A 144,179-nucleotide genomic window follows, 5' to 3' on the forward strand; every position below is an offset into this window, starting at 1 on the left:
GATACTAAATATTAAGCAACTTTTTCTAAACGAAACTGACATTCATTTGATTGTACGTACGTACATACAGCAGTGTAAGTGTAGGTACGTTTAATTCATACAGCACGCCTTGTACATATTTCTGAGAAAACCTGAAAATGCACAATGGCTGTTCGAAATTGGCAAATAAAGGAAAACCTTATACATCTAAACCAAAAAGTGAGTAAGATAGGAGAGCTCATATGCATTAAAAGGATATGTTTAGCCGCTTCCCCGACGAAATGGTGTACAAATAATGATTTTGCTCACTCTGAAGTAATATGCGAGCATTTCTTCTACATGCATTAATGGGAGACAGAGTTAAGTAAACACCAAATAGCTTTATACGGCTTTCCAGTCTTTACTATCATCCTTAATTAGAAACGGCATACGGATAAAATGCTGGTGATGTCGCATAGGTATTATACATAAAGGTCCAACGGTAAACAGAAGGACAATTATGCTATTAGTTTTGAATAGAGGGTTATTGTGACAGTTTTATATTTGTTGTTGGTGGTGTAAGAACTAAAGAAAGGAGACTTTAGTAAAAAATATTGAGGGCGCAGAAGGGTTAATATGAAAAATGATTAGGGGTTGTGTTGTAACATTCTTGTTATTCGCACCAAAAGCAAAGAAAAGGACATAAAAGGTGACAAAAAACATCGACGGCGCAGAAGTGTTTAACTTGATGGAAAATAACTAGTGGGTTGTTGTGACATATTCATCCCCTAGCTGTTCGTTATTCAAAGTAATCCTTTAATTTCCCAGATACAGATCATAAATACTCTATTTAGTGAATGTTTGCATTCCAGGGAGAGTCGATAGCAGCGGATGTAAACAAACAAAATGCGGTATGGTAATTCGCGAGTTTGGGTAGAGACTAACTCTTATTTTAAATTATGAAACCAACCATTAGGAATCCCTATTTTAATCAACTACTGCAATAGATTCTCCTCAACATGACGTGTGGATAGTTTTGTTCTTCGTTGTTTTGTAATTCTAATTGCTATTTTCCGCACGTTTTCCTTTAAAAGATGGTGACCATTGCGGTACATATACCCTATCAATACAAGGACTAGTGGCACTAGAGCATCGTTTAAACTCCCCATCTTCGTGCATTACGTTTGGTTTCTCTATCCCTATTAAACTAGATCTAATTACAATCACTGGCATAACTAACGATCTTCTATGAAGGTACCACTCTGAGGACTATTAATTCTGTCAGCGACTGTAAATTGATGAAAAGTATTTTTACACAGCTACAACAATAAACTCCATGAAAATTACGTAATTACTCAAAAGAATTGTTTTTGTCTAAAACAACTAAGGGTTTTTTTCACTTTTCTTAATCTTACTCGACCTTAAAGGCAAATTTTAATTATTCGGTTTATAACATTTGCTCGAAAAGTTTTTAATTAAATTTTATATTGAATAATCAATGTTATCTCGTTAGAAAGGAACGCTGCAATTAGCTCTTTTTTACTCGCCTTTATCCTATTTGCATGTCGTGGAAGGAGATGCCAATTAAAATCCTTTGGTCAAAGAATCGTAGTTTGTTTTGCTTTTTTTGATGTACAGCTTCTTCGTTAATGCAATATTACTGTTACGGGTAAAAGGAAACATTTTCCAGAAAATGTACATTGTACGTACATAGCGCACGTAAGTCCATAGTTGCTGACTTTTATGTTATGACCCTGTTATTCCCTATATTTAATAATACAATCCCAGTTTGCGCCATACAAATGCAAACTTGATTGGTAACTATCAAAATCGGATTGTACCACACCTGCAGACGTAACGCAAAAATAATGAATTTGATTATTGTAATAAAACTCGTTTCAAATTAATGATTTAGTTCCCAAAACATTTTTCTAGTTCCTCTAGAGCCCAAATGCCATTATTCAAGGAAATCAGAAAATCTAGTGGAATTTTGTTACAAATAGGCCCATAATTGATAAGTTTAATTTAATGTTAGTTGTAATTGTACTTGTCTGTCTGTAATGTCTACGCGCCAAGGTGCGGGGCGATCTTGGTTCATTTGACTTGGCGTACGTAACAGTCCGTTGCGTGTAAATTTCAAATAGCTCATCATGAGTAAAGTTGATTTAGCTGTTTTGGTCACGTAAATCACATTAAGACTGTATTACAGCCCGTCAGACCGGCGCTGGTAACTTTCTCAGCCGCATATCCGCATGATGCATTCAGAAATCCGTCAAGTATAGCTCGCTAATTTTATTAAAACCCCACTTGACAAATTCGAAAAATAATCAAAATTTTGGAATAAAATCAACCCCCTTAAAAGGCTCCCGTTACATATGATAATGCAGAAATTAATTCTATTAATTATTTCAAAAAAGGCTAACGTAAATTGATCATAGACAAAATATTGACCATATTGAATCTAAATTCCACCAAGCAATATCAATATACAGGGTGGCACAACGAAAACGAAACAGATCGAATAACTCGAAAGGAAATAGTTCTTGCAAAAAACGCAAAAACAGGTCGATTTTGTTTGGAAGAGAGACATCTTTTACTTAAAAAATTTACACTCCTGGCATCAACGTCCTAAAACGGGTTGAAACTCTTTTAATAATTTTAAATAGAACGGTGGGTCGAGTGACAAATCATTGGAAAGGGCTCTATTTCCTACACGCATATGGTTTAGTTTTCAAAGTCCTTTGAAAGATACAGGGTATCAAAACAAATAATTCAAATGGATATTCAAGCTTTTACGCGAATGAGCACGTTCATAAAAAATATTAACTACACAAAACAACTTGAGGAACATAAACCATTAGAAATTAACATGACAAAACTTCCTAATAACCTCATAAAACCTGCTAGTTATCCCTATTATGAGTAACTGCTCGGTTACCTGATTGGTCCGATGCCAATGTTTTGTCTTGGTTTTTAGCTCGGTTTTTTTAGGTACTAATGATAACCCTGCTTAGTGGGCTGACGGAAAGGGTGTAAATTTCTAAATAAAAAAAAGTCATCTTACAATTATCAGTACTTCGAATTTCTCCAACCCTAAAATATGAAGATGAAGATGAAAAAGTGTGTACTGTAGTCGTAAACTGCGTCTAATAGCAAAGAATTGGTAATAGGGTGATATTCAAACAGTCTATTTAGTAATTAGTGGACCATCAAACAATAGGCAACGATTTAGTTTTAGAAAAAGTGAAAGTAAAATTCAGAAATTGAAATCTAAATTTGATTACAGGAGCCGTCTAACGTAACAATTAAAGATTAATGACAATATACAGAATTACATAGCCAATTATAAAATTACTCTGTTTGTCTAATTAGTATGATCTAGTGACACGTGCGAAACGAGTTTAACAAATCATACAAACTAAAACAACAAGTTAAAAAGTAATCGTAAACCATTTACATAAAGCGCATTTCCACTTGCATCGTGTCCCATTTGTAAGATGCAATTTCTGTTAAAATCGTAAAAATCCGGCCACAAATATGAAAGATAGCGTTGCACATGGGCAATCCATTTTTGACGTGCTACTTCAATATCAGTTTATAAGAAGAATTTCATTTCAATGCTTTTCTAAATAAGAAAGTTGGAACTGCGCATGCGTAAAACTAAATTTTGAAACTAATGTTAGATTTTCCTTTGATCCAAGCGCCTAACTATCAAATTTCACTTAAATGCTTCCATAAATAAAAAAGTTGACACTGCGCATGCGCAAAACCAAATTTTGAAATTGGCGTTAGATTTTCATTTACTCCAAGTGCCTATGTATCAAATTTCATTCAAATACTTTTATAAATAAAAAAGTTTGCAATTCGGTTTATAAATGGTCGAGATCTGAAAAGGGCACTGTGAATTTTGAATCGATTCGACTCAACTTTTGGCATTGCGTATTATATGGCTAAAGCTATGCCCATATTGAATTTCATGCAATTCAGTTAATAACTAACGGAGATGTAAAAGCGATCGGACATTTCTAAACAAAGTTATCGTTCACACGGACAGATAGAGGGACAGACAGGCACAGGAACAGACGGACAGACCAACAGACAGACGACAGACAACAATATAAAATTATAAATGATCTCTAGGATGGTTAATAAACGGCAAAAGTGTAAAATTATGGAACATGTAAAAAACGGTTTGTTGGTTTTTTTACAATAACTTTTTTAGCAAAAAACGCAGAAAAAATTCCTTCCTTGGTGCAAGCCTCGACACCATAACGAACCAAATAGCGAAAAAAGTAGAACAATAGCTCTTAAGATATAGAACTAGTAGCGTCGCAAAAGTAGCGGACGGACGGACGGACGGACAAAGTGGCCACAATAGTGCATTTTTTTTTATTTTTGTGGGAATGCGCTAAAAAGGGCACGTGTCACGTACAGAATTTTGAGCATTTAACCATTTTTCGCAACGTGTTGCAGAATACTTTCGTAGCAGTTGAGAAAAGTCGGATTCACTTAGTTTGGGAAGACGTCATCTCTCCCTTTAAATGTCGTGATTTTTTCTCCCTCGAAATTCCACTAAAACTGCTCTAGATTCATACATTTTTAGCGTGAAAGAAATTCTCGATGTGCAACACATTTTTATAGAAATCAACCAGAAAACATAAATTATATAGGTGTAGGGTTAGGAAAGTAGGTCAATATCGACCTAATGAAAAGCGACCTGATGGTATCGCATCTAGTAGACAAACTCGCTGCCAGACAGAATGACAGACGAAGTGTCCACACACGTTAAAAGCAAATGTAAATGAAACTGGACAAAAACGTTGTACCTATCTAGTACTGTTGTGTAATTGCCTCTAATTGAGTTTGACGCTAGTGCTTAGCTTTATACGTTACTACATTTATTGCTTTAGGTAAATCTCAACAGATTTATCTGGTTAAAAATTTATTTTGATGAAGAAAAAGTTGAAATGAAGGAACACGAAATATGCCCTCTACTTAAAAAAAAACATTCAGACCAAAAGTGATTTCGTTCCTAAAATTCCATTGTGGAAATGTAATTTTTTTTAAGTTTAGACGTCGTAAGTTCAGTAAAATTCATAAAAAGAACCGAACACGTTTTTAACACGTATTACAAACCGAGCGTGTACCGTATTTCATTATTTAGGACTACCCCCTATTAGAAGCTATCCTTTGGTAGACAGTTACATTGGCTTCCTGCGCGATAACCATGCAATTCAGGCTCGGCAGGAACGGTTGTGGTATTGATTACCTTGCCTTGATATTGCAAGGTATAGAAATAGAGTCTTACACTTTTTTTTTCAAGTTTGATATTATTTGTTGGTAACACGGTTTATTGCAACAAGCATGCGAATTTGTCACAATTTTTTTTGCGAGGTAAAAACTTTGACATAAATTTAATACATCATCAATTGATGATTTGTTTACCCGTTTTCAATCATTTTTTCACCGACCGGTACGTTAAATTACATTTTTCAATTATGGACAGTATCGGATTAGCGAGCTTTAAAATTAAACGACCCATTTTAAATTTTAATTAGTTACGTACTCTACACAGGTGTAATGTAACGTCATTTATTTAACCGATATTGACATAAAAACTTTGAAGGAGTAATGAAGTTTTGTGGAGTCGCGCTTGATTTGTTTATTGCATTTAGTTGTATACGCAACTCGATTCGCAATAAAGTTGTGTTTCAATGGAAGCGATATTATGTTATGTCAACAAGACTTCAGCTAAATTTCATTTACCGCAGAATATCTGTCAGATAGAGGTAGTAGAGGCAAACTGAAGGGTGTTAGGTTTCGAATAATATTTAGTTTATTTTAAGGTAGTTGTTAGTTCGTTGCTAGGCAATTTAATAAAATAGGAACTTCATTGGCATACATTATTCTCTCTATACGGTACTGCAATTTCCTCTAATGGCACCAGCTTAAGCTTTCATTATATAATCCGGGTTTACCCCGGCAATTTTTTCAAAATGAATCGATTAAGTGGAAATTTCCAGTCGGTAGGGAACAACCTAAGGATCAAAATATACAGTACTATTTATTTAGAAGTAGACATATGCATTTATGTGTATTGCTAATTTTTAATTTAAATGACAAAATCTCTACTGAAGCGCGCCTTTTTTTATGCATCCAAAATAACTTCTTAACAAATAAAGATCTGGCTGTCATATTAATTAATTTGAATATTGTGTGAACATAGTTTACAGAAAATAAATCTATTACCGGCACCGGCACCGGCGATACCCAAACTTCTTGATAAGATTGTAGCGCGCCAAATTTCTTGGTTTTCTAGAAACATTATTTCTCCCAAACAACATGGTTTTGTCTCGGGAAGATCCACAATCACCAATTTGTTTGTTTACGAGCAATTTCTGTCTAAAGTCCTGGATGAAAAGAAACAAGTAGATGTTATTTATACTGATTTTTCTAAGGCGTTTGACAAAATTAGTATCTCGATTTTAATTGACAAACTTAGAATTACAGGGATAACAGGATTATCACTAAACTGGATTTCTTCATTTCTGAGTGATAGAAGACAAGTTGTCCGAGTAGGTAACTTCCAGTCTATACAAATAACGCCTACGTCTGGAGTCCCCCAGGGTTCCCACTGTGGGCCCGTTTTATTTTTGTTATTCATCAATGATATCGTGGATGTAATCGCACATTGTGACTGTTTAATGTATGCGGATGATTTAAAAATTTTTCACTCCATACAATCTGAATTAGATTGCATTAATTTACAGTCAGATCTCAATCGTATATCTTCGTGGTGTGCAACTAATAGACTACAATTGAATGTAAAAATGTTCCAAAACCCACTCGTGGGTATTGCCGCGTAACTCAAAGTATTGAAACGACGCATCGTCACCAAAAGCACACAAAATGTCGAATCTGCATATTGAAGCACATCCACGTCCAGAGAAAGAGAGGAGTTATAAGTTATAAAGTTTCAAAGAAATATTACCATACATAAGAAAGTTGGCTATGAGCAACCTGTGCAGTCACTGCGTATGCCCACATAATTTTTACTATGTGCGAAATGTTTGCCTTTACTAGAAGCGCCTGTGGCTAAAATTTCAAAGAAGTATCTCCATAAATAAGAAAGTTAGCATTGCGCAGTCACTGCGCATGCCCACATAATTTTTACTATGTGCGAAATGTTTACCTTTACTAGAAGCGCCTGTGGTTAAAATTTCAAAGAAATATCTCCATAAATAAGAAATTTGGCATTGCGCAGTATGCCCACACATCACTGCGCATGCCCACACATTATTTTTACTATGTGCGAAATGTTTGCCTTTACTAGAAGCGTCTGTGGTTAAAATGTCAAAGCAATATCTCCATAAATAAGAAAGTTGGCATTGCGCAGTCACTGCGCATGCCCACATAATTTTTACTATGCGCGAAATGTTTATCTTTACTAGAAGCGTCTGTGGTTAAAATTTAAAAGAAATATCCCCATAAATATGAAAGTTGGCATTGCGCAGTCTGCGCAAAATATGGAGTTAAATGAAACTGATCGAATTGGGCAAATATAGACCATAACAGCTATCAATTAGCGAAAACCCGAAGTCTCTAGGTGGCTCAGGGGCCGAGATCTCGATGGAACGGACGGACGGACGGACGGACGGACGGACGGACGGACGGACGGAAACACGAGCACATAAGCTTTACCTCAACTTCGTTGTGTTACGCTAAAAAAGTGTGCGGTAATGTCGTTTTATAGAATAAAATCCCCTATTAGGTACATTTAACTATTACCTAGACAATCAATTGTTACAAAAGAAATCTGAAATTAGTGATTTAGGAGTTGTTTTCGATCGACGACTAAATTTCAATTCCCACATTGACGCTACTTACAATAAATTAATACGCAGTTGGGGTCTTGTTTGGTTTATTGCTAAAGATTTGAACGTACAATGTTTGAAACTACTTTTCTGTTCAATTGTTCTATGCCATGCCGACGGATCGGTATTGTGGTCTCCGTTCACTGACCAAAATCGTAAGAAGCTAGAAACAGTACTGAAGAAATTTCTTAGAACAATGGAATATAAGCTTGGAATTCCACATATCCAAGGAGCTTACGCATCAATTAGATCGGATTTGAGCCTACATTCTTTGGAAAACCGGAGACGCATTGCCGACCTATGTTTTTTACACAAACTTCTAAATGGTGCTATTGATTGTCCTGAAATTCTTAGTTTGGTGGATTTTTATGTTCCTAGGACTACATGCGTCACCAGAAATATACCAGGCTTCAGAATTAAACAATTTTCGGGCAATGTGTCTAGGAATAATCCTTTAACAAGAATTTTGTCCGATGCAAACTATTTTTGGAAATTGCCGTGGTTTAATCTGTTTAATTCTGATTATCAGGCTTATAAAATTAAACTCAAACGTAATATTGACTACTAAATATTTCTTGGTTTTTAATCTTTTGTGTGATTTCTAGTTTTCTATTTGTATTGTCTTTTAGCGAAGGTTTATTAGGTTGAAAATCAATTTATGTTTAATTAGCTAAGAACATGTTTTTTTTGTGGTATTTAATGTAACAGGTGAATTCCGTAAATATATTATTATTATTATACCAAAGGACAATATCAACTTTGAACTTTGAATGCATCGCACACGAACGAAAATAAAAATACGGAAGCCAAAGCAGCAATACTCAAATTAATTAATATGACAGCCAGATCTTTATTTGTTTTAAAAAGTTAATTTGGTTTCATAAAATTCGACGACCTTCAGAAGGAATACACGTAAATCCCTATGTCTACTTGTTAATAAATGGCACTGTATATCATGCCAAAGGACGCTTTCGCGCTGGAGGTGGTTGCTACCCTATTTCGGGGGGTGGAAATCTTATATTGTATTTTGACCACAGGAATCGATAGGCAAATTAATTGTAAGCTTTTCGAGATAATCGCGAGCGAATTTATCAGTTTTTCATAGAAAAGACAAATGTTTATAATTGGTTTTTCACGAAAACTAGAGAATTATGCATTTTATTAAAAAAATATTTAAATAACGGCTAAACTATGAATTTTTCAAGAAAAACTTGTAGAATCTTTTTTAAAGTGTTTAATAAAAGCTTTTTTTTTCTTTTTTTAAAAAATTTTAGCATAGAAATTTAACAAGTTATGATGAAAATTAATAATAGTCCTCCCCCTTTGCTGGTTTCCTCTAATTACGTATTCTTAATACATTCCGGAAGTGTGACTAGTTTAGAATACTTAATTTTGAAATAATTGACGCTAAAAATGAAAAGCGAATTTTTGCAATTTAAATGTTTTAATGAACTTTCTATTATAACAAAGGAGTTATGATTAAAAAACCAATCAACATTTTTTCGAAAAAAAAGTCTGGAAGCACAAATCGGAGAATATTTTCCACATTTTACAAATATATTTGAAATTATACAGGGCGCGCTTTCAAAGTAAAAATGGTACATTTTTTTAATGGAACCCCCTGTATTGGATTGCATATTTTACAATTGTTCGACTTTTATATTATATGGTTAATACCGAAAAACTAGTGTAAGATAATTCGATTTGTAAGAAAAATTTGGCATTTGCAAACGTCAGTTTATTGTCAAAATTATTACTTAAATTTTTATTTTACGCTCTATATCTTTTAGCCTGGGTAAAGTAAAAGTCAAATAAATACATCTACTATGAAACATTAAAAAAAAAGCTTACAGGGTGTTTTTTGTAGGTCCAAAGTTACAAAACGTTATATTAAAATTCTCACTTTTCTTTAATGAAACACCCTGTATATTTTTCTGTCATCTTTTAGCTCCCCTCCTTTTGATAATAATGTCCTATACCTCTCAGATAGTTTTCGATCTATAATTTGTAATTTACATAATAACGAGGTGGCCATGCAAAGAAAGTCAATTTCTATCTACCTCGTCCAAAACGAAAATCCTATCGACACCTCGTTATTAAGTAAATTATGACTTATTTAAGTTTAAAATATAAAAACTAGGAAAACCATGATATTTTGTTTATGTTTTTACTATTAAATTTATTCTCCAGTTTTTAGACTTAAATGAATTGTGAGCGCACCCTGGAGATGTGGAAAATATTCAACCATAACATAATACAAAAGCACTCTATCGAAAAATCTTATCTTCAAGGCATTAAGTTACTCCGCGCAACCGTTGACTCACCCTGTACATGTACATACTACATCAGTAAATCAGTTTCAGATCGCGATATAGGTAAAACAAAGATAGGTAATTTAAATTAAACATATGGCCTAGAAAGAAACGTGTTAACAAAGAGGAATTCAATGAAAATAACTTTACCTAAAGAGAGGATACTGCCACCACACCATTCGCGTAAGGACGCTTAGATAATTATTTAACTAATGTTAGCGTCTCATCAATGAGACTGGAATTTCCCCAATCAAATCAACCTTTTTCGCAAAGATCGACCTGTCATTTACACGACAAGAGCAAAAGTGAAATCGTATCAATGCCAATGGTACCAACTCCTCCTAACACACTAAGATCGCATTCAGTCAGTTGCACAAACCAAGAGTACATTCAACGAAACGTTACAATTTCAATGTATGTAATATAATATTGTAAACATTTTTCTGCAAAGAAAAGCTATAGCTGGGTATGCTGTCGCAATAGTTTTTAGCACTGAGACTGGGAATAAATCGTATAAGAAATGCAGTAAAGAAGCATCTCTAGACTTCTAGAAGAAGCGAATGCTTTGCTGAAATAGTAATTTTTTAATACAATAATTATCATTAGTTCACCAAGCTCAGAAGTTTTTTAGTTGGTTATCAACGCGCAATAAACCTTTGTTTCTATTGGCTATTTCTTAATGATTTTTAATAGTGAACTAATAATAATAATAATAATAATAATAATAATAATAGATTTATTCTGCAGTGTAGGTACACAATGAAATTACATATTTTACGTAAAATAAATAACAATAACAATAACACTAGCAATCAGTTGTGCAGCTAATGATAATGATTGTATAAAACCCACCATCTCGCCATTAATTCGTTAGGTTATTAATCGTGGCGTTTCTATTTTTCATGAAATTACTTTTTTTAGGTACAAAAATTATAGCAAAAAGCCATGTATTTTCAGACCTACATAAAGAAGACGCAACAGAACATGGATTTGAGTGCATCAGCGTATGTCGCCATCTAATCAATAAATGCGCATTTTTGCGGGAGTTTAAGGGTTTTAATTTAATTACAGGAATAACAAGCAAAAGCTACTTCTTCTACGAAAATCAATAGTCCTAGCTTTCTGTTTTATAGGTTGATGAGAAAACCCAATAAAATCCATGTTTGCTTTATATCGTAACGTATTGTAATGTAACTAAACCTCGTTGTGGGATTAGAGACTTATTGGCCGCATTTTAGAGTAAACTGTTGATTCGGCATATTAATAACATGCCATTGAACGTCACGGGAATAATAAGCCTACTATGATGTGAAATCAGGCATTCGTGGTGTGGCAATTAAACACTTGTGATTGGCAAGTCGAAAACTGAAGGGCACACATCGTTGCTATTTTTTTTTTGTTTTACGCATCTCGTAGAGGTCGGGTAATAGTTAATCCGACCAGGCATTCGATATGTGCACGTCAATTCTTGTGCTAGTTTGTTTTATTACCATTCGCGGAGGACAGTATGTTAAAGGCTAATTTAAGTTAGTGAGAGCACACCCTAAACTAAACAATAGTTATTTTATTACCTACAATATTACCGAAGAAGAGAAGTTCATGCTAGGTTACCATATAGAGTCAAGAGTGGCGATAGCCAACTATGTTTTTATGTTATTGTAGTTTTTTTTCACTGATTTTTGCAGATAATGTTATACATTTTTTCAATCAGAAAGGTATTACTTACAAGATTACTTTTGTTTCTATAAAAAAAATAGAAGTTGTTTTGAATGTCATTGGTGTATAAATGAAGGAGAACTTTCGTTTTCTGTTCTTACAATTTACTTAAAATCCCTCAAATCACTGTTTATTTTCAGCACCCCATATGAAGACAACCCTTTTCATTAAATCCGTTGCTATGTTGCTTCGGGAACGAATTCCAGCTTTTGTTTCCTTTTCTTTGTGTCGCCCCACTAAAGTATCACAATGATGTGCACAAGAGAAATGTAGTAAAGTGCACGAAAAGAGCGCCGATTGCTCTTTGATCGGTACTGATAGCTTTAAAAAGAAACGCGGGGATGAATCCATTTTTTTCACTAACTTTATTACCAAAAATTAATTTCATCAAAATAGAGCAACCCGAAAATCATTGACCTGGTGACCTCATACTGGAGTATCGAAATTTATATCTGCTATAAGTAGGAAAATATTACAAACAGATTTCACTTCTTTCTCAAAGTTTCAATAGGCGCATATTATTTAATACGTTAATTTGCTGACATTTTTTGAATAGTTTGATATAGAGAAATGCAACCAACCTAATTTTAAAATTACCTCTAATGAATTGTTTATTGCAAACTTTCAACCCTTAAAAAGCATTCATTGTTTAAGATCTACTATAATGTGCTTATTGTTTTGTAGTATTGAAAACTACCCTTCATTGTCAAAACGTTTAAAATATATATATATCAGATTGGAATCAAATACAAGCAAGTTCAAAGAAGGTAGTTTGATTCTCTGTAACATTATTTGCGATTTTCAGCTTTCAAAACTACCCCCCTATGACTAATGTCAAAAACTTTTTTTTTTAAAGGAATTTCTTTGAGAAATTCTGAAGATGCTCTTTTCACTATAAACTGACTTATTTTCAACTCAGCATTTCAAGTCTAAGTTATCGTACATGACTAACGATTACTTTCAAGTGATTAGGACGGGGTTGTAACCGTAGCTGTAATTTTCACTTTTTCGATTCCGTTGTGAAGTTTTTTTTTGGGATTCGAGTATTAATTAATTTAATTAATAACAGAAATTTTCTGGTTCGTCTCATATTAAAACTATTCAATCATAATGTCGTTAGACCATGTATGTTAGTGCATTTCATGATTAGTAATACTGCCGAGTCATGGCCTTTTAAGTTTTATGATAACTGCGACATTCAATTTTTAATGCACATATACTTTTTGAAAAAACGACAAACTGCGGTTACACGACTCATTTTACATATCATGTGTAATTCATAAAGTCACACTAACATTGACCAAGGAATCGAAATATGTCATAATATACAAGGAGTTCCATTTAAAATTGATATAAATCACCCTGTATAACAATTGCAATTTCCTTGAAAATATTTCTAGGTTGTATGTCCTTCAACATACTCCGACAATGTATTTTAAATATGGGCGTTAATAGACCCACAATCTTCCACCCACACACTAATGGCCCACCCTATTATTTTTTGAAAAAATCTTCGCGATCTGACTGACTAGGGTAAAACACGTGTAGTCATTGTGAGAAAAAGTCACAAAATCCGGAGTTTGTCGAAGGTTACTTACTAATTAAAGTATTAATAAACGGTTATTGTGTTTCAATTTAAACGAATAAATAAATACCTCAGTGTTTTCTTGCATTTGACAAACTGAAATCTAATGGAATTGGGCATGGTCATTCAATAAAATGACAGTAATCAGACATGACCAAGTATATCTTATAAATATTTAAACATCATTGAAGGTGGGATTTTATCTGTGATATGCGTAGGTACTCTAAAACAGTAAATATTGCACGCCACTGGATCTACATAACTTCCTTTAATGCATTGAACAGTCTCTGCGCTTATAAACGCTTCGGTCATTCAATGGGAGTATAGAGGGTGGTTCCAATGGCGCGCATGACTACCACCTTTATACGTATCCTTATTCATAGGGCAGCTTAGTGGGAAGTTACACTGTTTTCCCCCGATTCCTTTTTTAAATGTTACACTGTATAGCTTTCTAGTAAAATAAAAATTTTGAAACTTTGTAAAATTGAGTCTAATTCAGAAGAGAAAGCAGTCTTACCCAAAGTGCTTTCATTTTAAGATTAGGATTTAACTCAAAACCAAAATCCCCTAGGCGATGCAAGAAAAATGTGCACCCTGTGTGCTATCCTGCTACGCCAAAGAATCTAACGTTAATTTTTTTATGATTTTGAGCATATTTAGTAAGTACACATGCATACCTGAATAAGTTTAAAGAGTCTATCCAAAGATTATGGTTACTCTTTGGTCTATCTTAGTAATTTTACGTTAAGGATGTTATTCTAACCAAAAGTTCCAATTGTACTACACATGGTCAAAAACATGGCAATTAATTATTACCTAATTTGCAATAATAATTTATTCCGGTAACGTAATATCTTGGCGAATGTACAAGGTGTCTCAAAAAGTGGTAGTTTCAAAGTCTGTTAATATAAATTATCTGATGAGCAATCATCAGGAATTTCTACTATAAGTTTTTAATTAATACAGCATGTTGTATTTTTAAGTTATATGTAAAGCAAAATTTGAAAAAACTCCCTTAGGCTGGGTTAGGCACCATGTATAAAAAAACTACTAGGTTCAGTTCGCTTTCCAAGTCAAACCGAATCGAATTGGTTGTGTTAAGTAAATTTAATGAGAGATCAGAGGGGTACTTTTTTCGAAACTCTTTTAATGTTCCATTTGTCACAAATCACACATCTGCATTTTTAAAGATGCTAAATGTCTATATCTCCAGGGTAGGGTTTATTAGACACGCAACCCACCGTTTCTGTTTTTCCATGGTAAGTGGGTAATTGATTATTAGGTTAAATATAGCATTTACATAAACGGACAACAAATTGACAAACTTTACGCATTTAAAGGAACTGTAATTTAAACCGCGTTTACCCAATAAATTGTTTTCCTTTTCTAAATAGTCTCAAGGCATAATCGATGCTCTAACCTTACATAATCTGAAATAATCAAGTTTAAAATGATTTCTGAGCATGCAAACGTGTATTTAACATAATTGTCATCACCGATGTATCCAACGAAACGTAACCACATTACCTCCATTTGATGTTCGAAACCAGACAAATAACAGGCAAATAAATCTCTACATAAATTTAGAATTGTGGATTTCATTTGAAAAGTTTATTCCTTTGATATACTTCGGTTAGTAGTTTTCTTAAAGCGCAAAGTTTACATTCAAGTGTTTTTCTTAAATTGAACTTCCTAATGATAATATTTGCATTTGAAGGAAAAAATGAAACGTTTGCCTCGATAAACAGATGAATTTGAATGCAGGTACAAGCGGAGAATGTTCCGATGTAAGGACTAGAGTACCTACATTCTTTACATTTTTTAATTAATCGGTTTCCACCTGTAAATTTGGCGAGTAAATCGAATTTCATGAATAACACACTAACGTCTACCTTCAATACTGACAGACGTCACGGACGTAGGTACCTTATGCTTATTGAATTGACATTTTCATTGGTAATTCGAGTTATCTGTTTTTAATATTGGATATGTTAATTTAAATTTCACATTCTGACTTTACACTGATCTGTTTCGTTGAAATTTTACGCGTTGTTTCCTGTCCATCAATGAGCGCGAGTAAAACAAGTATAAATCGTGAAGTTGTGCAGATAAATCGCATTTTTTTTAAACCGAAGTAGCTTAGAAAACAGTTGGGTTATAAGGGTAGTAGCACGCTATATTTATCAATGTTTACCTTATTGGTAGATTATGGGGAGGGGTATCTCTTTACACAAATATTTAAAGGCCGCCTGGCATCTGATGCGCTTTATAATGCAAGAATAAACAAGATCTTAGAGACATTCTCTTCTCTCCTCCAACATTTTCAAGATATTCACAATTATGTTTTCGCATCGCCAGTAGGTAGATGTGTCTCGTCTAGAAGATCTTTTCAACCCTCCTCCGACATTCCGTTCTGCAAATATTTTCACTAAAAGTGTTGACATCAGCAGTAGATGTGTCTTATCCAGACGTTCTACTTGCACTTTTCCGTTACTTCCATTTCGACTTCGCCAATATATATCTGCTAAGGGCATGCGTGGGGGGGGGGGACCGTTATAGCCGTCTGGCACACTTTCAAGGTATTTCAGGGGTTTGGGACCAGTCCCCTAAAAATAGTTTAAATCCACAGAAGTGGGTCCGGACGAATAGACAGACAGACTGACGGACGGACAAAACACCAACAATAGCACATATTTTTAACTCTTAAAAATGCACTAAAACTGCTTGCTGTTTAGCGCATTTCCATAAAAATCAAAAAATGCGCTATTGTGCTCACTTTGTCCGTCCCTCTGTCCGTTCGTCTGTACGTCAGTCTGTCCGTCCGGTCACTACCACAGCTTTATCTTAAATTGTTCTACCTTTTGCGCTATTTTGTTCGTTATGATGGTGTCGAGCCTTGCACCAAGGAAGGAATTTTTTCTGCGTTTATTGCTAAAAAAGTTATAGTAAAATCTAATTTTTTCATGCACCATAATTTTACATTGTTCCTGTTTATTAACGATCCTCGAAACGAGTATTAACCTGGAGCAATGTTGCTTGGCTGTAGAAAATAAATGAATTATTTAGTACTTAAACACAAACAAAAGTAAAAAAAAAAGCGCTAGAAGTCGTTACACAATAACATGGAGTATTTAGGAAAGAACGTATCATAATAATTACCGACTATCCCCATCTAAATAGAATTATTAATTTAAGGGGTAATAGTTATTTGTACAACTAGTCAAAATGTGTTATACACGATTTTTTTTGTATAGTGATACTTAATAACACATAATTGAATAATATCATTGACATTCGCGATTTAGTGTCACTCAAAAATTGATGCTACTGAAAAAAATAATACTTTCCATACGATTTTTCGCCAAAAAACTCCGGTAATTTGATAACTATGCAAAAAACTTTGTTTTTGTGTAAGTATAATAATGGAATATATACAGGGTGCCCATTATGTACGGAATGTAGTATAGATATCGATAAATATCCACTGTATACAAAAATGTTCTATATGAAAGTTGTTTAACATTCTACATAATAAGGCAGCACTCAGTTGTTTTTATTTCAGAAAACAAATGAGTAACGAAAAACAATTGATTTTATTATAAAAGGCAGTGCACCTTCTCATTAGGCTCATTTTATAGAGATTTTTTTCTCTTTTCGATTATATAACATGTTACTACCCTTATCCAAGAACATCGTTCAAACAAATTTATTATAATTAGATCAATAACATTTACCAAACATCCTACATCAAAATAAAACAAACTAACGCCTATGTTTCTTATTAAACCTTGAAGACAAAATGAAATTAGCAGTAAAATGGGTTTAATGCCAATGAATGTTCAAAATTTTCACCAAAGCAGTGGCATAAGCTATCACAAAAAGCTTGAAATAAAATTCTTCGATACGGGTGCTAACGTGTTACGTCATTGAAGAGAGAAAAAAAATCTCTAACAATGAGCCTAATTAAAGTGTACTTTGCTATTTAAAAAAAATTCTCGTTATTCATTTGTTTTGTAAAATAAAAACAATTGATTGCTGCCTTATTATGGGAAATAAAATGTTAAACAACTTTCATATAGAAAAATTTTGTCTACAATCGATATTTACCGAGATATAAGTATACTATATTCCATACATAATGGGCACTCTGTATATATCAGTTTTACGAATGATTTATGGGGGTTTAACTGCATACACAAGACGAATTGTGGTGTAGCCGAGAGCGTATAGGGCCATTTCTTATGACCAGTTCCGGTAAAGTGAAGGGCAACTTAATTTTTTCAAATAGAAACCTTGAATATTCTCATTCTACATCGGAAAAAAAAGTATTTTATGAAGACACTCTTCTATAAACGCTATTTTTGGATTGAGCTAGGAAGCTGTTCTGTCAAGAATTTGGCACATTTTTTTGTTGTTTACTCTCAGACAAGATGTATTAATAAGCAATATTTATTGTAGAGAACTTATTATACTCGTATTTCCGGAAATCTCGTAAAACAAGCATTTTTTTTAAAGCCATGGCCAACTATAAATTCAATTTACAAAAATCAACTTCGAGTTACAGCGCAGTTACTAAAAGGACTAGAAAGAAACGACTGACGGCATAGATTTCTGCCTTAAAAAGTGCCTGAATAATGCTAAAGCAATTTTGTTCTAGCTTCATAAATAAAGGAGTTACAGCAAATGGAAGAAATCAGCCATTTTTCAGTGTTTCTCTTTAAAGCAGCTTATTTCTGGCAACGGCAACGGCATAATCAGGCAGAATCATATGAATAATTCCATTGGCTTATTCCAGGGATCGGATACCTGCGGCTCGCTAGGGACATGTGGCGCCTTTTGATACAAAAGTTGCGGCTCTCCGCATTTATCTAAAAAAAACTATAGTTCATCTTTTTCGCAATTCACCTTTTTAATTTATCTTATTTTATTACGAAATACATTTATAGAAAATACACTTAAAGCAAATAATTCATTAGTGACACTTATTTACTTTTTGGCATTCTGTTTTGCATTATCACAGCCTACTCCGGTGTATAAACTTGTACCTAATTAATGAACGGGTCAGTACTTTTGTGAAGAATATTGAATAATCTAAAAACTACGGGGTTTAAGCATAGGAAAAGAGATAAAATAGTGGTAGTTCCATTTGGAAAACAAGAGTTATGGCACTTGGAAGTTTGAAAATTTTACCATTTCCTTGTGAACACCCTGTATCACTAAATCCAACTTTCTCATTATCAAAGTGTTACCTTTTACTTGCATTAACATTATTGATCAAATGTATTTCTTAACTTCAAGAGCAAAGTGACCGCGATTCATCAAAGTGAGGCTTGCCCACGGGGAAGTATTCGGAAAATAATTAATAAGATGGCAACGTTGACAAAAAACGAAAAAGTGAATACGTTAGGTTAACAAATGACATTGAAACAAGTAAAAATATACAGGGTGTTCTATTTAAATAAATCAGTTATTTATTGACTCCGTAAAATGGGACATCCTGTACAATCAAAAATAATTTCTGTGGTGACATTTGCACAATAGTTATTATATAACAAGAGCAAATTTAGCGCATTGAGATATTTTGACCAGGCGAACCGGAGTTTCAACTCGAGTTCAAAGTTTCACATAAATTTTTTCCGAAACTACAATCAAAATTGGAAAATTACCGTATGCAATAATGAAATTTGACACATAGCAATCTAGATACGGGTCATGTGTCAATTATAATGTCATTGTTAAGGTTAACGCAGCAATTGTTTTTTACGAGGTTTTTTACTTTCCTCACTACAGAGGAAAATCACACTTTTCTTCGCCCTTTTTAGAGACGAAAGGAATTGTTTGTAAAGTAGTTTCAGAAAAGAGATTTTTTTATATTGTTTACCACGCATGAGCTAGGAAAGTCCGACGCACTGTTGCAGCCGCAGGACCCTGTATATAACCAAATATAACAATGAATCGAAAGGGAAGGGGGTGGAAATTGATCCACCAAACGACAGTAAGATTTCGTATTTGAGTTGATTCGTGGTTTTCAATCTTCTATTTCAGAATTTTTTGGCGTGCGATGAATTTATTTAAAAATTACATCTTACGCCATTATGCTAACTACAAATCCCTTCACTTTTGTTATAAAGTAAAACAGAATAAAGACATGACAATCAAGCATATGAATGCCGCACTGGCGTATACGAAATGACGTTACAAGTAAAAGAATTCTGATGTTAACAAATGATACTTCTCAATCATAAATATTGTCACTGCCATTAATTATTTCTTGCCATCGTATGTGGCTCGATACACATTTTATTCGATTGCAGAGGTATAATTTATATAAACAATAGGTCTCGGTGTATAATTTATGTTGGACAATGTCAGTAGATATTGGAACGTGCCCGGCGAAGTAACTGGCGTTGACAACTAAGGACTATTAGCAAAGTTCCAGAACAATTTCGTTTTCTTACATTATAAGCAGTTTGGCACATGGGACATTATAATAAAGTAGGTACGTCTAGAATGGTTCACGCAGACGTATGTTAGAAAAGGGTTGGTCTGGTGGGAATTTCGCTATAAATGGAGGTCTATTTATCTTTCTTTCAAAGTTTTCTGTCACGTTTTAACATAAACGCATTGTATTTTAATAAAAACGCGGCCCTTGGTGCGCTTTATACGAAAAGATGTCTAGTTCTATTTTATATTATCTTATATAGCTCCATCATTCTACCATATCTTTAACCTACTGCTATATGTTCGTCGGTAAATATACAAATATAGTCAACTTAAGTTAATTGTAAAAATGAATCCAAAAATTTGAATGAAAATCACCATTAATATAACATAGCAGTGCTATCGTCGCATGTGTAAACAAGAAATGAAAAATTCGAGAGTTTTCCGCATGAATCACACCGTCATTTAAAACACCGTAACATAATATTTTAAGTCTGCAAACGACATTTTTAGAAGAATCCGAATACAATGCAAATTGATTCGTGTTCAGCGGAAAGAAGCATTTAATAACGGAATTACGATGCAATGTACATAAATAAATTACGTTATGGAATTACATACCTAATGATAAAATGGGACAGGCTAGAACAATCGGCGTTTCACTTCTTTGCTCTATAATGATGAACTATAAAAGTAAGCGGGCACAATTCGAACAATGCAACCTAAGAAGTCTATAAATAGCCAAGTCTGAACGTAGTGTCATTTATTTATATCGCTCCAGAGTAATCGCAGTGCGGTCGATAGACAGGATCTTGTCGGCTAGTAAGTAAAGTTTTTGTAATTGTTGACTCCTCTTTATTGTTGCATGTTGTAGCCAAACTGAATAATATGTTTAACGTTGTCTCTGTCCGATCCTTATATTCAAGAATGACATCTGCAATATAAAACCAACGACGATTGGCTGCTACCTCGAAAATAGGTGCGGGTCATAATAATACATTAGGCTAACCTTAGATGTTCTCCATTACTACTACTATAATATTTATTTTATTGCATTCCCGTCATCAAAGTTCTATCAGGGCCCATTTTTTCTATTAAGTTTATGTGTTCATAAAAAATTCAGGATAGTTTCAATTAACTTGATTGTAATGCTTAGATTAAAATACACTTGTTTAACGAAACAAACGATAAAACCATGTTGCATTTAAATAGTTAACAAACATATAAATATAGGTACAAGGATTGGATCCGATCGCCACATACATCAGCCGTATACATAACTCTCCGACTCAGTTTGCACTTTAATAACGAATTAACAATACAATTAACGTGGCAACTTATAACCGAAAAATAAAAAATAAGTGAGATTAAAAAGGAAACAAGAGAAATTAACATCCGTTTTTAATCCGCATTTAATGAATAACAGATTAGAATTGCCCTTTATACGAGAAATGAAAAGTTTTAATTACTTATTCTGACAAGAGCTCTGTTTGCTTCTATTCAATTTTATATATTTATTTCTTTTCTTTGTATTCAATGAATATTATAGCTTAAATTTTTCAAACTTGTGTCTAATAGGTGTGATTAGTTGTAAGTAGGCAACTAGTAATATGGAGAGAAACTGTATTTTTCCAGCAAAGAACTTTTCATTTTTCTCCGAGCAGTACAGAAACATTACACAGAGAGTCAAATGAATAAATAATAAAGCCATTACGTAAATTGATCGAGGTGCAGTTTATAATACCCTCGAATGAAATTGTAAGGTGAATTTTCACAACGGATATAATATGTGGCATTTCTTCTGGGATTTTAACACTATCTTTGTTATTTTTAAGATTATTAACGTCATGTTTATTGCATCTGATCTCAAAATTTAAAGACAAATTGGGTTTTTACTTTTCATTTTGTTCATGTGTTTCAGAAATTTTAAATAGTTATTTACGTAAAAGTCAAGAAAATGGCGAGGAAATATTAAAGTACGTTTAGGGAGTTCTGGACGAAATGAGAGGATGTTACGTGTGAAGAAGAAATTCTTTCTATGACGAAATAAAGTGAAACTTTGAGGAAACAGAAAATAAAAAGCAAGTTTTAATAAACTACTTACCTCGCCTAGAAATCGATAAATGTCAATGCAAGAAATTGGAGAATTAAAGCAGATTCTAGGGAATATATACACTGAGTCCAAGATAAAGATGTCTATAATAGGAATCTCGGAAACCATAGAAGATACGAAGATACCTACTCAAATTAGGCAGAAGTTTCACAATTAAAGAGTAATTATTGTGTTATAAAGAAAACCAGAAGATATGGCAGAAAAAGCAAAATTTGTCGATTATGTTTCTATTTTTTACGAATACAACGATGTACAACATACACAAAAACCAAACCCGCGCACAACGCCCTAATTGTGCGAGAATACCTATCAGACAAATGTCCTGCAAACTGGAAAATTTGTTCGGTATTTGCGTTGTGCGCGGGTGCACCATGCTGCTGTAACCAACAGTTTCCAACTTTTTTTGTGCGACATAAGGCATACATCCTTGTAGATGTAAAAAAAATGCTACTCAATACAATATATATATACTTTTAAAAACAATTAAAGTTGATTTCCCCGAAATGAAACGTTGTGCTTCCTGTAAAGCTCAAATAATGGCAATGAGAAAGTTTTTTTTTTATTTTTTGTCTGTTTGAATAACATCAGAAAAAAAACCAAAATCGGAGAATTACGGTTTTTCTGGCATATTTTCGGAAGTAATGGGAATTTTCTGGTTTTGTTTGTAGCATGATAATAACTGTTTCATTGTGCAACTTTTCCCTAATTTGATGGTTTCCGAGATCCTTTAACAGGCCGTCGCTTTAGGTTTAGAAAGTTTTGATTTTGATTTTACAAAGTTGCCGGTATAAGAAGTTTAATATGTGTACCACTTCATAATGAAAGAGAACAGAACTAATACGAGAGAAAGTAAAGTGCATTAAGATAAACAACGAGTGTGCAACAGATAAAAGTCTAAACGCCCATTCTAAAAACCGTCATAACCGAGCATGAGGGACGGATTTCTGATATACCTTCACATGTTTAAAAACATAGCTGAAGTCGGTTACGTTTAGGGTGTAAGATTCAGCAAGTGCCAGTAAAGTACAAGTAAAAATCGAGTACCACTGTTATATCGGATAACAAAGATTCTCACGAAAGCGTTGTGGACGTTGTGGTCCAAGGTACAGAACGTCCATTGTGTCTATATTGGAGAGGTTAGGTACTAATGCGGCCTGTGTGGCGCAGTTGAGTTGAAGCTCGGCTGCCGTACTAAGGGTTCCTGGTTCGAGCCTGGATATTTGTAAACGTATAGTAGACTAGGTTGGTAGAGCAGCCTTGACTGAAACCTCGCCCACTCAAAAATAATCTCAAAAATAAATAATAAATAATTAAATACGAAACAAGTATGTTAATCAAAACTTTACACCTCTCTTGTGCATACTGGGTGTTAATAGATTTTATATTAAACAGCAATCGGTAAAAAAAGTTTCGGATTCAAATTGCCATACATCTTTCGAGAATTACGCTCAACGAGCAGTCACGTTTACCAGGCGATTCAAAAGGTCCCATAGTATTGCCTAAGACGTTCCACCATCCAATTTTCGGAATTTCATCTACCTTTCAAAAGAAGAAAAACATTTGTCAGTGGGAGAAAACTTTGACATTTTTGTACTGCGCAGAAATAGGAAGGAGGAGGAGGAATCGTTTTGAGGATTTTGTATAAGAGATTTATGCTGGAAGTCAGTTTAGAATTCCTGAAAAGGTCCACCCACAGCAGTTTATTCTGTGACCAAATTTCTAAGGTTTTTTTGAACGATAAACAAAGCCAAACCAAAGATCTTGGTGATTATTTTTCTCGTTAATTGTGGAGTTGTATTTTAAGTTCATTGGTACCATTCTTTTGTATGAGTTAAAATTTTGTGTTGCTTCCAGAGGCATGTAAATTTGTGTTTTACTTAGGAAAATGTAACGAGTGTTGGAGTGATTATCATTATAATAAAAGAAATCTAGATAATTAATTAGATGTGGACGTGATCACGAGATAGACTTGAAATTTTAATTTATATTCGTTGAATCAATTATATTAATATTTCAAATTACAGAAACTGTAAAGAAAAGTGGACCAAGATATGCAAACAAGTCAATTTACATGAGCATTTATTTGAGAGTGATTAAACCAGGCTTTAATTTTCCGATTAAAGGTGAAGAGAAAGAACCAACCTTCCGCAAGGTAAGAATCAATGAAAATTTCTTTATTACTGAGCTAGCCGTGGTAGATATTAATTAATTCATTACAATAAATTAATTGTTACAGTAAAAATTTTACCAGTGCCGACACCGTAGACGTAGAGAATAAAACTCATTTTGCTCGAGTTGCATTTCCAGCCCCTGCAAATGTAACTAAGCCGTTACAATCCCCATGATAGACATCCTTATCTTGGACACAGTAGTGTATATGGACATTATAAAGATGAATTTGTGGGAAATGGTTAGGGAGTAAGAGCAGATTCTGAATAACTCCAAGGAAATTCTGGGGAAGATTTGGGAACCGCCCAATCTAATCACTTCAAAATGTAATTTGTTGTTAACTGAATCCTAAATAGAGTTAGAAAATGTAGGTACTTCCAACATTTAACTATTGTAAACACTTTTCGCTGTAAAATTCAATAAAAGTAACTTAAAGCTATTTGTTTTTCTCTTCTTTAATGTGTGATATACCATCACAATTACAAAAAATTACAGCTTTCCGAAAATGAACTTTCCAAATATATGTCAGTTTCCATATATTATTTTATGTAAGTTTAGAGGTCGTGAACATAGCGCGAAGAGAAAGATGTATCATCTATCGTAAAAAAGGGACCCTCTCCAATCTAAAATTGATGCGTTCCAGCGTTATTTTCCAATAACTGCACTGCATTTTCATTGTGCCACCCTGTACCAAATGTAAGCAAATAAACCGTTTACCACATCTATCGTGTTTTATCTTTATGAATCCAAAAGACAAAGCAAATACCTTCTAATCGTATGAAAATAAGCATCAGTTATTATTATAGAGGTTATGATAGTTGACAAAAAGCCATTATACGATTTTTTTGGCATATTTTTGGGAAAGAAAGTTACATGTGTTAATGAAATGGGGCTTCAAATACGTTTTAGTGCAAATAGTAAGTGAACATAAGATTCATGGGTGTATTACTAAGAAAAAATGCAGTAACCATAAATTTTAGGCTACTGTTTTAGTTTTTTATATGATGTTAGAAATATACATTACCTGCCAATTTGCTATGAGATGTTTTATTTTTTGCTTTTCTGTTTGGGGTTCATTTCCCCACCTAGTGGTGATTATACACTCAAGACAATTTCCAGTATATCGGGCGATCAAAAATGAGTGACTGTCGAGTCGCCTTTGGAAGTTCGAGTGAAGTACGATTTCCCATGTAAAAAAAAATTTCAAAGATAACTCGATGGTCACTCATTTTTTATCGCTGGTTGTTCTGATATTCCTACTTCGACCCCCATTCCAACGGCCACTCGATAATTCAAGATTTTTACTAACAATTTAAGCTTCATTTTATGGTTTTCTAATTTCGTTTTAATAATAGTTTACTGACTAGCAAAAATTGCATAGTCGAAGTTATGAAGTTTTTAAATTATTTTCACGAATAAGAACGCTTCGCCTAGAGGTGCAACGCAATCGACGGACGGTTATGAATTAATATTTAAAGTTCGTAAATAATGCAAGGCTTCTTTTATTTTCGTTCCGTTTCCATTTATAAAATAAATTTTCACGACACAAAAAGGTTCGCACATTCATAGCAACTAAATTGATATCTCTTATGTTAATCCTTTATTCAGGAGACATTTTGAAGTAAGCTTTTGCCCAGATTTTACCGCCTTGAACTTCAGGGGTAGTGAAGCGCAATGGCATTCTCAAAGGGTTCGATACGTAGCTTTATGTTCACATGATTTGAGATTCTAATGGTGAACATCCGTATTCTCAGTAGAATTTGTTACTTAATACATACCAATTTATTAATTTATATGTCATTTCCACTGTAGTATATGTAGGTATTGTACTGATCACTTGAATACGGTGACATTACGTTCATATATTTATTTTACTGTGAGATATTCTAGTTAGGTGAAAGGAAATTACAAAACATACAAAGCCTGAAGCTATGCATTCTAAACACGCATGGTTTATTTTTCTATCGGACTACCATTCAAAGGACTATTCTGCTTTTTTCTGTGTGTTTATGTATAAAAAGAATGCTATTTAGTAAACTGCTTTTATTAAAATGTAACTTAGCTCTTGAAATTTTAAGGGTTTTGCACACAATCCTGTAGACTCAGTAATTGAGCTTAAAAGTAGTTCATATCTGAAACTAACTAACAATGTGACTACTCATATAGCATTTTTTTTAGAAATGAAACTCCTTAATTATCGATATTACCGGCCACTTGATATCTAACTTACGAAATTAAGTCCATAGATTTTTCGTTATATATAAATTATCATTAATATTAATAAATTTGATTTTGGGATTGGTAGATAAATATAATTTTCAAAGTTATCAGAATCTTTATTAATTGCGACGAGACCAGGCGAGTGCCGAGGTACTTTGAGAGAGTTTGTCTAAAATTATTGAATAAATGTTTTCCATTTGGCGCTTATTAAGTGTATCCATGGCAATTTAATTTCACAATAACGCATTTTGATATTACATCAGCAACGTACCAATTTTTCTAATTCACCTACTACAGATCTCCTTAGTCACTTTGAACTATCAAATATGTAACCGTTCTATTGTCTATTACTGTTCCTTCCGCCAGTAGTCTTTCAGGAAACTCGCTATTTGTCTAAGGTAAACTATTTACAAGTTATTCATGTTGAATAGTAAATTCTTGTCCCCGAAACCCGGATAAAACGCCACAATCCTAACACAATTGCTCAATTGACATGTGTGTATGCAAAGAAGCCACCTGATCTACGTTATCTAGTAGATGAACATAAAAACTGTCAACTAAAAAGTGTTATATCCATCTGCCTGTACGCAATTTAATCCAATAAAGTGTTTAGAGCGAAGTGGTTTACAGGGGGTATAAAATTTATTTTTATGACCGCATATCCACATACCTATTTAATTTGTTTCACAGTTTCAGCTATTACGACATGGTTGAATATTGAGATGAGTGCGTTTAAAAATTTCTCGACTGCTACTTAGAAACGGTTTCTTATTCAGTTAGTTAGTTTCGATAATGAAATGAAATCGAAACAAACGTAACGCGAGTGCACAATGAGGAATGAAAGAGATCCTAAAAGATTCAGTACTCCCATTCATGATTTATATTAATCAACGGGACTATACGCTTTTGCCTTGTATGAAATCCGACTGTGTTATAAAAAAGTTTGCAACTGGGATTTTCATTTATGCATATAAATTGAATAATTTCCACACTGGGCGTAATTCGCCCGTCCGTCTGTGTAGAGGGAGGATAGTCTTACTATTGCAAAATCGCGAAAAGCTCTTTAGTATCGGTTCTGTTACTAAAAAAGATGTGGCGCATTTTCTTAATCCACAGATCTAACTTTTCCATATTATTTTCTAAAAAAACGCCTACGAAATGACCGTGTTTAATTTATTTGCTTCTGTTTCTATACGTCGCATTGAAGAAAGTCCAAACCATATCATCTATTCGGTTTTTCTATTAACCAATTATGTATGGAGAGATAGATATGCGCTTAAGCCTCATTTGCATTTGACAAGTTTACTGGCGGACAGTACTTTCTGCCAGTAAACTTGCCAAGTGTAATTGAACCCTTATCAGTCACTTGCTACTTAGCGCGCAAGCGACTAGTCAAGTTGAGGACCTGGCTAGTTTATTGACCGATTTTCATATCTAGACTTGCAAATTTCTTGGTTTCTGTGTGGTTGCTGCGTATAAAGAATATGGGAGAGTTATTTTAAAACATTTTTTTGGAATAATGAAGCGGAACAGTGACCAAATAATAAAGTTTATGTTATATAGCAAAGGATTAATTGACATTTTCATTTCAGTTTGAGCCAAGGTTTGAGCGTTGAGTGACTGACTTCGTTATTCAATGGTTTGAGTGAGTCTGAGTGAGGGTAGATAAAGTGATCACTTTAACCGCAAGAGTAGATAAAGTGAAACAGATGACAGTGCATTCTAATGACATCTGTCATTCTTTTTTCAAATGGGACGCGAAGCACGATATAAAATGACGTTCAGAACATATGACAATGCTGTTTCTATGGAAACGACTGCGACTGCAGAACCTACGTTTGCTATTTTTGACGTCTAAATTAAATTAGAATTGTCAGAAGCTTTACAATGCTTACGTTCACCAGACCAAGCACTTCATGCTACCTAAAGGTACGCCGTCAATAGTAACTTTTATACACGACTTAAAGTGTGTTGTTTAATTTTTCGTGCCTAATGTTGTTGATTCTATTACCACGGTTACTATACTACCCAAGCCAATCTTGGGAATCATTTTTCTCTCATGATAAAATATTTATAAAAGACGAATTCGGATAAAATATGCTTCAGTGTTATAAAAAATCTTGAAGATAACACGGTGTTTCATACTCCCTTCGGGCGCTCGGATTTAAATGGGCATCGTCCTTTAAAGTACCTATAAATAACCTAGTTATCTTAATACCTATAACGCGTTTTTTAGCATTCGTTTGATAAACGTGTATAGCACCACTTTAATATATGCATTAAATCGTATATCAATGAAAAATAATAAACGCATAATATTCCTCCAAGAATATAGTTATATCTGTCGGACATTTATGCGTATTATAAAACATAAAACAATAAACACTTTTTACACGGAACCGTGTTGCTAGAGTTAGATTTTTAACCACGAAAGAATTTTCTGTCAATGGCGCAGAAAACAGGTATTTATCTGTCACTCTTAAAACCGGAGGACCGACCTGTGGTACATTACCAAGGCAAAATTTATAGAAGATTCACATTAAATTGAAGTACTTTTTTGTAAAAATGTGATATGACAATTAGATGATCTCACCAATTTGAAAATACTTACAAGGAAAGAACGAAAGAAAACACTAAACAGAACCCCCTTGAGTAATTTTAATATCCTTAACACCCTCCGCATTAATCTTAAAAATTTACAATATAGAAATCTAATCTGCCATAAATCATTCAATTTACTCCTTACCCCTGGAAATCAGTCTCTAAAGAGAACCTACCATCAAGGACCATGTTGTCCCCTTCGATTTCTGCAATTCCGTAACGTACAAGCTACAAGGAATCCTCCTACAGATTATTTTTCCACAGACTTTTAAATCTCCCCCGTAACTAAACGCAAACTATTAAGGTGGATTAAGTTAGCACCCTTAAATCGGCACCCCAATTTGTTACCTCGCCAAAATATTATACTCATCTTGTGCTAAAAGGTGCACCAATCAACTTAACATTCTCGTATATCCACATGACACTAATGCCATAATTTTGTGCTCGTTCTGTGCCGATTCGTGCACCAATACTCAAGATTTGTGCGCCTTTCCTTTCGGAGTAATTCAACATTTCTAAAGGGGTAGGCCCGTAGCTAGCAGGGGGGACTGAGTCCCACCTAGAACGTGGCCCCCACTGGAAGTTACGGTTGAAGGTTGCTTTACAAATATTACAAGGGAAGTTTTTATCTAAAACTTCTTAAGCCCCCCCTAGAAAAATACCGCCTATCCCTCCTACTTCATTCTGGCTACGGGCCTGTAAAGGGGGTGCCAACTTAACGTAGCTCCCTTTACAATCGGATCGACTTGAAGCTTATGTCCATAGTTTTGTGTCATGAAATCGACTACTAACTATAAAGTTTTGTATATTTGTATAGTTTACCCGATTGTATCCAGTTGCATTATCTTTCTTCTTATTTATCCAATGGCAAATTACGATTTTTGTGCTTACAATAATGTGTGAAGTTTTGAATCTCAAACTGTAAAGGTCTATCATTGTTTTCGCTTTGTTCAAAGTTTTAAGTATAGTCCAGAACAAATAGCAGAAAGACCTATAAAATGACCCCAACGTCCCAAATCAAAAAAACAAAATTTTTTTAAGCTGAGGATAGGCCCACAAATCAGCACAAAAGTATGGCAGGTTTCAAGTCGATCGGATTGTAAGAAATTTGAAGTACTCCGAAAGGAAATTCGTACAAAGCCTGGGTATTGGCGCCCAAATCGGCACAAAACAAACACAAAACTATGGCATTAGTGTCATATAGAAAATTTCAAATTTGGGGATTTGCGCACAAATTAGTACAAAAGGGCGCAATATATTGGCGATCTAACAAATTAGGGTGTCGATTTAGAAGTGGTAACTTAACCCAGCCAAGTTATTATCGATCCTCGAGAACGTTCATAATTTTGTATTGCTGCCTTTGTTTAGAAACGTCCGATCGCTTTGAAAATTGGTACACTTAGGGATATATGAAAGGTCGCTATTGTTTTTAGCTACAAGACTATCGGCCCAAAAGTTATCGTCCAAAAACTGCCCAAACCTCCAAAAAAAGGGTTTCTTTATAATTCTTGTTACAAAGAACATATAAACGTCCAGCTTTGTGTAAATAAATATTCTTTGAACCTCGAGCAACTATGCAGCACGCTAAAGAAAACTGCGCATGCGCAACCCAACTTATATTTGCACAATCCAATTTTTTTATGTAGACACCTCGAGTAAATGTCAAATTAATGCCGGACCCAACAATTTGTTTTACAAGCTATGCTGATGTGGTGGGACAAGAATCAAAATCATAAAAATGATTGATGCATGAAGATTTTGAGGATATTTCGGTATTCAGTTGTGTATGATTTTGTATGTACGAGTATGTAGCAAACAAGTTGTAAATCAGCATATGCATGATTAAAGCGCATTTTTGGTAATGCAGGTCAGTATTTTATTAGCGAAGTTTAAAATTATCGATCTCACGAGTAATTTTGGCTGCGTTAAATAATTAATTTTATTTAATTTCAATTGACGGTACGTCTTCATTTTGTAAAACAAATCACAAAGTAAATAATAAGTTTTTATACTGGTAGCGCTATCTAACGGTAAAATTATAGCACCTTCGAAACCCATATCGAAATTATTTTCTTCAATGATCGATCTCACAAGTAATCTAACTCAAAATAGACTAATGCCTGCACATCTGCACTATAGCAGAAAGCTTTTAGTGAAAATTTGAAGTCTCTAGCTATTGTAGTTGTGGAGATCTCACGTGGACAGCCGGCCTGCCAGCCATAAATATAATAGCGTATTTTTTTCAAAAATGCGCTAAAAATAACTATACGTAGTATGAATGTGGCATCAATCTGTTACCCATTTAAATTATGTTGATTGCGTTAAATACAAACAAACTAGGAAAAATATAATTTGGAGTACATTGCGTAACACAATGTGAAGTGTAAAGGAAAAAAAAGGGAGATATTAATTCACAAAGAGAATTTCTTTTAACAGTCTCACAACTTCGACAGTATTAATTAAAACTTAAACAAAGTGCGAATTTTTTTTGGCGTAAATTTTTAGGAAAAAGTTGAAAATTAAAGAATTTTCTTAATTAACTGATTACCGGTGTTGTATAAGAGGGTTAAAAAAATGATAAAGGGATGTTTGTTGTTAACCATCAAGAATGTCGGTTGCACACTTTTCGTCTCTACTTTCAGTGTTTCTACACTATGCTACTTACTCTACTATAGCACAATTCAGTTTTCCTTCACCGAAATGGAGTGTAACTAAATGTATGTATGCAGTACTTTAGTACAACATTTTAATTACCGTTATTGACTTTTTGTTACTGTAATATCGCGGTAACTAACTCTATGAATATTTATGACATATTGTTAATTTACTAAAACTAAAATTAATAACGTTTTATTTTTGTCAGAAGCGCATACGTGGAAGTTCTCATGAGTTAACCACCGCGTGTATTCCAAACAGAAATGCAATTCTAGTCTAATTTGCAAAAATATCTCATACCAATTTTGCGCATAATATGCTCTTTATTCCCAGGTGAAACTAGACAAAGTCGAATAATAATTAACCTATTTACTGAACTCGATTGGAGCATAGCTAATAACTGTTTATTAAATTTATGGACGTTTTAAATAATTCAAATTCGTAAGGTAACCAATTGTATGTATTGATTTCCGTGCAAAAATTGTTGAGTATTTTAGTAGCGTTACCTTCTGTACTTAAAAGTTTCTAGAATCTTGAAAATGTAAAGTGCCTTTAATCAGTTTCATATGACAATAGGTACCTACCTACTAAAAACGCTTTTCTACAGATTAGTTTATCAATGATTATTTATAATTAACTTTAAGGTAACTAATGGACAATATAAATTAGTACTGATCGCCAGTTAATTTACACACTTTACAATCACAAAAGTATTATAAAACACTCCATAATTGCTGATGTAAGTCTTACGGACATTCTTCCGGGGTCAAGCATTTTCTATCAATCTTATAATTTTGAAAATCGAAGTAGTACACGCTACAGAACACATAAAAACAAATACACTAGCAAACAGCTATTGCGAAAAAGCGATAATGCCGCAGACATTGATTGGAAAGTGAAACTTGTAAAAAGTGGTCCCTATGTGTACCGCTTCATAAGGAAAGAGAACGGAACTAATATACGAGGAAATGAAGCACATTAATATAAGAAGGAGTGTTCAAGCAGATAAACGTGGAAACGCGACAGCGTTGCCGTTTGTAAAAACCGTTGTGTAATGACATTAAACAGTTTGTTACCAAAAGAACGTTAATAATCATGAAGTGAATATCTATTTGACAACCCGAAACTAACTTGATCTAATTGAAGAAACAAACAAAATTCAGTTTCTTTCTTCAACAAAGTTACAATGAGGAAAAGTAAATGAAAACCACAAATCTCTGAACATTCCACTTTCCAGTGCGATCGACTTGCAGTTGTTTAGTCGCCTCTTACGACACGCAGTGCACTCTGCGGAAGGGGTATTCTTTCCCGCCCCTACACGGGTACATCAGTATGTAAACCACTGACTCTAAATCTATACAAATAATATACTACAAAAATGCATAAAATGAAAACTGTGACAAAAAATAAAAATTGAACATCTTAGGCACATTTGCTTTAATCACTGTATAATTATTATTATACAGTATTCGAACCTCAATATACTCGCTGTTAAACACGTTTTCCTTATTATATTATACCTAGTTCTATCGTTCCGTGTCTCTATGTAAGTATTTTTATGTAAAATTCGCGTAGAGTATACCAATTATGTTCACAGTGGTATTAGTGTACGCCGAAAACAGGCCAAATCAATAATGCGCAAAAATAATATGATATTGTTTCTCGCTTGATTTACGTTTATGAGTTTATCGAATAAGAAGAATTTAGAAAAGAAAGTATAAGTCCATAGTAATGTAAAGGAAATTACACGAATCGTTTCTTCCGCTATGCTATTGAAATCACTAGACACCTCGTTTCCGAAATTGATATTTCGCGTAGTAAAAATGCTTTTCTGTCGATTGTGCTGATTTTACATCCATTCAATCCTGTAGATTGTATAGACATCCTCCCATAACCGTAACAGTGTCTTTCGATCGAAATCCTTCAGGAAAGGAAAATTTTGTAAAGCAATTTGGAAGGCTGAAGTTTTATGTCAATTGTGTACACTCAAATGACCCATAAAATGTGTACAAGGTGATACGGAAGACGCTTCATCTTTAGAATGGTGCCAGGAGTTAACAGTGTGTTTAATTACACTTCATTTACAAATACACAATGGAAACAGCTTCATTTAAACCAACGCTATTAAGAGTAGGAAATGCAATTGAATGTGTAATCAAACTTAAGTTAAATTGAAATCAAACACACGATTTACACGAGTTAGTGGTTAAAACAGACAAAAATACATAACAAGAGGTCAATTACACTAAGACTTACCCCAGAATTACTTAATACATTGTATTTTTTATCCGGCATTTTAATTAGGTTGCAACAGAAATGAACCCTGAAAAAGAACTGAAAGTAATTATTCGCAGAAAACTTCAAATAAAATAAAACCCTATTCTAAGGAAAATAAAACGTTGTGAAAAGAATCGGCGAAGGTAATTAAGGGAGTAAATAACAAAACTTTGCGAAGTTCATGTAACAACTTGTTGGAATATGCAATTAGAGTAAATCCCATTTAATCTGCAATGTACAAATTGACTGTTGATACAAATCTGGTATAAACGAGTTTAACGTTTACATAATAAATTGAACATTTAAACTAATAGGGAATGAAATACAAACTAAACCGAACTTTTACATGAGTATATGGGTTAAAATTATACCCTCGAAGTGGGAGGTTAGTGCTTAATTGTATTACTTACTTCCCTTCTAATTGTGTTCATCTGACCGTATTGTAGTGATCGAGTCCATTATGTTCGTTTGCGAAGATTTACTGGTGGAAATAAGCATATCCAATATAGAGAAGAATAAATGCAAGTAAAGCATTGGTAAGGGTGAGATTGTGTGGTTTTTAAACTTTTCGTTCACGAAGCACCACAAAGTTAAAGTAGGGGATCAGTAATTCTGTCCCACTGACCTAAAACGAAAACCACCAGAATAGAAACTGACATGTTGAATAATTAAGTACTGATAAAATGTCAATTTAGTGTCCCAATGAAATAGTACATTATATATCAAGGTAGAGAAGTACAGTATTATTGCCTGAGCACCAAGATTACATCTCGCTTGCGGCGAGGGGTGTAAGGTGCGAAGGCAATAATAGACTTCTCTACCGTGGTATAAATACTATTTTTTTCACTACTAGCACTTGAAGTCCTCTAAATTAACATATTATATTGATAAGAAAGTGAACGGTGTTGGACAGAGCTTTGTGTTTATTAGTTTAAACATGTGAATCAAGTACGTGGAAGTAAAAGTCAAACAGGCCGTATTTTGTTCTGTCATTGAGATATTTTCAAACAGTAATTTCGTTCGAATTTTTTCAAAATGTGATAATTTAGGTATGTAATTTCTCTGGAAATGGCGGATGGTGGCAATTATTCATTTTAGAGAACTTGTCAAAACGTTTATTGAGCGAAATTTCGAGTTGTGTTTTCTAAAAGTGACAGCGTGACAGTTCTCATTATTGACTACTAGTTAATAATGTCCACATTATTAACCACTTTGAACAACTGCTGAGAAAGCCTACTTTACAAGTGGAAAAAAGGTTAATAATCATGTCCTCAGACGCTAGTAGTGAAAAAATGTATTACTTACACCTTTTTGGAAGTACAGCGTGTATGGCCCAACTAAATAACTGGGGATTAGAGTCCCTCTCTATTACTCATTTTATTTTTAGAATACGTACCTATACTGAGAAATGCTAACGCAGAACCTAAATTGAAGTTAATTAAAAATTACCTCAGAAATTCAATGGCCCAATAGAAGTTATCGTCTCTTGCTATAATTTCTATCGAGAATGACACAGCACAAAAATTAAATATGTCACATTTAATTAAAGAGTTTGCAGGTCTAAAGGCACGAAAAAAGCGTTTATTGTAAAATTTAGCTAATATGTAAATTTTAGAATACTATTTGATATTGTACTACTACTACTAGATATAATACCAATACCACCTAGGTATGTAGGTATATGTATATTATTGTTTTGTTACTCAAATATAAAAAATCATATTTTTATATTGTGGTAGTAGTATTATTTTATTTTATTGTCCGTGGCAAGAGGGGGCCCGCATTGAAACCCGGAACCCGGGCCCCCATCCTTCATTGTTACGCCACTGATGCTAACGTAGCAGAAATTCTTAGTTAGTATATTTCAGTGTTAGGTAAATACGTATTCAATTTTGTTAAAAAATCACATCGGTCATCATGGCTTCTCAGCGTAAGGATCGTTTGAGAAAAATGCAAACCTCTCGAAGAACTCTTAGTAAATAGTCATTCCGAAAAGATAGATACGGAAATATATGGGAAGAATAGTATTCTTGCAGAGGATCAAGACAACCTAACAAAGAAAAGAGGATTCGTATTATGAAATACGAAAACTCAGCGTGTGCAATGTACGTATTATGGTTTAAGAGACTATTTACCCACTAACACAGATGAAACTAAGCTCAAAGGAAATATCAATTGAATCAGCACACAAACTGAAATATTAACGAGAATTTTTATTGACATGAAATTATAGAGTGAAAAAATTGATTACTAATTAATAATTATGTATTACGTATAGTTATTTCAGATCTGGAAATGTTTAAATAGCGTATGATTAGTAAATGAAATTGCATGGTACGGCACGGACGTAGCAGAGCGCCGCCATCTTGGAAAATGGCGGAAAATTTAACACTAGTCTTATCTTCTGATCTACAAAAAATATGTTGACAAATTCCGTCGGATACTTTTAGAAATTTTCTCAGCGTCATTTTTGCTCCGCATGCTTATGACAGGGATCCTTTCCATTCACCGACCACTCGCATTAAAGCACAATAGGCTGTGCAGTAGAGGAAGCAAAAGAGGTAGAGGAGGGGGAGGGGAAGCGACCTAGCTCATATTATAGTGATGGCATAAGATTTACTTGCTCCAAAGACTGTTAGATGGGAGAAGAGTGTAGGAGAAGAGCGAGTTAGATTCAGACATTTTTATTAACTTACACAGGGTGTCCTGCAAGGAAAGGAACGTGGTTCTTAGGTGAATTCATGTCGGAACGAATGAATAATTTGAAGCTTTTAATTATTATTTGAATTTACCGATGCAATCCCACGCTTCATATCTTTCGCCACTGTCACTATTTCATTTCATATATTCAAATTGTAAACGTAAAGTACGAAGTGTGTGGTGTAGACTGGTTAAAAAAGAAAATTATTTTCCGACCTTTTTAGCGCAACCCACGAAGGTGGAGCGCTTATGTCCTCACTTTTCCGTCCATCTGTCCGTCGTTTCGCGCTATAGCTCACTCCCTAGACCACGTATCGATGCCGGGTTGTCGTATCAATTACGTTGTGGCCCACCGTCGGTCAAGATCGTTATTTAATAACTGACTAAACTCTTTTCTTTGATATCCAAGATGTGATCCATGTGCATTTTTGGTGTCGAACGAAACGATGTCAAAATCGCATGCATTTTCTTGTGAAAAAGACCAAACTCGATTGCTCGATGTCCAAGAAATGACATGTGTATTTTTCGCGGCCAAAATATTTTTACTCAAAAGATATTTAATAGTTATTTATTCACCCACTTCGTTGAGAAAACGACCAACTCGATTGCTCGATGCCCATGACGGGAACTATACCAATTTTTGCAAACCAAAATGTTTTTAGTCAAAAGATGTCAAAATCGTTATTTATGCACGCTTTCACTAGTATCGACTTTAAGGCTAGTCTGCCTATATGAGTAAAGGCAAACATATCGCATATAGTAAAAATCAGACGTGCGCAATGCCAATTACCTTATTTATGGAGATATTTCTTTGAAATTTTAACCAAACATGCTTTTAGTAAACGCAAACGTATCGCATATTGTACACATCAGAGTAATGTGCGCATGCGCAAGATGTGCAGTTTCAACTGTTTTATTTATCCAGATATCTTTTTGAAATTTAAATTACAGATGCCTCTGTTAAAGGCCGGACCGTGCGATACTATGATGCAGAGATGCGGCCGCATCAGGCGGCACCGTACAGGGGAGGCAAAAGCAGTAATTTTTAACCACCAGAGCAATGGTAAAAGCTGAAGTAGCAATTCTCAGAAAAGTTAATTGTACTGTTTTGAGTTTAGAAAGACCCTTCGCAAATCCAAGACCGCGATGTCTTTCACCACAATTAGAGGCGAATGCGGGCCGATAGCTCGAGGTGCCTAATAAATATAATAAGCGCCGCGAGGTGACTGCACCCTATACTTTTAAAAATTGAAAATTGTTACGTAGGTACATAGGAAAATGTTGAATCTTTTAATTTTTATTTATTTATTTTATTTTTGGACTTTATTTTTAAGTGGATGGGGTTTCAGCCTGCAAGGGCTCCTCTTAAAACCATTATACGGGCCATTCTGTAATTAAGCGCAAGCCTGTTGAAGGTCCAGAGCAAGAGAGGGACAATTAAAAAAGAACCATTATTATATACATTTACAAATATCCATGCCCGAATCCGGAGTCGAACCAGGGACCCTTAGTGTCGCAGTTGGGCTTCACGTCATTACCTTTTACATATACAGTGTGGGCTTACAATTTTTTATTTATTTTGATCATTAAAAAAGTAAGGTAAACTCAAAAACTAACCTCAATTTTTTATTAGTATCTTCCATCGGTTTATTTTGTTTAATTTAAAAAATAGCTTAGAGCGTGGAACAAACAATTAAAATTATTGAAAAATATCACATTAGGATTCTCCCTAACTTTTACAACAGCCACATTTCTCATTTTATTGATATAAAAAATATAACCATTGTAAGTTTTCGACGGCCCATACTGTATAATTCATATAAGTATTCAATTATATTTTGGATATTACCTTTAATTCGCTCATGGAACGATTTACGCTTCAGAAAACCTACATCAAAAAGTCCATATATGACAAAAAAACATAAATGCAAATGATTTTCAAGAAGAATTACATGATATATCTAATATGATACCCATTTCGATGAAACCTTTGGGTGTTTTTAATTTTTGTGTCAAAACAGCCCAATTAGTGTATTATCCAAATAGTGTCGTAGCTATAAGATTTTTGTTAACAATTCCTATGTCTGTCGCTAGTGAAGAGAGAAGTTTTTCTAAACTTAAATTATTTAAAAATTACCTGTGAAATTGTTAGGGCCATTCAAAATTTAGAAATCTGGCATTAATTTCTATTGAATCATACACGCCCCTCATTGAAGAATTTGTAAGAGTTAAAGCGAGAAAGGCAAAAGTGCAGTCGATTGTTGTTCTTACAGTATATATGCATTTTTAAATCTCAATCCAATCAAAGAATCTATTCTTTGATCGAATGCAATTTTCAACAAAAAATATTTAACGTTTTAAGGGGCGGTATCATGGAAACGTGCATCATTAGAAAAAAATTTACCACACGGCCCTGGTTAAAGGCAAACATATCTCATACTGTAAACATTAGATGTGCGAATGCGCAGTGCCAAGTTCTCTATGTATGAAGATATTTCTTTGAAATTTTAACCACAGATGCTTCTAGTAATGAAAAACAATTACTACAAACCCAAAATATGTAAAAATGGCTGCTTGTGATTGTATAGTGGGTTGAGTGGGAACAGTAGCAAATTGCTAACACTCCGCCCACTATAAAATAAAGGCAAAAAATATATATATACGAACTGAAATTATAAACACAAAAAAATAAGCTCAAAAAGCACGAAAACTGAACAAAGCATTCTACCGTGGACAACTGACAGGTCGACCCGGGAATACATACATACCTACAAGTTGAAGGATCATCTTGAACACAGATGGACGGACGGACAGAAATCCAAAATCCTGAACTCGCTTATTAGGAGCTTGTTAATACTCGTCATTTCAAGATTTACCTTTCGCTGGTTCGAAAAACGGCGTTAGATTTGCTTTTAATCCAAGTGCCTATGTATCAAATTTTATTTAAATACCTTCATAAATAAAAAAGTTTGCAATTCGGTTCATAATAATGGTCGAGATACGAAAATGGCACTGTGAATGTTGAATCGATTAGACTCAACAACAGCTTTATGCAATAGTTTTAGGGTTCTTTAATTTTTAATTATACGGGGTTGGTCATAAACGAGGTCATAGAGATGTGGTGACACACCCAAATTGCATTCTTTATGTGCACGTTTGCTAAATCAACATAAGATCAGGAACATCTCGAAATTATTTGCGTTATATTAAAAAAGTTTATCTCATGTTTTTCTCCGGGTGTAAATAAGAGTTGCGTTTATCGCTGAAAGTTAACTAATTTTGTAAACAAATGTTGTCGTATGTCGTTTGCGTATTTTAACTAAAGAATAGGGAAGTGGAATCGAAGATGGGACAAGAGAAAGAAATAGTTTAAATACAAGAAGGGGTGTTCTAATGTGGCCTTTTTCGTTTCTCCATTCGATTTTCACCATGGGCCGTGTGTGTGAAGTTTGGGACGCCGCCGCCGTGCTTTGGCCGAAAAATTACACCTTCTATCTACAGGGTGGTGACTTGCGTAACGCATCATAGGGATTTCAATGTAAAATTCATAACATGCGATTATTGGCTCCCCAAATTATTTTAGAGGAAAAATGTATTAAAGTTTTTTTTAGAAACAAATTTTTTACGTCAATCAACCGTAATAGTTTTGAATGTTTTTCATAATAAAGACGGAAAATTGAAAAAATTAAACGTCCATCTTTTTCAATAATCTGTGATGCCATGGAATTTTATAATACAAAAACTACGCCAATATCCGTCATGCCATGGAATGTCTGCTATAAAACAAATCAAATTCTATCAAAAAGTATTCTATTTAGAACAGCGAATTCGACATAAAGAAAGACCAAATTACTAAAAACGGTTTCCTAATATAACAATTTACAATAAATGTTAGAATAAGTCACCATTAACTGCAAGACGGTAACCAAGTCGATCATAAAATCCATTTCGAACTGCTGCTAATTGATAACTGGATATCTTTTTGTTTTAGAAAATTCCATGGCATTGCAGATAATTGAAAAAGATGAGGGTTGTATTTATCCAATTTTCCGTCTTTATTATGCAAAAAAATGAAAACTAATACGGTTGATTGACGTAAAAAATTTTTTTCTACAAAAAACCTTGATACATTTTTGCTCTAAAATAATTTGGGGAGCCAATAATCGCACGTTATGAATTTTACATTGAAATCCCTATGATGCGTTACGCACGCAAGTCACCACCTTGTAGAATAGAAGGTGTAATTTTTCAAGGAAGGAGTACATTGAATTTCATAATGTTGTAGGTACAAAAATCACAGATTAACAGTAAAACTAGAAATACATACAAAGGGATCAGCAGCGATGTCTCAAATTCTGTTTAATCTTAGTGCGTAAGTTATGAACCCTTAAATATTCATAACCTTGAGTAATAAGGTTAAAGTTAAGTTTCATTTTAAACGTATTACCATTACGTGAGTTTCCCTTGATCAAGAAATATATCTCAACTAAATTATAGATGGATTAAATTTTTGAATGGGGAGTACGATCAATCACTAATGTACTTTTAATAGAGTTCGATTCAATTTATCAATGTTTTTGTTGATGTTTGTCTTTCAAAATTATATACCTAGCTTAAGGGCGTCATTATTCAAACGTACAATTGCTGTTCCTGGAGGGTTTAGTCATTAATTATAGAATTGAAGTTCAATTAGGAGACTTCCTCTACTCCTGAGAATTCTGACTGGTCTGAGATACAAAGCATTAGAGTTAATTACAGTTACCGTATTTCTTAGGAGTTCGAGAGGAGAGAGTTGTCAAATGGACCTGTCTTCATTTATGGTAATTAGCGATGGGATTCGCGTATTATAAATAGTATATGTAGGCCACTCGAGCCTCGAGGGGTTCATAATGTAGAAATTTTGAAGGTTAATTCCAATATATCGATTCCTTAAACTTTTTGCTTTATTTTTTGTTTCCCGATAACGGATTGGTTTCGCAATAATTTGATTGAACGTTATGTTTTCCCTTAAAGAAAATGGATGATTCGAACTACGCGAAGTTATAAAATTAATGATATTTATCAAATTTACTTTTTTATCTAAAAAAAAAGGAGATTATTTTTCGATTCGGTATTGTGTGGAAATATTCGTCTCTATAGGTTTATGCTTTTGCCGGTAATTCCTATCATCTATCGATTAGATTAACCCTACCCAATCCAGGCTAGCCTCACATTATCTTGTTAACTGAAATTACCCTATGCAAACAGTAGATGTGTATTCCTTAGGGTTAAAAGATGTAGCTAGTTTTTAATTGTGTCCCCGTCCGTTTGCTATTTATGTAATACCACCTTTTAACAAGGATCTTGGACTAACTAAATAATGGCATCCAATTTGATAGCAAGTGATTGTTTATAGGTATGCGTGAAATAGGGAATAAGTAATTTTTGTTAGCACGTGTGAATAGTGTTTTACATATATCCAAAGATTCAGATTTGGGTAAAATGACGTAACATCAGCTTTAGATCAGAGGAAGTAGTTTAAATCTTTCAGTGTTCACGTTTGCAAAGTGACGTAATAATCAATCTCCAACTAGGAATCGGAATGGATATAGTCATTTGTGACTATGGAAGGGGATAACTTTCACAGTGTTTTTCAATTCTTTCTATTCACTTTATTCCAATATTAGCGTAAGACATCGCATAAAGATTCTGACATTTTATGCGATCCAGTCGATAGTAAAATTAATGTTTACTGTTTCATAAATATGGATAAAACTGTAATAAAATAAATATAATATGTCTTACATAATATACACATCAAAATACAGAGTGTAACAATTAGGCATGTAAAAAAGTTTTGGACTGTACAATAGACCCAAAGAATGTTTTCCTACATAAACTGAAGACCCAAAGTGTTTCTTTCCCCAAAACTCCAAAGAGAAGTTTCTCATCGTACTTGTCAGAATACTTAAATCAGGATTCTTCAGTTGAACGACATTAGACAAAAAACACGAGGTCTTTGGTTTACGTTGGAGTAAACACAATCTGCCCTAATTGTAGTCAATATACTCTCAGAAACGACAAAAATAGTGTTACCATAATATGAAATTAAGAAAAGGAGAATAAAGTTGCTAGCACTTGATAACTTTTTATATAGATGATTGTGCCAGGACAAGATTGTTTAATAATATTAATAAGTTTATTGTCACCAAATAAACTACAGACCATTGTAGGCGACAAGACAAGATAAAATCCGGATAGGTACTATAAAATAACACAATGACGAAATTCTAAAAAAACGAACATACAAAAATAACAATCTATAAAAAACCTATAAAAAGTAAGTGACATGTATAAATAGCTAACCTATAAAATCACAATTGCTAAACTTCTTTACACACACTCTGGAATTCCTCTAGGCAATAAATGGTACGGAATAGTAACAATTTTGCCTCTTGAATAAGTCGGGGTAAATAACGATGGGCTGGTAGAATTGGCTGTTACTGAATTTGGAGGATTGTGTTGGTGGTAGATGGATTTTAGTGTTAGTCCTTGTGTCATGGGAGTGAATATCACAGTTTCTTTGAAATTTATTTTTGTTTAAATAATGTACATGGCACTACAAAAGATAAACAAGCTAGGAATTGTTAGTATTTGCAGTTTTGAAAAACTGAACGACAACTGTCCCTCTGGTCAAGACCCATGATTATGCGAAGAGCCCGCTTTTGAAACTTAAAGATTCTACCAGAGTAAAATAAAACTCTCCTGTATTGAATTCCATATCGCAGTAATGATGCGAAGTGCGCATAATACATCTTTATGAGTGCATGTACTTAAATGAAGTAGCAAATGACAGGATTTTTTCAGTTTTGACTCTAACTTCGTTATATGAGTGTCAAATTTTAACCAACTATCAACCCACAGACCCAAGAAACTAGCTCAGCGTTGTTCTGAAAGAAATGAAACTTTGATAACCTTATTGACATCAATGTTTGCTGTATTATTAAAAAGCACAAAAGATGTTTTTTCGTGGTTCACTAAGTTTGTTATTAGACAACCATTTCGACATAGTTGCGATAATATAGACTGATTTCTCTAAAGCGTCCTGCTGTGATAGGCACGGAAAGGAGATAGTAGGGTCATCAGCATGCATTTAAATATTGAGGCAGATCATTTAGGAATAGACTAAATAAAATTGGCCCCAGAATGGAACCTTGCGGGACACCTATATTTGTAGTCTTTATTTGAGACTTATAATCAGTGCCATCCCTGGTGCCATCTTTTCTAATATTAATATATTGGGTCCTATTGTAGTAGCTCATATACCAATCGTGCGCTACCCACCTTATACTATACCGTAACAATACAGTTTTTCTAAGAGTATTATTCTGCTAAATAGCAATAGTTATTTACATAAAAGTCAGGAAAATGACACATTACTGGCAAGGAAATAGGGGCCGAGTACTTTAATTTCCGAGTCAGGTAATGTTAGTTTACTGACGAGTTTTGTATTACATTTTACCGGAAATCGTAATTTAATATAAAATTTCAATTTTTATATAGAATTTTTAATTAATGTCAATCTGTCAGTGACGACATGAGTCATTATAGACAGTTAGCAATGTTACAAAAGCGGCCGGTAAAGTGACGGTGCAGCCAGTAAAGTGACAGGTGCCGCCAGTAAAGTGACAAGCGGCAGGAGACGTAGTCTGCTCTGCTTCTGTGATGGAAACTACAACTTCCTGACAAAAAGTAGGCATGAAAATGAAGGTTACAGGATGATTTTGGGTCAAAATATTTTAAACGATGTGATCGAAACTAGGTATAATTGATTCAATTTACGTATAGTCAGGGTCACTATCCAGTAAAAGCTCTCATTGCTCATGCAAGAAGCATTTCGTGTAACAATTGAGTGGTTTCCCCCTATTTCAATCCCATTGAATCTGATAGTCTGAAAATGGACCGGGATATATTCAAGATGGCGGTTTTTGACCACCACGGCGTATTTTCCGTCTAACATGTTTACAGTTTAAGGGCCTGGACGGATCCGTTAACTTGGCCCCCCCACTGAGAGATTTCATAGTCGTATTATTTTGAAATGAATGCGCTCGTTATGCGCTCATATGCGCCACCGATAATAACTCTTGCGCCATTATCGTTTTTTAGAAATCCGAAAAAACATTGGGGGGGGGGGCAAGTGAACGTAGCCCCCCCCAGTACGTATTTTGTCCCTTGTAACTAGGTCACCTGATACATTTGGTTATGCGCTCAATTGCGCCACTTGAATTAAAGCTAGCGCCATTACGGTTAAGCCGTGACAAATTTTCAAAAAGTGGGGGGGCCAACTTAACGTTTTTAAAAGTTACTTTTTTTTAACATCTTTTCATACGAAATTGTACTCTCAGGTATGCGCTGAAATGCGCCGTAAAAAGATATCTTTGCGCCATTATTGTTTTTTGGATATCCTTAAATATATTTGGGGGGGGGCCAAGTGAACGGAATCCCCCATAACGCATTTTGCTACCGGTATTTGTGCCACTTGATACATCTGGTTATGAGCTCAACTGCGCCACTTGAATTAAAGCTAGCGCCATTACGGTTAAGCCATAAAAAATTTTTAAAAAGTGGAGGGTCTAACTTAGCGTTTTCAAAAGTTACGACTATGAAATCTCTCAGTGGGGGGGGCCAAGTTAACGGACCCGGCCTGGACCTACGTTTTTGGGGGTCATGAAGCACAATGGAAGGATAAAAAATGAGGCCGGAAGTGAAAAATCTTTCATATTTGTACCAAAATGGTGCTCGCTGTTTGTACCTTTATTCACAATGCTCTGAATTTTAAAATTCTGATATGACAAAGTGGTGGATTGTTTGTTCGGCAGCCCCGCAATTATTAGGTACACTGGCAATTCTCTGTTTTACCTCATTTGTTCATTGTTGAAAATACCATGGTCCGGTCTAATTCTATTTACCTAGTTTGCACCCTAACCTGCGAGGGAGTACATATCTAGTAAGTGTAGTAACTGGGTCGTCAATAAGATGTGAATTTCGGACTTCTTTGCTGCCCTATTCGGTGTTCCGGTGTTGCTCAATTCTAAAATGTGTGAATTGGTTTGCTGTTCTTACCGGGGGGTTTCTGGATATTAATCTTGACTTCGGTTGCTTATTAGAAGTTGTCTTGTGTCTGGTGATGGAATATTGCACAAAACTAGGGGCCAGATTATTTCCGTTTGCGACACGAGCGAGCTTGCAAGTGAGTCGAGCAAGTGATCCCGGGTGAATGACGCTTATTTGGGTTTTACATATGGCGTTATACGGTTATCATTCCCAATGTTTCCGATGGCTGCATGGATTGCGACATCTGTAAATTTTTTGAAAAATGCAGGATTCAATTTTTTTTAATTATTAAAATTCACGAGTAAACTATATGGTCTACAGACGTCGTTCTGTGCTTAAATTGAAGCAAATTATATTTCCACAACATCTTTTCCCATGATTTTCCCCGCGAAATGAGTATTATCCTCGATATTGGGGTCGAATCAAACGTTAAAGTTTCACTTTTTTGGAAAAATTTTTAGTCTACTTTAGAAACGCATTACAGTACTTCTACTCAAAAAACCAAAACAAGTGCTAGCACAAATATAATATGCCAAGCCTCGGTAGCCCAGTCAAAGTTGACAGTTTGAGCGTAAGCCACAAAATCTAATTGAGCAACAAAGAAGTTGTACCGGTATTAGGAGCCAATTTAACCTTAGGTACTTGATGGTGGAATTCAACAGCATATACAAAAATACTGTAAAAACAAACTTGAATTGTCTCCACCTTGCACCAATAAGTAACTAAGAGCAAATAAAATGTCTTCGTTTGAGGTTAAATAAAAATTCGAAAGCGTAAACGCACGGAGAGCAACTTGTATACAAAACCGTTAAATAAGTAAACAAAACAACTAAAGTATCCCTCAACAATATAGAAGGATTAGTAACTTACCCACACCTTCTTTCAACTTTCTTAGAGCTCTATGAAAGCGATGTACGTTCATTCCATACACACGAAACTTTTGAAATATACCAAGGTAGCAGTATGCTAATTCACACATAAAATTACGTTAAAACAAAATTAGTTTCTGAAACGAAGATAGTAAGTAAGAAAAATAAGTTAGTGAGACTAATAGAAAATTGACATCGACCAATTAGTGCTAGTTTCCCGAATCATAGCGAAGTGTTGCCACACTGCATAATGTTAAAATTTGTTGAGCGTTTTGTTTCTGCAAGTCTCCATTATTATTATAAGTGTTTTTTTTTATTTTTTATGAAGATCTCCATTTTCTGGGTCTGCTTTTATGAATAAAGAATGTATTGTATTTTTTTTATTATTGTTTTCTTAAGCGATCGATTTCGGTTTTTTTTATATACCCATCATCATTAGTTATTAGTTATTATTGCAAGACTGGATCCAAAGAGACGATTTATAATTAGATTAGTTTCCTTCCTAAGTTCTAATTTTAATCATGGTTCAACAATAGTCCACTCCACATCGGGAAAATCTAGGAGCAAACATAACAAATTAATATTTTAAAGGCTTTTCGGTTCTTGAGTGTGGGAAAACAACTTAATGATGATTTGTTAGCTGTTCCCGTCTCCATTCGATCACTTTTGTGTCTTTTAAGCGATCCCATTTATCCTATCCCATATATTATTCATAATCATAAAATTAAATATTTTTTACAAAAGGACACTCTCCCGACATTTTCGCTAACGATACTCTCGTGTACAACATATTTAGCACTTCCTTAGAGAAACTTCCAGTAGAGTGACGCTAAAAGAAATTTTTGAGTAAACATTGCGTGAGCGAATACAAACCTATCTAGTTAGACATGTAATACAAAACTGGCAGAATGTTGATAAATAAAATATGAACTGTTGCTAATACACTTTTACATTTTAGGAACGTATTTTATCCTCTACGACTTTATCGACTTCTTCGAAAAGGACGGACCAAGTTATTTGCAGAGGGACAAGTACCACGACATCATAAACACGATATTTAAAAATATGAGCCGGCTCGAACGCGATGCAATCGTTTTTCAGGTAAGTTTTCCATCAAGCTGCATGCAAAAGAGGGTAATAATTTCGCACAATTTCAGTATACGGACTGGGAGCATGTGAACGACGGCTACCTCAATCAAAAGATGATTGCCGATGTTGTGGGAGATTATTTTTTCATATGCCCGACAAATTATTTTGCAGAAGCAATGGCAGAAAGAGGAATGAAGGTTTATTACTACTACTTTACTCACGTAAGTCTGTTAAACATTTACCAAGGTTGCTTCGATCTGGTTCGGGATATAAAGTACGCCAGCTAGGCATTGCGTGAGAAAGATAATTTATCAGGAATCGTATAAGTTCGCGAATTTATTCCCTATATATAGGTCATCTTATAATAGAAAACGTTTTAAAACTGCGGCGCGGCTGATTTTGGATAAAATTAAAGGCGAGTGGGTGACTAATATGCATTATACAAAGTATAGTATTTTAAATTTGTCGAGTTCGTTATACAGGCTGATTCAAATTCGAGGGCCACCATGGGGATCTCGGAAACTGTAAGAGATAGGTAGGTAGTTTAAATTTGGTAAAGTTGCGTATTTTCATGCTTAACAAAATGCGGTTTTGAAACGAATGAACTTTCGACTACTTTCGGAGATATCCTGAAAAAACGAAATTGTTGCAAAATCGTTTTTATTTTTTACCGAAGTTATTTAAAAAGATATTTCATTGTGACCATTTTTTTCCCTCTACAAGATGCTAGTTTTAAATTTTCGTCTCCGGTTAACCATCATCAACTTTGTTGTGGAAGTCATTTTTACTTTTTGTGTTATTTGATTTGAACTATTTTTTTTCTGATTTCATAAATGTCAATATCACTATTCTTGCTATTTCGCAAAATTTCGTTTTTTTTTCCGGACATCTCCGAAAGTAATCGGAATTTTTCAGTTTCAAAACCGCATTTTGTTAAGAATCAAAATACTCAACTTTGCCAAATTTAACCTACCTACCTATCTCTTACAGTTTCCGAGATCCCCATGGTGGTCCTCCAATTTGAATCACCCTGTATACTTACCCAAAAAGGAGACAATCTTATTTGCAAAGACAATCAGGATCAATTCTGCATACAAAAGAAAATATGAATTGTCCGGCTTTTTGACACATCTCTGCTGATTAGTTTTCATTAAGACCAATCTAAGAGTCCCCCGTAAAGGATGTCATTATCTACAATGGGCTACTACTGGAACCATTATTTTAAGAAGTACCTCATTTATATCAAATTTTGACGAATCCTCGCTTTCTAAGAAGACACATTCGGTCAACTTCCTTCGATTGCTATATGTTAATTCAAACATTGCAAAAAATACTGTACGTTTGCCCACTTACATTGAAATAAATACTCATCCTCTTAGGTGGGTTGAAAAGCTCGTAGGCTAACACAGTAAAACACATTGTGTTGATCAAATTCGATTTTAATTTTCAACGTAGTTGCCTTCGAGGGCGATAGGCTTCACTCTCAACGATTACTTCATTAATGCTGAATTTCTTTCCAGCGAGAATGAACAAGAAAAAGTCACTGGACCCCAGATCTGGAGAATACGGAGGATGGGGAAAAAATTCGTTACTTAATTCATGCGTAATTTTACCATCGTTTACAGTGACACGTGATCAGATGCATTGTCTTGCTGAAACAGTACTTTCTTTTTCTTCAAATGGTCTAGCCCTTTTCAAGGAAATTATGAAATCTATGAATATTATACCAGCCGATTTTTTAATTGGGTTCATCGTGTGCAGTCTACTAGGCTGGCTGTCATTTGGAGTGTAGGGATGAAGCCATTGTAAAATATCGACGGAAAAATTCGTTATTATTGCGATTGAAAAATTGTTGGTATTCATAATTTGTGGAAAAGGTCTTAAGCATCTTAAATGAATGAGTAAAAACTGAAAGTTCACTCTGACAAAAAATAGGCAGTTATGTCTAATTGAAATAATAAAATGCCATTAAATAAAAGAGAGTATAATTTAAATTTGTTTTTAAATCAACGCGAATTGTAACTAATAACAAACAATGATTCTTCGGATTACGTCCCTTTTTTTACCCGTTTTTATCAAACTCATACGATAGACTGAGCAGGTTAATTGAATAATCTTAAATTGAAAGCCGTTAATTATGTTAGCTGTTAATAGATGGAAGAAATCCCTTATGCTAATAACAACGACAATCTCTGCTAAATTGAAGGGAGAAGCTATGGCAGGATGTCCTGAGCAAACTCTGCAATCATTCCGCTCCATTATTTATCAACAGGTTCTGTGTTTGAAATTCTGAAAGAGAATGCCGTGCTAATGTAAACTTTATACTCTCTAAAGGTCTCAATTGCCGTCGCATTTACTCAAGCATATGCAAAATAGTTTTGAAGGGGTTTCCCAATCTACATAGTATCTGAAACCCTCTCCCGTTACCTATTTGCTGCACGTAAAGGGAGGATGCTCAATTTTTATGTACTAAACAGTACTTTCCTACGATCAGCTAACGTAAATTTGAAACTACTCATTTTGGGGTACTTTTTATTGATAACTGCCAATGCCAATATGATTACAATCTGTCAATTACCAACAATTACTGTTAATTACCATGGAAACAATTTTATACAAATAGGAGATCAGATAATTAAAACCGACCCTAATCTGAAATGAACTTAACAAGGGTCATCATGGCTTAATTAAACATTTGTTTAATCTTTTCAGTGTTTTTGTACTTTTTAGCGCATTTTTTTTGTTGGTTTAAAATAGACGATTTATTTTGGATTCCCGTAAATATAAGATACCTTACTTATACGTACCTACCTATTATTTACGAAGAAGATTATAAAAAGGGGCTTCACAAACTAAAATTGACGTTCTAAATTTTGAAAAACCAAAACCGTAAATTTTTTAAATCAAAAAGTAACCTGTCATAAATATGAAATTGGGCAATTTGCTTTGTGGAAGTTTATAACTTTCGAGAAATCTCGAATAATTCCCCCGCTAAGAATGTCCATTGTCCATTTCGATGTCCCTGGTGTTCAAAACCCAAATAGAAATCAAGAAATCATTAATCATGTCGGTCCCAGATCAAAACCCAATTTTACATCACTGAGAATGTAGCTGGAATCTCAGTTTCAACGTCCCGTTAGAAAAAAACTGCTTTTCTGTGGAATTATTGGGAGACGGTTTTTAAAAGTTTGCTCTAATTTCCCAAATATTCAAATGCCCTCGCAATTTTATCATATTTCCAATAATAACATGCCAACTCAAATTTATACCTACTTATTTTTTTTAAACATCGAAAACCCACCAACGAATGTGTTATTTATACTCGAATTTTACATTACAAGGGGAAACTGATAGATATAAAATACATGACGAAGGGACTTTTCGAATTCGTACATACATTTTAACTTTACTGTTCGGTTTCCAATACTGTAATCATGTAACGTATTTTTTTACCACTTTTGCAGGGTATGAACGCAGCTTTTGCTAGTTTAAATTAAGTATAACCTAAAATAACGTAAATTTAATTACGTGGTTTATTTATTTACAAATAATTAACAAATTTATAACTTGAAATCAATTAATTTATAACAGTTTAAATAATATTTCACTCACTCACATGACCACAATTCCAGCGCGAACTATTTATTTCAGCGCTGAACTGAACTGACGCGCATTTCGATTTACTTTTATGGAAAACGCCCTCTTTCTCTCAAGTTTTCGAACGCTTCCGAGTATTCTGGAATGTTCTCGAACAAATACGTCATATTTCCCGGAAAGATTGCGTCACATCCGCTTCCGTTCTTTATCTAATCTTTCATGGCGCCTCGATATCTATCGGGATTACTCCTGGGATTACTGAATATTAAGTCTGCGATGAGCATGAATTAGTCAATTAAAACCCAGCTGGCGCACAGAATTGAGTTTATAAATAACTAACAATAACAATTGATAAAATTGTCAAACGGTGCATGATAAGCAGAAGCTGTCTTCCACGTGTATAAGTTTTACACGCACGTACACGAGTAAAGGTCTGTTTGTAAAACATTGAAATTAAGACACCCTGTATAAGTGTATACTGTTCCCCCTAGATTTAAGATTTATATGAAGTTGTAGAAATTGTTGAGGAAAAGTGTCCCATTGAAATGCTAGGATTTCACTCTTCCACAAATTTCAGAAACACACGCCAACCAATTCCGAGTTCGAATAAAGACATAAAAGATGGAGGAGGAACCCTGATCCACGTATATCTAGTATAACATTCTTGGGAAGATTTCAAATTTTCTAAAAATCACATTAGTATCTATAAGCATTGAATAATACTATAAGACAAAATTGCATTTCTGATTGTACAATGGAACAGAAAGCAACGCAGGGAGAGGACAACAATAAGAAGCGGAGGAACAAGGGGGAAAGAACGAGACCAAAGCTATCAGAAACTAATGAACGCCCCGAGAAGAGGCTATCACCAGAAAGTAAAGTTCCTTCTAAGGCAGATATTCCAGTGGCGAAGCTGTGGCCGTACCCTTTCGGGTCGGATAAAACCCAGTGAGCCGCCCCCCACAACCTCCCCAATCCACAAAATCCACCACATTGTTTGGCATATGCCGCGGCCCAGCGCGATGGCAACAAAAGTAGTGGAGATGCACCCCTGTTAGTGCATACCAGGGACGCAGCCCCACTTAACTAAATCCTAGGAGAGGCATATATGTCAAAGTATCAAATACCAAAAAATAAACACTATACAGTCAGTGGAACCCCGTCACTTTTAATTCTCTTTGTAATTTGTGAACCATCCCGATCCGGCTTCGAGAGGTTCATTTAATTCCAGGATTTACACATCATTAACTGAACCTCGAACTGAACTACGTATAGGTAAAGAATGTAGGTCCGTGAAGTTGCTCCTGGAAGTTGAACCAATTGTGTCAATTTACAATGTACCTGTTAGTTTTTAGTTGGTTTTCATTAGTTCTGGCAAGAATGACGTTAGTTTCTCTTTGGTACTAATGTTATCCCAAAATCAAAATTGTCCGGGCGTGCTTCACATTTTCCGCGACATGTGCTGGAATTGTTAGTTCAGAGGTTATTTTGGATAAAGATTCGTTAGTTTATGTAAGTTTTGATTAAACCGTCGTTTGTTTTTCCTTATTTCTTGTAAAAAAAAATTTTTAATTTGTCCGGGAATACTTCACACTTCACTGGCAATTAGTTGAATTGTTAGTTTAAACACCATTTTCGATTGAATGGTGTTAGTTTCTATAAGTTTTCATAAAATCGTCGTTTGTTTTCCCTTAAATAATTGATTAATCGACCAATTTATTAAAGCGTTGTTGATATATCCGTCAAAAGTCATTTGCAATTACAGCTTGCTACGTAAGACATGGCACTCATTTACAAGATATTGTTTACACTTAGCTAATTGTTGAGTGTGTGAGTAATGAGTTGATCTACAGTATCCAATAAAAATGTATAATTATCTTAAGCTTTTTCTGGATGTCATAATATGTAGAACCTCTCGCCCCTAACCAACACATAGATTTCGACACGGTTTGTACAAACGCGTCACCAAGGAAAATTGAGTATATCTCCATTTCTAGATGGTTGATAGATGGATGTACGGGCATCATAATTACAAATTGAAACTCAGGGTAGAGCCTTCGCTACCTAATAGAGGCAAATAATCCACAATAAACATAATGAGTGAGTTTACACAACGTCAAACAATGTAAACTAGCAAAACACGCAATATGAGGCTAGGATGGATGCTCTTCTTACCGATACTTGCCTAATTGCTCGCCAACTATAGGTCTTCCGTTGGGCAAATCGTTGAAGACTTCCCATTGTCCGTTTTTTGGTACGTCTTGTGAATGCTACGTAATGACCTGGTAGGTAGGCAACGATTCCGGAAAGAATGTAATTTTTCCCAAGAATTAACATCTCCTCGGGAATATCGGAAAGCGTATATTCTATGTCACTTTCTGCCTCTAGCTCTGGTACCGTTAGGTGATCGACAACTATGAAAAGATGATTTCCTAGCTCACATGAAACAGTTGATTGACTTTCGCATGACAATATGACAATATCGATTTTTGCAGTGCAACAAAACCTTCTTTTAAGAGAATATTCATATTGCTTTCCAAAACTACCATTTCTTCTCTGGTATCATGTATTTTACATTCGGGTCTAGTACATCTTGTTTCCATTGTTACACTAGGACATCCTTGGGGCAATTTCCGAAGTAGAGTAGCGACATTTCCCCAACTACCATTGAAATCACTTTCTACTGTTGCAGCTGATGCGGTTAAATGTGGAGAATTAAAAGATTTGACAAGAACAGTAGTCCATAGGGGTATGCGATATGCTAATAAAGTCGGTCCGCAAGTCTCGGAAAATAGTAGATATGGATTTGGACGTCCATGATTTTCCGCTTTCTTCTCGTATTTGTTTTTGTATTTCTGTAACCCATTGGCGTATACTACCACCTTCTTCACATAAGTCACCATCCATTTCACAAAATTCAACCCACAAGCAGACTTTTACTTTGATACTTAGTGCCCCAAAGTCGATCACCTAACGGTATCAGAGCTAGAGGCAGAAAGTGACATAGAATATACGCTTACCGATATTCCCGAGGAGATGTTAATTCTTGGGAAAAATTACATTCTTTCCGGAATCGTTGCCTACCTACCAGGTCATTACGTAGCATTCACAAGACGTACCAAAAAACGGACAATGGGAAGTCTTCAACGATTTGCCCAACGGAAGACCTATAGTTGGCGAGCAATTAGGCAAGTATCGGTAAGAAGAGCATCCATCCTAGCCTCATATTGCGTGTTTTGCTAGTTTACATTGTTTGACGTTGTGTAAACTCACTCATTATGTTTATTGTGGATTATTTGCCTCTATTAGGTAGCGAAGGCTCTACCCTGAGTTTCAATTTGTAATTATGATGCCCGTACATCCATCTATCAACCATCTAGAAATGGAGATATACTCAATTTTCCTTGGTGACAAAATAAGGAGCGTTTGTACAAAACGTGTCGAAATCTATGTGTTGGTTAGGGGCGAAAGGTTCTACATATTATGACATCCAGAAAAAGCTTAAGATAATTATACATTTTTATTGGATACTGTAGATCAACTCATTACTCATACACTCAACAATTAGCTAAGTGTAAACAATATCTTGTAAATGAGTGCCATGTCTTACGTAGCAAGCTGTAATTGCAAATGACTTTTGACGGATATATCAACAACGCTTTAATAAATTGGTCGATTAATCAATTATTTAAGGGAAAACAAACGACGATTTTATGAAAACTTATAGAAACTAACACCATTCAATCGAAAATGGTGTTTAAACTAACAATTCAACTAATTGCCAGTGAAGTGTGAAGTATTCCCGGACAAATTAAAAATTTTTTTTTACAAGAAATAAGGAAAAACAAACGACGGTTTAATCAAAACTTACATAAACTAACGAATCTTTATCCAAAATTACCTCTGAACTAACAATTCTAGCACATGTCGCGGAAAATGTGAAGCACGCCCGGACAATTTTGATTTTGGGATAACATTAGTACCAAAGAGAAACTAACGTCATTCTTGCCAGAGCTAATGAAAACCAACTAAAAACTAACAGGTACATTGTAAATTGACACAATTGGTTCAACTTCCAGGAGCAACTTCATGGACCTAAAGAATGTTTCGTTCAAAATGCTTCTAGCGACTTCAATACAAAGTCAATATCAAAGAAGAACAAAAATGCACGTTGAAACTTAACCCGTTTAGCTCGTTTTATTTGCTGAAAGTTTTTGTGAAAGCTGAAATTCTCTTAGCCGAGGCCATGCGCATTGTGCAATAGGGATTTTTCCGGAAAGTGAAATAACTTTCCACTTTTCGGTTAGAAAGTGAAGTATTTCACTTTCAGTTAAAATTGTAGAGCTGCACCCTAAGATTGGATATTTAAAATTAATTTTTTGTCATTGGGTGGTCTTTGTGTTGATTGAGGTATTGAGCGAAATATTTTCTCGTGAAATTCTAGCGATTTTCGGTACTGAAATAAATAATGCAGCATGTTATGAAAGGCGTCCATCCAACCTATATCTTTTTAGGTCGGTATTAGCAAAATTTCCCGTGAAAGTGAAATAGAATTGCAACATGAAAAGAACATCTGATACTTAAAAAATATCGTGAAAGTTATTTCACTTTCGAATTTCATAAAATAACCTTAATGCTTTTAAATTAAAAGCGCACAAATTTAAAAATTCTTTAATTTTGTTGGAGTCTTTTTAACAGTGAACTTCGTTTATTCAATTAACGTACAAATGACTAAGGGCCAGTTTCAAAATAATGCAAAAGCTTAATGAATAATTAATGTTGCTGTTGAAGACAAACTATTGTATGATATTCGTTACAAGCTACCGTATCAATATCATTAATGGTTATAATTTTTGACAATATTGTTTTCCACTCGAAAGGTAGGGGTTCGTCCATAACACGCGTCTTAATTTTGACTTTTGCGAGATTACGAAACCGGTCCTTAATTATTTGTTTATTCGGGCAACAACAGTATTAGTGAGCGCGTTGACAATTTTAACGCAAAGAAATTATATTTTACATCAAAGCTATACCCTAGAACACTTGTCGCAGTTACACGGTCTGAAACAAGCACAAAACACTTAAACCGAACGAGTTACGAGCTTTCAACAGCAAAGCTTTTATTATCGGTGATACAATTCTATTTACACCAAATACAGAGGCTTCCGAGGAGGTTTCTCTGATCATTGTTCGTTAGAAAGCGTTTGTTTCAGCAGATTTCTAAATTTTTAAAACAATCCTAGTCCAGTTTTATTATGTACTCGTATTTGCTAAAGAGATTTGTAGGTTCCTGATTTACCCTTCAGTATATGAAGAGCAATAGATATATTTAACTTATTCTATATGTAACTTACTTACTGTAATATATTACGGGAGATCAAATAAGGATTGACATCGAGTCGCCTTTGAAAGTTCAAGTTGAATAATGATTTCCCCTGTAAACAAAAATTCCAGAGGTGTCTTGACAGCATGTCTTTTTTGATCGCATAGTAACGTGCGATCAAAAAAGGATTGACGCCGAGTCGCCTTTGGAAGTTCAACTTAAATATAATTTTCCATGTGAACAAAAATTCCAAAGGTGACTCGACAGCAGCTCTTTTTTCATCTCATAGTATATATTGTCAGCGTTTCACTAAATGGGTAGGCTTGTCATGAAATACCGGATTTCACTAAAAGAAACAGAACAGAATTAATGTATTTTTTCGTGAAGGGTCCACGAGGCCTTTGATATGTATTTGAAGCTAGCGTTCAACGTAAGTTATTGCGCTTGGCTGATGGTAGAAAGAGATTGGAGTAGTACGTTGAACGTTAATTTCAAAAGATCCTTTGCGAAAAAATACATTGCTGTTTCCCTATGGCGCGTTCTACATGGCACACTCTGTATACAGGTACAACCAAATTTTAGTGATTCAAATTAAAAACGCCAGGCTGTCTAATATTGGGTTACGTCAGTATTTTCTTATAGCATTCTAATAGGATTATACGCAAATTCACTCCAGGAAGATTCCCCCCGGAATAGATTCACCCGGGAATATCCTCCCCTAAATTCGTTACAGAATATTCGCACTTGAAGTATGGAACCGTAGAAAACTCGCCCCCTAGGAAAAGTGTGATATACCGCATCACCAGGAAATTGGTTTGAAAGGCCCTGTAATGGGTACCTAGTTATTTTCAAAGGGTTATTAAAAACTTTATCAAAATGTGGGTTGCAGCGATTACCTCAATCGAATCGAGTTTTTCAAACTTACCTTATGTTTAATAACTTGAACTAAATAAAAATGCAAAAACCTTGGTGACCATCGATAGAGCTACATTGACTTCATTTTATATAATTTTTGAAGTAACTCCGTTATAAGTTACATAATCATAACCTACACACCCTTGCTGGATAATTCAAAATTTACAAATAGACGTATTTAGAGCGTTCATTCCTTTAAAATCTAATGGAAAACATATGCGCTATTAACGGCAATTTAAAATTGTTACCGCCCCTCAACATCGAAATAAAAGACAAATAATACAATAATTAAAATGTTTTACGGTACCTTCGTAAGATTTTCTCTTATATTATAATATATAAATTGGTCTGAGGATAAGGCCTGCACAGGTTAAAAGTTCGTATACGTGCCACATAATGGAAAATTGCCCTCCAAGAATGTAGAACAGAAAGATTAAAAGGAGTTTACTTGCAGTGCAATTTCTTGGAGACACATTTTTGAATATCGACTTACTGTCTAATGTAGCCTCGATCCTTGGGAATCGAGCTTTTCCTTTGAAAAGTTTTGCTGGCGAGCGAGTATTCCAAAGGCGGAATCTTCTCCGCCCGCATGGAGGGAGTATTTTTGTATAATATTACTACAATATTAGAAAATAATGACGTGACATCGAATTCATTTATTTATATTATATAGGTTTGAATGAGTTAACTAAGACGCTCTTTAAACTGTAAGGGTAATTAAAGTGATCACTATAACCGCAAGGATAGATAAAGTGAAATAGATGATTGTGCATTCTAATGATATCTCTCATTCTCACTTCAAATGAGACGCGCAGTACGATATAAAATGCCGTTCATTACATATGACAATGCTGAAGCTCTAAGGAAACGACCGCGACGTCTAAATTAAATTTTAAATTGCCACAAGCTTATTTACAGTGATTTATAACGCTTCTGCTATAAAATAAAGTTTTGTATTATACACGAGGATAAAGGGAAGCTAGCCATCTTTGTCTTTGGAACAAAGACTTAAAATAAATAATAGTTATTTATTATATAATACGATAAAGAGATACTTTAACCGTCTCGCTCAATGACACACACAAAACTCTTGAAATACTGAGAGTGAATCAAGGACATACATATTTTTGTGGTAAGGGAAAAGTAAAACTGAACTCCATTGCTTTAAAAATTAAGATATTTGTGCACACACACGTTTTATAATGAACAATGAAGTGGTGCTCCTTCTAGACTTACCAAAATCCCTTGTAATCAGTATAATAAGAATTGTAGTCATACATAGAGTTATTTTGACAGTAGACTCGATCCCTTGAAGTCTTTGTTTCTCCACCGTAAATTCCCTGGGACGGGGGAGGCGGGAGGGGGGCGAATTTTTAGGGAGAATTTATCGGGGCGTGTTTACGAGATCGAATTTAGCGCACGCGCTTTTGTGGATATTTTACCAAATATATATAAATATATAAAAAAAATATATATACCATAATATATATAATATAATATATATAAATAAATATACCAGGACATTGCTAGTTGCTTTGCCGGTAAGTACAAAACACTAAAATAGTCACAAAAATAGATGGAAACGGTAGAATTTAGTACATTGCAGTTATTTGGAGGTACGATTCCATGGAGCTCTAGGTTTCTTAATCCTAAATTACGATTAGAGATAATTTCGCGAGGGTGTACATTTCTGGGGCTGAATTTGTCCCGAATAATTTCTCCAGAGGCGGATTTTCTTGGGGGCGAATTCTTTTAAGGTGAATTTACGCGCAATCTCTTGATATTACTATTTGCATCATGACGAAGTAAACGACAAAGTTACTAAACCTAATAAGTGATTTTAATGATTTCTACGTTTTACAACCACCTACCACCCTATCTTATTGTCACCAAATGTCTCGACAAATGTCTTCATTAAATTATTGAACTATTGTTAAAGTTTTAGACATTCACTTATTTTTACCACTTCCTATTTACCATTTCATTTACATGTCATTAATCACAATATTAAGTCTCCGCAAGACAAATAAATTATTCAAGCCACTTCACTATAAAAACGCAGGCTTTCTTATATTTATGGCATATTTATTGGAAAGTAAATGAAAATGCAACAAAATTGCTTAAACACATTTCGGTTTATCTCTGTCATATAAATTCAAACGAGCGGTTTTTATTGACCTTGTACTCAATCTTCCGAGTTTATAGGACAATATCGATTACCCCTGGGTAACCGATTAAATAAATTTGAAAACAATGGAATGGAATGCTTTTTAGATACAAAATGAGGGCGGTCCTGGTGTGCGGACATTAAAATAAAGTAATGGTGTAAAAGGTATTTCGGTAGGCAAAGAATGTAGACACTTATTTTTAATTCAATGACTTTTCAGAATAAGATTTTTTTTCCGATTTTTCATGTACTCACTACTTTTTCGTATGTGTGCCCATTGTTTTGACGAGGAATGAAAGGGTTTAAATGGGAATTACCATTACCAACCGTCAAGCACGTAACTGGATTACTACTTATGTCGCAACATACACAACTGAAGATTACCCCAGAAATTACCTACACACCAAAGTCGTCTATTTCCTTTTCTCTGTATTTAGGAACCTCTGCTTTTCAAACAAAAGCAGACAGTAGATGGAGTACAAATTCAAATAATTTAGGACATAGTCCAATAGCCAGCAGAAAAATACGTACCCATATGGCTAAATGAAATTTTAAGGACTATTTCCATTGGTTTATTAATAGAAAATAATTTACACCCTTCTGACCTTTCTGAATTGTTAATTCAAAGTAGAATTCGCAATACGAGAACAAAAATTTTACGACCTTTTCAATGCGAAAATTTAATTTGGTATTTGGAGCAGCTTATTAAGACTAAATGTTTAACACTAGTCGCGGAAATTTTTTATAAATAAGCGATATGGATAAGAGCGCATTTAGTGTCTAAAAGACATGAGCCTCGGAACTTCTCTTTAGACATAATTTATTCCGTTACAACTCAGTTGGCCATCATCGGTTTTTTTCAAGTTAATATTATACATCTTTATAAAGTAGTGGAAAGGCGAATTTAGAGATACATATTACATAGGGTGTACCTATATGATTACTCAACTAACCAAAGAAACAACCAGTGGATTACTATAATTACGCTATAAAATAACACCTTGTCGGTACTTCAATTTTCGCGAATTAGTGTCTTTTGCCAACTAATTGAATGTACTAATAAGCTAACAATTGTGTAACTTCGTTTTCTATGTAAAAAATAAATCATTACCTACTTCTTAATTAGCCACCCTTCAATTATCCTGAATAGCTTCATTTACAACTACTTATACTAGCATTTTGTTAAAAAATAAACAATATTCCTAGTTTATTATAAATTCACAACGTCTGGAGGAAATCTCTTTGAAAGACTTGCGTGAAACTAACTAAATAGAGAAAAGGGGTTTTGGGAGATATATAAAATCAAAACTTTCATCATCACAACTTTGTATTCGAACATGTCCTTCATCACGTGAACCGTGATATTATTGATTTGTCAGTCTAGAATTTTTCTACTTCGGTAAATGTTTTATCGGATAAAGGAGATATTTTTTTCGTTAAGCAGCGTAACAAAATTGAAAAGCGTATGGTCTTAATCTTTATTTAAAAAATCTAAAAGTAATTTTCGTTGAATAAATTTTGGTTTCAATAAAAGTACAGGGAAAGTATAAACAATTTAACGCTTCTGCTTTTTAGATTTAGGTTTACGTTAACACCGAAAGGGATACCTTAGTATTCATGATTGAAAAGGATTCTTATTCGTGTCATTTACAAGATGAACGTTTTTGATTTGTATTAATAAGATATTACCATAATGGACAAAAAACCTAAACTGTACTTACTATTAAACAGCTCATAACTATAGGGCTGGCGATCATTTTTACCTATAGATAGTTATTGACATTCATACAGGGTGATAATTTTGTCTGGAACACTAAATATATCTTCAAAACAACTTTTTTTTTAAGAATGTGGCGAAAGCTTATTTTGGATTTTTCGAATTTCCCGCAGAAATAAGTAAAGTAGAATCTTTTAGCTGCAACAAATCTTAAAGTTTTGGAGTCAATGAAATATGTGTAATTTTTTGCGCAGTGATTATGTATGGATTTGTATTTTTTAATTAAACTCGGCGTTAAGATTGCGGAATTATGGCTTGAATTACATTATTTTTAGTAGGCGGCATTTGTCTTCAAACAGCCAGAGTAATCACTAGTCTAGAAAAAATTCATTCAAAATTACCGTCGTAATATATATAGTTTTGTAAAGAACACGTATAGTTTAAGAGTTACCCCATACTAACAACCAAATTTAGCCACCCTGTACAGAGAAAATAATTTATACACAAGCGTGAAATTGACAATTCCGAATAGCAAGCACCTTTCCTTATATACTGCGACTGCGCTACTACACTTTCTTATTTCTTATGGACGCCATATTGAACTTTTACGGAATTAGATAGAGGACAAAACAAGAGATTCATTTGAATGCATTGCCATCATCGCCATCTTGATTGATCAAGATGTAGTTATCCGTGGATATTTTGTTGAGCAAACATTTTGAAATTTGTCTTGTAAATTTATGTGGAAGTATAGAGTGTGTGTTTCTTTTTTTGTTCTCTATCTCAGTCCGTAAAAGTTCAATATGGCGTCCATAAGAAATAAGAAAGTGTAATAGCCTGTAGCTTCTGCATCTAGCGTGTTATTGAAATTCAGATTCAGATTCTCCGAAAAAAAGTGCCCATAGAAGGTGCTAACGGGAATCGTCCATTTCCGACCGTTTAATCTGGAGAAAGTGAAAACGAAATTTGTCATTTTCAGTTTTTCGGTGATATCTCAGTTATTATCAAAAATTTCAAAAATTTCAAAAATTTCAAATGCATTTTTGAGTCTCAAAAAGGAACAACTTTGCCGTTATTTAACACTGCATCTATCACATACGGAGATCCCAATAAACGGGCACATTTTCAACTAATAACTACTGTTTATTTTTGTAGAAAGGAAATGTATTTCCTGAACTGCGATTTTATGAAAAAAAAATGTACGTGGTATATGATTTCCTTTCTCTATCATCCGCTTACGTGTCAAATTTCTTCAATGTAATAAAGCAGTGGATGCGATTTAATGAACAGCTAATATTAATAATATTCACCTTTAATCTAAAACTCCAAACTAAATTAGGTCGCAATTCGTGCATAAAAATTAATTTGAAATAAGTAAAGGAAATCACAGAAGGGACCTAGTGTTCCGAATAGACCTGGCTTCCTCACGATTATTACAAGGGAAGTTTAAAGATTAAAATTTCTTTTAGGTGAAATCACTTATTCATATATAAAAATTGCTTTGAAATAAGACACAAAACAGTACGCTGCATCTCTCACTGTTGCGGAAATCCCAAATCCCATTTGAACCACCCTGTACATGAAACATACCTCGAATTGTATGTGTTTCCATTTGAAAAAAAGTTTATAATCGTAACCTATGTTTGGGGTATACATGAATTTACTGTAAAAAACACATCGAGGGTTCCAAGCGTCATGTGGACGTCTTCTTTGGGATCAGCACCTATAATAACGATAGGTCACCGTGTATGATGTGAATTTCAATTTTTTCTCTAGCGTAAATGTGGACGTTAATTTAGATTTACCATGAATTTCGATCATATAAATTTGAAATCGATGTTGTTTTAATATAGAATTATTTATTTTATGATGTTTGATTTTTGGTTAAATAATTGCTCTGTTTATTTCGATTTGTAATTGTAAAGTTGAATACGTGTTAAGTGATTAAGTTTAGTCGTTTGGAAGTAATTGCGCGATGTTAAAGTTTATTCCCGGTTAGTGCGATAAGAGTTCGTTATCGCAGCGTAAAACTAATTAACTTCAAGATAGACAGATGTTTCTTTGCGCCGAAGAAAGACAGGTATTCAGTTATTCAAAGGCGCGCGTTAATTTTGATAAAAGAATAGAGGAGTTTGGTTTTGAAGGGAAGAGGGTTAAATAATCGAGACGGGCGTGAAACGTTGCTTTTTGTTGGACGTTTTGAATAGTGTATGGTAATTTGCCGTAATCGAAGTTGTTTTTGGAAAGACAGTCCGTTTTTGTAATCGTAAAGTTCTTGTACCTTAAATTCTATAATATTTAGGGGTTTTCACTGTCACTTTAGTTGGTACTCATCACTTTCTAGTCTATTACTAAAATTTGTACCTGTCAAAAATTTAAAGATTTAACACCTCTAATTGACCGCCTTGATTGAACGTCGTAATTTGAAAGAAATGTTGTAATTAAGGTTTTTGTATTCCTGGGGGGGGGGGGGGGTTAGGTCCAGGGGGTGACAGATTAGCCGTAGGTCGTAGGTTACGATAATTATGTGCCCCTTTCCCTCCTCCAAAAGACGTTTACATTTTATTAAGAGTTATGAGAATTATTTGTTCCATTACCAGTACTATTCATGCATCTTGTAGTATACGTGTAGCCATTAAAACATTGATGAAACACAATTTTTAACTGAAAAACAGTTTCAGCATTTATAGATGCCCCGAGTAAGACTCGTACTTTTGATAGCGGTTTGAGTGTAAACATTTTTATTATACATTAGACCAAGGAGGGTACAGGTCTAAAAATTATCCTTTTTGAACAAAAACACAGGAGAGAATAGAGAGAACTGCAAAGGTGGCGTTGACAGATGGAAAAATTAAAGCTTCAGTTATTATAAGGAAAGTGCACATATGAGAGGTAATATTTGTCAAAATTTTGCTCGAATAGTTGGGGATGAACAAACCACTCGCAAGGTTGATTTCCAGGCTCCTGACACCAGAACCAGACACTTATCAGGCAAGGTTTGGCAGAAAAATTGGGATGTTAAAAACAAGATATCGATATACATATTATCAAAAATTATCAGGGGGGCAAAACCTGATGACTGGGATCATCTAGCAAAACAAGAATCGGTGTTGTGGGTGCATACCGGATCTCCAATAAGTGTGTTGCAAGTACATGTATTTTGTAATTGTATTATTGTGGATTAAAATGCACTCATTAATTCTTAATTTAAAGAGGTTTTTCATTCTGGGGATGGACTTCTGTTGTATCTAATTATTATTTATATATTGAACATGCTAGTTACCCCTAATTTCGTCTATATTAGATAATTGTGTCATATCCTGTTGCAATATATTGGTATTGTTATACCATTGAATTTAAAATACTTTCCTGTTGGAATTAGTAGTTTATTTGTGTGTGTGGGGGGGGGGGGGGATAACGTTATACCCAAATTTAAGTTTTGTTTCATTCATAATACAAGTGGTAATGGCAACTTGCTCCTGAGTGTAGCTAGGTATACATGTATTTTAAAAATGACTACGAAGATTTGTATTTCTAATAGATGAATGTATTAGGGACATGGTGTTGCCACCTACTATAAGGTAAAGCAACAACGAATAAATAAATGAAATGAATGAAATGAAGAATTCGAGAACTATGTCGACGAAAATAATGTGGACGCAATGGGCGATGAAGCAGAAACGAAAGATAACGTAGAGGTAATCCAAGAAGATGAAATTTCCAACACAGAAAATAATGACGAAATAATTGAGGAAACTATAAATAACGTCATTAATAGATAACTTGTAATTTGACGACTGTTATAATGTATAATAATAAATATAATTTTAAATTTAAGAGTTTTTACAAAACAACTGGGCAGAAATATATGCAAAATCTGCTGAATAACCGATGGGGCAACTTTAACTTCCCAAATCCAAAACAATATGTGAAAAACAATCATTAAATTCTAAAATATGATACACGAATCGGAATGTAGGTACATTTGGAAGTACATTGATTAATTATTAAATGGTTTTTTGACGTTTTATTGTTTCCTGTCACTTTTCGTCCCTTATCTACTTTTAATCCCTGAGGGAGGAAAGGTGACATTTTAGTCTGTCAAATGAATGAGAAAACACGTTATTTGGAAGTACAAAAAACGTTTATTTTATGAATAACGTTTATTGTGCAAAGTTTGGAAATATGAAAGTCTTTCAAAGCACAATCAACCAATTTCAAACAAATAGAACTGAAAAATAAATTATATTTTTCAGGCATGATTTTAAACGGCATTGTGTATAGATATGTAAAGTATAGCTAGGGGCCTCCATATAGCTCGCAAAAAAAATGAGTAACTAAATATCAGTCTGATAAATATCATGCATGCATTTCTCTGTCCGTAAAAGTAAATTATTAAAATACAGATTGTTTTATTACTGACACAAAACTGCGTTTTGATCATCAGAATGAAAGGAGCCTGGTTTGATATACTTTATAGCCCAGTCAAATGGTGATTTTTCCAAAACAAAATTGCGGAAGTTTTTTTCTCAACAGTTTTATATGTTTTCGAGGGTGCTGAATCTAAATTTATGGTTTCCTGCCTTATAGGAGATCGGCTTCATAGCCAAAAACGCAAAAAATCGGTATTTTGCAGCACTTTTTTTAGTTGTTTACTTATATCTTAAAAACTACACGTTTTTTGAAGATGCGCGTTCTACACAAAATTAAAGCAAACAAAATTTTCTACAAAATGCACTAGTGCACTTTGATTTTGTGTTAAACTCAGTGAAACACAATATTTTTTTTCATTTTCACACAAACGTCTAAAACGCCCACTTTCATCTCTTGTAACGCAAAAGATATCTGGCATATTAAATCTTCTCACAAAGTTTTGTATGAAAAACATTAATATGTTTACAAATTATTAGTTAGTTACATTATACTCAAAATAAAGCTAACGAAATGATTGAAATATGTGCCCAGGATCATCATTCCTTTGAGTGACCTGACGTCATAGCCACAGTTAATTTGTACGTTTCCGTTTTGTTTTGCGTCGAAAGTCCAAACAAAGAGTCAGGAGCTGTGGAAGGTCCAGGCTGAATACTAAATTGTGACTGTTCTTCCACTTAAAAAATATTACATTGAAAAGTGATAGACGCGCCTTAGGTCCTCTTCTACGTTGAATTAAGTTTTTTGTTGATTACTTGTTTATTCCTCGATTTGAAAGAGGTGGTACTGGGCGCTTTTGTAAAAATTCAAAAAATCGTGGTTTTTTAACAAACTCTAGCGCGGGTACCGCTTATCGCAAAATAAAAGCTAAATAATGTATTTTGTAGGAAATTTTATCTACTTTAATTTTGTATAGGGCGCCCATCTTCAAAAAAACGTATGTTTTTGAGATATGAGCAAAAAACTGAAAAAAGTACTGAAAAATTCCAATTTTTTGCGTATTTCGGTATGAAGCCGACTTCCTACAAGGCAGCAAACAATAAATTCGGATGCAGCACATTCGATAACATATAAAACCGTTGATAACAAAACTTCCGCAATTTTGTTCCGAAAGCGGCAGTTTTAAACACGCATTTACTGGACTATTATGTCAATTGAATAATTAGGAAATTTTTTTAACTTATCGTACTTTGAATTAATATTTTTGCTTATTGCAAGAATTTAAGATGTGGGCCAAATATATAATGTTTATAGGCATATTTTTACTCCTCTGTGCACATGCTTATTGATTTGTTTTTGGGGGTCACCGTAATGAATAAACAAATATACGTATTAAATGAATAAATAAAATAAAACAGATACATTTGACCAAAATGTCAGAATATTCAGCTTATGTCCATGTATGTTGCGTAACAGAATAAATAAATAAAGATCTGTTCAGCCTGCTGTCCAAAAGTATATTAGCATGTGGACTGCGATACTGTAATATTTAGTTAACGCACATCAAAGCAATACGTTTGAACTTTTCCGAACAATGAAGGGTTAGTATCCGGGAAAAAATATACAAGTATAAATTGTGCAAAACTCTTAAGCATTTTTTAAACCAAAAGAGCTTAGTAAATGGTTGGGTTATAAGGTAGCATGTTATATTTATCGATGTTTACTTTCGTGGTAGATAGTTAGTGGGGAAGGGGTTATTTATGCTTAAACATTAAAAGGCCACCGGGCACACATTCAAAATCTACCCTATATGATGCAAGAAGAATCAAGCCCTTAGAGAAATTCTCCGAAATATTGCACTTTCCATTTGTTATAGGTACCTTCCTCCAATGTTATCGAGATATTTACAATTAAGTTTTTACATCGTCAGTAGATGTGTCGCGTCTAAACGATGTTTCCGTCCTTTGAGAGTACCCCCCTCCGACATTCCGTTCTGTAGATGTCCATTAAAAAAATTCAAAGTGGGCGCCGTTTTCGATAATGGCGGCAGATATTAACTATTAGTAGTATCTTTCAAATGATGGTACTAGCATAAAATGTGGTATGAACGTTTTTATAAGGGTGTTTTTTTATATGAAAACGCTGCATTAAACAAATTCAAAACGGCGGCCGTTTTTACATACCACTAACAGTACTTAACGTTTACATGATCTGGGCCGTCATCTTCGAAAACAGTCATCTTCGATTTTTAAGTGGCCATTGTTTTTATACATAACAATACCCTTATAGGAGCATTCATACCAAATTTCATGGTGGTATCATCATTTAAGAGATACTTACCACCAATGATAGTTAATATATGTGCCGCCATCTTGGCAAACGGCGACCATAATACATTTTTTAAGTGGCCCGCATTTTTATATAAAACAGTACCGGATAGGAGCATTCATACAAAATTTTATGCTTGTATCATCATCTGAACGAATCGAGCATTTGCGCTTTTATGTTAAAATAAAATTGTTACAAAAAGTGTATCGGTTTTTGTAATACCTAGAAACGGTACTTACTTAAGAACCATACCTCGTATTCCTAAATATTCCTCCATAGTAAACAATATCTCTATTTTTCCGTGCGGGAATTTGGGTATATCAAAATATGTACATAATTTGGCTTTAAAATCTCTAAGTATATTTTTGTGTAAACTACGTCCTGTCGACGTTTTATTTGGCATAAGATAAGCACCTATAATAACGATGGTTCACTCTGTATCTGTTTATTTTCATTTATTATTGACGTTAAATGTTGTCGCTAATTCATAATGAACACAATTTTGGACATGGTACTTGAATCTTGTTTACGAATTATTTAACGTTGCTAATTGTAATAAAGCAGTTAGTGTTAACAGATTAATTTTATTCTTTTGTAAAAGTGGCATCTCGGGTCGTTATCACTGCGTAAGCTAATTAAGTTTAGATAATCAGATGTTTTTGATAAGAAGGAGAATGCCCGCAAAGATGAAAAGAAAGGGAAATTGTTTTAAATATAATAGACGGACGTTAATCTTTGCCTTTTTGATGGGGGACGCGAGTCGCTGTTTTGTTTTTTCTCTTGGGTGGATGTTGAAACGTAGCCGCTCATTGTTTGGTGTGTGGTTGCCAGGCCGTTATCGAAACTTTTTGACAAGACAGTCAGTCTTGTCTAATTGTAAAGTTTTGTGAAAGAAATCTAGAGAGCTTGAACAGGTTTAATTATTTCCACTTGCGATACGGTTCAGCATTCGACCCAAAAATCACGGTGAATGCTTCGATTAATCAGCAAAAATTGATTATACTGAATAATTATGCGATTAAATTGACCTTGAATTTATCAAAAAAGGATACGACGGAACAGTTACTAAGAAGTAAAATATCAATATAAAAATTATGTACCAATCGAAACTCGTTAGCTGAATCCGTTGCAATAGCAATGGTCGCTAATCAAAAATTAGACGACAATAAACAAAATGTTACAGATCATCATAAACTTTATTTGTTTTTAATACGGATGTGCATTTTTTATCTTATATTTTCAAGATTATTCAATTAATTAATTAAAACAAAACAATCTCATGGGTGAATGAAATAACACCCCCCCCCCACACTCCTCCAAGTACCTCATTTTATAGAGTTAACGTTCGAAGAAATACTAGCTAGCATAAGTTTTGCGAGCGCCGTTAGGTAAAAAACTTAAGGGATTTGACCGAATTTCTTATTTTTGAACTACGCCAACAGTAACGATGCACTGGAATAAGCTTGTAAAAATTTTGTCAAATTGCAAAAGAAAACATCTATTTATTAAGTAGCGCTAGTGGTGCGACCAGCTAGTTACTTTACCAAAAACATAAAAAAAGTGCACTCACTCGGTTAGCGAATGTTGGCGGTGGAGTAGGGGATGCTCGCTGAAGAATTAAATTGAAATAATTGATGATATTCCTTGGATGTAATGGAAATAGGAACTTGTTTTCGTTTACTAATATACAGGGTGTTAATACTAAGTTGTTACACCGGAAAACGGCAGTTAGAACTCATTAAAACAAACAACTTTTCTTAGTTCTTGATTTGGTGCCCAGTTCGAAGTTGGAGTTCTTTTGTTTTTCGACAAATCATCATAACTCCCTTACTTTAAGGACTATTGAAAAAAAACAAAAATTTTCAAAACTTTCAGCTATCTAGCAATTATTTTTTACTCTTTCAAATAACAAAATAGCTATTGATCAAAAATTAAAAAAAAACATTTTTTGATAACCACCCCATCGAAATTGTCCCTCTTCGCAAGATAGATTGAAAAAAACGTTTAGCACAAATGTTGTAGTGTCTATAATGTATGGATTTTATAAATGTTTTACTTTCAAAAATCGATGGGGCGGTTAACAAAAAATGTTTTTTGAAATTTTTGATCGATCGCTATTTTATTTGAAAAAATAATAGAAAGTGCAAATACAAATTTTTGAAGGTTTGAAAATGTTTGTTAGGACGATTTTTCGAAAATCAAATGAACGCGAACTTCGAACTGGGACAACAAATCAAAAATTGGAACTAAGGAAACTTGTTTGTCTTAATGAGTGCCGTTTCCGATGTATTAATTTAGTATTAACACTATGTATTGTGTCCTTCAATCATTTTAATCTAATTTCATAATTTGGGAAAATTAATGGCCTGAAATTTTGCGTTAAATTTTCAACAAAAATTCTGCTCTGGGGATACTCGCTACAACTCGCTTGTTTTACAACCGCCGTTCTATATTATTTACTCATATCGTTCGTGGGATTAATACAAATACCTTTGAGTCCCTTCAAACATACCTTACCTAGCCACCAGATGCAACCCTGCACATATTTAATAGCTACCTTATTTTTTTGTATTATTTTTTTTATTGTCAACTTTAGGATAGTAGCTAGTGTGGTAGCCCAGGTGCATAATAATTGGACCAAAACAAATAGACATTACTTTACCTTTTTATCGCCTTTTTGTTTATTTTATGATTATTGCAGTTGATAAAAGTATTAGATATTGTTGATGAATTAACAAAACTACTGGATGGATTTTCATGAAATTTTGTTTATATGTCTCTGTGTGTCCTCGGATGGTTTAGATTCACAATTGGGCCCGATCGGATTATAGGTTTTTTTTAACTTCTTTTTTCGTTGATGTCGCACTGTTCTATTTCGCGTACCGTACCGATGCGTTTACATTTTTACATTCTGTAAGTTGAGTTTTCGTTATTATACAGGGTGTCCCTAAAAGGTCTGTACAACGCGCTACCAGGGGTTCTTGGTATCAAAATAGGACGATTTAACCGAACTTACCTCTATCCAAAAGTGCTTCGGTAAGGCGCTATCTACCGCCAAAGATTTAAAAAAAAAATCGTTATTTTTATTTTATCGGATAATGGTTTTGCCGATTAAAATGAAATTCGGGATGTGAATGTCTAATGTAAAAAGGGTCTTTGTGATATCATCGTTTTGATTGTAGTTGCTATGTAGATGGTAAAATACTGACCATCCACATCTGAAGAGGTCTAAAACTTTTTAACTACTATTTTGACGGTTCTGAATTTTTAGACACTGATAGACAGTTTACTTGCAAGCATTTTTTGTCTCTTGATGAATATCGCTATCTGTGATGGTTTACGGAAAAAAAAAATTTTAGGCATGATGGATGGCATGCACCATACATGCGATTGTTCCTCAAAAAATCAGAAGATGGCTGTGAAACCTTAGAGTGGCGTAACGTTTGTTTGTTGTTTCTTAAACTTGAACAATTTACGTTTTGCTTGAAGACTTAAAATTTCATTGTTAAAATTGTAATATGGCCTTTCAATACAGTAACGCAGAGTTAACTGATATGCTATTAGTGTTTGGATACAGTCGTGGAAATGGTCGCCAATGCGTTAGGGAGTATACTCACAGGTTTCCAAATCGTCATAGCCTACTTCTTGCTTGCACTTATGGTTTTTGAGGAACAATCGCATGTATGGTGCATGCCATTCATAATGCCTAAATTTTTTTTTTTCGTAAACCATCACAGATAGCAATATTCATCAAGAGACAAAAAATGCTTGCAAGTAAACTGTCTATCAGTGTCTAAAAATTCAGAACTGTCAAAATAGTAGTTAAAAAGTTTTAGACCTCTTCAGATGTGGATGGTCAGTATTTTACCACCTACATAGCAACTACAATCAAAACGATGATATCACAAAGACCCTTTTTACATTAGAACATTCACATCCCGAATTTCATTTTAATCGGCAAAACCATTTTCCGATAAAATAAAAATAACGATTTTTTTTTTTAATTTTTGGCGGTAGATAGCGCCTTACCGAAGCACTTTTGGATAGAGGTAAGTTGGGTTAAATCGTCCTATTTTGATACCAAGAACTCATGGTAGCGCGTTGTACAGACCTTTTAGGGACACCCTGTATATCAGACAAAATCCAGCGTACGAAGTCGCGGGGAAAATCTAGTAGTATAATAAATTCCAATTCAGAAAATGGTGTTGCATATTTTCTTTGTTCCAATACATACCTATGTGACTGGGTTCGTATTCTTTCAGAATGACAAGCCCTTTCAAAATATTTAAAAAAATAAAGTTAAGATCGTACCAAAAGACACCGAAAGGTTGGAATTCAAATCCATCCATGACAGCTTGTTGCGAGAAAAAGTTGCAATGAAAAAGTGTCATTTGTTTTCAGAAGTCTATTCAAGTAACTTCAGCAGAAAATAAAAAGGATTTTCGGTTATCTCGGAAAGTATTCGGAATTCCTTCACTTTCTACGAATAATTACATTCAGCTCCAATTTCCCTGCAATTAACCGAATTCCAACTATTATAATTGAAATTATCCACTCTGCCAATCTATACATTTACTATATGTTTTGCCAAAAATGCACTTTTTTTTATTATGGACGCCCTTGTTCAGTAATGAATAGTAAATTATATCGGGCGATCAAAAATGATTGGCTGTCGAGTCGCATTTGGAAGTTCAAGTTAAATACGATTTCCCATGTAAACAAAAATTCCAAAGGCGACTAAACCGCCAATCATTTTTGATCGCATTGTATTAGGTCTAAGACAATTTTTTCAGGTATCACTTGCAAGCATTGTCCTAATTCTTGTTATGTTGGCTCTCAATTTGTAAATCCATTTCAACGTAGTACAACCAATTTTCAATAGAAACCGATTTTTTTTTCATTTCAAATCCTCGATATTTCTTACTATTATTTTAAGCACGTACGCCAGCTTCAGTAAAGTAGCAATCTGGAAAGGTAATTGGTATCGTTAACGTGAATAACGCACTCTTAGCTGTAATTGAAATATGATTAGTTAATGAAGGAGTTTGCATTTCGCTATTGATATTAATTGTGTTAGCAATGCGACAAGCTCAAGTTTAATATTAAAATCCGGAATCGTATACGGCGGTAACTGTGTTCAAAAGAATGGATAATCGCCGCTCAGTGTATTGATGTTTCGTGCTACAAGAGGAATGACTTCTTATTGATCGTTTGATATATATACAGACTCTATAGAGAACGTTTAATACATTAATTAATAATAAATTTGTTTAGGGTAGCCTCGTATATCTCCAACTACACATTCAACTAAATGCAATCATTATTATTTCAGAGAACCAGCACATCTTTGTGGGGCGAATGGATGGGAGTAATGCATGGAGATGAAATAGAATACGTTTTCGGCCATCCTCTCAATCTGTCACTACAGTTCAACTCTAGGGAACGTGAACTGAGTCTAAAAATGATGAGAGCATTTGCGCGCTTCTCCAATACAGGGTTAGTATAGCCAATAATTTTTCTATAGACAATTTTGTGAACGGAATACATATATGCCAATATCGTATCTTACAAATATTTAACACGCGCTTGCCATTCAAATTATGGTCAACGCTCCCTTACAAATCAAATTATTTTGTGCAGACCAGTAAGCATTATTAGGGTATAGCACCATTTTATATACCTACATTTACGGTTGACACTAATTCTAAGTAGGATTGTTAATAATTTCACAAGACCGTCAAGTATGAAATTATACCTTTGTCAAATTTCATTTCTGCAAATGTATTATAAAGGAAAATATACCTCAATATTCAGTTATTTATACGTTTCTTCCACAATAGGTATGCCACAAAGCGTATGCCATAAATAATTGCCCCTAAATATTTCCCAAGAAATATAAATACAAATTATACAAAATCACGAAATGGGTTGTATCGCGCCGTATGTTATAACTTATTTAGATGCAAATTATGCCGTTAAATCTAATCAAAGCGCTATATAAAATGAACAATTTTTCTATTAAGAGAAGTGTGATAATTTATGCACGTCAGTTATGATTGCGTCAATTTGCATACTTCTCATGCTATACTGTAAAACGTACCATCACGTATTTACCAAATTAAACAGTGCTATCCCAGTTCATATAAAAAATCCTAATTTCCAAGGGTTTACCTCGTTGAATAATTTGTTCTCTAAAATCTGTGAAATTTATCATTTTAATTGCGAATTTTTCAAAGAAAACTTTTTTGCAGAGTGTGTAATGTAATAGTTTGTTATATACAATACCCTGTATAGTATTCGATTTTTGGCTTCGTAATATATTCTAAACATAATACTCTTCTATTATGGTAAATGACTTGTACCCTGACATGCAGTGAACGAAATCACTGGCAACCACTGTAATGAATCTCAAGCCAAAATTATTGAGTCATTGGTGCGAATAAATAGTTTTTTAATGTTAATTTTTATAATAATTGAAATAGTATATTAAAATATGAGTTGCAGAAGGCCGCCTCTTCTAATATAATAAATGCTTAAAGAGTTATTATCACGCTTTAAAGAAAACCAGAAAATTCCGATTACTTCCTAAGATATGCTTGAAAAACCGAAATTTTTCGACCTCGTTTTTAATTTTTTCGGATTTTATTTGAATAGATAGAACAAATAAAAACGCTTTCTCGTTGCCACTGTTTAAGGTCTACAAGAGAGATTTTCAATACAACGTTTCGTTTAGGAGAAATCATCAACTTTATTTTTTTACATGGCCCGTAAAAAAGTACACATTGTATTGAGTAACCTTTTTTTATTACGAATATAACCATATACGCCACCTAAAAAAAACATAAACTAGAAACTGTTGGTTTCAACAGGATGGTGCCCTCGCGCACAACGCCCTATTCATTCGAGAATGCCTATCAGACCAAATTTCCTGCAAAATGGAAATTCTCACATGATTAGGGCGTTGTTCGCGATTGCACAATCCTCTTGCTTGTTTTTTTGTGTGCCGTATATCGTTATATTCTTAATAAAAATGTTACTCAATACAGTGTGTACTTTTTTACGGCCCAGGTAAGAACATAAAGTTGATGATTTCTCCTAAACAATTGTATTGTATTGAAAATATCTCAACGCTGTATTGTAGAACTCAAATCTCAACGGTGTCTTGTAGAGCTCAAAAAGTGGCAATGAGAAAGTGCTTGTTTATTTTTGAATCTGTTCAAATAACATCAGAAAAAATTAAAAACTAAATCGCCAAATTTCGATTTTTCCGGGATATTTTTGGAATTTTCCAGTTTTCTTCATGATAATAACTGATTAACTGCGCAATTTTTTTCCAAAAAATTCAATTCAATAACAATAACTTAGAGATGGTTTCAACAAGATCACCGCCCGACTATCATGTAGATAATTATGTATGTCAAAATAAGCACTTTTTCCGAATAAACCGAGAGTCCAACGTGTTTCGTTTGGGAGCCACCCTCAAAAATGTGAAATTTGCGTTTCTTTTTTAATTTTTTTCTCAGCAACCAAAAGAGTTAGACAGAGTGGTACTAGCGGTACGCCACAAGATACTGCATTTTGTGATACCAAGGTGCCACTTAGTACAGCTGTTCCTTAGAACCATTTAAATGATTTGGCCCGAAGAACACGTGACATTTTCCGTGTGGGTAGATTTTAGAGGAGGCGACGGTGATTAATATTGTAAAATTTTTGAAAAAACTAAATTTCGTCTAGAGACGAGATCTGGGTGTCAATTTTCCATTATTTTAATCCGAGGACTCCAGACTCCAATGGTAGCGTCAGAAATGTAATCCGGATACGTGAAGTCCTTCAAAAGTCGCAATTTTTTGAAAATGGCAGACTTTTGTTTGAATTATATTTCTTAGGCACCCCGGGTCGTGCAAGGTGTCTAAATTTATGTTTTTGTGGCCAGGGAATTCATTTATAGTAACAAAAATCGGAAGTGCATGAGACCACACTTTTTGACGACATCACGCGCCGACACGACAATGTGTATTTTTATTAAATAAAATATTATTATAAATTTATATATTAAAACTTTGAAATATTTTTGTTTTATTTTACCTGTAGGTTATTTTTGTTACCATAAACGAATTCCCTGACACCAAAAGCATAAGTCCAAACACCTTACACGCAGTATCTTTGTAAGAATTGGCGTTATACCGCTAGTACGTCTTATAGGTATAGGTTTTCGAGTATGCCCTTCCCGATTTTACAAAAACTTTTTCAAAATCCCCACCACGAAAGCGCGCATCCCTAAAGGGGGGTGCGAAAGAAATTCTGATTTCGACGAAATTTGGTATTTGGGGGTTTTTGGACATGAATATCACGAATTTGAAATTATTTTTTGAAGATTCCAAAACAAATTCCACTGCAATTCTTGGTAGGACAACGAAAATAGAGAGAATTCCACGAAATTTGTTGTGTACAAAGCTGAGTTAAGGAACAAAACTATCGAACAGTTTCTTAAAAACCCTTTTCAAAGAAAAGTTATAATCACTTGAAAATTGGGCCTTCAGGTCACAAAGTATCCCCCGCCTACTAGTGAGTGATGTAATTTCGCATGTAGTTAATTGAAAATGTCGCAAATAACAAAAAAAAATAACGATTTAAGTCGCTATTATGACTAAACGATCATAAAAAATTCGATATGACGATCATGGTATTGAAGTCTGCAAATTCGATTCCAAAAAGATGTAGATTGTGCGTGGCTGCGGGTGGTGGGAAAATACTATGTAAGTAGAGTTTGATTACAATCAATAAGCATTATTCCGAGCATCGTAATATCGACTTAAATCCGAGCTTAAATGGTTATTTTGTTGTGAGATTTGTATTTACCTCGACCTAATTCAAAACTTGCGTCAAATTCTCTAAGAAATAACTACTCTGCACACGCTAATTTTTCCGCTTAGGACACTGAATACTGTGCCTCTCTACAGGGTGCAGCAGCTAAAACCCCTTGGATCATAATTCATGATGATATAGTTGCATATGCGGACGATCTGCATTAAATAATAATGTAATACACGAGAATTGCGTTACTATTTTTACTATTCACAAGGTTATACACTACTTTAACTAAGTCGCGGCCGATCTTAGATATCTTCCCGTACTTTTGTTTACGGCGATCTCTCTTAAAACCGTGCGATCGAAATTGATCGATCCTAAAATTGAACAAAGAACTTTCTTTCACTAATTTTCTGTAGGTATTCGCTCAGTAAAAAACTGAATCGGAACCAAAGCAAATGCCACGACGGCGCGCCCTGTAAACCAATAATCTGCCTGTATCTAATTTCCCTACACGCGTCTCCGAATGATCTTATGCAACCTCGTAATTGCGGCAACAGATCACGCTTTTCTAACTACGCCCCTTATCTCGTAAGATTCGGAAACAATCTCGATAAGATCCAAAGTTTTTGTGCGCTTTAAGAGCTTTTATAGGTTTAAAGTGCTGTTTAAGAATGTTAGAGCCTTCAGTTTTTAAAGATCCTTGAGAATCGCCTGCAGTTTGAAAAAGTTCAAAACTTACAGAACATTTTGACTGCTTGAGACTTTCGAATGTTGAGCCACGTAGGTTTTTAGTATTTTTAGAGAAGAGTGTAGTAAAAACCTTTTTAGAACCCTACTGCAATGAAATCATTGATTGTATACGTGAATCATGTGTTTGTATTGCTCTTTTCAATACTTTTTCGCACTTTAATAATATAGAATGTATTAATGTGGATCTGAAGCGTTAATTTGCATATTAAGCCGTTAATGTGCGCATTAACGTTTTGCCAACATTAGCGGTAACACATACACTGTTAACTAAATTTAATCTTTAAGTTACACTGTCAAATTCAAATTCTACCCTACAGAAGTAAACAGAAATTAATTTTTTAGAAACGGTAGGCCATTACAACGGTTCCTTTATTTAAAAGTTAGTGGCGCAATAATTCTACCATTACTTATTTACAAACGTACCCTAGTCTCATCGTGAGCAGCCCCAGGTTCTAGTTAGGATTATGAATGGTTCCTTTTTTCTGTGCCCCCTTTAGTATATCTTGATCGCGGTATACAACTTTGTAGGGCAATTTTGTCAATAAATGCTTTCAACCGAAAATGAATACAGTAGTTTAAGCCTCATTCAATCACCGTAGAAAAACGAAAATTTCTTTAAAATTTCAAATGGAATGATATATCGGTCTTATGTAAAAAAAACAGGAAATTGTATCTTGTACTTTTAGTTTTAAAAAATTGAGTTTTCTTCTGTTTTTCTTCTTCTTCGATTTTCACACAAACTTATAATATTAACTGGTATTTTCGGTGAAAACAAAAATGCAAAGTTTTTCATTTGGGTATGGTGTTCAGTAAGTCTATAGGCTCCCATTTCTCAGATTTTAAGGGTTTTTAGTGATTTTCTAGAATACTCAATGAAATTCGTGCTTGATTTCAGGATTAGAACTTAGATCAGTTGTAATTGTTTTCTAATCCTTTTTTTTTTGCGTGATTCTCTCTATAACTTTGACTTTGTTATTTTTTTACCAGCTTGCAAAAAAATAAAGCATATTATTATTATTATTATTATTTTAGACCAAAATGTAACCCTAACCATTCTCTTCTAGAAAAACTCTAATTGTACCCGTTGTGATTAGGATAAGTTGTTAAAGGGTCAGTTAATCCCTATTAAAGGATTTTGAGGGTTCATGTAAATTATCGGAACACAAAGTTAAAGATACGCCATTTTGATGGCAAGTCCACTTGATTTTTTACCAACGTGTGATTTATTATTACCATCAAGGAACATAATAATTATGTTAGATCAGAATTATTTTGTTGCGCCAAAGTCTCGTGAATCCAAACGAAGACGCATTTCCGAGATTTTCCTAAAAACATTCTTTAATTCTAGATAGACTGTCTCCCCCCTCTCTACTATCGGAATTCGGTACTTTGTGATATCTCCAATATGAAAACAAATATGATCCATGGAGTGGAATTGAATAGAGAATTTTGATACCGTCGAAGAACAAAAGTAGGTTCCACTTCCATGTTAGGTTTTTATAAAGCGGAAAAGCTCTCACCGATATAAATCTTTATTTAATCAGAAATTATCTTTGCTCATTAAAAGGAAAGTACATTAACACAATGCGGACACGGATTGCCAATCCATCTGAAGGTAGAAAATCCAGTATGTAACCTAGAAAAAAACATTTACGACAACAATAGCAGACGAAGTAATCTAGCAACATCATTTTCATAATTTGTCAACAAATGGCAATTAATCAAGATATAGAATCTGCAAGTAACAGTAATCGATACACGTTACGCTCAACCGCCTCTAATAACCTAAACTTGTAGTTGTAGTGTTTAAGTTTTTACGTGAAGAACGTCTAAAAATTGTCAAAATGATTCCTTATCTCCTGTATGAGACCTATGCCATAAAAACCTAAGTGGCAGATATCTTTTATTAAGTTAAACTAAGCCATAAACGCATTTAATTATAATAGTAATTGTCTTAATTGAAAGATAATTGTCCACATTGCAATAGTAAATTAATTTATACAGACTCTAAGATAAAAACCAACTGGACAATATTCAATTTGAAGTAATTGCTTTGCAGGTACGACTTATACAAAATTACATTCCATAGGTGCATTAATTTTGTAAGTGGTAATGTAAAACAAGTTGTAAATCAGCATATGCATGATTAAAGCGCATTTTTGGTAATGCAGGTCAGTATTTTATTAGCGAAGTTTAAATTATCGATCTCACGAGTAATTTTGGCTGCGTTAAATAATTAATTTTATTTAATTTCAATTGACGGTACGTCTTCATTTTGTAAAACAAATCACAAAGTAAATAATAAGTTTTTATACTGGTAGCGCTATCTAACGGTAAAATTATAGCACCTCCGAAACCCATATCGAATTTATTTTCATCAATTATCGATCTCACAAGTAATGTAACTCAAAATAGACTAGTGCCTGCACATCTACACTATAGCAGAAAGCTTTTAGTGAAAATTTGAATTCTCTAGCTATTGTAGTTGTGGAGAACTCACGCGGACAGCCGGCCTGCCAGCAATAACGAATATAATAGCGTATTTTTTTCAAAAATGCGCTAAAAAATTTCAATAGGAATCGAGATATGCCATTGCATCAATACTACACACACAGATTTAATTTCATGAATGTATCAAACTAAGTGTAAATACGGTATACAAATATTCTCGTTTGATGGTTGTATTCCCAGTTTTTCCTTATTTAACGCAAAATCATAAACTTTTAATTTGGTAGCTTTATATTATTATAACTAGCAAGTAATAAGCGTAATTTAACTTATAATACCACGAAAAAAACGACATAGCATCAAGGCACACAAAATATAGTACGAACAGCGATAAAGCGATTTTTATGTGAAAACTTATTTGCTCTTTTATTTATAGAAAACCCGTGACGGATGACGTAAATTGGCCTATATACACAAAAGAACATCCCCAATATTTTATCTTCAATGCCGATAAAACAGGAATAGGTAGAGGACCGCGGGCAACTGCATGCGCATTTTGGAACAACTTCCTACCGAGACTTCGAGACAATACAGGTAAGCGCTCAAAGTGTCAATCAGACGTGCAACCTATCATTAAACCGAATTTAAGTAAAAGTGTCTCGAATTTAATCATCGTAAATAACGGAGAAATTACGTGATAAACGTAAAATTCGTGTGACAGGTTGTTTCGTCTTTTACTTTGAAAAGGCAGACAATTCCTATTGCTTAATGGCACCATTTTCAAGACCGAAATTTAATTAACTTGCTTTTGTACACGCACTTGCGATACAATGTCCCTTCTAATAGGTAAAAGGAAACTATTTATTTTCCGGTACCTTTTTTCCACTAATATGATTACTAATGTGTTCTGATTTTAATTTTTGTTCATTAAACTCCACTGAAAAAATTAAAAAATTAGATGCAGCTGCTACCAATTAGGTACTATTAAAAATAAGTGTAACCTTGTAACTGCAATACTTCCAGTGATTACAGAGATGTATGGAAATTATAATACGAGTCCTTTCTATTTATTTATATTTAAATAAATGAAATTTAATTGCACAATGAAAAACACTCAAATTCACTCATAGACATTTGACCCATATTCCTTGTTGGAAAAATGGAATACGACTATTGGTGGGTTTATACTAATCATTAGAAGATTAAGAAATAACCAATAGAATCAAAGGGACTAATGATAATGATTGTATAACCCCACCATAAAAGTAATTTATCCATGTATTCAATTACGTTATTTATTGGACGTATTTAATTGCTTGAAAATTCATTGAAAGAGAATCACCAATTATTCATGAACTTTATTATATTTATTCATGAAATTTTATAACTTTTGGAGCGAATACGTGCCTCTTCAAATAGGCGTTACTTTAGGAGCTCTGAAACCCTGAACCATATAACCAGCTTGTACTAAATAGATTAATTCTTCAAAAGTAAAAAAGTTTTGTGCGACATTAATCTTCTGACGTTACTTAATGCATATGTATCGTTTTCAATTGAACTTAATTTTAAATTATACGTTCACCTCAATTATCAGTTAAAAGGAAAATGGATATGGGGCGTTGGCCATCCGCAGATACAACTCCAGTGATCCCACTGAATCCCCGAATATTGGAAGCTGTTACCATAAATTTTATATGCTACCAAAAACTTAAACTACCCAGTACAATATTTTCACTGAAGAAAGGGTATTTCTCATTTTTGTGCTACGACTACCAGCACTACATCACTCTCAAGTGGACCATCCAATTTACTTGATTGTAAATTTATCTTCAATGCGTTTGAAAACTGACAATAAGACTGTATGGAGTGTAATTTCAAAGTCAGAACTTATAAAGTTCATATCTTCTAACAGATCATTATGGGCATACATTAGTCAATAGTTAGTCAATCACTTTTTTCTATTAAGGACATTAGTCTAATAATATTAGATAATAATAGAAATTTTAAGTCAGTATTAGGAAAGAATTTTCATGGGAAAATTTATAATTTTCCACCACACTATTTAGCATACGTCGCGGCCCAGCGCAATGGCAACAAAAGTGGCGGAAATGCGCCCCTATTAGTTCCCACCAGGGACACAACCCCACGACAGTTAACTAAATTCTAAGTATCAAGTATCAAAAAATTCATAAGGATTAATTTTAAGATGTACATGTATGTGGTTACTAGAGCTACCCTTAAGCAAGAAATAAATATTTTTGATGCTCGACAAAGTGAGGGCCTTGCGGAAGGGAGTTGAAAAGTAAAAGATTATATCTATGGGCCTACTAGATCCCCTTTATGCAGACGCAGAAATTTTTAAACTTCAGAAAAGTGCGCCATAAAGAAGTGATAAGTAAAAGGTAAAATTTATTTTTATACTGCATGTAGGTATATGGGGTTGCTAGAACTACAATGATGCAAAATTTGTATGAGATATGTTCCCAATTATTGTAAAATAATGGGGGTGGGGCGTTGGCCATCCTCAGCTGACTCAAGTGGTCCCACTGAACCCCCGAAGACTCACTTACCTTTTCAAAGCACCAGAGCTTCATAACATTTCTCCAAGTTAATCAGTTTGGATACGATACTAATAATTCTAATTTTAAAAGTTGCAGTAAAAATACAGTGTCTTTAGTTTAGGATGGATGACAGACCAAACCTCGAAAGAAAGCTCTTAACAGATGGTCGTGCAGTCCCTGCCGTATCAAAAGTCTGAAGTTACTAAGTAGGTGCAACCGCGAAGTCGTAGCTGTACCGTTTAGTATGGAGAAAAGTTATTTCGAAGCGGTTTAGACATTTATCCCCTGTCAAGAACTCTACTCCGTAAATTAACTAACCACAACTGCATGGCTTGGAGGATTGCTATGTGACATCTAGTACAAATTGTTACGGATTTTCATTACCACTAGCACTACCGCATTTTCGATACGATCGCGGTGCGCATTTTAACAGAGGATGCTTTAATGTAAATTTAGGCATATTAAATACGTTCGGAATCGGTTCTAAATTTCGGTAAGCGACAATGTACTAATTTCAGAATTAGGTTATACTTTTCATAGCTGCTAGCAGATCATTTGAGAAGGTTGAGAACGAAAGTTAATCTTACATAACCATAGATAATAGGCTGAGGGGATGGTCACAGCCCACTCAGTTTAATAATAAAAATTATGCATCGACGTCCAGGTAAATACACAAAAAATAAAATGCGCATGCAAATGGAAAGATCCTACCTTGATAATGCTGCCCTTCTAGAATCTGTAACAATGAATAAGTATAAGTATATTTGATTAAAATTAAACAAAATATTTTATGCTTAATGCTTCTAAAAGCAGCTTACATTACGAGGGCATGTAAAGTGCTGAGGCTTAATTTATTAACCTGGTATCAACAGAAACTCTGATGAGATGAAAGGTTACTTTCCACTATAATTATAGGAAGACAATAGAGAATAGACAATTGATAATGCAATTGAAATGTTAATTGAAAAATAAACGAACATGCTAAATCTTTGAAAAAAGTTCGTCATTTTACATTTGTGAAGAGTTCTCAGTAAGAAAAGCAAACACAAGGAGATCTATTTTAGACACAAATAGATTCTATATTGGTACAAAGAAGATATAAGGAGGGAGTCTTGATCTACCAGGAGCTGACATATTCAGCTACCATATTGTCATAGTTACAGATTCAGAGATAAGACTGAAAAGAGTGAGGAAAGCTGCTGATAGTAGCAAAAAGGATTTGGAAATTTGAAAGAATTGGACAAGGATGAAATAAGATGCAAAAAAAGAAAGTGTGAACAAACATTGGGAGGAAATAAAGGAAGGTGTAACCAAAATTGGTAAAGAGTGCATCCGTTTTAGCAAGAGACCCGCAACAAAGAAACCTTGGAAAACAACAACAAATGATAAATAGCTGCAGGAATTAAAAAATAAACGAACATGCTACATCTTTGAAAAAATTTTGTCATTTTAGACGTCTGAAGAGGATAATTGCATATTATGTTCTCAGTAAAAAAAATAAAATCTTACCCTTTAGCCTTATTAATTCTATCTCTCCTATGGAGGACTGTTACTCATTAAAGACACCGCATCAGACTTCGTTACCATTACTGAAAAGTTGAAAATAGAAATCAGTACAAAAAAATTAAAGAGGACCAATTAGTAAGGAAAGACAGCAATGCTGTAAGGTTGTGATGGGACATTGGAATACCAATGTGGGAAATGAGCAGGTTAAGGGAGTGGTTGAAAAATACGGACTCTGAGAAAGGAGATGAGTTTTCTAAAGAAAATAATTTGATTGTTACGAAAACACGGGTTGAGAACAATAAAAGAAGGCCCTACACCTGCAAAACCTGTAAAAGAAATGAAGGATGGCAGCAGGAGTCGATAATATCCCCATAGATTTATTGAAATGTCTGCAAGACATGGAAATCTTTGAGGAGCAATAGTTTTGCTCTCGCAGTAGGAAATCATGAGAATAAACAATTTTGATGCACAATAAGAGTAGGTATCATCTCATTACATAACTGCAATAAGAGAATTATGATGTGCAAACTCTTCTTTTAAATGCTGCTAGGAGTTAAATCTTTATATTTAGGCCTATGGAGTTTCCATAGTTGCCGTTATGCATAATTAATCAAAGAAACTTACCTTTTGCATTATTAATTCGGGCTTCCTAGATTAGGACTGCTAACTATTTGAGGTCCCACGACGTCCTTATTTTTGGTACCATCACTGAAAAGTGTAATATTATGTAGGACCATGAAATTCCCATGTGATTTTCTCGAAAATGTTTGTGTAAAACTATATTTAAAAAATGAGTTTTTGGATTATTCTTAAATCACGTCATTTGAGAATTGAAAATACAGTTATTAACGATTTTTTTACATAAGCATGACGTTGAGTGTTGGCTATGTTGTAACTTGAACGGTTAAGGGAAGTGGCATACTACTCACCTTTTTCCAATTGAACAAACATGATTAGTGGTTATGGCTGCATCCGATACGATCCATCACGGCAGGTTGGACCCCCTCACAACAGTAGATTTAGTAGTCTACTACCTGGCTCTGAGAAATAATGGAGTTAGTAAGGAACCAAGCAATATAGTGATTGAAACGCTCACCTACCTTTAAAATTTAAAAAAAAGCAATCTACGTGTAATACTAAGTAAATTGTAACACCTTTCGAAGTCACTCACTTGAAAGCGGAAGATTTAACTCGCAGAGAAAATCAAATTCATTCATAATAGCAGTGTGGCTATGAATTCATAGTCATGCCGATTATAATGAAGTAAGTTGGTTGACGCTGCGAAACAGATCAGTTGACCTTTGGGCCAATCTTACATTAACAAGATGACAGACGAAGAGAACAGTCACATAGTCAAATAGTATTATGGCACGAAGATTAGCTAAATTCGACGTTGTTATTCCTATATGCACTACACACTCCCCCCCCCCCACTGCACTGCTAAATACACAAAAAAGAAAATGGCCCATGCATAGAAAAGAAAAATCCTACCTTGATAAGGCTGCCCTTCTGGAATCTGCAACAAAAAATACATTTATGTTAAAGTGACAATTGCCAATAACGTAACTACTTAAAATTGAACAAAATGGTTAGGGTAGAAGCATTCCCAAGGGACTTATTATAAAAAAATTATGTGGCGCACCAAGGTAAAAGAATTAAAAATCAAAACTACTGAATCAAGAAACCAAACTACCCAAAATGGGCTTTCAATCAAATGTGGCATTTTCGTTTAGTGAGGTGACGTTTCCTGTAAATTTGACCAAATTAAAAAGTGAGAACTCACCCCTAGCCTTATTAAGTCGATCTCGCCTGAGAAGAACCATAATATAAACCACGGAAGGAACGGCGCTGCACAACCGCACTACAGGTAACACCCTTCTCCATTGCTGAAAAGTGGAATATTGTACATCAGAAAGAGAATGCAAAACAATTCGAATATTTCTTCAGTTATGGGAAAAAGTAGTGAGTAAAACGCTGAGAGCTTTATTTTTACTTTCAATGTTTTGGTAAGAAAGAAGGTGTAACCTAACGGAAAATTTTGCAGTAATTAATTTTGCTTGAAAAGTGCATACCGTCACGATCTGCACGATCCACATAGATTTGTGTTAAAAACAGTGGTGCACTTACCTCGCTCGCTTGAGTGGTCTCCAGGTGATTCTGCCACCGGATCGTAGGTTCACTTGGATCTTCTGGAGTTGATTCAGATCACACACTCTGCAATCCCAAGGGTGAGGCTGTGAATAATCGAAAACATCAGTAAGCAGGCCAATTCTTTGCGTGTTTGTTTATTAAAAAATATCAGAACTCATTAGTAAACAAACAAGCTTGTGCCAATTCAATCGCACTTACCTTTTTTTTTTAAAAAAAAGAGTAAATTAACCTTCTAGAAATCCTAAGGGAGTACAGAAATCTTCGAAATCACTCAACTTCGAAACGAAAGAATTAGCCGCATTACAGTTATGCTTTCGTCACTAAGATGGTGACAAGATGGCCACAACTCACTCAGTATTATCGTACGAAAGTTAGCTAAACTTAATACTTTACCTCGTGGTTATGCACTATTCACTTTTCCCCACTGCTAAATACATAAAATGAAAAAATGCAATAAACCCTACACCCACATGCAAAAAGAAAAAATCCTACCTTTATAAGGCTGCCCTTCTGGAATCTGGAACAAAGAGTAAATCTGGAATTAAACATGTGAGAATATTTGTTTAAAATCGAAGTAATATGTCGAAACTATTCTCAAAGAAAAGTCAACTAAGGATCGAAACTGCTGAATTGAAAAAAGTGTAATTCGTTTGAAAATTGTACATTACAATGCAATCAAAATAAGACAAGAGCTAATTGAAGAAGTATACCGTGATTATTTACCGCCATTTTGTTTTTTTTTTGTTTTTGTTTTTAACTTCACCAATAAAAAATTAGGAGCACTCCAAATTTCGATTTTAAGATTTCCTCGGATCTTTACGTTTCAAGATTCCCGGAGTTAAAAAAATCGCGTTTTTAAAAATTATGTGAGATTATTGGTGAGATTCAAGGCACCCCACTGGCTGACATTTTTTCGTGTAAAATATTGTGTTCTACTGACAGCTCCAGATTGCGCCATAGCTTTAAATAAAGTAGTTTCAGGCAAAAACTTACTTTTTCTATTATGTGTATACACTAAATTGTAATCTTAGCTCTAAAGTTTGTAACGATAACTGGCATAGCTTAGTGTGCCATTTAAAAAAAAACTTACCCTTTAGCCTTACTAATTCGGACTCTCCTAGGGAAGACCATTTATCCATCGCATTAGACACGAAACACCGCACAACCGCACTCACTCACACTTGCAGTTCAATTACGAATATCTGAAAAATAAAACATTATCACAAAGAGCTTCTAATGGAATATTAGAAACAATTTGAGATTTTGAAGGATCTCAGATCCTTTATAGTTTTGTATGGTTGTATGTTCTATTGTCCGCCCATTCGTCCGCGTTCGTTATAACTCATAGTTAAGCTCTCAAGATACTTTTTATAGCATTAGAAAAAGGCTAAAAGCATTATCTTAATGCCGAAGACATGAATTTCTTAATTCTTCCACTGAGATTGTTGGAAAACGATCAAGAGCACTATTTCGATGCCCAAGACAGGAATTTCATATGGATCGAAATTGCAAGGTTAAAAAAAATGGCTGTTAGAGAAGTGAGGATCCTACGATATTCCGTTGTATCAGAGACCACGTGAATAGATTTATGAGGAAGCTCATTTTCCATAACCGCTCAACCTGCTCTGCAAAAAGCCATCCAATGTAATCATTGCTGTAAAAGTGCACAAAAAAATCACACTTCTTATTTGATACACTGAATAGCAACAATCAAGTAAATTGTGCGAAACCAAACAAAATTGCCTTTAGTTATCTTTATGAAAGCTTACAACCGGAATTTAAAGGAGAAAAATGAAAACTCTATTAAGTTAGCCCCCCTCCCCTCCAATTAAAAAATAATGTGAAATGAAAATTTTTAAATAGTGAAAACAGAATCTTTATAATTAATTTTTTCGCGTACAAAAAGAGGTAGAATAATCGTTTCACATGATTTAGATGCAGAATTTATATCCCTATAACTTTTTTTTTTAAGTATTTTTGCGTAAAATATGTTAAACGCCTATGTTCCAATTTTCGATTTCCACCATGTACATATTTTGTGACTTTTACGTTGTGTTTCCCTATATGAAATAGCTTAATAAATTTTTCTATGCCAACGTAAATTAAGAAAAGCACATGCATGGATCAGTGCGTTTTGCACGCGTAAATTCAGACGTCATTCCGAAGAAGTTGCGTGCTGATGCATGAATGGGAGACCGATATCTATCAAATGAGACACCGTTCGACTTTCATTATGATAATGTTTCACCCTTTACACGAAGTGGCGGATGGACAACAAAAATCCTATACTTAGTAATCGGGCAACTTCACTTAAAAGAAATACTTCAGGACAAACGGTTCAATGGCAATTTTTAAATTGCATTTTGTACAGGGTAGCACGAGCGGTTGTAAGGGTGACGACCAAAACTGGCCTACAAAGTAGCTCGAGTAAAAAACAACGCACTGGATTGAAATACCTTTTGGCTAGGTTTAAGGGAAATATCATGCAAGGACCTGATAGTCCCCTCCTTCTTGTTGATTATTGTCAATGCCAAAACACCTCCGCGTCTAAGGGGTAAGTGCAAAAAATAAAGTTGAAAATGGCTTCAATAAAAATTGTAACAAAAAGCCTTAGAACTGTAGATACAACTGCATTAAAGACTCAGTTACAAGCATATTTACATCACCTCTTTAAATAACAAGCAAAGAGGGTGCCCCCTCACCCCCCTTTTTGGGGTCACTTTAAAATACGAACATTTTATAGAAAGAAATGAAATCTCTAGTTAAGGCCACAGGTGAAATGACTAATTGCTAATCTTGCAACATGTAGTGGTCTGCTGTTGGAAATTTACTTCGAAAACAATAATAAGAAGAAAGTGTAGAGTATGGCTTTAAGTTAGAATGGTTTTTAATCTAATGGTATAATCAATAATTACTTTTTTGGATTTTTACGTGACACCATCGAAAGTCAAAATTCGTTACATAAAATCTAAAATAAGCGTATTCTGGCATTAATCGACATACAAACTAAAGCGCTGGATTAAAAACATCTTTTTGAATCATTTGAAACATCTGTTTGCAGAAAAAAGATGGATGTTGTCTACAGTGATGTGATTTTTTTATAAGGTGTACTTGTTAGTTGTCTACGAAGCGTTTAACGCCCCTAATTACAAATCAAAAACTCACCCCCATCCGTTTAGATTCGATCCTTTATCAAGAAGCACTAAAATAACACACCACTCACGACAGCGCGCTATGCGAAGTGAAACACATCAATTAAATTCGAATACGTGTTACCTATAATAGCCGATAAGAGAGGTATAAGTTTGGCCCGTATCGTCTTATCTCAAAACTAGCATAACTGGCAAGTCAAAATTTCCAAATGGAATCGCGTTTAATGCAGAAGCCTCATTTTTTTTAAATACACAATTCTCGTTTCCATTGCATTAATAACTAGGGCTGTAATTTTTATTTTTTTATTGATTAACCCTAGAAAGTTGAGTCGTCGTCAAAAGTATAACGCCATTCTATGTTACATTGGGCATTTTTTTTAAGTTGACCGTTGCTTCGTCGCGAATTCAATTTATCCTACTTTATTTGATTGTTATTGGAAGGACACTTAATTTTTTTATCCTCAAACAAGAGGGAATGCCAGGCTAACGTCGATTTCGTGCAGGGGTGAAGGGATTTGGTAGATTCCTCTGGGACACACCTATGTAAACTCGGTTCGTGTGAAACTTTGAGACCTCAACAATGAAATATCGCATAAACCTGAAGTCTTTAGAGAAATTTTTTGTGTATTTCGAAAAATTGTTGAGATCTCAGACCCTCGGACGGACCGAATTTACATATGTATTATTAGCTCTGTCTTTCATATTTTGTTAACAAAGTACAATTACGTCCTCACTTTCACCTGGTAAACGTTTTGAGGCTTTTGCGTACACTCGACCAGGTCGATAAAGTAAAAAACTAATTATTTTGCTTCGACCAAAAGACCCTAATATGAACAATTTGTCGGGGCATGTTGAAGGACTCTTTAAGGCAACAAACTAAAGATATTTTCAACGAAATTGCAATTGCTTAATCGTTTTTTTTTTTCAAATAAAACCTCCTGGATATTATTACTTATTTCGATTCCTTGGCCAATTTTAGTGTGACTTTATGTATTACACATGATATCCAAAATGGCTCGTTTAGCCGCAATTCGTCAATTTTTTTTTAAAAATAGATGTCCAATTGAATATCGCAGTTATCATAAAACTTAGATTTTAGATATCATGTAGGTATAATGCATAAAGTCACACTAAAATTGACCAAGGAATCGAAACATACAACAATGTACAAGGGGGGTTTTGTTTAAAAAAAATGTAAGTTTGATATCAATTACCCTGTGTTTTCGGTAAAAATATGTTTAGATTTAACTAGACTAAAAATTAGTATTTGAAGTTTTCAATTTATTCTATAATTATCCTTCAACATTAATTTTTGCAGTTATGATGGGACCCACTAGATGCCCTCTTTTTTATTTAAAATGTTCGAGGAGGTGCTTATAATTCAGAGATAGTGCTGAAGAAGGTACCTACTACCTACTACCTACCTACTAATATTACTACCGTGTACCGTAACACTATATTTGGCACAATGCTATATGCATCGAGCACACCTCGTTAAAGTATGAGTGGAAAATGTACCTTAAAAAAACCGGGGGACTGATTTTCCAAATCAACAGCGCTAATTAAAATTGGAACAGCACTAGCACCATTTAAAAATGTTCAATATACATTTTTTTATTACGACGGCTAACTTGATGGACCACACGACAACTCAATCTTTTCCACAAGCATCCCACTTGCTTTAACGATTGAATAAAAATAAATTGTTTATTCAATGCTTTAACTAAAAAGTCCTGCTCCAAAAATTTGAATAAAAAATTGCACAGCAAATAAAAAAAATAAACCCCCTCGCCACAAGCATTCCGCCTACTTCGAATAAAAGGACCTGATTCCAAAATTTCTTCAACATTTACTCGCACATAAAAAAGATCGTACCGTGTATGCACTTACGCCCTTTTGATTTTAATTTAAAAAAAAACTTGTAGCCGAAATTTAAGGGAAAAAATGGCGAAAGTGTACACGGAACTTGCCACAATCATTCCATTTGCATAGCGCATAAGGCCAGAATTTCAGAGAAACTTTATAAAAGCTTGCAGCCGATATTTATAGAAAAAATCACCAAAAGTAAGCAAGTTGATTCTGTGCGTACGTACGTTTTGGCCTTTACGTTGTGTTTCCATACAAAATAGTTTGACAAATGATGCATTTTGCTATATCCACGTAACCCTGATAAGGAGAAAAAAAGAAAAACACGTGCTTGAGTCAGTGCATTTTGCACGCGTAAATTCAGACGTCATTCCAAAGAAGTTGCTTGCCGATATCTATCAAATGAGACATAAGCGACCGTTCGACATTCTCTATGATAAGATCTCACCCTTTACACGAAGTGGCCGACAGACGACCAATACCTATAGTAGCTAATAGGGCAACTTCACTTAAAAGAATGCTTTAAAAACTATCAGGACAAACGGTTCCATTGCGATTTTTAAATTGCATTTCGTACAGGGCAGCACGGGTGCTTGCAAGGATGACGACCAAAACGGGTCTACAAAGTAGCTCTAGTAAAAAACAACGCGCTTGTATACCTTATTTCAGCATGAAATGAAATACCTTTTGCCTAGGTTCCTTCCTCTTTTACTAAATGCACCCCTGCAGGATAGTAATCGGGCAAATACTTGGTTTATCACTCATCAGGGAGATGAAGAGTCGAAGGAAGTCTATCGTCAGCCAGTAAGGCGAAAATCTATGCAGACGCCTATTTGTTGATTAGTGCCAAAACACCTCGCAAGTCGCAAAACACTAAACACCCCCCGCGTTTAAGGGGTAGGTGCACAAAGAAACAGTTAAAAATTGCTTGAATCAAAATCAATTGTTGCAGAAAGCCTTAGAACTGTATATACACCTGCATTAAAGACTCACATTACAAGCAGATTTACATAGCCTCTTTAAATAACAAGCAAAGGGAGGGAGAGGGTTTTTGGCGACTATCCCCCTGTCTACTATAATTATGCAAGAAAAAGGTCACTTTAAAATACGAACATTTTATAGAATGAAAACTTTAGATAAAACCGCAGGTGGAATGACTAATTGCTAATCTTGCAACATGTGGCGGTCTGCTGTTGGAAATTTACTTCGAAAACAATAATAAGAAGAAAGTATAGAGCCCCGTTATAATTTAAAATGGTTTTTAATCTAATGGTATAATCAATAATTACTTTTTTGGATTTTTACGTGATACCATAGGAAGTCAAAATTCGTTACATAAAATCTAAAATAAGCGTATTCTGGCATTAATTGACATTCATACTAACTAAAACGCTGGATTAAAAATCTTTTTGAATCATTTGAAACATCTGTTTGCTATGGATGTTGTCTACAGTGATGTGATTTTTTTTATAAAGTCTACTTGTTTTCTCTACGTAGCGTTAACACCCCTAATTACAAATCAAAAACTCACCCCTATCCGTTTTGAATCGATCAAGAATCATGAAGCACTAAAATAACACACCACTCACGACAGCGCGCAATGCGAAGTGAAACACATTAATTAAATTCGAATACGTGTTACCTATAATACCCTATAAGAGAGGTATAAGTTTGGCCCATATCGTCTTATCTCAAAACTGGCATAAATGGCAAGTAAAAATCTCCACATGCAATCGTGTTGTATTGCAGAAGCCTCGTCATTTTAAATAAATACAGAATTCTCAACAATATCAGTCATTATCGTTTTTGGGATGTACCAAATATTTTTGTTTCTGTGACTATAATTTTAGGCATTTCTATACATGCGCATTGAACGTAACCCTTTTCGTTCCTATTGCATTATTTTTTCGTAAGCTTTCCACTTGCTTTGCCAAAAATGATCTAGTGTGACATTCGGCAAAATTACTTTATCCCAGTTGGCTTGCAATTTACTATTAAAACGTATTAAAAAATTAATTTAGTTCCTATGCATTACAGCAGAACGTTTTGCGGCATCCCAGACAATATTTGTAATTGAAAAATGTGTAAACAAATATAGAAAACGAGCTCATGGGTATGGCTAAAGCATGTGCAAAACCAAATTTTGAACCTGGCATTAGATTTGCTTTTATTCCAAGTGCCTATGTATCAAATTTCATTTTAATACCTTCATAAATAAAAAGTTTGCAATTCAGTTCATAAATAAACGAGCTGAAAAAAGGGCACTGTGAATGTTGTGCTGTCTTGAACTTGCATTTTATTTCGTGCCCCGGGTCCAATTTTTATTAATAATGATAGATGTTATTACCTATTAGAATGTACAATCATTTGTTTTACTTTGTCTACCCTTGCCGTCTACCAACTTAACCACAAATAGCGTGAGGTAGGAAAAACCAAAATTATTTAGTTCATGTGTATATAGAGAGTATTTTTCAATGTACTCGACGAAATTCGTGACCTAATAAAAATTTTGCTGTTGTTTGTCAAACAAAAACATCACCGAATTTCTCGTTTCTTTCTTTTCTTGCTTGATATCTAGTCGCTCGGACTGATTGACGGACGAACAGACGTAGCAAAAAATCTAACCACCAAACATACAAGCAAATTGCTTTTGAATATGATTATCCATAGGTTTGGTGTATAACAACGCATTTCATTTTGAGAAAGCGATAAACATTGTTTGACATTCTATACAATACAGTAAATGAACATGCACTTGTGTACAGCGTGAGTCAACGATTGCGCGGAGTAACTTAATGCCTTGAAGGTACGATTTTTCGATAGAGTGCTTTTGTGTTATGATATGGTTGAATATTCTCCACATTTTAAAAATATTTTGAATTATACAGGGTACTTCACCAAGTAGGGCCCTAAAAATGTATTTACGTGTAATTAGATGACTTTTTCATTGTATGGTTAATATATGAAAATCTTTCAAAGAAAATATGATTTATATAAGAATGGCATTTGTAAGCGTCAGTTTATTGTCAGAATTACTACTTAAATTTCGATTCCAGGCTCTGTTAGTAAAGTTAGTAAATTTCATATTAAAGAATCTCCCTTTTTTTTAATGGAACGCCGTGTATAAATTCATTTCTTATCTTGTAGCTCAACCAAAATCTTCAACTTTTGGGAATAATGTCCTATATCTCTGGTAGTTTTCGAAGTACCTTGGTTTTCTTGGTTTTTATAATCTTAATCTTTAGTAAGTTATAATTCACATAATAACAAAGGTGGCCATGCAAAAAATTTGAAACTAATGTGACTGACTGGATGGCATAAGGAGTTAAATTAAACCCGTTTTATTGTCAAGTGTTTTTACTATCAAGTCTATTCTCAAGTTTTCAGACTTAAAATGAATTATTCAAAAAATTAATCGATATGACTTTCGTTTTGAGTGAGGCCGATAGAAATTGCCTTCTAACTGAGAGCTTATACTTGACGAAATATTCAGTCCTCGGAATTTTCAAAATTTAATGGATTAGAATATAAAAACCAGGAAAACCAAGATATTTCGAAAACTATCAGAGATAGGTATGGGACATTATCACCAAAAGCTTTCTGGTGGAAGTAAATGATGGCAGAGACATATACAGGGTATTCTATTTAAAAAAAGTCAGATTTTTTAATATGAAGTTTTGTAACTTTGGACCTATAAAGAAAACACCCTGTAAATTTATTTTTAATTGTTTTATAGTAGATGTATATTTATTTAACTTTAACTTTACCCAGGATAAAATATGTGGAATCAAAATTTAAGTAGTAATTTTGACAAACTGACGCTTGCAAATGAAAAATGTTTCTTATAATAAAACAAATCTCTTTAAAACCACAAGTTTGTATATTAACCATGTAATAAAAAAGTGCAATTATACGCAGAATAAAAAAATGTATTAAAATACAGGGGGTTCCTTTAAAAAAAAAGTACCTTTGTAGTGCTCTACTTTGTGATCGCAGCCCCTATAATTCAAAATATTCTTAAAATGTGGGGAATATTGAACAAAATCATAATACTAAAGCGCTCTACCGTAAACTCTTATCTTCAAGGCATTAAGTTACTCCTCACCCTGTACAAGGGAGTTTTCGGGATACTTTGAGAGTCGAGATGCTCTACGAAGTAACTCGTGGACTATTTTTAAATACAAAAGTAGTCGGAATTTTTTCAGTTTCAAAACGAAACTTTGTTATGCAATCAAAATACGCAGCTTTACCAAATTTAAACTACCTATCTATCTCTTACAGTGGCCCTCGAATTTGAATCAGCCTGATTACAGGATGCGCCATTAGTGCGTGGATAAAAGATTGCGGGTTTATTAGCGCACATATTTAAAATTCATTTTCGGAGACAACCTAAACAATTTTTTAATGAAATTGCAATTGTTATACAGGGTCTTTTTTTATCAAAGTAGCATTTTGAATGCATACTTCGACATCTTGGTCAATTTTACTGTGTGTATTAGTGTGTGTATATGTGTAATACGTAACAACACTAAAATTGACCAAGGCATCGAAATATGCAATATCTTACAGGGGGTTCTGTTTAAAAAAATGCAACTTTCATAAAAATCGCCCTATATATCAATTGCAATTTCGTTGATATTTTTAGGTTGTATCCTTAAAGAGTCCTTAAAACATTCCCCAACAATGAGTTTTAAATATGTGTGTTAATAAACTCACAATTTTCGACCCACGCACTAATAGCCCACCCTGTATTGGTGATAAATGCCAAAACGCAACTTGCGTCTAAAGTATCTACGCAAAAGGTGTAAAATTGGAAATTGCTTGAATTAAAAACTAATTGACACAAGGAGACTTCGACTAAATCGATATTTTTTATATAGAACGACGAAAAAATCTGAAACTAAGCTAATAGTGGTCCCATTATTTTTCAGCAATTAATTTTTTTTAATCGTCCGTGTACCACAATCGTGGAACATAGTTCACCTAAAACATGAACACATTACCTTTTGACTTTTACGTTGTGTTTCCCTATGAAATAGTTTTCACAATCATAATCATAATTTCGAAGAAGTTGCTTGTTGATGCATTAATGGGAAACCGATATAAATGAAACATTTTAATCGACCGTTCGACTTTCATTAGATCTCACCCTTTACACGAAGTGGCGGACAGACTACCAAGTACCAATACCCTATAGAAAGAGCAACTTCACTTAAAAGAAGTACTTCAGGTCAATTGGAATTTTTAGATTGCATTTTGTACAGGGTAGCACGGGCGGTTGTAAGGGTGGCGACCAAAACGACCCCACAAAGTAGCTCGAGTAAAAAGCAACGCGCTTGTACATTATTTCAGAATGAATTGAAATACATTTTGGCTAGGTTTAGGTAAGGGAAAGATCATGCAAAAACGTGTTATTCCACACTCTCTGTTACTCGTAAATACACCCCTGCAGGATGGTAATCGATCAAACACTCTTGTTTTATCACTCAGGGAGATGACAAGTCGAAGGAAGTCTTTCGTCAGCCAGTAAGGCGAAAAACCATACAGTCGCGTATTTGTTGATTAGTGCCAAAACACCTCCGTCTAAGGGGTAGGTGATAAAAAAATGTTAAAAATTGCTTGAATAAAAATTAGTAGTCACAAAAAGCCTAAGAACTGTATTTGTCTCGGTATTTGTATACTCACATTAGAAGCAGATTTACATCACCGTTTAAATAACAAGCAAAAGGGGTGAGGGGGTTTTGGCCAATTATCCCTCTGCCTACTATAATTATGCAAGAAAAAGTTCACTTCAAAATACGAACATTTTATAGAAAGAAATTAATAAATCTCTATTTAAGGCCACAGGTGGAATGACTAATTCCTAATCTTGCAACATGTGGCGGCATGCAGTTGGAAATTTACCTCGAAAACAATAATACGAAGAAAGTATAGAGCTCCGTTATAATTTAGAATGGTTTTTAATCTAATGGTATAATCAATAATTACTTTTTTGGATTTTTACGTGATACCATCGAAAGTCAAAATTCGTTAATCTAAAATAAGCGTATTTTGGAATTAATCGACATACAAACTAAAGCGCTGGATTAAAAAACCACATCTTTTTGAATCATTTGAAACATCTGTTTGGTGAAAAAAGATGGATGTTGTCTACAGTGATGTGATTTTTTTATAAGGTGTACTTGTTAGTTGTCTACGAAGCGTTTAACACCCCTAATTACAAATCAAAAACTCACCCCTATCCGTTTAGATTCGATCCTTTATAAAGAAGCACTTAAATAACACACCACTCACGACAGCGCGCAATGCGAAGTGAAACACATTAATTAAATTCGAATACGTGTTACCTATAATACCCGATAAGAGAGGTTTAAGTTTGGCCCGTATCGTCTTATCTCAAAACTAGCATAACTGGCAGGTAAAAATTTCCAAATGGAATCGTGTTCTAATGCAGAAGCTCGCCTTTTTAAAAAATACACAATTCTCAACAATATCATATCAGTCATTATCGTTTTTGGGATGCACCAAATATTTTTGTCTCTGTGAGTACAATTTTAGGTACTTCTATAGGTACATGCGCATTAAACGTAACCCTCTTCCTTCCTATTGCATTAATAACTAGGGCTGTAATTTTTATTCTTTGACTAGGTGACTCGTCATCAAAAGTGTAACCCAATTCTATGTTGCATTGGGCATTTTTTTAAATATAAGTTTACCGTTGCTTCGTCGCCAATTCAATTATTTTATTTGATAGTTATTGGAAGGACACTTAATTTTTTTATCTTCATACAAGTAGGGAATGCCAGGCTCACGTCGATTTTGTGCAGGGGTAAGGGATTTGGTAGATTCCTCTAGGGCACACCTATGTACACTCGGTCCGTCCGACAGTTTGAGATCCCAACAATGAAACCTCGCATAAACCTGAAATCTTTAGAGGAATATTCTGTGTGCATATTTCGAAAAATCGTTGAGATCTCAAACCCTCGGACGGACCGAATTTACATATGTATTAGATCTGTCTTTCATATTTTGTTAACAAAGTATAATTACGTCCTCACTTTCACCTGGTAAACGTTTTGAGGCTTTTGCGTACACTCGACCAGGTCGATAAAGTCAAAAACTAATTATTTTGCTTCGACCAAAAGAGCCTAATATGAACATTTTGTCGGGGCATGTTGAAGGACTCTTTAAGGCTACAATCTAAAGATATTTTCAACGAAATTGCAATTGTTTAATCGTTTTTTTTTCAAATAAAACCTCCTAGGTATTATTACTTAATCCGATTCCTTGGCCAATTTTAGATTATCATGTAGGTATAATGCATAAAGTCACACTAAAATTGACCAAGGAATCGAAACATACAACAATGTACAAGGGGGGTTCTGTTTAAAAAAATGTAAGTTTTATATAAATTACCCTGTATTTTCGGTAAAAATATGTTTAGGTTGTTGCCTTAAGATTCGTTCAACGTGCTCTGTATTTGTTGAGTAGTACCAAAACGCACCTTGGGTCTTAAGTAGCTACGCAAAAGATGTAAAATTTTGAAGTTGCTTGAATTAAAAACTACTTGACACAGGGAGATTTCGACCAAATCGATATTTTTATATAGAACTAGGCTAAAAATTAGTATTTGAAGTTTTCAATTTATTTTATAATTATCCTTCAACATTAATTTTTGCAGTTATGATGGGACCCACTAGATGCCCTCTTTTTTACTTAAAATATTCGAGGAGGTGCTTATAATTCAGAGATAGTGCTAAAGAAGGCAATATTTTCATACTACTACTACCGTGTACCGTACCACTATATTCGGCACAATGCAATATGCATCGAGCACAACTCGTTAAAGTATGAGTGGAAGCTGTACCTTAAAAAAACCGGGGGACTGATTTTCCAAATCATCAGCGCTAATTAAAATTCGATCAGGACTAGCACTATTTAAAAATGTTCAATATACATTTTTTTATTGCGACGGCTAACTTGATGGACCACACGACAACTCGATCTTTTCCACAAGCATCCCACTTGCTTTAACGATTGAATAAGAATAAATTTTTTATTCAATGCTTTAACTAAAAAGTCCTGCTCCAAAAATTTGAATAAAAACTTGCACAGCAAATAAAAAAATAAACCCTTTCGCCACAAGCATTCCGCCTTCGAATAAAAGGACCTGATTCCAAAATTTCTTCAACATTTACTCGCACATAAAAAAAGATCGTACCGCGTATGCACTTACGCCCTTTTGATTTAAATTTTTAAAAAAACTTGTAGCCGAAATTTAAGGGAAAAAATGGCGAAAGTGTACAGGGGACTTGCCACAATCATTCCATTTGAATAGCGCATAAGGCTCTAACGCCAGAATTTCAGAAAAATTTTAAGAAAACTTACAGCCGATATTTATAGAAAAAAATCACAAAGAGTGAGCAAGTTTTAGCCTTTACGTTGGGTTTCCATACAAAATGATGCATTTTGCTATATCCACGTAACCCTGATAAGGAGAAAAGAAAGAAAAACTCGTGCATGAGTCAGTGCGTTTTGCACGCGTAAATTCAGACGTCATGCCAAAGAAGTTGCTTGCCGATATCTATCAAATGAGACATGAGCGACAGTTTGACTTTCATTATGATAAGATCTCACCCTTTACACGAAGTGGCCGACAGACAACCAATACCCTATAGTAATAGGGCAACTTCATTTAAAAGAATGCTTTACAAACTATCAGGGCAAACGGTTCCATTGCGATTTTTTAATTGCATTTCGTACAGGGCAGCGTGCTTGCAAGGATGGCGACCAAAACGGGTCTACAAAGTAGCTCTAGTAAAAAAACAACGCGCTTGTATACCTTATTTCAGAATGGATTGAAATACCTTTTGACTAGGTTCCTTCCTCTTTTACTAAATGCACCCCTGCAGGATAGTAATCTGGCAAACACTTGGTTTATCACTCATCAGGGAGATGAAAAGTCGAAGGAAGTCTATCGTCAGCCAGTAAGGCGAAAATCTATGCAGACGCCTATTTGTTGATTAGTGCCAAAACACCTCGCAAAACACTAAACACCTTCCGCGTTTAAGGGGTAGGTGCACAAAGAAACAGTTAAAAATTGCTTGAGTCAAAATCAATTGTTGCAGAAAGCCTTAGAACTGTATATACACCTGCATTAAAGACTCACATTACAAGCAGATTTACATAGCCCCTTTAAATAACAAGCAAAGGGACTGAGGGTTTTTGGCGATTATCCCCGTCTACTATAATTATGCAAGAAAAAGGTCACTTTAAAATACGAACATTTTATAGAATGAAATGAAAACTTTAGATAAGACCGCAGGTGGAATGACTAATTGCTAATCTTGCAACATGTAGCGGTCTGCTGTTGGAAATTTACTTCGAAAACAATAATAAGAAGAAAGTATAGAGCCCCGTTATAATTTAGAATGGTTTTTAATCTAATGGTATAATCAATAATTACTTTTTTGGATTTTTACGTGACACCATAGGAAGTCAAAATTCGTTACATAAAATCTAAAATAAGCATATTCTGGCATTAATTAACACACTAACTAAAGCGCTGGATTAAAAAATCACATCTTTTTGAATCATTTGAAACATCTGTTTGCTATGGATGTTTTTTACAGTGATGTGACTTTTTTTATAAAGTCTACTTGTTAGCGATTTTGTCTACGTAGCGTTAACACCCCTAATTACAAATCAAAAACTCACCCCTATCCGTTTTGAATCGATCAAGAATCATGAAGCACTAAAATAACACACCACTCATGACAGCGCGCAATGCGAAGTGAAACACATTAATTAAATTCGAATACGTGTTACCTATAATAGCCGATAAGAGAGGTATAAGTTTGGCCCGTATCGTCTTATCTCAAAACTGGCATAAATGGCAAGTAAAACATTCCAAATGGAATCGCGTTGTAATGCAAAAGCCTCGTCTTTTTAAAAAAATACATTTTTTTAAGTTGACCGTTGCTTCGTCGCCAATTCAATTTATCCTACTTTATTTAATTGTTGTTGGAGGATACTTCATTTTTGCAATCTTTTGATATCTTCATACAAGAGGGAATGCCAGGCTAACGTCGATTTCGTGCAGGGATAAAGGGGCTTGGTAGATTCCTCTGGGGCACACCTATGTACACTCGGTCCGTCCAAAAGTTTGAGATCTCAACAAAGAAACCTCGCATAAACCTGAAGTCTTTAGAGGAATATTTTGTGTGCCTATAGACTAGATAGGCAAAAAGTCTCTTATCAAACTGATACTGGCGGAAACCTGTATGGCCTTCGGGTTTTAATAATCGTTTTAAAATTAACATAGGGTGTTTTTTGATTACGGTAACGGCGCGGCGGCTGGACCAAAACTTTAGAAATTAATTCAATTACTACCTTCTATCTTGAACTCCTAGAACCACGTTCTGTGGAGCTTTTTCGCCTCACTTAGTCCACTGTTTTGACTGTTGCTTTGTTTCGGGAATGTAGTGGTGAAACCAGGTTGCATCCCTGGTAAGAAAATGACGCATACAGTCCACTCAATTCTTTTGCAACAGACTCAAATAGGAGAATTATCAAATTACCTTCCCGAGTTGTTGCATGTCTCAAACTTTTTAAGTGCCGTTCCGTCTGACAACATAATGAGCACCAATGACACCCACGCTTTACCCTAAATCTATCGTTTGTGCTTCGGTTAATGAGTAAGGTCACGTGCGTATTTTGAAATGCTTTTAGGTACCCGAGTGAAAACGTTTGTGCTTCCTTTTCGTGCCTAAGTTCGCCGAGCCTGTTGAATTGACAAGAATTTTTCATGGGAGTCTGCCAATGTATATTATGCACAAAGGTTTTATGAATTCTATAAAACTTGCATACAAAGTGAACGGTAAACGTTTGGATATAACAGAGTTAGTATCTATTTCGAAAAATACCTTCCCAAGCAAGAGGGATTATGTAAATTAAGTGGGCTTGAGTTACATAGGGCTAATCTTCTCAGTATTGACTATACCGTGGATAGCGGGCCGTTTAATTAAAGGCGATGCAGTACGATTGCTTAACAATTGGTCCCCGGTATGATTTGATTTCCATTTTTCTCGGTTCTATTTTATATGTAAATCGAATGACAATTCTATTATTATGCAAACTAATGAAGTGCATGCTTGTATTTGTTCAGTTTCCGTTTTGAATGTAAATTTGTAACGTCGCTCTGCCCTCAACGGTTGTACCTATTTAGCAGTGAGCTATATAAAATAGCGAATTTAGAGATAATTAGTGGCACGTTTCGTAATAGAAATTGAATTAATTAAAATGTATACGTTTCAACACGTTTTGTATCTCACACCCCAATGTGTAAAAACAGAAAGGTGCTGAATTGATCAATGCAGTACTTGACAGGTGTTGAAGCTTTTTGCGAACATCGTTTCGTTTATTACTGAAAAGCTTTATTTTAAACAAACTATGTATTGCCAGGTAGCACAAAGTATGGTGAAAACACACGTTTGTTCATAGGTATCTTGGGGGGATACTGATTGATTTTCAATTCCCTTTTCACTTTTCGAGTTTTTACCGCGAGCACTTTGGAATTATGATGCATTTAAAGGAATTTCATTACATTTTATACATTCGTTTCGATAATTTCAGACGAGCTAAAGTAATTTGACATTTTCTCTTTTCCACGATAAAAATCTATTATCAATGAGTTTAATTCAAGAACAATAAGGATGAATTGACGAGCCTTGGAGAACTTTATTTTTGAGTATTAATTAGGTAGTTAATTCTTCACAAGACACCCTGTATGTGCATTTAAATTATTTTTAACGTTAAAAGTTGGTTGTAAATTGGAATTAAACGCAATTCCGTTCATTTCATTCGAATTCGAGGGCAATTTTGTTTTGTATCAGAATTATTAGTTGTTAATTTGGTTTTTTATCAATTTGCATTTTATTTATTTGTTCAATTTTATTAAGTGTTAAAAAACTAGACAGAAATAATTGCGTAGAATTCGTAAAGGTTTATTTCCAGCCGTAGATAAGAAGTGTAAGCGGCGTAAGCTACTTAGTTTCAAGATAAGAAAACACAGATGAAGTTTATCTTTCAACGATGCTTTAATTTGTTAAGGAAGGAGAAACGGAAGTAATAAAGGGAAATTGTTTTAAATAGAAGAGGAATACGATAATCGGGACTTATTTATTTATTGTCCCTCTTTTGTTCTGGGCTCAATTACAGAGTGACCCGCATAATAAATGACGAACGATTCAAAACCGGCGCGATTTTTGAATCGCCCATTATAATTTACATTAAATGGTTATTATAAATTTCAATTTAATAGATATAATTAATTTGTGCTCTTTAGTGAGGTACTCATTTCCAAATAAAAGAGTTTACCTATAGCTAGAGAGAAGTGATTTTCGTATTAAAGAAAGGTTTAATATCAAATTAATTAAATTGTAAATTACTTATATGCAATTTACAAAGAAATAGTGAAAATGCAGTTGTACCTACTCATCAGAAGTCAATTTTTCTTATTTTTTTACCGTTCATTACGCATCATGTAGTTTTCATTACACTCGAGTCCATTAACGTATTACTGTATTTTCTAATTTTATGAAGATTGCATAGTATCGTATTAATAATTGGTAGCTACATGTAATAATATCTTCAACAACAGTTTAATCCTCACTTCATCATCTCATTACCGTAAAATACATACGCGTTCTAATTACCTAGTAAATAGAGATTAAATTTATGGCATGGTAGGTATTAAACGAACCCGCTTATTCCCCATAAATATTATTTTCTCCTTTTTGCGGTAATATCAAACTCGCAATGCTAAAACCACAACGAATGTTCCTGATGTAGGTATACATTATCTCATTATACTATAAATGTCATTAAATATATTTGAAATACAAATTATACGATTTGCTGTTGGTGATCTAAAACAACTAAATCCGAAGCACACGACTTGTCAGCTACTCGAAATAACGTTGCAATTTGTGGGTCAATATTTTTTCCACCGTCTTTTTCTATACGCCACCATTTGCATAAAATATTATAGTAGCTATGCATAGAAGATTACCTACTGAATACCGGCCGAATTTGTTTAGTAGAATATAGCAGAGCGCTGGTTTAACATAGTCAAAGCTCATATTAAATTAAACGTTAACTAAAGTCCTTTCAAACTGTTTCACAGCAAAAAGTTACCTGCCCGCATTCAAACATCCCGTCCATTTCATTTGTAGAGAATTGCATCCCATTTTTGTAAGTACATACGTAATGTCTCTACGCTATAAAATTTTCTACAGTGAGGTAGTCGGCTAATGATAAAAACGTTTGTTACATGCAGCGTGCAGCGCATTACGTAAATTGCAGTAAATGAAAAGGAACGATCATTTCCTGCATAAAAGATCAAAAAACATTTCGTTTTTATTCGGTGCATTAATTTCGATTAATTTCTGAACAGATTAGCAATAAATCGGGCTTCTATATACCTGAAAAAGTGATTATGGTACAAGTGCCTGACGGAGAGACAGACATAATGATTTCATTAGGAACCTTTTCAGTCTATAAACCTTTAGTTCTTAATATAACAAATTTTGAATGTTATACTTAAAAAAGAAGTAGTTTTAGTTGAATTATTAACACGTTTTCTTTTATGTAGAAATGCAAAAAGCTCTTAAAATGTAAATCAAGTGAGCTCTCACAATAAATTGCACAAGTCGGTGTCTTTGTAAGTACTATTTATTTATTAAAATTAGTTCGTTGTCTGTTTCTCATGGCTATTCTTGACTAGATTGGGTATATAGTAGTATACCTCAATGTATCCTAATTTTTGAATTTACAATTGAGCCTGTTTCAAAAAATAAGTTTTTCATGTACTCAATGGAAATTAAGCACTTTGTTTAATCAAAAATCATAGAGAAAAGTATCCGTTTTCGTAGCTATACTTTTTTCATTATAAAATTTATTAGTGTTACTTCCCCTAAAGCTCAATGCCATTCATTTCATCGTATGATGTGACTGTGAAGACTCGCTTCTTTTTTGTTTTCATGTCATGTAACGATAGAAAAATCTAGAAAGCATAATATCATATTTCACAGAAAATATCACTCGCTTTTGTTTTTATTTGTTTTTATTCCTTATCACTAATCTTTTATCGGCGTAATAGCGGATCGAGAATGTTCAAGAAGGATCGCTACAATACATTCACCAGACTGTTTAGATTTAATAGTTTTCACCTACACGTATATTAGCATTAGTGTTGAATTGTGATCTTGTAAATAAGACGAACCTTTTCGAAAAAGTAAGCAATTTATTATAGTATTTGCATCAGATCCTTGCGCATTTTTTGCGTTTCCCCATTTACAAAATATTTGGTGAGGCCATTTTTTCAAAATTCCTTCGGAAAAACATTTTTGTGTCTTTTGGCCACAATTTATTCAATGTATGTAATACAACTGTAGCAATAACAAAAAAGTTTCTTGCGTGGTGAATTTTACTCTGTGCGGATAATTATTGCGCGATTTAATAGGACCTTTTAAAACTACATTAATATCAATTAAGGCACTATATACGCTAAATTAGAGGCGCAATTAAATGTCAAGTTGTTACACTTTGTATGGGGGCTACATGGAAGAACAGCGTTTTGTGCGGTGAATGTAGTCCCTTTCCCAGAGGTTAGCTTTTTTTATTACCTATATATATTTTATTGTTATATACAAACTGAAGGGGAATAAAAGCGTATTATTATTATTATACCATTCACACCGAAAGAATTATAACGGTAAAGTTCCTAGAAAAAGATATATGATTGTGTAAAGATAGAAGAACACTTACTAACATCGGTTGATCTCCAAAGATTTTAAACCTTAACATTTATTATTCCCGTGTTATTTTTGTAAATATAAATTCATTTTTCTACGTTTTATTCTGTACTGAAAAATATCGATAGTAATAAACATTCCTATATCCAGAATGAACAGTATTTGTGGAAATCAAAATACAACCGAAAAAAAGATATTCAACCATTTTCCGGGTTTCGTTAGCTTTTTGACCACGGTTAAACATCGCATTCAATTGTTTCGTGATGGTTCTGTCAAATCACAGCCAGCTAATCTGCACAAATTTTCATTTAGTTTCCCTTTTTACAGATTTTATTATTTTAGATATTTCATAATTCATTATAGATATTACAAACTACCCTTAGAGTCTATTGGTGAACAGAAAAAAGAGGGGTTGCATTTAAAAAATGATAGTGTTAAAATGTTTTCACATTTTTAATACTGCAAAATTTGGTATGTATTTCTGAACACCCTAGGTACAAAATTTTGAACAGTTTTTTCTCCTATTCGGTAAAATCTATGCTTTTTTAAACAAATACTGAAAATATATCTTATAAAAGGGAATTTGAAACAGAACATTTTCCCAGAATTTCGAAAAACTCAAATAATTCAAAAAACTGTCTGATTTATAGATTTATATTAAACTTACTCCAAATTCTGCATAGATTTAAACAAGTTAAAACGTGGTCACTCGCGACGGACGAAAGCTCATTTTTCCTGCACAGAATCAGTAATAACTCGGGAAGGGCCCAGGGCTATGCTACACCGTATAAGAAACAATCCACAACGAAAAAGCTTAAACTGGAGGGGTACAGACAGACCGACGGACAAAGTGCCGATAATAGCGTTTATTTTCCTTTCAGAAAATGCGCTAAAAATGAATAAAAAGTGGGGCACCGCATTTAAAATGCCGACGTGGAAGGCGGTATTAAACTGAATTAATAGGTACAAAATCTATTCGCATTAGTTTCCCATAAATAGCCGATTCAACGTCGCTAGATACCCATTTTAGGAGAAAAAATTCATACACCTCGTTTGTGCAAAGTTTTTAAATTAATATTTTCCTCAAACCGGCTGTTATACTCACTGACTAGCGACCACCTTTACCTAAATCGAATGAAGAGCGTAAGAAGTGCTTTTTTATTCACCGGCATAAAATATTCTGCTTAAATAATTCCACCATAAATCCACGTAATTATTTGTATAACTTTGGTCCAGCCAACCGACGCGCGGCGCGCAACTTGAAACGCAAAATTTATTAGATCGATTTTAAAATCTACCGCTTATGAAGTCTATTAATCAAATGGGACCCTTTTTCCGCACATTTTTCAAACTTCCTGATTTATGGTGTACTTTTGCGCATAAAAACAGTTTTGGCAGACATTAAATTAAAATATGTTCTAATACCTCGCGGTCTTTATCGCTGAAAAGCTGCGCCAAATGACGTCGGCAAAAGTGGTCACATTCAAGCGGTCTGCTGTTTTTTATAAATTTTCTGGTGGGAAATGCCTGGTGTTCTACCACAAAGCGTCCCCTGTGGTGTAATGACGTAGCTGTGCTTTTTTCCAGCGGAACTAATTAGCATCAATGATGTTTTTCTTTACAGCTATCTTTTGTAAAATGATAGCATTTAACATACTGTAACGTTTTAATTTTGGTAATTTTTTACACAGAATATTTATTAACGCCTTTTAGCTAAACACGATTTGAATTCATACAAACGAATATTATCACTTATATGAAATAAAAAATACCCAAATTCCTTTGTATGAGCCCGTTTAAATGCAATACAAACCTGTTCTAGGCAAATAATTTCCACAGATTGGTTCCTTTAAGGATATCATGATTAAGTTAAATAAACATCCTCCGATGCAAGTTCTTAAAGATAAGCGGCCAGTTCAATTTAAAAAAAATTTGCAGTGGCTAGCACAGATACCATCCGCACACCTGCGCATGCGCGATTCTGCCCTTTTATCTCTACCAAATTTGGTCCCAATCGGTTCAACTGTTTAGCCTAAAATGACAGTACAGACAGACAGACCGAGGGACCCACCGACATCTTCGAGATTTTGTTTGTTTCGGATTCGTGGTGCTTAAAAACGTGTATTTCCGTCACAAACCGGAGTTTTTCTTTAGGTTTCAATAGGTACGGCTCCCTTCAAGTAAATTTTAAAATTGGATCGCTTTTGGAATGATACAGTTGTACTTTTGAGCAGTGGCGTAGCGTAAGGGGGCGGTCCGCCCCGAGGGCCACTTTAGTACGAGCGGCAGCGACATACCTGCCAATAAGGGCGCTTTTGAAAATAGCCAAAAGTAGGAAACGATAAAAAAAAATCTTGGGAAAATACATTTAAATTTTGATTTTGTAAGCAACAACGATGACCAGCGACGGACTTGAAGATGCTTTATCTAACACAAACTGAGGTGGAAAGACATGACAAAGAGAGAGAAGGTATTTTTTACCGCATTGCAGAAAAACTGAAAAAATACCCTGTTTTCCGGATATTTACTTATTTATTGTAGGTTGTGTTGTGCATCTGGTACATGGATCATATAGGTATCAAGAGCTCTCCCTCCCTCCCTTATAAACAATCGCTAGCTCTAAAAGTGCTGAAATCCAAAATAGAATAAGAAATAAGAATTTTTTTAATAAACGGCAGGGAAATCACCAGCTCCTAAATTATAGGGCGGCAAACCTTGATCGCGGCCCGGGCGCCATCGAGCTACACTACGCCACTGCTTTTGAGACATATTCTGGTACAAAATTGCTTCTGGTTGTATCGAAATTTCTGGATAATGATATTTTACTTATCTCGTTATTTGCAGCGATCTCTCTCAAAACCACAATAAAAAACCGAAACAGAGCCAAGGCAAATACAGCGACGGGGTTCTCTGAAAGTCAATAATCTTCCCGTTTTTCATTCCGAACGGTCCTGGGAAACTTCACAGGTAGACGCGGTCGTAGTAAACGCAGCAGCAGCGTACGCTTTTCTGAATACGCTCGTTTTATCGTTTGCTTATCGCTACACCCAACATGAGTTCACCTTTCATATTAAGCGGTACATATGTAAATTTTCCTATACTTAAGTAAAATTTGAAAAATTTTAAACTGCAAAGCGAGCTGCCGTTACAATAAAAATCACTAAAACTAATATCTCAATGTACGAGTATATTACACAATATTACAAAATTTGAGAAAGTTTAATATATCATTTCAGGGTCTGTGCCTACGGCTTGACCTCTCGGAGATTACACTCTTCTTCGTTCACGTTTAGTACCACTCGTGTTGCGTCGTTTAACTTCGTAAACGCCTGCCGAATACGGCCGGCTAGTAACCCTAGATATTTATTTAGTACGCTATCGTCTTTCAAGTAGCGCGGATGTACCGCTCGTTAACGTTGCGAACGTTCGTTGTATAAGAATTTAGTTCTTCCTACGGTTTTTGTGATAAGTTTCTTTTTCTCTTTGTTGAGGAAGGTAAGTGTTTTTTTATCTTTTCTAGGAAAAGTTTTCACTAGTTGGACAAGAGGGTTTTGACACGTCGCATACCCACATGCGACACGTCGCTTACCCACATGCGACACGTCATCTACCCTTATGCAACGCGGCGTCGTCCAATGAGACGCGTCGTCTGTACTCAGGCGACAGATGCGTCGTCTGCTTTTGCGACGCTTCGCCTGTCTTGTGTGACATTTCGCGACTAGCCGATTTGACACTCAAGTCGCATCAATCGTGCTCTTACGACACATTGATGACCGTCATAGAGATGTGGCCCTCCAGTCGGCTACTTTAGCCTCGGCCCTCCGAGTATAAATAAAACTTAACCTCGGCCTCCGAGTATAAACAAAGGTTATCCTCAACACCCGTTTCTTTTGGTTATTTGGTTTCATTACTTATACCAATACTTATATATTTTGTTTGTATCTATTCATAGATGGCCACACCGGGCAATCTAATATCTCTTGAGGACCTTTTGGATGAATCAGCAGGGAACAAGAGGGATGACGTTATCCTTAATAGACTACAACTGGCAGCCGACCGCTTTCTACCAGTAAAGTGGCGTGAATGGAAAGTGGTGCCTTTCTCCAAGGAACACATTCTTAGTTTACTAGACGAGGACAATTCTCGAAATGCGGCTGTTAAGTTTGCTATTCCCACAGAGGAAATCGCAAAAGCTTTTAACCCATCGACGGAGGGTTTGTCGGAAAGATCGTTTCGAAGATATCGAACGATGATGTTAGAGTGGTCATTTTGCAGGGGTCTAATATATAGCCCGTTATCCCTAGTCAACAAAATTAGAGGATCTTATATGGCTGCAAAGATGTTCCTTGATTCTATAAAACCATTAATGCCGCAGTTGCTCTCGAGGGAGCAGGCGAATTTGAAGCTTGAGGAAGAAGCAGATCGAACAGCGAGAACTCCAAAACGAGCTCTGCCATTAGACGATGACAACATCAGTGATATTGTTGCCGTTGAAATTGAGGCGAGACCCCCAAAACGTACCTCGCAAGATCAGAAGATATCATCTCTGGAATTAGAGGTACAAGAATTAAAATCGATGTTGAAAGATTTAACGCAAGCTAGATCCTCCTGCTTGACAGGCAACGAATCCTTAAAATCGGAGGAAGAAGAAGAGGAAGAGGATTTTGAGGAAGTGTGGGAAGAAAGTCATCAAGAAGAGCAAGAAAACCAGGATCCTATGTTTAGCCAGGAGTGGAAAGCACCGAAATTGAGTTTTTCAGGAGAAAGTGAAAGCGAGTCCTTTTTCGTGCCTAAAGTAAAGGAGAGAGAACCTTTGATCCCCGTTCCGGACGTTAGATTAAGGGAACAAGGAATTTTGGTCCATCGCCTAGACTCGGAAGGTTGGAAAAACATTAGATACAAGGAGGCTCAAACAAGATTTAAAGCTTTCCCTGTTTTTAGTGCGCTTAAAGTAAACCCTCAGTTAGCGAATTCATATGGGAAATCCTTTTTAAATACAAGAGATGAGCAAACGGAAGAAATGCTGGCAAATATTTCCCATGGAATTCTAATGGAGAGGAAAAAGTTGGATGAAACACTAAAAGAAATAAGGGTGCTAGCTCCTGACATCTGGCCACAAATTGTAAAGAAATTCACGGGGAATGGCACTTTGGAGGAAATATCGGACGATCTACTTCAATATGTATGTGGTAGACGTTCAGAAGCAATTGAAATAAGAAGGAGAACATTCAAACCTCGCCCATCTTACCTAGTAAGGGAGCTGGAAAAGATTCCACCCTCGCAAACACATTTATTTGAGGAAAAACAACTTTCACTGTTTTTAAATCAAAACGGGAGTGCGCAAAGAATCTTTCCTCTCCCAGAAAAACCAAGAGATCGGTCTTCTTTCGTTAACCAATCGAAAGTACCCCTGAGACCTTTTGTAAGGAAAGAGGCAAAGCAAACAAAGCCCTTTCGTGCCCCAAGAACGTTGGGAAGTTCTTCAAAGCAGTCCAGTGGAAAATTTCCAAAAATGCCCACCTCAGGTAACTGGGGGAATAGGGCTAAACGACAATGACTCTCAGTTCAAGGGAGGGCAGTTGGGAGATTTCCTGCAACAGTGGGATTCTCTGGGTGCCCCAACACACGTGAAGGGGATCGTCAGCGGCTATCAAATCCCTTTCGCAAATCCACCCTTATCAATTCCGTTCAACACAACAAATATTCAAAGGTTTGCAACCACGCCCTCGCCTACAATGTCAATCGAAATAGAAAAACTGAAAAAGGAAAAAATTTTAATACCTGCTTCGTCAAGCAGCGGATTCTTATCGACAATGTTCTTAACGTCGAAACCCGACGGATCAGCTCGGCAAATCCTCAACCTCCAAAGGCTAAATACATTCGTACGGACGAATACTTTTCGCCTGATAAGCCAAAGATCAGTTCCTCGATTCTTACAAAAAGGAGATTACCTAGCAAAGATAGATATATCTCAGGCTTACTACCACATTCCAGTAAAAGAGAGCCATCAAAGATTCCTATGTGTGTCTTACCAGGGGCAGATACTGCAAATGACATGTCTTCCTTTCGGACTGTCAAGCGCACCTTTAGCCTTCTCGAGGGTAAGCAACTGGATGGCGGAACTACTCCGTCATTACGGACTGCGTGTGTTAGTGTACCTCGACGATTTTTTGTTGGCGCATCAGAATCCAACTATACTACAGAAACAGGCATGTTTGGCGGTAAGCCTTTTTCAAAGGTTAGGATGGAAGGTGAACCTAGCAAAGTCAGTTTTAGATCCAAACAAATGTCTGAAATTCTTAGGCATAATTTGGGACCTAGAACAAGAAACCATGTCGTTACCTCGCGAAAAGATAGTCAAGTTAGAAGGCATTCTGAACAAAATCATAACATCAAACTCATGGAACTGGCAGATTGCAACTTCGATTCTAGGGCAGTTAAATTTTGCTGCTTTGGTAATCCCTCTCGGACGTCTGAACTCCCGCAGAATGCAATTAGCGTCTCGCAAGCTATTCATGGAAGATCCGTCGAAGCTAGTTCCTATTCCAGTAGATGCCAAGACAGAGTGTGTTTGGTGGCAAGAAAACAAACAGATGTCACAGTTAATCTTCCCAAATCACCCATCATCATTTTTGACGACAGATGCCTCAGATCAAGGCTGGGGGTTTCACCTGAACAGAGAAATGAGATCGGGTGCTTGGTCAAGCGAACAACTGCCATGGCACATAAATCGCAAGGAACTATTTGTCATTCTTCTAGCCTTGCGGGAATTTTGTTCCACCCTCAGCAACAAAGGAGTGATGATCCAATCGGACAACAAAACTGTTGTAGCTTTTCTCCGCAAAGAAGGGGGAACTCGATCCAAAATCTTACTGACCATGACGAGGAAAATTCTAGAGTTGGCACACAGATATCAGATTCGACTAGTACCATATTACCTACCCGGAATGTACAACTGCATCGCGGACAGTCTCTCCAGGAACCAGAATCCTGCGGAATGGCATCTGAAAGCTTCAGCGACAGAGTGGATCTTCGAAAGATGGGGTACTCCAGAAGTGGACTTTTTCGCTTCCAAGCGATCGAAAGTAGTCTCCAGATATGTGTCGATAGAAACCAACGACGAGGAAGCCCTTTTTTTCAACGCCTTCAGCAGGATGTGGATGGTGCAACTAGGCTGGATCTTTCCTCCCCCGGCTCTGATACCGGAAGTACTAAACCACCTCAATTACTCATCAGGGATATTTCTGATAGTGGCTCCCAGATGGAAAAACACCTTTTGGAGAAGCGACCTAAAGAGCAGAGCCATCGCAGCACCACTTTCACTGAGGAACCTGAAAGAAACTCTTATAAATCTAACGACAGGGCTACCACCTCAAAATTTATCAGACCTAAATTTAGAGGTCTGGAAGGTACGGGCTGGGAGGATCTAACAGGTGATTTGAATAAACGTGAAATAAACCTCATTACATCGGCTTGGAGGGACTCCACTTGGAAGACGTATTCGTCTGTGTGGAAGCAGTGGCTATCCTGGTGTAGTGCAAAAAACATTGTATCGAATCGACCTACGGGACAACAATTGGCGTCATATTTATGCTACCTTTTCATGGAGAGAAAACTGGCGGTACGATCAATCTTGTTAAGAAAATCTGCTATTTGCAGCTTAGCTTTTCCCTTCGATGAAGAAAAATTGGGATCTCACCCATTGGTTAGGTCAGCTTTAAAAGCAATGGGGAATTATGAAGGACAATCACAAGATCCACCAAAGAACATTTGGAACGTGGATAGATTACTAGAGTGGCTGACTAATAACCCTCCTAAGGAGGAAAGTCTGTTCCAGGTAACGAGACATGTTGCGATCCTGTTACTGTTGGCCTCTGGTAGACGAATTCACGATCTAACCTTACTGTCGATTGCCGATAAATTTTTTGAATGTAATTCAAATGACATTGTTTTCTGGCCTAAATTCGGTTCAAAGACGGATAAGCATAGAGGACACAAACAGTCTGGCTGGAAATTAATAAGTAACGATCCTAGAGAGATAAATATAGTCTTTTGGATCAAGAAATTATTAAAGCTGTCAGAGTTCAGAAGAAAAGCCGTGACCGGATTATCGTCATTATTTATTTCAACTCGGGGTAAAGTCAGAGCCGCATCACGCACAATAATAGCTGGATGGATTAAAACGACTTTCTCTGAAGCTCGGTTAGATGCTAGTCCGGGATCCCTCAGATCAGCAGTGGCTTCTTATGATTTCAACAGGGGTGTCGATGTGAATACTATATTGAAAAAAGGCAACTGGTTGGGTCCGGAAAACTTTTTCAAGTATTACTGTCGTCAGCTAGAAGGTTCGTCAACGGGTTTGGCAACCTTAATAAGAAATAGTTTTGAACCATTATCATATGAGACACGCTTATAAGTACCCTTCAGTTTCAGTTGGAGATTATATCTTTGTTTTAAGATACTTTATCTATGTTGGTTGTTATACATTTTTAACAAGGAGTAAATGAATATTTAGTAATTTTCTCTCCGTTTATCTTTTCACAGTACGCTATCGGGCCGGCAGAGTACAAACACCTCTCCGAGAGGTCAAGCCGTAGGCACAGACCCTGAAATATATACGTTTTCTACCCCGAAGGGAGGAAAGCGAGTATTTCAGGTCTTGCTGAAGGCTTGACCTGGAGTAAGTTCTTGCCGACCTTCGTTTTCCTCGGATAGGTACTAAATAAATATCTAGGGTTACTAGCCGGCCGTATTCGGCAGGCGTTTACGAAGTTAAACGACGCAACACGAGTGGTACTAAACGTGAACGAAGAAGAGTGTAATCTCCGAGAGGTCAAGCCTTCAGCAAGACCTGAAATACTCGTTTTCCTCCCTTCGGGGTAGAAAACGTATATATTTTATTTAAATGATTACGGAAAATCCAATTTTTTACGAAGTAAAATTGATGACTTCTTGATCATTACTTCTAAAAATTATAAAAATGGCGTCCTGTTTCAATACGTTTACGTTGAAGTTGCAGATTCTTTAACAATAATGGTTTCTTTGCACTTATTGGTGACTAAACTAAAAAATTTAATTAATCGTTTAAGTAACAGAGCAGGCCTGTGTGAGTGCTCCTACAGGAAAATCTAACCATCTATTCTTTACAATACATTACAAACCTCCCAAAATATAGACTTGAGACCTTGAAGAAGTTTATTTGCCAAACATAGTACTTGAATATCGTTAATATGAGCCCCCTAAAAAAAGAAAACATTTTTATAAAATAACACACTTTCTTGTATTAAATGCCGCCCCTTGGAACCACAAGAAATTTCTCTGTAAGTAAATATTTGTATGGAAATTAAATATCAGATAAGTTCAACCGGCCCTAATACCAAAGAAAATCTTGGAGCGACTTCGAACGTAACAGGTCGTCAAGGCCAAAACAGTTCACTAAATTCTTCCAACACTCCTCTTGATCAATACCCATAAACAGATGTCCCTTTTCCACGAAAGTACAACCTAACAAATAATTTCTAAACATAAGGACACAATGCCTTAGCAATTTAAATAAAAGCAATAATATTGAATTTCATGAGTCTGTCTACGAAAGCAAACAATTTATCATGTAATGCTGAAATCTAAAAAGCAATGCTTGCTGTTGCGCTGTAGACTTTCAGCCTATTCAACCAATTTACAATTTTCTCCAATTTTTATTCAGGTTAACGTGTTGTCAATTGTTTGAGAGAAACTCGAGACTAATGTAATGAAGTAAGAGTAGGTAGTTTAAAATGTATGTTACTCTTACACAGTATAGGCCGGAAGCTTTACGATAAAACACTCGGAAATTTGAAAAATATTTGTGTTAATAGGTAGTTGAAATGTAACCACAAGCGTAATCCTTGGTCCTTTGTCTCGCTTGCTCAAATATAATTTGCAGAAATGAGACAAGACGGAGAAGAATTTTCGGTGAACAATGTAATAAAAAAATTCGTTGAGAGAATGGAATTTAAACTTTTTGTCTCGATTTTAAGTAAAATCAATACCCTAACACAGTACTAATAACCTCGGGAAGAAAATGACACAAACGTTCCATTTAAATACGGTCCGTGTATTTACCTAGTCATCGCTAACTATATAGACAATAATGTATTGATTGTATCCCTATTTTCAGGATCTGGAGAATTACCTTGCGAAGCAAGTGTGGTAGGAGCTGTCTCGTCACGATCGCCTAGGTTTATCACTTCTGCGTTTTCGTTTGTTTTTTATATTTTTATATCGGCTTTGATAGTATAGTAAGTATTGCAATTTATAGTATTTACAAAAATGAAGGTATTCTTAATCTGTATCAGGGAAATATACCTGTTCATAGGGGACACAGTGTTCTACTTGCAACGGACTGAACCGAAAATATGGACGCGAAGGTAATTGTGGAAATAGAAGCAACGCTGCGTTATCAGCTTGTCCCTGCATTATCAGCATCGCAAGTTTCTTCGGTTCCGAATTAGAATTAGGACATAATACTCCTGCCTTTCTCCCTTTACCTACGAACATAAAATAATAATGAAGCTTGTATACTATTTCACATAATAGATGAGTAAATTAGTTGAAATGAACATAGCATGCTCGTAGCATTTGTGTGCAAAGGACTGTCACGGTATTCAGTGTAAAAACTGCAAAAATGCATTGTGTCGACAATCACGCCCCTAATAAATACTCTTATGCTAGTTATAGGCTGTGCAACATTTGCAACGCGCATGCATAAAGCTTTATATCGTAATTGTATTTGTATAGATTCCTAGATAGATTTATTGATTTGTTATATGTTAATTGTTATATGGAAGCATAAAATGATGTATAAAGAATTATTTACAAGAAGGTAACTTTGTTGGGTTACAGACAAATCAGCCAAATAATCAGTAGACTTATTAGGTGTTTTAGATGTATGAACAATAATATAGGCAAATTTCAAAGTTTATACCTTATTAAAATTAGAATATTTCGGCCGTATTTATAAACTAAACCCACTTGTTAACATGTATCTATAAGTAGGTAGGTATCTAATTAGAAACACAGACTGGAAATCCTCTAACGCTCAACTAAAACACTTTTTTCTAGCATTATTGAAGAAGAATGCACATAAAGCGCTGCTGAATTGCCACAATAAAACGTTTCCCCATTAGAATTTTTGGATCTATAAATGGTGTGTAATATATTCAATTACATATAAGACTAAAGCAATAAAGGGAAAATGATTTACTAAAGCTATATTCTGAAATTCACAAACGTGTTATTATGTTGCTGCCTTAGCCACTATCGTGTGACTTTACTGCACCATATAGTATATTATCTACATTCCATAAAATCTTAATTTAAAAAAAAGAATAAAATTTATTACCAACCTACAGGGTTATATCACTTTAAAATATCAGTTTTTTTACCCTAACACTAAAAGTAATAAAAATATATTTGAAATGTAAATAACTATATATCGCTAATATTTTTATAGAACTGTTTACCTTTTATAAATACGGCTACAGTTTTATAAATAACGTAAGCTAGTCCACAATTTTACTGAGAATAAGGTATAACATTTGAATAAGAACTGCAAATTATAGGGAAAGATGTTGACAAATATTAACCTGGTTCCCGATGTAATACGTAGAATTAGTTTTTATTTTATTAAAGGTGCTACTTTAAAAACAACGCTTACAATGATTCAGTTGCATGTCAGTGACGCTAGATTGTATGTCTCACACTTGCTTTAATTGATAGGGATATATAATATGCTTCAAGTGTGAAAAACGCACCTTAAAGAAATACACGCAATTTTTTCTTAGATAGATATCCTTAGGGGTATAATTTTGATGGAGTGAATGCGCGCAGTAAGCTGTTTTCTTTTAATTTCTCTTTCTGATCGTCTTTAGTTACCTGGTAGTGCAAGTATCTGTCCAACACCACTCACTTGTCAATTGTAACACGTACAATAAATTATAATATACAACCAGCTTAGTTAAGTGCACAAGGCTTTCTTTGTGCTGCTGGTTGCTCATAATTATGCGCTTCATACTAAGTCTAGTTTCAATTTAGCAATGTTATCGTTGGTGTTGATCAATTAACGTGCCACTACACTTCCATTTTTTGCACTTCCGTCTAATTTCTTCTAAATTTTAACTCTGGGTAGCGTTAATTGACCAAAAACAACCAAAAGTCAGTGGTAGCCTCGCCACACCGTCTAACGCCTAATTAGATTAGTGCCTGATTATACTATTACTATATACTTGTAGGATGTAACTGTTTATATGTATGTAAGGTAAGACAAAAACCACTTAATTATATGAAACAAACATATCAATTTTACATATCATTGTAAGAATAGTTCCTCGCAGTCAATGGACGGTGATTTATACCGAACTGTAGATGTTACGTCAAAAGACACCTGTTGCACTTGAAGTGTTAAATTCAGAACCGAGATCATTTGTTACAAGCACCGTCCTAGCAAGTAGTTAATCGGCCTGAAAAATAGTAAGAATGTAAATAAACTTCTGGAAACTGACCAATACCATGATTAAAATATTCAATGTATTTCACATTAGCACCACAAAATTTTATTCAACTGAAAATTACGGTAACGTTTAGAGCGCAGAACTGTAAATAGTAGTTAAATCTGACAATCATTTTGATTATTAATTGTAGTACAAAGTTTCTGATTTCATATTTTGCTATGCTTAAAATTATAAATACACATTTGTACGTAAGGTTTCTGGAGGTTTGTTAACTTTATAGTCAATTACAAAGAAACACTGTAAACCGTGCTAAACAATCATTTGATGGCAACGGCACATATCATTAATGTGACTTCCCCTGTAATGTCCAATACGATTTAAATGCAAAAATTTATACGTATTTGATACTATACACCACCCTTAATGTTGTATTTTCTAAAGATATACATGATAAAAAAATATAGCCTAGCATGTTTGATCTCTAGTATACAAGAAAACTCTCTGTTGCACTTAAAAGGGAACGCTTGCTTCAGTTTATTTTGTATTCGATGTGATATACTTCTGTGACGTTAAAAATGATTTTATGTGACGTACAACATGTTTGGTGATATCACTAACACAATCGTTACCCCAATTCCTTCCAATCCTTTGACGTACCTACCTACGGCACATCAGCAACTCAGTTTCATTCATATTTTCTTATAAAAGCAAGTGCATCACCAAACAAACTGTAAGTCTAATGTAAGATATGAAGTATATGAAATCTATATAGTCGTAAGTGTAAAATGGCTGTTAAAGCAGGTAACGTCCTGCTACTTTTAATTAATTTGAGAAATTTGTACACTGACCGCTCTGAAGTCAATATTTATTGTAACATAGTTAAGCCTTAGCGGTGACAGATTATGTAAATGTAGCTTAAAAACAGTAATGTAATGTTATACGTAGGCCTATGTAGCGCAATGAATTGTAAAATTTATTTTATTATGTTTAGACGTTTATCTTTCTTTCTAGTAATTTAAATGTCTTTATAAAGTAGACACCTAAGTGAAGATTTCTACATACATATTTACTTTGTAATATTTGCAATATTTTTATCTATTTTCACCATATAATAAACCCGGATCATACAGGATAATTTTATTCTTCTGGTTATTTGGAAACACCTCTGTATCAACGTAATTGGTGTACTAGCAGCGTCTTTCTTTTTATTTTCATTTTTTGCGATAGGTACTTGTTCAACTAAAACTGCTTGTGGTCTTTCGCTCGCACTTTAAATCTTATCACAAAGAACTTCATTCATATTTCAGATAATCCGTGCGTTTTCCTTTCATTTTCATGCAGAGGACAGCCCAACAGAATGCGGTGCAGTGTATATCGCACAATTGCTTCTAGTATAATTTTTCCTTTTCCACCTACCCAACATATATATTATTATTAATCTGTGTAATATTGTATTTGTAATACCCAGTGGCGGATTTACCAGCAGACTGAGTAGGCTGGAGCTTAGGGCGGCAGTTTTTGAGGGGGGCAAATTTGGCTAAAAAAATTTTCTCTACAGAAATAAAATATACATTATTGTACAAAGTGAGCTTTTTTTCATTTTGACTATGGGTACGTTGTAAACCGTAAGAGATAGTCGCTTAAATGGGCAAAGTTATGCAGAATTTTATATTGATTAATTATTTTTATAAATAATGAAGTTATGGACAAAAAACCGAAAAATGTGCTGAAATCAAATTTTTAGCGCATTTTCGCAAATTTATTTGTAAAAAGTAGCTTTTAATCTCACTTTGGATGGCTGGCTGGCTGGATGGCAGTGTACGTGTATCTACAAGGCCGTGTAATTTGTAAACCTTGGGGACAGGGCTACATGATGTGGGGTTGGCGACATCTGGGCGTCGTCCTCGAGCGTAGTATACTAACGTGAAGGTTTTTCAGTTTTTTCCTATCTTCTACTACAGTTTTCATCCGATTCTTTTCAAATTGGTGTCGTCGGAAAGATGTTGTAAACGCGCACAACTCCTGCGTGGTGGAATTTTGTTTTTTGGGCTAGGGGCGAAATTAACGACCTTTTGCAAGGCGCGTGCGCGCGTCTTCGAGAGGTAATCAACTTCGGACACCTTTTACCTTCCGTTGCGAATTCTGTCACGCGTTTTAACGTTTTGTAAATCTCGAATGGCTGTCTCTCTTTCTCGTGTCGCCAATAGAAGCCCCCTAAAAATTAAATACTATCTTGTGGAAGGTTTTTAGCGAGATCCACCAAAATGTGAGTGTCATATAAGTATGCACCGAAAAAGGAAATGTGGTAACCTCCGACAAGATCTAACTGATGGTGGATAAAAATCTTCAAACGCGAATTGCGGGTAAACGGGACGTCGGAAGTGGGTACCGTCAAAGGGAATGTGGTAGCCCCCAACACGATCTTACTGATGGTGGAGTTAAATCTTCAAACGCGAATTGCGGGCGAACGGGACATCGGAAGTGGGTACCGTCAAAGGGAATGTGATATCCTTCGACAAGATCTTTTATTCATCGTTGAGTCAAAAGTGGCTAATAGAATACTGATCTGCCACACAAAAATGCGCTGAAGTCCCTTCGATCTCACACGAGGACTTTGATAATTTTTTATGTCTTGTGGGTTTCAAGTCAATCACATCAACTCTCTTATTCCTTATAGACGCCATATTGGATTTTTACACGAGGTAGAGAAAAAAATTACAAAATCTGAGATACCAAATACTTATAGTATTTCATTCGGAAATTAATCTTGAACTTTTGCATTGAAGTTTACAATGTATTTCTTATGGCCATAATTCCATGGCCGTTTTGACGGACACTATGCCAGGCAATAAACGAAAAATGTTAAATAATTTTAAGCAAACCATGGATTTATTGCTATAAGAAATACATTGTAAACTGCAATGCAAAAATTCAAAATTAATTTCTGAATGAAATACTAAATATTTGGTATCTCCCATTTTGTAATTTTTTACTCTCTAGCGACTTAACAATCCATAAGAAATAAGAAAGTTGATGTAGAAAGATGAGAAAAAATCACTAAGGGTTTGTTGAACTTAATTTTTTGATATCTTTGAAAATAAATGAACGCCAGGTCGTCAGCTCATTCTCGAAAATCACATTTTTCGGCTTTTTGGCTAGAACTTCGCAATTTTAGAATTATAAGAAATTTTGAAACAAAGATTAATTAGCAGACAATTCTGCACAACTTTGCCTACTTATTAAAAGGCTTTGTTTCTCTTCCGGTTTACGAGATCCCCGCATAGTAAAAATGCAAATCAAATATGTTTGTGCAAACGGTTTCTATCCCATTTTCCTCTACCTGAAGGAACTCTCAACTCCTCTCCTTAGACGTTGCTCCCGGTTTACCTTTACAGCCTTGCTTTTTCTTTCTATTTATTGCTTCTACAACTGCCAGATGAAATGATTCCAGACTAAAAACGCGCGCCTCATGACGATCCGGATCTGGCCTGTCCTCTTTTCGGCACCTCGCTTTCCATTGACTCTAACTCAACAGAAGCTGCGAGAGCAAGAGGCAAATAAGGTAGGTACGTGATCCGAGCGATCTCATTTTGAATTCATAATTAATGAAAGTATGTCATATTTCAGACTAGTCCAGTGAATAGAGACAAAAAGAGGGGGTTACATTACAAACGGTCCGGTAGGTAGTAACGGGCGATCAAAAATGAGTTGCTGCGTCGAGTCGCCTTTGGAAGTTCAAGGTAATACGATTTTCCATGCAAACAAAAATTTCAAAGGCGACTCGACAGCAACTCATTTTTGATCGCGTAGTATTATTATAGTATCTTCATAGCTACGAAGTGCAGCTAACACTTATATATCCACTGGATTTCAAGTGCTGGTATAATAATACCCACAAATTATTTTCTTTGCCCTACCATCAAGCTACTTTTACAACCCCTCAGAGTCCAAACCCTATTAAGTGGGCAGGGATGGTCAGTCCCTGAGGCTTCCCACAACCCTGATGAGTACTTGTGTCGATAAAGTTTCCTCTATCACCTTTGACAAGTCATGGGCGAGTTCGATTTCTCGAAACTCTACTCCTGTATCGGCAAGTGGTAATCAACCTTTTACCAGAGAGCTTGAAATCAGAAGTTGTCCAAATGTTGTCTACCGCACACCTCAGCAGTGAACGTACGTAAAAATTGTGCTACTCATGTCAATATAGTTTCCTATATTACGTTTAATGGGCGATCGTCGAGAACCCTTTCGAATATTTCTACTCCATGAAGCATGTGAATTATAATGATACGACATCGTTTGAATATATTTGAATATTAAAAAAAGCCGAAAGCCGATAGTTTCTTAAGATTTTGGCTTATATCTTCGTTTCGGTCAATTTCGCCCAGAAAAGAGTTCTACTCAATGTTGTAGATTTAAATTTCCTGTAATTTACGTATTAAAATTTTGTTTTTAAGACAGTTACAGTAAAACCATCATAACCTTAGAAAATTTGCGCATGCATGTTCGGATTCGTCCGCACTTGATCGGCGTTTCTTACCAGGTTCGGCTATAATGTACATTCGGAACAGAAAACCACAACCAGAACAGAAGTAGTATTTGCACATTACTCACGGTATTAATGTCAATATAATTAAGAAAGTTATCGATTATTTATTACTAGTTAATAACACATTACTCAATTCTACAATAGTCATTTAACTTAACATTAGACTGAGCAATAATCAATAGCGCACTGAGCCTAAAAACGAACTACTTCTTACTGGGAGTGTACAATCCCTTCCCATGCCTTCTATATTAGCTGCGCAAAGCATACTTTTTCTAAGGTTACAGTGGTTTTACTGTACGCACTTTAAAAGAAAAATTTAAAAATGCATGTTGCCAAAGGAGTGGGAAAAGTTTGTGGAAGTACTGTTTCAACATCATTCAAAAATTTGCCAATGGCCGATTGTTCGGCGATATTGTACACCCTTTGAATATAAATTATATTCACAGTGGCGGATTTAGAATTTGGTCTAGGGAGGGGCGCATACAATTTTTCAAGAATAGGTATATTTTAAAAAAACATTTATTAGGTATACGTTTAAAAATAGAACATTTTCAGCATAATACATAATATATTGAACAAATAACTAATTCTTCATAAACTAAGAAAAGAACAAACCAGAAAAAGGCTAAAGGGCAAAGTCGCGAGCTTTCTTTTTGTCGGCGTAAATCGATTTTTTTCCACTTTCCACGAAATTTGTCCAATATAGGTACCCTTATACGATTAGGGCATTGTACGCAGGTACACCATCTTGCTGAAAATAATTTTTTTCCCTACCACGAGTTTAATAATAATAATAATAATGTGCAATTTATTAGACTTCTAAAATAAACATAAAGCAATATAAACGGTAAAAAAAAACTATATTGTAGCCAGAAGCCTAAGAGGGCGAAGTTCAGATGTTCAGCATGAACATGTGATACATCTGCTCTACCACTTAACCCTTAATATCTTAGTAATAATACATTACATGGAGGTGGAATGAAAAATTAAATTAACAACAAAGGCAGAAGCTATTGATGACGATAAGAAGAAAACTAAAATACAAGGAAATTGAGAAAAAAATGGACGAAAGAAAGACAATGATATTACTGCTGATTATACTGCCTAAGTAACAAAATACCTTGAAAATGGTTTTTAAATGTAGCGCTATTCATTTTTTTTTTAAATTCATTTGAGAGGTCGTTGTATACTCTGGCAATATTATAAGCATAACATCTTTCATACCTGCGTGTTTTGTGAAATGGTGGTGTCAATAATTTATAGAACCGCGGATTTGAACTAAATTTTAGAAGATCGTATAAATACGGTGGCATTTGATTTATAACAATTTTGTAAAATATGCAAGCTCAATGTAGTAATCTCCTATTAGCCATATTTAACCAACCGAGCTCTTGTAGTTTGTAAGTAATGCGTTCATGCTTTTTGATTCCAAAGATCAAACGAAGACAAGAGTTTTGCATGTTTTGGATTCTATATTCGTGTCTAATAGTCAAGCAGGGGCCATAAATCACATCACAGTAATTAAAGTTTGACAGCACAAGTGCCTCACGTAGCAATACTTTTAAATGTCTACTTAAACAGTGGCGATGGGAAAAAATCATTTTTAGATTAACATAGGCTTTCTTACATGACTCCGAAACATGTTTACTAAACCGCATATCACTGTCAATATGTAATCCTAAATTTTTTACGCAGTCGTTGATGGGTAACACCATATCTTACTTTTATTGTCAACCATCCCTTTCTTGCGCCCTTTTCTTTGGGTGGTCCAAATAACATAGCAGAACATTTGGCAGGATTGATTGCTAATCCATGCAAATCGGATAATTCGGATAGCCTTGCTATATCAGCGTTTATATTATTAATTGCATGTTCTATATCAGACGCAAGGAAGGGATATAGATATAACATATAACAATTGGGTGTCATCTGCGTATTGGTGAAACGCCACGTGTTTAAGTGAGTAATGGAATTTACACGTATATATCGAGAATAATATCGGGCCCAATACGGATCCTTGAGGTACACCTGCTGCAAGTACTTCACGCTGTGACGTTCGTTGCTTAAGAACAACTTGCTGCCTCCTGTTCGTGATATAACTCTTCAAGAGGACGCAAGCGTCGTCACCAAATCCAATATGATGTAGGATGTCAATAAGCGTTCTGTGATTAATTGCATCGAAGGCCTTGGAATAGTCCAGTAAAATCAGAGCTGATAACTTTCCTTGATCAGTAAAGGTCAACAAGCTGTTTGTAATATTTAGAAGTGATGTGGTACAGCTGTATCCACGTCTAAACCCAGACTGTGTCACTGCTAAGATATTCTGCGCTCTGATATAAAGACATTCATTTGCTCGACCATAACCTTTTCCAAGACCTTCGATAACACCGGCAAAACACTTAGGTATAGGACGCAAATCATTAAATGTTTCCGGTTGTTGAATTTTAGGTAGCGAATTAAGTGATGTTCGCTATCTTCCATTGGTCAGGGAAGGTATTGGACTTCAAACACAAGTTAATAAGGAATGTTATATGAGGTATAAGCAAGGGACAACATATAATGCAATCAGATCACTGCTTTAGTTGTAATTTTTAGTAGCAGTTGTTGTATTGCAATTTCATCCACTTCCTTAAATTGAAACAGATTGATGGGTATTGTTCTGGGAATTGTATTGTAAAACTGTTCCAATTGCTTAATAGAGTCAGTAGAAGCTGTTGTAATATTGTTTCTAGCAAATGCGGCTTTAATAAGGTCAACATTGGACAAGTGCACTGGAATAATTAATAATAATAATAAGTTTTAAGTCAGTTTATTAAATGATTAAGAATTGCGTAACTACCACTGTCTAGGAGGGGGCGCGCGCCCCCCCTTTAAATTCGCGCCTGTATATTCAAAGGTACACCTGAGATGTCTTCTAAAATTATTTCTTCTGCTGCTTTCACCACTTTCAGTCTCTCTCCTTCGCGATCTGGGGATATCATTGTACTGTACCAGTTGTCACTGAGAATTTCCTGTATTTTTTAGACAGACCGTCGTTTCTTTAAGAGTGTCAACCATAAGGCTATCTTCCCTGAACTTCTCCAGTAGGGGGGATTTAATTGTTCCTTCTTGAATCGATCTGATTCTGATTCTTTAGTATTTTCAAGGAATGAATAAATATCTTCCATCGCCGTCTCCCTTGTAAGATACGGCCTATAGTGACAATCTGACTGTTTTGTTAAATTTAACCAAGAGTTAATCTCCTCGACAATAATTTGAAATTTTCTAAGTTAATCGGCTCGCTAACACTAAAAATACTTCTTCTTTGTTTCTCTCATTACTCATTACTGGCTGTTACTCGTGCTGAAAAATAGAAATAAATAGGCATATCAGCATTTGGTTTAATAAATTATATCCATCACAATTGTTTTAGTTATAAAAACTACAAAACTACCAACAAAATTAATTTCAAATTACTTCTGCATCTGATGTGTAATATAACTACCTTCATCGTCAGGAAGAGTACCGTACCCATGACGTTCGTAGTGCCCTAAAATCAAACAAAGTAAGTATAAATACATGGACTTTGTTTCTCATAGAGATTTCAAAGTCATTTTTTGTACCTCAGTTTCTTAGTTGCTAACCAATGCATTTAAACTTCATCTATTAATAATGTCACTTTATCCCAAACTATGACACAATTGCAGTTAACTTTTAACGTAAAAGAAAATTACTTACAAGGGTGCGCAGGCGATGAATGATATAAACCATAATTCAGATTGCTTTTGGCAACTTTTTTCAATCCCTGTATCGAACTTAGAATCAATGCCATTTTAGCTAATAACAAAGCTTTCCCACCAAGAACTGCCAAAAATTTAAAACCCATAGGAACTAGGATCATGCCCATTCCTATTATACCAAACATCATTAAAGACATCATGTGATTTCTCCTGCGCCGATGTCTCCCTAAAAAACAATCACGCTTAAAATGGTTAAACGTACTTATTACTTATCTTCTCACCTTCTTCATTGTTGACGAACGATTTTAAGTAAACCCTTAGTAAGTACTCATCTCCGAACTTGGTCAACATTTGCATTATTTCGTCTTCTTGGTCCAAGCCTGTGTTGTTGAAACTGCAATAACTAACTATAGCTGCCTGTTTCATTTGTGCTGTAACTGTGCCTACCCTAAAGTTGAATTGCTTTCCTTGTACCTTACAAAACGAACACCATCGACAATACGAATATCGTCCGTCTTCAAGAGCTGATTTAACGTGTGGGCTGTAACCTGCTTTGTACAATTTGTTATAATTGGTAGTACCTCGCGGTTCTGATTTGTTATGTACCCACAATTAGTTAAACTCGCACCAATTTGTTTAAAAATGTAATTCCAGAGATTTTGAACAATAATTCCCTTATTGCTTCTACCAGTGTTTGCGACAGTTATTAACATCATGACATAAACAATCTTCCACATCTTCATGTCTATACTAAACAGTTTTACTCACGTACGTAGATATCTGTGATACGAAACACATTTAACAATGGTTGGAAAACTAAACAGCAAAATGCAGTTTTTCACTTTAATACTTATATACCTACCTAGCAACGGTAGGTAAAGAAATCATTGATATGCAACAAAAAAAGTATGAAAATGCATATTAAATAAGTGATGCATAAATAGACGTAAACACAGGTGACCATTAAATAGTGCAGTCTCTTATTTTATGCACTGAATTAAATTTAACATATTATTATTCGCCAAGAATTTTAAATATGGTATTAGATTTAAGTATTTGCTAACATAACGCACATAGCAAATTTATATGATTATCCGTACCTAAGTGGTAGGTAGGAGTTCCTTGGGTGAAGTCACCAAATTTTTCTCCGAGCAATTCACTCCCGAAGAATGTATACCTACCGGAAAGATTTGGTTTTCGAATATTTTATTCCTAAAATTAAAAATAGAACGTTTATTATTATTCTTAGTATTAGCAAAGAATAAGGTGGTGTAAACAGAACAAATATTTAAAGGTCAATTTTCTAAAATCCCTCGGACACGTCAATTTTAAGCACGAGGAGAGCCATCTTATTATAATGATAAAAGAGTTTCTAATTTCATCAATTTTTGGCGCTGTGACCACAACTCCTAAAATTTACAATGACATAAGGTACAGGTACACATGCGAGCAACCTTCCTATATAAGTTTGTAACGAAATAGGTAAGTAGTAAAAAACTTTTATTTCCAAATTTACCTACTTTATATGTTTTGAAGAAACACACAAGAGTTACATCAACTGAGTACAACAAAAAGGGAGAGTTTTAACACTAGAATTTTGCAGACAATTGTACGATGGAAAAGGGACCGACAAGAAATCCAAATTCCAACTTTTTAGGGACAAATTATCCAAATAATTTGGATTGTTTTCGTCAAGATATCCAATTTTTATCGACAAATTATCTAAATCCAAATAAAGCGACAAAGTATCCAACCAATTTGGAAACTCCGATTTGGATATCTTGTCGGTGGCGCGACAAGGTATCCAAATATCGAATTTGTTTTAGACAAGAAATCCAAATTTTTTGGACAAAATATCCAAAAAGTTCGGAAATTTTTTGACAAGATATCCAAACTTTTTTGGACAAGAAATCCAAATTTTATTCAAGCCCTTTAATCACGTATGAACCTTGTGCAGTACGAAACATTTCAGTTTCAGTGTTAAAGCACGCCATAGCAGTTAGTATGTTTTCATACAGCGTCAAAGAATTAGTGCCTACCTATTATAGTAATAAATGAGTTATAGGATAGCAGCAAAATGAACAACGACGAATCGCTCCCATATTATACCTAGCTAGGGACCGACAAGAAATCCAAATTCCAACTTTTTAGGGACAAATTATCCAAATAATTTGGATTGTTTTCGTCAAGATATCCAATTTTTATCGACAAATTATCCAAATCCAAATAAAGCGACAAAGTATCCAACCAATTTGGAAACTCCGATTTGGATATCTTGTCGGTGGCGCGACAAGATATCCAAATATCGATTTTTTTTAGACAAGAAATCCAAATTTTTTGGACAAAATATCCAAAAAGTTCGGAAATTTTTTGACAAGATATCCAAACTTTTTTAGACAAGAAATCCAAATTTTATTCAAGCCCTTTAATCACATATGAACCTTGTGCAGTACGAAACATTTCAGTTTCAGTGTTAAAGCACGCCATAGCACTTTATGTTTTCATACAGCGTCAAAGAATTAGTGCATACTTAGTAATAAATGAATTATAGGATAGCAGCAAAATGAACAACGACGAAATAAACATCTTTGATGCAGCTCCTATAAGAGTCCTGCAAGAACAACATTCAACGCGTGATATAGCCTTAGACCTGCACTGTATGGTCTAAGGATATAGCTTTGGAGAAAGTGGATCAAGCGGTTCAAGCTTACTGAAAAATTATGCTAGAAGCAAAAGCGAATTGTCAACATTTCAACTCGAGGTCATAGTTTTAACAGCAAAAAAAATGCACGTGCATTTCAATACGGTGGCATTTTCAAGCAAAGCAAGTAAAAGCACAAACAACAATGAATTTCTTTAATAATCAGCAACAGCAAAAATGGTAAAATGGTGCTCCTTCCTGTTGGTTGAGGCAGGAACGTTGTGGAAGGAAGAAGAAGAAGATTGTGTGAACTTAATACATTTACTACAAAAACGATTACCAAAAAAGTTAAGAACACGTTTTGACAAAAAAGATGATTCATGTGGAATACATTTTAGGTTACTTCTAACAACTACCTAACTTCATGAATGCCATAGGCGTAGTTATTTTAAATCTACTCTCAACAGCCCCTCTATTTAAAATGTTTCAAACCCTGACTTGTAGCACACCACCCACTCTTTTTCTTGTCAACTGCTTTTGTCAAAGAATCTGCGACTTGTTTGTCCGTTGGGATGTACTTCAACTCCAAGATTTTTTCTTCAATTTTTTCCTTTAAAAAATGGTGCCTTACGTCTATGTGTTTGGTTCGTGCATGGTAGGCTCCATTAGTAGCAAGGTTCTGGGCTCCTTGGTTGTCCACATACAGTACTATAGGTCCTTTACAAAAACCAAGCTCCGCACTAAGGTTCCGTAACCATAAAGCTTCTTGGGTTGCCATGCTCATCGCCATGTACTCACTTTCGGTTGTAGAAAGAGATACTGTGCTTTGCCGTTTGGTTCCCCACGAAATAGCTGTTCCATTTTTCAAGAAAGCATAACCGGTAATTGACCTGCGATCATCCACGTTGTTGGCCCAATCAGAATCTGCGTAACCGATCACCTGGCTGCTCCGTTGTCCGTCGAATTCCAATTTATACTGAATTGTACCCCTCAAGTACCTCATGATGCGTTTTGTTGCAGTCCAATGTGTTAGCCCTGGATTGCGTGTGTATCTGCTTACATTGTTGACTGCAAAAGATATATCCGGTCTTGACACTTGTGCAGCAAACAACAAGCTTCCCACGGCTTCCTGGTATGGCACACGAGACATTTTCTCAGCTTCATCTTCTGAATTAGGACACATGTTTATCGATAACTTTTCTCCGAGTAGGGCTGGGGTGTCTACCGGATTACAGTCCCACATCTTGAACTTTTTTAGCAAACTCTCCACATATGATTGTTGATCCAACCATATCTTCTTATTCTTCCTGTCTCTTGTGATTTGCATACCCAACACAAATCTGGCCTCACCAATATCCTTGACCTTAAACTCTGACATCAACTGATTTTTAAGTCTTGTTTTTGCGGTAACATCATTTGAAAAAATCATCATGTCGTCGACATAAATCGCCACTATTAGCATCATTGACCTAGTAACGTTATAATAAATACACGGATCAGTCTTTGATTGAGTCAAACCACAACGTTTTAAGCATTCGTCTAGTTTGAGGTTCCATATCCTACTAGCTTGCTTCAGTCCATACAGTGACTTACGAAGTTTGCAAACTTTATTTGGCTCTGCAAAGCCTTCAGGCTGTAACATATATATCTCTTCGGAAAGATCACCTTGCAGAAACGCCGTAACAGCATCGAGCTGATCAATGTCAAGATCATATTCTGCTGCTATTGCAAGTAAATATCTTATCGAGGTATATCTGACTACTGGGGAGTAAGTCTCCTTATAGTCAATCCCCTTTTTTTGACTGCAGCCCTTGATGACTAGTCTGGCTTTATGTTTCACTATTTTCCCAGTTGCATCCTTTTTTACCTTAAACACCCATTTGGATTTTAAGGGTTGTTGCTCAACCGAATATTCCACCAGCTCCCAGGTTTGGTTATCCATTAGAGCAGAATATTCTTCCTGCATGGCTGCGCGCCACTGGTTTCTGTCCGGCCTACCCATGGCTTCTTCCACTGTTTCAGGATCAGTGAAATTAACTATGCTTGCATAACTCACATCATAGTCTTCTAACCTTTTAGGCGGTCTGCGCACTCTCTCACTACGTCTGACTGTCTCATTCGAAGGCTCTATATCTTGATCTGGAACGAACTCTTCATCCTCAAACACACTCAAATCTGTTGAACTTGAATCTTGCTCAAAATGTAGGTCGTTAGATTCGGGTTCAATTACCTCTGGATCAGGCTGGAAGTCAGGTCTCACTTCAGGATTAGTAGCAGGAACTGGTACTACCTCAGCTTTTGTGGACTCTTCAGGAAAAACGAAAAAATGCTTTTCTCCTCCACGCCTAGCTTCTTTGATCAAGGTGTTGCCCTTCTCTTGTTCAAAGAAAATTACATCCCTGGCTATAAAAACTTTTCCATTTGATGGGTTGTACAACCTGTAGCCCTTGCTTTCTGCGCTATAACCAACCAAAATACTGGGAATAGTTTTACTGTCCAACTTCTTGCGAATATCTTTAGGAATGTGGGCATGCACCTTACAACCAAAAATTCGTAGCCCCTCTAGCTTTGGTTTTATCATACTCCAGGCCTCTTCTGGTGTTTTCCCATCTAAACACTTCGTAGGTGACCTATTCAGCAAATGTACGGCGGTATTGGCGGCTTCTGCCCAGAAACTGTTAGGTAGTTCGGAATCGATCAGCATACACCGAGTCTTCTCAATAATGGTTCGATTTAAACGTTCCGCTTTACCGTTTTGTTGAGCAGTGTATGGTACAGTGCGCTGATGGAGAATACCATAGTTTTTTAAGAAATTCTGAAATGTGGCACTGACATACTCTCCTCCATTATCTGTGCGTAAAACCTTTATCGACTTGCCCGATTGATTTTCAACAAACTTTTTGAAAATCTTAAAATGTTCGAACACTTCGTCCTTGCCTTTTAGGAAATACACAAACACCTTATGTGTGTAGTCATCTAAGAAAGTTAGCATGTAACGTGACCCTGCCAAACTTTGAGTCTCTATTGGTCCACACAAATCTGAATGCACCAACTCTAAAACATCCTTAGTCTGAGAACTACTTTCTACGAATGGCAATCTGTGGCATTTACCCTGTACGCACACTTCACATTTACAGTCTAAGTCTTTATCAGAGAAGTTTACACCCAATACCAAACCATTTTTAAGCTTATTTAAATTACTATAGTTTATGTGACCTAGCCTACGATGCCATAACATTTTCAAATTGTTTGCGATTGCATGACATGCTAAATCACTGCTTTGGGAATGCAACACCTGCACATCACTACTAGTTCCCAAATTTAACTTAAACAAATCCCTCTCAAGTTTTCCTGTTGCAATTATCTTCCGTTGCGAATCATATACTTTACACCCAACTGAGTCAAATACAACCGAGCAATTTTTCTTGACTATTTGACTTACCGACAGGAGGTTGACTTTTAAATCAGGTACGTACACTGTGTCTTTAATCACGACATTACTAGAACTGGTTATCGGTAAAACAGCAGTACCCACTTTATCAGCATGCATCACTTGATCATTTGCGGTGCTAATATTATGACCGACTGTGTCTTTAACGTCCCGTAACACTTTCAAGTTGTTTGTCATATGTACGCTAGCTGCAGAGTCTAAAAACCATTCATCTTTCTTCGTATCACACCACGGTGCCACTGAGAGTGCTGATAACAGCGCCACTTCTTTGTTTTGTTTATCCTTCTCAGGAGTCTTGCAATTTTTGGCAAAATGTCCGTACTTGTTACACTTAAAACAGCGAACATTCTTGTTCTTACCTCCAGTAGCACTGCCGAAACTCGAATTCATCTTGCCCTTTTTCATACTGTACAAAGCTACTTGTTCTGTGCTTGATTTTACATCTTGCAGGAGCTTAGTCTTAATTGAATCCCCAGTTACAGCTACACCAGAGCTTTCGATGCCCATAATCATGGGTTTATATTCATCTGGTAAGCCAGCGAGCAGGATCGTACCAACCCATTCATCGCTTACAATTAAACCCACACTGGAAAGCTTATGTGCTGTACTGACTATTTTATTGACATACTCTTCAACATTACTGTTTTCCAACCGTGTTGTGATCAGTGTGCGGAGAAGTCCTACACGACGTGTCAATCCATTATCCTCAAACGCCTTGTTTAGATTATCCCAAGCTTCCTTGGCTGTAGTTGCAGACTGGACATGAACATAATTTACTGGCTCGATTAGCAAGATTATTTTGCTCTTGGCTTTCATGACCTTCTTCGCGTCTTGCTCTTTACCACTCACACAATCCCACAGTTCTTCATGTTCTAAATAAGTTTTAACAGCGAATTTCCACGTATCGAAATTCTCCCGGCCTTTCAGCTTCTCAATAGGGGGAATTGAAGCAGTCGACATTGACATCGTGAAACGATAACTCCGATAACTTATTTAGCGGACACCGACACCTGGGCCCATAACCTGTTGGTTGAGGCAGGAACGTTGTGGAAGGAAGAAGAAGAAGATTGTGTGAACTTAATACATTTACTACAAAAACGATTACCAAAAAAGTTAAGAACACGTTTTGACAAAAAAGATGATTCATGTGGAATACATTTTAGGTTACTTCTAACAACTACCTAACTTCATGAATGCCATAGGCGTAGTTATTTTAAATCTACTCTCAACACTTCCGTGGTCTGTGAAGTATAATTAAGGCGCGGGGCTAAACTTGACTTCAAACCATCGTACATCTTTCGAATGTTCTTTTCCCACAGGCAGGCAATGTAATGACTACCTGCAAATAGTTATTTACATATTTACCTAAAAAAGCGACGTACCTTTATCTATTCGAATATTGGATATCTTGTTGAAAACTTTCCAAACTTTTTGGATTTCTTGTCTAAAAAAGTTTGGATATCTTGTCAAAACATTTCCGAACTTTTTGGATATTTTGTCCAAAAAATTTGGATTTCTTGTCTAAAAAAAATTTGATATTTGGATATCTTGTCCCGCCACCGACAAGATATCCAAATCGGAGTTTCCAAATTGGTTGGATATTTTGTCGCTTTATTTGGATTTGAATAATTTGTCGATAAAAATTGGATATCTTGACGAAAACAATCCAAATTATTTGGATAATTTGTCCCTAAAAAGTTGGAATTTGGATTTCTTGTCGGTCCCTACCTAGCTAGTATCTTGTATGTAGTTTCATAGATTTTGAAACATTTTTGTGCGAAATATTTTATTTATGGTAGCATTATATTACTATACTATACGAAACGAATTTTGAAATTTGAAGGTAATGGAACTAGCAATCCGCTTTACTTATAGTTAGTTCAAAGTCAGTAGGTATTAGGGGGTTCGATAACAAATTGTTCAGTAGTTGCCCATGTTGCACAAGATATTTGGGCACAAGTGGATGGATTGTCTGGAAATATAGAAGCATTTCTCTTATACGTGTTCTTCTACCACGTTGAAAATCAAAAGGTTATTCATTCGTGCAAAACTTTTGAAATTAGAATACTGGAAAATTCTTGAAGAGAAATATTGAATTAGCTATCAATTTTCCGATAGATTTGGATGGTTTTGCGATAAATGAAGTGATATTCAAACATATACTGAAAAGTGGTTATAAAAATATTGAAAACTGGCTATCATCACACCTTCCTTAGCTGAGAAGGTAGATAGAAGTCGAAACAGAGATACGCAAACCTTACTCAGGGTGAATAATATCAAATTTGTCATAATAATCTTGTCAGATTTGTACGCGACGACGAATTTGTATGCAGATCAACATTAGGTACCTGTACCTATATGGCTATATATTGCCCAGGTACCTACTTATACCTACCTGGATTCTTAGAATATTCTTTTAACATGCTAGGCGAGAATGTAATTATGTGAATATTCCAAATACCCATAGAATGTTCTATGAATATATACATTCGTCTGCCATATTCCAGAAATATTCAGCAATGAATATACTGACAACACACTATTAATATATTCCTTGACTTTGCTGTATTGAATATTCTGTTACAAAATTCCCTGGCAGGATGTAAGTACGGGGAATATTCGTTTTGTCACAATCGCATGCCAATTTCAAACCTTAATTGCAATACACATAATGTCTCTTTTAGGTAACTAGTTCGTTAGACACTTTAAATTAAAAATTAATGCGGCGTCCCTAGTGTGGGGCGCAAAAATGGCCTTACCGAATAAACACTAAACATGGCAAAACGTGAGGCGTGCACACGACACGAGAGTCTTGGACAAAGACACAAATCCAGGATGTAAAAGGTTAGGTGACATGTATAGTATGGTGAGATGGATAGTTACCTCGCACAATCTTTGACAGGACACGATGAGAACGGCGCCTAGCTGATGAGATTTAAGAGAAGAGAGAGGACCGTGTGTTGATTGGCGAGACCTAGACAGCGCTGGTGTAGGTCACGCGGTATTTGAGTGCCCGAGACGGGAAGCAAAACGGACGAAACTTGAGGCCCGGAACCGTACAAGAATAGAACCGCATAACATAGTGAACTTGATGATGGAGAATAGGTAAGGAACCTCTGGAGCAGTTATTCACGCTTTCCTCACGCGACTGGCAAGGACCAGACAGTTCAAAAGACGACAAAGGGAAAGAAAGAAGAACTAATAAGGCAGTGCAGAGCTATAACTAAACAGAGTAGGCTTATAACATATAGGGGGCGACCCCCTCCCGGTTTCCGACGAACGCGCAAGCGGTACCCTGGAGCTACTACGTGGTATACGGGAAGGGTTTTAGGGAATCTTAAAGGTTTGAGAGCTTTTCCAAACATCTTGTCTAATCCCGCGGTAAAGACCTGAGAAGTTCTGCAAAGGATCTGAAATGCTTGACAAAGCATTTATCAAATACTGAAACCGATTCTGGATTGGTTCCATGGTTGTTCATGGCCTGCTAGTACCTACTTTCTATATCTCTTCCAAATTTTCGTAGTATTCTGTATATCTGACAGCTATAGCGCATTCGCACCTCCAGATGCAGTATGATGCTTATGGACAATGGACATACAGTGAATGCTTGCCAAACTTATTAACAAACGTAACAATAATGACAGCATAACGATATTATTATGTTGTGTTTTAATTCTTCAATTCCATTATAAGTCAGTTTAGCATCACTGCGGTGCGGAACAAGGATAGCGTCATCGAAAAATGACGCATATTAGTAAGAGAAGTATTTAGTCCAAAAGAACCCATACTGCATCTGGAGGTGCGAACGCAATATAGAATGGAAAACTTCCCAGTAGTTTTTCCAGAGCGTAGAAATCTGAGTGAAAGCGATCTAGAATGCTCTGAAAACGGCCTAAAAAGATCTCGAAAATGCCCTGAAAAGGACTTTCTATAGCCACAGATAAAATTTTTATCCCTATGCATACAGAGAATTTACGACTCAGTGGATATACCCTTTCTGTCCCATATCCAGAGGTTTTCTAGGTCTAGGTCTTTTTAGAGGTAGATATAGCCATTTTCAAATCCAGAATCTAGGCACTTTTCATCAGACATTCGAAAGTTTTCTTGAAATATTGAAGGCTTTCCAGAGCATTCTCGTGCTCTCCAGCTCCCTTGCGTGATTGAAAAAAACTTAATTTTTTTATGCAATGCTTACGTGCAATACAGAACTTAAAAGAGAATTTTTGGCACCTTGCCAGCGTTGTTTCCTTTCCAGAGCTAAGTGAGCTTAGCTAAAGCGTCTAGAAGAAAAACATTCGATTGCTTTATAAACTGTCCGGAAACTTTGGAAATGAAAGGCACTTGAAAGCTACCTACAGAAAAACCCTAAGTAGGGTATTTTCCAGAATCCCATACGTGCATTTCACAGCTTTCTAGGTCCTTTGCAGAACCTTTTTAACGCCTTCACGAGCTTTCTACATCTTATTCAGAGATAGGCAAACGTAGAAATGTCTGATAATGCGAAGAAGGTTCCCCAAAACTGTAGGAAAGCAATGGAATGGTGTGGAGGGTTACACTTAACTCTGAAGAGAATGTGTAAGAGAGAGTTCTCAAGAAACCTCAAAGCCTTTTTCAGACATCCATAGGTGTTTTTTAAGACCCGCGAATGTAATCTAAATTGAGCGCTTCCAAACCAAATTTTCCCCACAGTGACTAAGCACATATCTGGTCGTCTTAGGTCCCTGCCAGAACTGTCTAGGTTCTTTGAAAGCCCGCTAAATTAGTTTCACAGTTTCTTATGGCCCATTTAAAGGCTTTTCTGGAACTTTAGACCCCTTCTTCATCTAAAAAGAGCAAATAAGGCTCTCAAGTGCTATACATATGAAGTCCCCGGAATGCAACCTAAAACGTTACGTAAAATAAACTAGAAAAATGTGGAAATAGTATAGATAGTGTAATTATAAAGGCACAAAGTGCCACGGTGCTTTATCTAACCAGTTTTTGCATCCTTTTTAGCCTCACCTGATTCCAGGAAACTACTTGAACAGGTTTAGAGGTATGTTAAACATGACATCCTTATAAAGTACTTTTGAGCGCATGCGCCTTTCTAGAGCTTTCCCATCCTTTCCCTAAGCGAGCAACAAAATTTTGATTCAAGGAAGGCCATGGAAATTTTAAGTACCGTGTAATATTAATTTGAAGTAGGTATACTATTAGATCCATGCCAACATCTCCCAAGTGATATGCAGCAGCCCTTGTTAGAATACAGGCAATTTTACAATGAGAGGGATATGCAAAATATTACCAAACTTACCAAAGCAAATGTGAAACAGGAAATCTAGGGTCACAGGGGAGAGGAGAGCAACAAAAAGGTCATTTAGTAAGATAGCAACGAAATAGCATGACAAGGGAGGCATGTGGTTTTAAAGAGGTGATAAGTGTTCATTTACAAAACTAAAAAAAACATTTTTCTCTTCACTTTTATGATCAAATAAATATAAATTTCTTCTACACTAAACGAACATAATATAAAGGGAAAAAAACTAAAAATGGTAATTCCCCAAGGATGACAAGTTAACCTTAGAAAAGTAAAGAAATGTCAAATGACAACAAAATTCTTTATGAACTGTCCTCATCGCTTGAGATAAATCTGCTTCGCTTTTTACTTTTCAATGGACTGTCTGTATCTGAAGCATTTCTCTCTCGTTTATTTTCATTTTTTTCTTCATCTTCGTCACTCTCAATAATATAACGTTTTCTATTCACCTTTTCATGTTGAGAGTGCTCATCGCCTTCATCATCACAGATTGAAATCCGTTTAGGGCTCCTACCGTCATCACTTTCGCTTCTAATTCTATTCGCTCTATCGAAGACATCATCATCAGAGTCAGATTGAACATTTTGACTGTCTTTCGTTTCACTAATAACTGGGTCTTCAGGAGCAGATGTGCTTGTACTTGGTAGAACATCCACCACTTCAATGGCAGTATTATTTGACGTTATTTTTCTAACCCTATCGAAAACATCCTCCTCAGAGTCAGAGTGCGCACTTGGAATTTCAGTGGGCGCATTAACATCTGGTAGATTATTTGCCATAGCATCTGATAAAAGTTGACAATACTCTTCCAATACGGAACTCGATAAATTCCCTAAAATTCGCCAATGACTTTCCTGAAATCAGAATCAAATAACAATTTTACTACCACCTAGGATTAAATACTAACTTGTTCGTCAGCTGGTTCCCTAATCTGCAATGCTCTGAGAAGATTTTGGAAATCTTTGTCTTCTATGGCCGTTGTGGAATAGTCCATAATTGCTACTAAAGGTATATCTTCTTCTACTTCTTCGTTACTATCTTTCCTATCCTCTAATATATCTGATAAGCTTTCATGTAACCACTCTAAAGCGTCAGTCATGTGAACTACTTTTCGCAGTAACTCCACAAGTTTCTCTTTGGAAACATGGACTTGTGGATTGCGTTTTATTTTTTGTTTAGTCTTCGTAGATGGTCTTTGAGTCGTTGGCTGCCTTTTCTTTATAATCTTTGGGGCAGTACTTTCATCTGCACTTGAATCACTATCCTCAGATACACTGCTATGGTTAGACCGATCTGAAAAGTCCAATGTGACTAAATAGCAACCTACCCTAATGGCATACATAATTTCAAAAGGGTTAATTTTGCATACCTTCATTTTTAGACATCCGCAGCCTATTTTTTCCTTTAACAACCTCATTCTTGTTCTGTATAAGATTAATCTCTAGCAATTTTGCAACAATCTTAGTTTTCGCACGCTGAGTCAACAACCGACTGCTAATAGATTCAATGGGATCTAAAATTAATGTTACTTATTCACAGGATTTAGATTAAGTAATATTTACTAGCATCCTCTCTAGACATCTCATATGCTTCCCGCAGTTGTTGTTCATCTTCTTCTGTCCACACATTAGATCTACTTACACCTGCTTTGTGTTTTTTATAGTTAGATAACAGAGACATGGACTTTAGCTTTTTCAAAACAGCTCTGCGAGATCTTGTATTATCTACAAGATTATTTACAATCCAATCAACGACATCTTCCCTTATTTCTTTTTCTTGGTGTTCATTAAACAACTGAGTAAGTTCCATTTCTTGAGTTTCATTCCATGCTTGTGCTTCAGCTTTAGTCCTAAAAGGAAGTTGAACGATTGGATTCGGGAGGGTTAATACCTACTGTTCATGATAGCTGCCATATCCTTCTTCAATGTCAAAGGCATCACGACTGGATTTCCAGAAAAGCGTTTCCATAAAAACTTTCGGATTCTTTTCAGTCAACTTAAAAAATTGCCTTAAGACGTAGGTTGCAAATGTAATAATCTCCTATAAGGTTTATTAAAACAATGAAACGTGATATGCGGTTTACCTTAAATTGCGGAAGGTCTTTTAAAGTGTAAGCCTTCTGAAAAGTTCGAAAAATTGATGCCTGAAACACCATGCCAACCATCTTTAAATCCCAAACAATGCGATGTAACAGTTTTATAATGCAGTAGTTCGTATATACGGAGTTCCATTCAATGTTTTGAAGAGCGTAGGCGCACGTTTGGATTACTCTCTGGTTTGCAAACCTAAAACCATTCAAAGATTGCTTTTTATTAATAAAAGATTAATAGAGTACCTCTTCAGAAAGTCGTCAAATTTGAAGTTTGATTCTTCTGGTTCAAGCATACCTTCCATTTCCTCTTCGTCATCAGAGTACTCTTCTTTAAAAAAAATTACATTTCAAAATTTTACATGCATTCAATGAAGTATTATAGATTAATGTGATCTTTCAGGTCCCACAAGCCAGCAGAGCCATTTTAGAAAAATGAAGGACGAAATACATCAGAATTATAGGCTGATTATAGGCCCTTTTTGGACACTTGAACAAATTTTCAGGCGGCATCCTTTAAAAAAAAACTATGGCTCTGCTGGCTAAAGACGAAGCTAGCTGATCACATGTGCGATACGCTGTGCGCATGCGCAAAATTTTTGCCTTGTAATTAATATCGATCCATTAACAGTGACTGTATAAAGACAGTGTGGTCATATGCTCTATATCCGCCATGTTTTTCCCATATTCTTCATTAAGCTGATCGGTTTAATTGAATTGGTCGATCTAAATTGATATACACATGTTTTTCAGGATATAACAAAGTTCACAATTGTTTTTCGGCTACGTAGACCAAATAGTTACAGACCAAAAACTGCGCAAACCTCCAAAAAGGGTTTCTAACTCTTGTTACAAAGAACATATGAAAGTCCGGTTTTCTGTGTTAGTAAATATTCCTTAAACTTCAGGCAACTATGCAGATGCAAACAAATACTGCGCATGCGCATAACAACTTTTGTATTTGCGCAACCCTAATTTTTTATTTGTTAATATATTTAAATGAAATTCTGTATCTAGGCACCTCCAATAAAAGTGAAACTAATGCCAAATCAAAAAATTTGTTTTGCGCATGCGCAGTCGGTTTTCTTTTATTTGTTAAGGTATTTAAATGAAATGTTGTATGCAGGCACCTCAAATAAAAGTAAAACTAATTCCATTTCAAAAAATTTGTGTTACAAGCTATGGTGAACAGGTGGGACAGAATCAACCCCCTAGGCTTAGGGTGTATTGTAAAAATGATGTATGTGTGAAGATCTCGAGCATCGTTTGGTATTCAGTTGTAGCGGATTTTTTAAATATAAGTTAGAGTACAGCGTACAGCCGTACACGACATTAAAGAAGGCGTGTAATTAGCGAGAGAAAATTGCAGATTTCGTTCAAAATTAAAAAAAATTTCACCATGTACATTTTTTAATGAAGTTTTGTAAGTTTACATGCATCGAACGCGATGGTTTATTACATATCATTGCTTAGCCAATAAACATGTAGTATATTGACTGGATATTGAAAATAACAGATAACGCGTTTTACGAGTAGGCTTTGCAACATTGATACTTGATACTTTAGCATATGCCTAGTGTAGCCGCCTCTCCCAGAATTTACTGTCATGAGGATGTGGTAGCAACCAACAGGGATGCATCTCCACCAGTTTTGTTGCCATTGCGTTGCACCGCGACATATGCCAAACAATGTGATGGATTTTGTGAATTGGGGAGGTTGTAGGGAGGAGGGAGGGCGGCTAAATAAATGCTGTCCGACCCGAAAGGGTATGGTCCCATTTCAGTACTGGAATATCTGCATTAGAAGGAACTAGAACTAGAAGGTCTATAGTGGTATTCCATGTGCAACCTACTTTCCATTCATGTCGGTACATTCGCTGAACAATCATTTCTTTTGTGTCCTTTCTCACGGCATCTTCCGCAGCTTTCCTCAGACTCCTTGCAAGCCTTTGACATATGGCTGATGCCCCAGCATTTGTAACAAGTCAATACTGATAGTGGTCAACCAAATGAGAACTCCAACCCAAATATATTTCTCGATTTATAATTTCTCTTCTTAAGAACGAACGCACTTCCAAAATTACGTCAATATAAGGATTTGCTCCTCGACCGCCCCTTCTGAATTTCTTCTCTTCTTAGACATAAAAGGGCAGAATCGTGTAAGCGCGGGTGGTACCTGCAAATTTTTTTGTTTCTTTTCCATGAAGTACTTACGTCTCACGCGCTTTCGCCGATGATTTTTGACAGCTTTCCCGCTTCTTCTTTTTTATTGCAATCGATAATTACTCCCAATCTTGTCGGTATTATATTCTTAATATTGTGACTTTATGTTCGGAAGGGTTGATTCTCTCTTAATAATTTTGTCACTTCTTCCGCCAATACTTTGTCATCAATAAGTGAGACGCTGATGCTAAATTTTGCATAATTGCTTTCGAACGAAGGTGTGGTTACGATTACATTATTGGCCGATGCAGTTTTACTTGCTACTTAAGCATAACTGAACTTATTCCTAATTTTACCGTCGAACATGCTCGTTTCAATTTTTAATTTAGCAATTAAATTATCGAACATAGAGTTTTCTCTTCTAACCTCGGTAATCTATCCTATCAAAATTCTCATTTTCATGTTCATATATTATTAAATTTATAATTGCCCTTAATTTCCGACAGTTATCGATCGGAAACAATTTCGTGCCATCTTCCGGAATTAGCTGATTAGCAATGGCGACGATTTCTTTTTAAATGGCATTTTCTATGTGTGATTTCGACAGTTTCATTGATGGTAGAATAAATTGTTTCTTGAATTTCCTCATGCTCTTCAATCGCTTCATAAAGCAGTAAGGAGTCCCTTTTGCTTTTGTCTCCCTCTACTTCCCTATTTTTATCTTATTATTCTTCGTATTTTTTTATTTTTTATTTTTCTAAGCAGATTGGTTATTACGTTTTTTGTATTTGTTGTTAATTGTTATGAATTCTTCGGTATCTCGATGATCTTTTCGCTGCACTGTCATACAGACTAATTGTTAACCGACTTTGCCACCTTCAGATATTCTACCTCGTATACTACACAACATTTGTTTGTTGGGAACTTTAAAAAATTGCATAAAAATAGATTAGACTGCTCATTGACGTATGATATACGTTTACACGCTAGTTCTAACGTATGTACAGAGAAAATTGCGGTGAAAGACGTTTATAATTATCGCACAAAATCTGTTATCTTTTGGTCTAATTAATCGATGCGATTGCCCGATTGGTGAGATTCCAGCCGCCTCACTGGCAGCCATTTTACTTTTTCTTTAAATTATCAAAAAAGTTATAGAAAAGATCCCTATTTTTGCTTGGTTTTGCATGAGTTTCGAGAGTTGTTTATCCTGAATTTGCAATTTTCTCTTGCTTTCTTCGTTAATGATGCGTTAATGGCCTGTACGCAAATAGCACTCTTCTTAATTCCATTTAGGACTTGATATTTCACCAACCCTACCTTGTACGCCAATAGCACTAAATAATCTCCGTACGCTTTTGGCACGTATATACGCCTTTGACATTAATTTATATACAAGGCATCAATTAATACTTATATCAATAAACCATACATATTACCTTTGTTTAGAATAAAAAATAATAGTTATTTATGTATTAAGGGCATAATCAAAAGATTATGGCACGAGAGAATGTTTAAAGCCCGACGAAGGAGGGCTTTTAATTTCTCGAGGGCCATAATCGATTATGCCCGTGGTACATACAACCAGTGGCGGCTCGTGGGACATGAAGTAGGTGAGGCTCACCACACATCC

At 35.1% G+C, this 144,179-nt stretch overlaps 3 protein-coding genes and 1 long non-coding RNA gene across 4 annotated transcripts in view; 1 reads left to right on the forward strand and 3 right to left on the reverse strand.

The window, feature by feature from the left end:
- The first annotated feature begins 37,616 nt into the window (after positions 1 to 37,616).
- Positions 37,617 to 119,757, forward strand: LOC116163893 (acetylcholinesterase-like). Its single transcript, XM_031478024.1, has 7 exons — positions 37,617 to 37,659; positions 47,542 to 47,684; positions 47,741 to 47,893; positions 73,423 to 73,586; positions 80,536 to 80,693; positions 116,308 to 116,428; positions 116,486 to 119,757. Coding segments are annotated over exons 1-7 (783 nt in total). The 3' UTR covers positions 116,487 to 119,757.
- Positions 84,170 to 85,482, reverse strand: LOC116162892. Its single transcript, XR_004143641.1, has 3 exons — positions 85,096 to 85,482; positions 84,791 to 84,874; positions 84,170 to 84,249 (listed from the first exon to the last, which is right to left on the reverse strand). It is a non-coding gene; the product is annotated as an uncharacterized LOC116162892 (long non-coding RNA).
- Positions 119,758 to 125,753: 5,996 nt separating the features above from the next.
- LOC116163894 lies at positions 125,754 to 127,650 on the reverse strand. The gene is made up of 5 exons (XM_031478025.1): positions 127,355 to 127,650; positions 127,189 to 127,301; positions 126,906 to 127,133; positions 126,673 to 126,717; positions 125,754 to 125,959 (listed from the first exon to the last, which is right to left on the reverse strand). Exons 1-5 carry the CDS (start codon positions 127,648 to 127,650, stop codon positions 125,754 to 125,756), a joined length of 888 nt encoding a protein of 295 aa, XP_031333885.1.
- A 10,840-nt stretch (positions 127,651 to 138,490) lies between these two features.
- The window catches only part of LOC116162890 (protein timeless homolog), a 46,163-nt gene continuing 40,474 nt past the window's right edge, over positions 138,491 to 144,179 (reverse strand). The window contains exons 11-17 of the mRNA XM_031476650.1: positions 140,631 to 140,715; positions 140,379 to 140,580; positions 140,190 to 140,335; positions 139,858 to 140,144; positions 139,665 to 139,808; positions 139,203 to 139,588; positions 138,491 to 139,149 (exon numbers count right to left, since the gene is read on the reverse strand). Coding sequence (XP_031332510.1) covers positions 138,598 to 139,149; positions 139,203 to 139,588; positions 139,665 to 139,808; positions 139,858 to 140,144; positions 140,190 to 140,335; positions 140,379 to 140,580; positions 140,631 to 140,715 — 1,802 coding nt within the window. The 3' untranslated portion in view covers positions 138,491 to 138,597. The remainder of the gene's footprint in view (positions 139,150 to 139,202; positions 139,589 to 139,664; positions 139,809 to 139,857; positions 140,145 to 140,189; positions 140,336 to 140,378; positions 140,581 to 140,630; positions 140,716 to 144,179) is intronic.

This window comes from Photinus pyralis, unplaced genomic scaffold, assembly GCF_008802855.1.
Source record: "Photinus pyralis isolate 1611_PpyrPB1 unplaced genomic scaffold, Ppyr1.3 Ppyr1.4_LG2, whole genome shotgun sequence".
NCBI lineage: Eukaryota > Metazoa > Arthropoda > Insecta > Coleoptera > Lampyridae > Photinus > Photinus pyralis.

Excerpts from the sequence above, each read along its gene's own strand:
- LOC116163894 (XM_031478025.1), bottom strand. The coding sequence starts at position 127,650 with ATGAAGATGTGGAAGATTGTTTATGTCATGATGTTAATAACTGTCGCA. Across the intron at positions 127,134-127,188 it reads GTTCGTCAACAATGAAGAAG|GGAGACATCGGCGCAGGAGA; the intron begins GTGAGAAGATAA and ends ATTGTTTTTTAG. Across the intron at positions 126,718-126,905 it reads TTCATCGCCTGCGCACCCTT|GGCACTACGAACGTCATGGG; the intron begins GTAAGTAATTTT and ends GTTTGATTTTAG.
- LOC116163893 (XM_031478024.1), top strand. The coding sequence starts at position 37,617 with ATGCGGCCGCATCAGGCGGCACCGTACAGGGGAGGCAAAAGCA. Across the intron at positions 47,894-73,422 it reads ATTACTACTACTTTACTCAC|AGAACCAGCACATCTTTGTG; the intron begins GTAAGTCTGTTA and ends TTATTATTTCAG. Across the intron at positions 73,587-80,535 it reads GCGCGCTTCTCCAATACAGG|AAAACCCGTGACGGATGACG; the intron begins GTTAGTATAGCC and ends TTTTATTTATAG.